At 36.2% G+C, this 144179-nt stretch overlaps 1 protein-coding gene and 1 long non-coding RNA gene across 11 annotated transcripts in view; both read left to right on the forward strand.

Moving 5' to 3' along the window:
• The first annotated feature begins 14922 nt into the window (after positions 1-14922).
• Positions 14923-81307, forward strand: LOC111720447. Its single transcript, XR_002770126.1, has 3 exons — positions 14923-15187; positions 80300-80352; positions 81149-81307. It is a non-coding gene; the product is annotated as an uncharacterized LOC111720447 (long non-coding RNA).
• A 60901-nt stretch (positions 81308-142208) lies between these two features.
• The window catches only part of CDC42BPA (CDC42 binding protein kinase alpha), a 347959-nt gene continuing 345988 nt past the window's right edge, over positions 142209-144179 (forward strand). For all 10 annotated transcript variants that reach the window (XM_031967004.1, XM_031967009.1, XM_031967005.1 and 7 more), the window contains exon 1: positions 142209-143677. In XM_031967004.1, coding sequence (XP_031822864.1) covers positions 143500-143677 — 178 coding nt within the window. In that variant the 5' untranslated portion in view covers positions 142209-143499. The remainder of the gene's footprint in view (positions 143678-144179) is intronic.

Raw genomic sequence — 144179 nt, forward strand, 5'->3', positions numbered from 1 at the left:
AAACCTGGGTTTGAATCCCAGCTCTGTAACTTACTTGTTTGATGTTGGGTAAGTTGGGAACCCCAATTTCCTCATTTATAAGAGGTAAAAACAGCTAACCTATAAGATTATTTCTTCCTCTAATACTATTATCTTATGTTAAGCTATCTTGCCAGTTATAAGGCCTAGGCAGGGTTGTTTGGGGAAGCGTTTCCCACATCACTTCCTTGGTACTCGACTTCTGACTCAGTTTCCTCAAATATAAAATGGAGATATTAATACCATCTATCTCTCAAGGTTGTTTTGAAGGTCAAATTAGATAATAATTGTGAAGTGCTTAGCATAGTGCCTGGTACACAGAAAGTGCATGTAAATGTTAGCTGTTATCTTTTATTTTTATTATTTTTTAAAATTATTTTTATATTTTTAAAATTATTATTATACTGGGGGAAGGGATGAATTCTTCCACTCAAATTTTACTCTTTCAAACTTCAATTTCGGAGTTTGTTTCCTAGTTCACCGTACCCTTTTATGCACTACAGAGAGTCCTACAGTGTCACTGTCAGGGATATATTGGCCCCCAAGAAGAGAACAAATGCTTCATTCACATTCCTAAGTTTAGGACGTGCTAGAGCTTTTTAAGGCCACAAAACATTGCCAAGGGTACTTTTTATGGTTGTTCAGAATTTTCCAGAGAGTGCAAGAACATGTATAAAAGGCCCCCTGTCTAGGGCCTGTTTCTCTTGATTTCATCATTAGTTTGTTTCTGGCACATGGTGCCTATTTCTACTCTGCAGATTGCTTGACTGATGCTGGGGGCTTGTCTTGAGCTCTAAAGCTTATGTTCTTCTGAGGACACAGAATGTTATATTACAGGAACCAGAAGATCTACTTGTCTGCATGGACTTACTGGATAAAATCAGAAGATTTAAGCTTGAATCCTGGTTCTGCTAGTGAAAGCTGAGTGATCTTGAAAAAGCCGCTTTACTAAGATGAACCTCGGTTTCTTCCTCATTAAAGGGAAGGGTTTAGACACATTGGTTTCTATGAATCTATAAGACTGACACTTTTTTTTAGATTTTCTTTTTTTTATTAATAATTATAATTTTTTATTGACAGAGCCCATGCCTGGGTAATTTTTTACAACATTACCCCTTGTATTCACTTCTGTTCCGTCTTTTCCCCTCCCTCCCTCCACCCCCTCCCCCAGATGGCAAGCAGTCCTCTACATGTTAAATATGTAAGACTGGTACTTTAAAGCATCACTGACAACATTAGAAAAGATCAAATTGGTGAAGAATAGAAAGGAAATACATTAGATCTCTTTTCACCAATAGTGTAATGTCATTTCTAAGTTTCTGGGTCTATTAAATTTTGAGTTCTTTGGAGGTAGGGATTATTCTTTACTTCATTTTGTAGGACTTGACAAGGTGCCTGGCACTTTTTGTTGTTGTTATTCAAACATTTTTTACTTGGATCTGACTCTTTGTGACCTCATTTGGAATTTTCTTGGCAAGGATATAGGAGTGGTTTGCCATTTCCTTCTCCAGCTCATTTTACAGATGAGGAAACTGAGGTAAACAGGGTTAAGTGATTTGCCCCAGGGTCACACAGTTAGTTACATTTCTGGGGCTCTTAAGCACTTTATTGCAGCACCTACCTGTCTTTGCCTGATACCTAATAAGTGCTTAACAAAGGCTTGTTGACTTAGTGAAAGGGGGTGGGGAGGGAAATCCACAAACCAAGAGGAATAAGGAACAGAGTAAGTTTGATTTATGAAAATATTCCTGCCTCATGAAGAAGCAGTGTGATATGGATGAGGGTATGTGAGGGGATGAGGGTGGGGAGAGTGGGAGTAGGGAGACAATGGACCTGGTCCTAGTTCTGAGTTTGCCATTAATTACCAATGTGACTTTATCTCTAGGCTTATCAGTTTCTTCTTGTGCATGTAATCTATGACTAAAAACCACAGTTCTGAACTCACACCAGCTGGTGTGAGAAATTAAACCAGCTGGGTTTAATTTCTAGGGAACTTCTTAATAATTACTCAGTGGCTTAGCATCTAACCCAGAGTTTATGCTCTGGGAACATTTGAATTTGACACGGAAAACAAAATAGGTTTGTTAAAATACATATAAGGTATCTCTAAATCCTCTAGCAAAGAAATATTTATATATTACTCGTGGTGTCATTTCCTCTCTCTGTCCCTGTAGAAGGTCAGTCATAGCATCTGCAAAACAACTTCACATCTCTTATAAAGATTCATTAGCATGGATTCAAATGGGAACCCGGGAAAAGTAGTCTTAGCTTTTTCAACTTATCCGTTTCCCTCTGGAGATCAGAAATTTATACCTGGAAGGGACCTAAGATTAATCTGGTCCAGTACTCTAGGTTTGGGGTCAATTCTAAGTCTAGATCCCCGGAAGAAAAGAAACCAAACACTGCTATGTTCTTCCACTAGAGCTGTATCCCATCTCAATTCACAGTTCTGCAAACTCTGCAAGCAACCTGAAAAGCACCACTAGATCATTGTGGTTCCTATGGCAAACTCAGGGAGTCCTCGCTGCTCACTTAGCAGCTGCTGTCTCTGGCTGCTGCTGCCAGCTCATATTCTTTGTCATTGCCATATCCCAGAATCCCTTCTGGCCTCCTTGTGTCAGTTCTTCCACAAAATCTTCATCCGACTATTCTAATTGCATCCTTTTATCCTATGTTAAAGAAAAAAAGAAGTGAAAGAATCACCTCTTAAAGAAGGACAGATTTCCTTCCCCTTTGTAAAATGAGAGATTTTGAGCTCTGTAAATAAATCTGTACATAAGTAACTTTTCCTTAGGAGAACAGAGGGGCTTCCTTAGACTCTGAGAACCTCCCTTCCTTTTACTTTACCCTGCTTGAAACATTTCTGGGAATTTTTCTAAATGAAATGAGGACTGAAAACTAGAATTATTCCACTCAATTTCCCACTTTGGCTCTAATTCAGTCTTACCTTCTATCCAATGACCATAGAAGACATCAGATATATATATATTAAACAATTTGGATATTTAGCATTTGTATGGTGCCTAATATTTTTCCTGGAGCTTTCCATAGGACTTTTTTCAATTCAATTCAATCAAAATAAATATCTAATTAGTGTTTCCCAACTGTAAGGCACTGAACTAGATGTACCAAGACACATTTACAAGGTTGGTAAAGCAGATATTATCAGCTCCATTTTGTGGGAAAGCAATAATGTCAACAAACAGCTCCTTCTCTCATTAGTGATTTCGTTGCTGAACGCCTACTGTGAGGAAGGACCCAGGTCATCTATCCTTTCTTGACTCTGCTTCTTACTTCCTGATTTCAGCACCAGTTCACAGTGGGTAGCTCCCCTCACCTAAGAAAGCTTTTTTTTTTTTTTTTTAATTGTCTTCCTTCTTTAGAATGTAAGCTCCTTGAGAGCAGACACTGTTTTTCTTTTTATTTGCTTTTTTTTTCCCCACAGCACTTAGCACAGGGTCTAGCATACACTAAATATTTAATAAATGTTTGTTGACTTGATTTGACTTGACAAAATGATGCTACAGTTGGTGGGGAATCTCAAGCAAAATTGAGGTTTCATACTGTCTTCCTAGGATTTTTAGCAAAAAATATTTTATCTAATTAGGCTAGTTCATCTGAATTAGTAGTCTAGGAGGACCCAATTGGTCACAATGCTGGATCAATTAATTATTGTAAATAAAAATTTAATTAATTATATAATTGAAGCCATGTGATTCTCATGAGCCTATGAATTTCCCATCATCTAGCCCATTATTAAAAAACTTGGTTAGTTCTTCACTGCCAGGTTCTTTTCTGACATAATAGTGTCTACCCTAGAATTTCCTGTCTTAAGAGTTGTGGGGGCACTGAGAAGTTGACTTGCTCAGATTCACATAGACTGCCTATGTCAGAAGCAGGACTTAACTCAGAAGTTCCTAATTTCCATCAACATCAATGACTTCAGGCATGTAGTTATGTCTGAACTACAGACTGCACAGTTCATGCCGTTGGGGAAGGAGTTACATCTGAAGGACTTTTCATTGTGGTTTAAACTAACTTTTAAAAGACATATTTGAATAAGATGATGGATAGCAGACATAATAGACATTGGGTAAAAATTAAATAAGTAGGACAGATTACTACTCCCTTTCATTGTCTGGAAAAATTCTCTCACGCTTCCTCCCAAGACTTAGAAAAGATGAAATTCTTTTTTCCCGTACCCCAAATCCTTCATATAAACTCAATAAATACTAAAAACAATCAATGTTATATAAATTGCAACATATACTAGTCATGAGATTTAGAACTTGAAGGAACTTTTGATAGTTCAATCCCTTCTCTTTAGGGTAAAGTACCAAATTGGCAGCTAGATGGTGCAGCCCAAGAGGTGAGCCTGGAATCAAGAAGCCCCAAATTCAGATTTAGCCTCCTTACTAGCTGAGTAATCCTGGGCAAGCTCCTTAATTATTGCGTGCCTCAGTTTCTTCAGCTGTAAAATGGTAATAATAATAATAATACCACCTGCCTTCTAGGAGTGTTGGATCAAATGAGAATATTTGTAAAGTGCCTGGTACATTGTAGGTGCTTCTTTATAATCAATTAGCAAGTTAGTAAGTGGCAAAACTCAAATCCCAGTCCCTCTGTTTCTAAATCTAGAACGCATCCTATTCTATCATGCTACTATAATGAGTTTTGGGGAAAGCAGTCAAAAATGACAAGAACACACCTGGGAACATTGTTCCCAGCTGATAGGATAATTCAGCACATAGCCATCCAATTCTCATTTGAAGAAACAGACTCTAGTGAAAAGTGCTAGGACAGCACTCAGGGAGACCCAAGGGAAAAAAGCAGAGATAATACCATATAGTAGAGTGATGGACCTGAAATGACCTCATTTTAGCTTTGAACAAGCAGGAAGCCGCTGCTGATCCACTTTAATGCTAGTGCCTTCTTTCTGTGGATTATCTCCAATTTACCCTATACATAGATTGTTTGTACACAAGTGTTGTTGTCTTCCCTATTAGATTGGGAGCTCCTTGAGGAACTTTTGTATACTTTGTATCCCCAGTGCTTAGCACAATGCCTGGTTCAATAAACGTTTAATTAGTTCAATAAATACTGACTGACTCTGACAGTGAAAACATCCAGTCACAGCTTCCCCAAGCCTATGCTGAGTCAGCTGAGTGGTTGGATGGGTAGACCAGTCAGAATGAAGAAGTTCATCCCAGACATTTATTGTTTGTATGTTCCTAGGCAGGTCATTTAACCTCCATTTAGCTTAATCTGCTGGAGAAGGAAATGGCAAACCACTTTAGTGTCTTTGCCAAGAAAACCTCCTGCACAGTATGATTCATGGGGGTCACTGAAGTCAGACATCTTTGAATAAGAAACCTCCGCTGCTTAATTTATAAAATGAAGGTAATATCTGTAAGACAGGGGTTCCCAACTTGGAGTCCACAGACTTGTGGGTAGATGGTAATATGATATGTTAGTATATTAATATAAAGTTGCAACATTTACATATGTGTGGTTTTATATTATTTATATTATTATATATTGCTAGATAAATGTTACAACCTTATTTCAATATCAATATTGGTTTAGCTTATAATCCTTATAATAATAAAAACATTATTCTGAGGAGTCTATAGGCTTCAGCAACCGTCAAATGGGGTGGGAGAGTGTCCGTAAATTAAAAAAAAATTAGGGAGAGGACTCTCCGTGTATCCCAGTCGTCTCTAAGACTAAGATGTGCAGCGGTGGAGGGAATAGCCTCTTGGGGAGTTCTCTCTGCTCGTGAAATCACAGGTTCGGCAAAAAACCCTATAATCTTAGGTATCTCCTTCAAATACAAATGAAAGCAGGCATGGAAATCAGTCTGCAAATCTATGCAAAAAGCGCCACGGAAATGTCAGCTCTTATTGAGACGTTCAAGAAACCCCCCCAATGCAAAACCGAACCAGGCTCAAATGGCTGAGTTATAAGTGGGTCTGGAAGTTCTCAGAGACGGAGGCTGTTTGCACCAACCGTGTGTGCGCGCGCGCGCCCGGAGCTGCGGGCTGGGAGCGCAGTTGGGTTGCAGCTGGTGTTGATTGTGTGGAAGCCCTGAGTCACTCCCCGATTAGCCGCCCTGACATCATGTTTCATTGTCCTTTCTTCCTTTCCAGGTTTTCTTTTTTGTTCCCGGCCTATCCCAGCCCGCCTGGGAATCCAGGGTGTAAAAATCGAGAGGCGATCCTGTTCTACTGGGCTGGCCCCGGGGCTTCCTGAACAAAAGCATCCAGATGGAGCACAAAAGAGGGCCGGGGCGGGCCGTGGGTGCTGGGCAACCCACTTTCTGGGCTGAGGCCGAGGGGGGCCGGCTCTGCAGCAGAGAGAGGGGGCGGGGCGGAGCTGGGCTATTGCGGTACAGCGAGGAGGGGGCAGGGAACCAGAGGGAACGGGGGGCGGGAGAGAGGGGAACCAGGGTGGGGCCCCGGGACACATTTTCCTGGGCTGGGCTAGCGGGAGTTCTGCTGCGCTAACCAGCATCAGCTGAGAGCCTAGGAAGTAAAAATGTCTTTACGCATTTAGAGCTGAATGCCTTTAATGTTCAATTTTGAGTTCTATTGTATATTAATTTGCTATTATACCAATATGAAGTAATTGGACTAATTAGTACTATTGTATTAGTATTAATATATGTAATAATATTAAGTACTATTGTGTAATTAGTTATATATGCAAAATGCCTCCAAAGTCTTACTGCAGTTTTAAGCTTTAGTATGATACAATATTCTTACATTACAGTGCGTTATATTGATTACTTCATATTTTATGTAACGTTATATGTAATGTAATGTGATCTATGAGACAGTTTCCTCATCTGTAAAATGGGGATACTACTACTACTACTAATAATAATAACCCCTACCTCATGAGACTATACTTATAAAGTGCTTAGTACAGTGCCTGGCACATAGGTGTTAGCTATGAAAAAATTTTCTCATCTGTAAAATGGGAGGTGAGGGGAGAGGGGAGGATTCTTGTAGATGATCCCTTTCCATATCTAAATTGACGATCTACAACCCTAAGCAAAAGTGTCAGCCCTGTAGAATGACTCTTTGTATACATATATTTTGTATCTGTATACAGGCTTGACAGAGAACTAGTTTCTCATACAGAAAGAACTGGGTTCAAATCTGTATCTACAAATGGTATATGTGTGACTCTGGGCAAGTCCTTTCATCTCAGGAAATTCTCTTTGATTATAAAACTAAGATCTGAATAGAGAGTTCCTTCTCTGGAGTTCTTGACACAAATTAAATTAAATTCAATGATTGGACTGGTTTAGAAATACAAATTTCTGAAAAGAAATGGACAAGAACATAAAAAAATGTACATTTTTAGTAGAATATAAGCTCATGGAGGGCACAGATTGTTTTAGTGTTGTTTTGTTTGTTGTATTCCTAAAGCATAGGAACTTATTGGCACAAAATAGGAGCTTAATGAATGTTTGCTCAATATATACACATGGAAGCAGAGTGACATGGTAGAGAACAGCCTCATACCCAGCAACATCTGAGTTAAAGTTCTGATATATCCTGTCTTTGGGTACATAATCTAACCCAGTGATTCTCAAACTTTTGTTCTCAGTATCTTCATGTTGTTAAAAAACTATCGAGGATCTGTTCAAAGAGTTTTTGTTCACATGGGTTATATTTATAGCTATTTACTATATTAGAAATAAAAAATAATTTTGAATTTGTAGACCCTCTGAAAGGGTTTCAGAGACCCCAACAATTCTTTGGACTACACTTTGAGGACCACTGATTTAACCCCTTAGTACTCTAGAACTCCAAATTACAGAAAGGGGCTGGCCTTCCTTGGAGAAAGTTTCCTCACTTGGGAATCTCCTGTACCAATTAGCTCACAACTGTGGTTAATATCCTTATGTGTGTATGTGTGTGTGCACATTTATGCACATCCTCACTTATATACAAATATAGAATCTACAAATATATAGCTATTTCTAGATTCTTTGTCCATAGCCAACCATACATATCGTACTTAATATACTTAAAGATATTCAGGCTCTTATCAAAATGAGCCCTCTCTTCAGTGGTATTTTTCTCCTGTGTGATTCTTGCTTGAATTTTTCCAAAAAATCTCCCATATATCCTAGGGACCTCCCTCCTAAATCAGGGATTCTTAACTTTTTTTGTTGTTATGAACCCTTTAGCAGTCTGGTGAAACCTTCTTACAACAATATATTTTAAACAATTAAAGGGAATACTATCTTTCAGTTGGAGGTGTGTGTGTGTGTGTGGGGGGGGGTGTTGGTGTGTGAGGCAATCAGAGTTGCCCTACTACAGGTCAAGTGCTTCAGGTTGGGATTTGAATTCAGGTCCTCCTGACTTCAGGGCTGCTCCTCTATCCATTGCATCATCTACTTAATCCTTCATTGGAGGTTATTGAAAATCAAGTAATTTTTCCCCATGCAAGTTCATTCAGTTCAATCATTTTACAGTCATGTTTGATTCTTTCTGGCCCCATTTGGGATTTTCTTGGCAAAGATACTAGTTTCCCATTTCCTTCTCTAGACCATTTTCCAGATGGGGAAACTAAGACAAACAGGGTTAAGTGACACACTGCTAGTAAGTGAGTCTTCCTGATTCCAGGTCTGGCATTTTATCCATTATGGCACCACCGACCTGTTCATAGACCCCTTTTATCTGTCCATGTAGCTATTCCACATTCAGAATTGCTGCTCCTATTGTTTTAACTTTCTGTGGCTACTAGTATAGCTCGTTGTGTATCCTGTTGTTTTTCACTTACCCAGTTGGCTCTTTTTTTATCATATAAATCCTACATGATGTCTTTGACCATTTTGGACACATAAATGAACATTGATTATATGCTGCAGCTTCTTTATGCTTACCAACCTCCACTGCCATTTGGTTCACCTGCAAATTCTGTCCTTTGGAGATTGTGGTGCTCTTAGAGTGAAGGCCTCTTATCATTTAAATAATTTTAATATTTGCAAAGTGGGGGCAACCAGATGTCACAGTGGATAGAGCACGGACCCTGGAGTCAGGAGGACCGGAGTTCAAATTTGACTTGGGACACTTAACACCTCCTAGCTGTGTGACCCTGGGCAAGCCACTTAACTCCAATTGCCTTGGGGAAAAAACCTGAAAATAAACAAACAAAAATGATTTGCAAAGTGTTTTACATATACTATTTCATTTGAGCCTCATGGCAACTGTGAGAAGTGGGTCATATTATTATCCCCATTATGTTGGGGTCACCCAACTAGTGTCTGATGTGAGATTTGAACTCAGGACATTCTGATTCTAGGTTCAGTATTTTATCCATTGTTGCCCCAGCTTTTTAAACTGGAGTTTATGGCCCCATATGGGGTCTTTTAACTGAATGTGGAGGTCACAGAATTATGATTATTATCAGTAAATGTTTGACTTGTATATCTATTTTATATATCTATATACCCAGAATCATGTAATAATTTCTTGGGTAAAAAGGGGTCATGAGTGGAAAAAATTTAACGAGTCCCACACTATGCCACCTGGCTGCCTATATTTGGTATGCAAATTGACATCTTGATATTCAACAATCCTGATATAATCTTTAATTGGACTTAACAATTGATTCTAAGCCAAGATATTATAATAGGAAGGCTAGTGTGAGAAGGCCTAGAAAGCACTTTCTGGCATATTTAAGCATGCACTTCCCTTCACAGACATTGTCATATACTGCCCACACATTTGTTTTGTTTTGTTTTGTTAAGAGAGAAGGATTCTAAAGTAGTTATAGTTATACTAAGTAGTGCATAGTCACAGGACTAAAAAGAAACTAAAATCCTAAAATATCAGAGTTGGAAGGTATAGTGGAGGAGGTCTAGTTCAACTTCCAAAATGAAATAGTAATCTTTTCCATACGATCAACAATGATTATCCAGTATGGAATTCTTGAATATTTCCATCAATGAGGAATTCATTCATTCATTGTTACTAAATTCTTCCTTCTATGGAGCCAATACCTGCTCTGCAATTTCTTAGATCTGTTCTCTGAGACCAAGTAGAATAAATCTTAAAATATCTGAAGACAATGGTCATTCTTCTCCCCCACCCCCAAATCAAATTTTCTCTTGTTCTTCTAGGCTTAAAAGAAATCATGATGTAAACAAAGTTGAATTTTACCAATAAACTGAAAATACAACTCAAGGCTTAAATCTGCCATGTCTTAAATGTTTGATCTTGGGTAAATTGTTTCATGCCTTGAACCTCAGTTTCTTTGGCCACAAAATTAGGGCAATGATTCTGGCACTACCTACCTTACAAGGAAGTTGCGAGGAGTTTTGTAAACTTTAGAGTTATAGGAATGTGAGCTGTTATTATTACTTGCCAAATACCTCATAGGGATGTTATGAGATAAAAATTCTAGAGTGCTTTAAGATTCCTAGACATAGGTGCTTTAAATTGGTACCATATGGTAGTAGAGTATTAGTAAAATCTGAGAAATACTTGGGTTTTTCTTGAAAGCTTTTCTTTGTCAGTGTTTTAGTTCTGTTTCCTTCTTTTTGTTATTTGAAGGGTTTTGTGTGTGTGTTGACCATACAGGCTAGGTATGTTCACATAGGTCTGTCTAGATCTGGCTCACAAGAAAAGGCAAGAAATGACCTTACTAGAGTTTCCTTCACCCACTTTTGTTCAGGCTTAGAGGGTAAGCAGGAGTTTGGAGCCAGAGGCAAGTTATTTTGCTTTCTTTAGAAAAAGGGAACTGGGTTAGTAGTTTAGATATCCAAACTTATCCCCACTTCTTACAAATATTGTTGAAGGGGTGGACAGAGAGGGAGGAAGAAGATACGGAAATGCAGGCAGTCTAACATGAAGATAGCCAGGAAGAAGTATGATGGGTTTAAGCATGGGAAAGAATGGAAAAGATAAACTGAAATCTCACCAGCCAGAATCCAGGGTACAGTGTCAAAGTCAAGTTTCTGAGAGAATCCAGAATGCAAGGAGTATGGCATAGGGAAGACAACAAAATGTTTTGTTGCTTTTTAAAAAATGTTTGTGGAAATTGAGTAGATGTCCATCAATTGGGAGTGGCTGAAAAATTTATGGTGTGTGAATGTAATGGAATATTATTTTCTATAAGAAATGATGAGCGGGCTGATTTCAGAAAAGTCTAGAGAGACTTACATGAACTGATGTTGAGTAAAATGATCAGAACCAAGAGAACATTGTGCGTGGTAACAACAAGTTTATGTTATGATCAACTCTGATGGATTTGACTTTTCTCAATAATGTGGTGATTCAAGGCAATTCCAATAGATTTGTAATAGAAAGAGTCATTGTCATCCAGAGAGAGAACTATGGAGACTGAATGTGGTTTTGTTTGTTTGTTTCATTTTAGTTTTTATTTTTCTTGCACAAAATGACAAATATGGAAATATGTTTAAAAGAATTGCACATGTTTAATCTATATCAGATTGCTGTCTTGGGGAGGGAGGAGGTAAGAGAGGAAGGGAGAAAAATTTGGATCACAGAGTTTTTCAAGTATGGATATTGAAAACTATCTTTGTATGTATTTGGGAAAATGAAATATTGAAAAATTAAAAAAAATAATTGTTGGAGAAGGAAAAAAAAAGTTTTCATCACAGTAATTTCTGGGAATATTCCTCCTGATCCCTCTCTGAATCGAACCTTCTCTAACAATAAGGGGAAAAAAAAAAGAACAGCCATTACAACGATGACACGTGATCATATACACAGTGTTCTGCCCTGACGATCTTCTACCTCTCTGAGAGGATGGGGGTATGTTTCATCATTTTATTTCTGGGTCTAGACTTTTTAGCCCCTTAGAATTTAGTTTCTCTTTTGTGCTATGGATATGGACAGGCCACAAAGTGTACCTTGAGGCAAAAAATCTCTGTGCTGATGGACCAAAGTGACTATGGATTCCAGTAATAAGTACTGTCTGTGAGCAATTAGTAAGGTATAATGAAAACAGTAAATTTGGAGTCAACACAAATGGATTTGAATGTCAAATCTGTTCCTGATTTTTTGTTCTGCCAACTTCTACAAGTAATTTCATCTTTTGGAGCCTCAGTTTCTTCCTCTGCAAAATATTGAAAAAAAGGGTTTGGCATAGCTTTATTTAGTACTAAATTCTATGATCTTAGTCTCCTGCTTAGAACATGGTTTGGCTACCAACCATTCCATCATTCTGACCCACCATCCTCAAAATGTGTATTCTTGTTCTGGATGAGATCACATGGACAGTTCAGTGGAAGTCCACTGTTGTTGGACTAATTAGACAGAGCACATGTTCTTGGGAGAGCACCTATGGAACCTTCAGGCAAGACCAAAGCATCACAGACTGAATCAAAAGGGAATCCTAGAGATCATTTAGTATAAGCAATTTGAGGATTTTATAGATGAAGAAATTTTAAAAAATAAAATTTCAGCAATTGTCCTAGGAGCAGAAGTAATACATGCTGGAGACAAAATTTGAATGGCTATTCCTCTGACTCTGAAACCGACTCTCTGTTCTATCACACCACCTATGATGATTTTCATGTAGTTCTTTAACACCCTGAGGAAGAGGAAGCTTGCATATCACCTGAGAACAGAAGTCAGCTGGGGTGACCCATTTCTCATTCTCACTGCAAACACACTTATTCTCCTAAAATAGGAGCTGGGAAAGAGAGGAAATGCACAGATGCCCAGACCATTTGTTTAAGGAAATGACACATTATCCTTTCCCCAACATCTGGTTATCCCTGAAAGACAGTCAAATCCTGATAGCATTGTTGACTCACTAAAATGCGGTATCTTCACCTCAAGGGAGGTGGAGGAGAAGTAGAAAGAACAGATTTTTATTTTCAGTGTCAGCTGGAGGGGATGGCTGCCTTCTACAGAGGGGTCACCTGGATGCTTATTTTAGTCTCTATTGCCAGGACCAGAAGCTTCCTTCCTTAACCAGCATTTAACAGACAACTTTATTTCCTTTTTCTCAAATCTTTAGATAGCTGGAGAGATCAAAATGTCACCAGGGGCTCTAATCTCTGGACCCCAGAGCAGATGGATTGATAAGGAGACTAAGTGGAGGTTAGGGAAAAGATTTGGTATGAGAGCTGGGAGGGGAGAAGACTGTGGTGAGGGAAGGAGGGCCAGGACCAAGTCCTTTAAAATTGATGTGTAATGGTGACTCACAGGGGAATCAGTAGCATCTGAATGCCTGGGAAATGCACTCAAACTCAGCCTTAAAGTTTCTCTGGGAGCACAAAACAATATGGAAAAGGTATAAGAAATGTCTAAGGAGTATAATCAACCCACAAGAAGATGCCAGGTTAAAAATATCTGCTCTAGATCTTAAATTTCTTGGGTATCTTAAAAAGAGATATGGGGAAAGGAAGGGACCACTCTCATGAAGTTAACCAGAAGACCCTCTCTGGCCACAGGAGGAGGGCACCTCCCTGCCTCCCCAAATCTGTGAGATTTCTTATGCCAGACTCTGTTTTGTTCCACAGAGGGCATTCTGCAGAAAATATCCTGGGAATTCGGCCTGTGAACAAAAAAGGGCATTTCCTTGCATGGTCTTCCTGTTTGGGTTACGTAGGAACCCAAAGGATAGGCAGCCTCATAAATCCTTTAGACATCACTGATGTGGGTGTTCCAAGTCCTTTGGCTGGATGCCATGGGAAAATTTCACAGAAATAGAAGTGGGGAGGAAAGCACATTCACCCTCAGGATCTCTGGGTTGGTTCCAGAACTTCATGTCTCTTCATCCGTAGAATAAGAGAATCAGACAAGATAATCTCTAAGACGTTTTTAAGTTCTGATAATTCTCTTATTTCTATGATTTTGAGTGTGTTTGTGTTTGTGTTTATGTCTATGTGGGAGGGCGCATGTGTATGTGTGTGGTTGGTGAGGCTGGGGATGGGCAGTGGTAAATGTTTATCCATTCCTCATATTATTCAGTTCAGTGGCTGATATCATTTCAACTCTGCAGACCTATGGAACCATAATTTGAATCTTGAGTAAAATATTAGAAAATTGCCCTGGATATCTATCATGTCTCTGCTTTGAAGGAAGGTACTTTTTCAAATTTGGTAATTCCCAAACTACCCTGAACATTTTGCTAGATCCAGAAATGACAGAAATCCAAACCACCGAATTTTCATAATTATTTGCCTGGTAGTTTGGGCAGGCTTCTTAATGTTTGATTTCAGAGTGGAAAAAAAACTTATGAAGAACCATATTCCACAAAATTATATATATTATGTATTGTATAATTTATTATATTTTACATATTATGTATACTACATATTAAAGAACTAAGGAAGATATTTGGAGGGAGGATCCATTTTCAATTCCTTTTACTCTATTCTAAACTCCATCTCTGTATGTCTAAGGCAGGTTTCCCAAAGACAGATGGGCACTTCAAACATTTTGTCCTAATCAAAAGAAGTGCCCTCCCCTAGAGCAGTCAGTTGTCATGGCTTTGCCACTATTATGCCCTGTTTATGAGGCAAGATGAGACTGTTGAGGTACTCACTCCAAAGCCCCGCCTGGTGTTAGTTTAACCCTAGCCAGAGCTCCCAGGGTAATTGCATTTATCTTGGGTTTTTCACCCACTTCATTCTTGCAAGCCCCTCACAGACAAGTCAGGGGGCAGGAGGCTGCCCAGGGACACCATTTCCTCCGTGTACATTCAGACTGGACTTATTCCATTGTGGTTTTAACTTTATGGACAGAAGTCATGGAATTACAATTCACATCAAAGGTTAACCATTGGGAGAGGGTCCCCACCCTTCTGTGGGCTGTAGCCACAAAAACTAACTGTTAGAACCAGCAGATACTCATTTACAGATTAGCTTTGAGTAGGCAGAACAGACCTAAAAAACTAACCACTCACAGTGTTCTGAGACCGCTCGAGCTTCCCTCTGCTATGTACATGCTCTTTGGAATCGGTCCCAGGCCTACTGATATCCTGTGCTTCCTGGAATCTGACTTGGCTGATTGGCTCCAAGCCTGTTCCTTGCTTGCGCTTCTTAACCTCATTCCCTTCCAATGGTGAGCTATCAAGGCTTGGATTTAGTGAATGCTCCTATATCTCAGCCATGTCTTTGTCCTGTCAATATCCAGGAGTTCTTAAGCTGGTGTCCATGGACCTCCAAGAGGTGGGTAGATTTTAGAGAGTCTGTGAATGTGGATAGGGAAAAAATTTTTTATTTTCATCAAGTTGTAACTGAAATTTAGTATTTACTTCAATTATGAATGTAAGTAATTAATATGATTATGAAAAGGGTGCCATAGATTTTAAAGAGGTTTTTGTAAAAGGGGTCAATGACACAGAAAAGGTTAAAAACCTTTGCATTATATTGATTCCTTTTCAAACACTGATGGGTTGACATCTGATATTGACCCACAATTAGCAGAATGATCCAATTGAGTGCTAGCATTTTGAACCCTCCCTATCTTCCTCTTCTCTTATCCAGCCAGTAAGTTCCTCCTCCTCATCTTCCTGCTTGAAATATTTTGTTGTACATCCCATAAGCATCTTAAACTCAGTTTGACCAAAACAGAACTTATCTTTCCTCCTAAAATCAACCTGCTTTTTAACTTCTCTATTTTTGTCAAAAAATACCACTAATCTCTCACAAGCCTATAATGTCACAACCCATAAATTTTCCTTGATTCTTCAGTCTCCCTCATTCCCCATAGCTAATCAGTTTTAAAAGCTTGACATTTCTACTTATGGACCACCTTTCACATCCATCTTTATACATGTGATCAGGCCCTCATCATCTCTAGTCTTAATTATTGAGATAGTGCCTCTGGTCAGTCTCTCAACACACACATGATATTTCTAAATTTGATATTCCCCAACCACAGGTCTGACCATGTCATTTCTCAGCTCAGGAACTTTAGTGACTTCTTGGTGCCTCTAATGAGTGTCAGAAAAATGAATTGGCTTCCGAAGGTCACCCATAAACTGTGTGACTGAAGTAGTATTTGGTTCCAGAGCCAATGTGCTTCCTATTGTACAGCATGGGAAGGTGGGGGAGAGAGATGAGGGGAAGAGGGAATGGAGGCAGGTGCAGTGTGAGTGATCTCCCTTGTGTGCTCCCCATCCTTCCTCAGCAGGAGAATCTAAAATCATTGAGTGTCAGGACTATTTTGTTTTCATCACTGTTGCAACTAAATAAAGAACATAATGATGGTAAGGCAGAAAAAGGCAGGTAGAAACCAGATTGTGGAAACACTAAAGGTTTTTGAATGTGGAATTCATACCTTAGAAACACCCACTCCTCCTGGGGCCCCTCTCTCTGATTGGAGTGGGGAGGGCTCTTCCCAGTACTTCCACTTAAGGTGGGCACAGAATAATCATCTTTTTATTTCCCTATAGGCTGAATTCTGGATATCTCCATCATAGCCTGGAAGTCAGTTCCTCCCTTTCCCAGGTTTCTTTTATATGTTGTTTCCCTTGTTAGAATCTTTTTCTTTCTTTCTTTCTTTCTTTCTTTCTTTCTTTCTTTCTTTCTTTCTTTCTTTCTTTCTTTCTTTCTTTCTTTCTTTCTTTCTTTCTCTTTCTTCCTTCCTTCCTTCCTTCCTTCCTTCCTTCCTTCCTTCCTTCCTTCCTTCCTTCCTTCTTTCCTTCCATTTGTATTCCCAAAGCTTAGGAGAGAACTAAGCAAATAGTAAGCTCTTAATAAATATTTGCCTCTTGACTGAAAGACTGAACAGATGAATATGATAACAATAATTCATTAGGAAGGTTGTCCAGTAAAGGAAATCTTATTATAGTTTGGGTCTTCATTTGTACTGCATCTCTCAAAAAAGTGAGCTAGGTAGATTACTAAATGGTGAAAAGTCCCAGGTGACACTAAGACTGTGCCTGTCTGGGAAGGACAAAGATAGCGAATTATACCAGATCGGATGGTAGGTCAGAGGGTGCTCTTTGGGCACAAAAGAGGAGGGCCTAAACAATTTGGTAGAAATTATACATAAGTCATGCAGATTAAAAATGAAGTCCAGAGAGATCAGCCAAAGGAAGCAAGAAACTAAAACTGAGTCAATGTCTTACTGAGGACGGGACCCTGCCCAAGGCTTCATTGGAGACTGGAGTTAAGCAGGGGACAGTCATGGGCTGCACCAGTGTTAGTAAAATGTAAAGAACTAAAGGAGGGTCCCAGCATGTTAGATTCATTAAGGGAGGAGCTATGGGAGAACCTAGATAAGCCTTGACTAGGAAGAGAAGGCATATGATGTGGGCTTATCAGGCTTGGCTTCTTCCATGTTTTGTTGAAGAGGGCAAAAAGGGGAATTTTCACAATGGCAGCCCAGTGTGACTGGTGGATTCACTAAGTAGAGCCAACATGAATGAGACTCTGTCCTGACTCATATGTAATGCTCATATCAATGAAGGAATTACTTTCTTGAAGACTGAAGCTTTTAATAATACAAGAGCCTCCTTTTGTCTACATTATCCTTTTTATCTTTTTTTTTAAGCTTCTTATTTTCAAACATGTATGGATAATTTTTCAACATTAGCCCTTGCAAAACCTTATGTTTCCATTTTCCCTCCCCTTCCCCTGCCCCGTCCCTTATATGGCAAATGATCCAATATATATTAAACTTGGTAGAAATATATGTTAAATGCAATATAGTCATATTTATACAATTATCTTGCAAGCAGCACTAATCCTAACTTCAACTCAGTAGCATGGTTGGATCCATACTGTGAAGGGCTTTAAATGATAAAAAGAAGTCTGTATTTTATCCTGCAAGAAACAAAGAAACAATGAGGCTTCTCAAGCAGAGAAGTGACTATCAGTCCAGGGTTTTAGGAGTATCTGTTTGTTCTGTGAATCAATTAGAGGTAAAACACCAAAGGCAGATGGTAGGAAGCTATTGCAACAGAACTAGGCCAGAGGTGATGAAAACCTGAGCTAGGGTGATGGCTATTTGAATGAAGAAGGGAAGGATGCAAGGTAGAATTAACTAGACTTGGCAAGTCTAGTTATCTCATCATGAGAAAATCCAGCTATGATGTTCCTTTTCTGGCTCACCCTTAGATCTGCTGTACCTCCATACTTGCTGCCTGATCTTCATCCAAGTACTCTCCTCTTCATCTTTTTTCAACCATCCACCCTCCTTCCTTTCTAAATCCCCTTTATGTTTTGTCTTCCCCTGATAGGATTTAAGTTCTTTGAGAAGGATTATCTCCTCTTCTTGTTTTGGTATCCCTAGTCTTTACACTTAATAAATGCTTTATCTATCATCTATGCATCGAGCTACCATTTAGTGTGATGAGGGTTTGGGGCATTCCATGACTGCCTAAGACTGAGTCACTGGAGACTTACTTTTAGGAAAAAGAACTGGTACATGCATGGATATTCCATATTAACCTTTCACATGGTTGGTTGGGAGCAGCCTGTTTCCATTGCTTACATAGCCAGAACTGTCTCAACTTTAAAATTGTCCTATTTTCCTGAATTCACATCTGAGTCACTTGCAGAGAGAAGAATAATTTATTTTCAGATGCAAATTTAGGAGGGAAAAAAAGCAGAATATGCTCAGTCAGCTAGTTTGGAAGATGCAGACAGTTCTATCTATGCAGTCAATGGAAAAAGGCTGCTTCCAACCACATGGTAGGCCAATTTAGAATGTCCACACATGTGCCCGTTCTTCTGGGCACAAAGAACAGGTCACACACAGTCTCTTTTGCCTAGGTGACTATCTTAGAGAATCTGGACTTGCAACAAACCCCAATTACACTAGGATAAATTACAAATTCCTTGGTTTGGCATATAAAGCCCATTACAATCTGGTTCCAACCTATGGTTCCAGATTGATTTCACATTACTTTCCCTCATGCACCCGTGATCCAGCCAAATTTTTGATGTTTTTCCACATGAACTTCTATCCACCCCCCACATCCCACACCCCTAAGCCTTTGTACAGACTGTTCTCCATGACTTTGGAATGCTTTTCCTCCTCACTTCTACCTATTGGAATATTCTTCTGGTCTAATTCAGGCTGGTTCAATGGCTCAGGTTTGGGTTTGGAATGAAATGACACATTCTCAGTCTATCCAGTAGTCAACAAAAGTAGATTTACTTAAAAAATAACATGGAAGGAGGATATTTCATGTTTGATTTAATTGAGCTAAGCATCTTTGCCTCTTTATTTCCTGTGGTGATATGCCAATTATAAGAGTTTGTGTCAAGCTTGAGGAAGCCCCACTTCTTGCACAAATATGTATAGGGAAGCTACATCATTACTTTAGTCTCTTGGATCAATGAAGCCTCAAGGATGGCTTTAGGGCCTTATAAGAAAAAAAACTAGTTTAGCTGACATGGAGAAAATGATGATCCTTTGATAGATCTCAAGCACCGTGCCTGGCATATAATAGGGGCTTAATAAATGCTTGTCTGGTTGAATTTAACAGAGTTTGCAAGCTGAGCTAGGACAAATTCAGCTGGAGAATATTAGCCTCTGTAAACAACTGTTAACTTTCAAGTAAGAGACCAGCTGGTTATAGAGTACGAAGTGGCTTGGATTTCCCAGACAATGAACTAAGTTCATTGAACTTTCCCAGGAAATTTTCATGATGTGCTAACAAGCTGGTGGGCTTTCTAGCTCAAGCACAACCACATTAGACACTCTAGTCCTAAGACATTCTAATCACATAAAGGTCATATTTCTAAATTTCTACCCATTCAGCTCTGTCATCCAGAAGGTGATATAATTTTTGTTAGAGGAGAGCCTCCTTTGTTAGAGGATCTGAGATTTTTAAATATCCCTTGAGATCGAAAATTGATAATAATTTAAGTTATAGTAGATATGCACATAGCACTTTCAGGTTTATAAAGTGTGTTGTTTTATACATCATCTCATTTGATAGCACATTCTAGACAATGTTTGTGTTTAGCACCCAATAACCACAGCATAGCCAGAGTAACCCATTTTTTTTTTTTTTTTACAAAAAGTACCAGAGAGGAAGCAGTCAAAGGCTGAAAGATCTTCCAGTAGAATCTGGCAAGTTCTAGATCATAATAAATAGTCAAGGTATCTGTGTGGAAAGGTGAAGAAGGTTATAGAAAGTACTATAGGAGATAGACATTGAGATGGAGATGTCAAGAAATGAGTTCATTAGCTAGGTGGGAAATAAACAAATAAGCAAACAAACAAATAAATAATCACCAACAGCAGGGAATGGGATAAAATAGATAGCCAGGTGGTTCAGTAGACAGAGATGTCAATTTGGCTTCAGACATGTCTTAGATGAAGTCACATAACTGGGCAAGTCACTTCCTTTTGCCTCAGTTGCTCAACCATGAAATGGTTGATAATAAAAATAATAATAGCACCTACCTCCCAGGATTGTTGTGAGGATCAAATGAAATGAAATTATATTTGTAAGCACTTAGCACTTGGTATTTAGTAGGCACTTAATAAATGCGTGTTCCCTTCCTCTTCCTTATTTAGGGAATTAGAGAATAAAACTGAATTCTCAAAGTATACTTTGTATATAAGGAGTTTCTGACTTTTCAAGTCTGTTCTTCCTGGAAAGAGTTGATTTGTCCATGAGTATGTTACTGAGTATCAAGATCCTGCTTATCTGAAGAAACTAAGAATCTAAGCAAACTAAGAATCGTTTGCTGGAGTTAGAAGGGGAAGTTACTGATGATGAAAATAGACCACAGACTAGACTAGTTTGCCTCCTGTCTGAGAATGTAGGTCCACCTCCCTCCTTGTTATCAGTAGAAGAAAAGCAGTAGTCTCACAGCAGGGCAAGTCGAATCTTATTGTAGCACTAAATGTTCTGTTCTGTTCTGACTCGAGCTGGTCCAGTGGCTTGCTCAGGTTTGGGCTTGGAATGAAATGACATATTCCTCGACTGCCTAGCAATCAACAAAAACAGATTTACTTAACAATTTAGTACAGAAGGAAGATGTTCAAATTAGGAGGAAGATGAAACAGAAATTGTAGGGGAATAGGTTATGGAACAGCAACCTAGGAATAAGTATAAGGAAGGTAGGCAGCCGCCTAGAATTCAATACCAGTAATAGGATAAGGGATAGTTCATAAGATGATAGATTTAGGGCTGTAAGGGGCCCCCAAATTTATCTAGTCCATACTTTTTGTGTGAAGATACTCAGGTGCAGAGGGACTTATACTTTTCAACATTACTTTTTTTTTGTTTGTTTGTTTGTTTTTATTTTACTAACACTCAGAGATTCGATGCTAGAAAATTCTGTTCTCTCTATATGAGTAGGGTAGCTAAGTGGTGCGGTAGATAGAGTCGACCTAGAGTCAGGAAAACTCTTTGTGAGTTCAAATATGGCCTCAGACCTTTCTAGGTATGTGACCCTGGGCAAGTTGCTTAACCTTGTTTGCCTCAGTTTTCTCATCTGTAAAATGAGCTGGAAAAGGAAATGGCAAACCACTAGAGTCAAATACAACTGCACAATAATAATATTGCATGTGGATATTTATGAGTGCAACATGGATAAACTAGCTGATGAAGGCCAATTTTGCCTTCTCAGATTTTTTTTTTTTTTTTTTTTTTGCTTGTTTCTAACCCAATCGTGTGAAAACTTTGGGGATCAGGTTTTTGATCATGAGTGACTTGGGCTAGTCCTATGGGATGATGAAAAGTCTTCAAATTGGGTATAGAGGAGGAAACTCTATTTACTCAAGAGTTGCTGAGGCGGAACTAAGTATATATATAAAAGGAGCAACCCAACAGTCTCTCATTCTTTTCCTTCCTGGTAGTGAGTGAGGAAGTAGATAGCTTTTAGCTGCTAGGTGTAGGGACGATTGACAGCATACTCTCAGCTGGTCACCATGTGTGGCTTTCCTGCTCTCAGACAAATGAATATTCTGAGATGGGAGTGTCCAGGTGATCTGGTACACAGGTCCCTCCAACAATTGGAGGTAATAGCAGTGACTATCAGCAGTAATGGCCAACAGCCTAATAAGCAATTATTGACAAATGAGGAAAGACAGGCCCCCAAGAATAGCAGCAGCTTCAGGGATTATGACTTCTCACGATGGAGAGAAATTCTGGTTATCGATTCCATACTTATCTTCTGAGTCCAGCAGAGAGCCTACACCTAAGGGAAACACCATTAGGATTCCCCAAAAGGAACTGTAGGATCAGAATCAGAAAGTAATTTTAGAGGTGTGCCTTTTTATCTTTCACTTTAAATTTAAGCCATATTCTTCCCAGAAAATGGTATAAGGGAAATATATAGTCTCAGTTTGGGGGGATGTTTTAGGCCCACTTTTCTTGGTAAATATACTCTTAATAAATCCCTTTTGTAAAAGCTAATTAAGTCTGATTAGCACAATTATTAATGGAAGGCATACTATTGAGGGTTTATAACCAATAGTATTAGAAATCTCAGTTCTGAAGGGTTACCCCTAGAATTCTGAGAAGACTAGTAGCTGCTGCCCCATCTGGGGATTTCAACCTATGAGTTTGAATGCCCAGGTGGGAAGTGAGGGAGTGCCAGGGAGTGCCATATTTGTGATATATCACAAGGTATGTGAAGAATCAAAGCTTCCACTGGATAATTATACATAGGGCCCAATCTTGAATCTTAAATAGGACACAAATATTTTGCCCTGCCTCTGGTAGTAGATAAAATGGAAAGGTAGAAATTGGAGAGAGGCGGAAAATAAGATTCCAGGCTTCAATTTTTCAAGGATGCCCTTAAATTAACTTTTGGGGGAAAAAATGGCAGTTTGAGGTCAAGTACAACAAACAAAAGATGTGACCCAGATGTAGACAAGGATAAAACTGCTGTTGATGTTATAGCTGTCAGATCCTTTGGTTTGAGGACATCCAGATTGGAAGATTTTCAATCTGGAGTGTCTAAATATAAACTAAATATCCTTAGAGACTAGGGTCTGGGAATAGAACAGGAATGATGAACAGAGATATCGGCACATTCCTTTTTTTGGGACAGTGTTTGAAATGAGGTGAATTAAGAATAAATAAGGTCCACTTTATGATTCTCATAAGGAAGCTATTATACCAGTGCAAAATAATAACACAATTCTCTCTGGAAAGTTGATGTCTTTCCATCCTAGAATATTACATAAATTCTATCCATCTAAACTTCTCTTTGATAAAGAGGTTGGAAAGGGCAAGACAGCTTATAGTAATTGCCAAGTTTTCTCTGACTCTTCAGATAGGGCCAATGTTAAAGAATTTCTACTCATTCAGTCAACAAAATTTTAGTTCACTCTCTGTAGGGTAGGAAATACCTTTCTGCAGCAAGGTGGTACAATGGATAGAGAGTAGGACATATAATTAGGAAGTCTTGAGTTCAAATCCTGCCTCAGATGATCTTAGACAAGGCTTTTAATCTCTGTTTCCTCATCTGTAAAATGGGAATAATAATAACATCTACTTCCAGAATTATTATGAGGATAGAGTGAAATAATATTTGTAAAGTGCTTTAGAAATTTTAAAGTACTATATACATGCTAGCTATGATTGTAATTATGATTGTGGTAAATCTTCCAAGTATAGTTCATGCTTAAAAAAGAAATGTCTATTCTCAGAATAAGAAATCGACGTACCACTTGAAAAAAATCTCCAGACTGAAGCTGACTGCCAAGATCAGGGTGACAGGGTTTTTAGGGTCACAAAGTCCAATGACTTGATTAAGAACTCAGAATCTCCCTTGCATCAGTGTGCTAGATTTGGAGTTAACAGACATGATTTCTGGATTCCCCATTTATTAGGATGGGTGATCTTGGATAAATCACTTCATTTATTTGTATTTTTTTTTAGGGGCTTACATAATCTTTAAAGTACCTATTAATTCTAAATCTGTGATCCTGAGTTCATAGATGAATGTATGGCTGGACAAATGAGCATATGAACATATGGTTGGACAAATCACATTGGATCATCCTTCAACTTTACCTTCCTTATCATATTGGGAAAAGCCAAGGATGATCTTGAAGGGACAAAGAAGTGACAAAAGTTTATTCTCAGATGAAGCAAGAGCAGTCATAGGCCTTAGTTTTGGTGACCAAGAGAAATTTTATAGGTCAATTGTACATATAACAGCTACAGGTATAAAGCACCTTTTGTGTATCTTTTTCTAAGGGACAGCAATTTGGGCCAATCCAGGCCAAGAGAGACCCTTTTATTCTCATTTTTAAAAGAATATTTATGATCAGATCTTGGGTTAGGAAAGGTTGGAGGAGATGCCTAAGTCTAAGACTATGAAACACCATTTGTTTTAGAGCCTGAGAGCTGGGAGCTGCTGTTAGCTCAGAGCTTGTTTTTAGTTCTCAGAAACAGAGAAAGGTGTATTGTAAACACCACTGAGCTCAACAGAATGTGTAATGGAATTTTTTTTTCTAAAAGGGTTGCTCTCATAGACATAAACACCTGCATCCCAGATTTGTTATTTTAGTTGGTCAGCATGTGTGAAGATAAGTGGCTTCATTGTCAAGCTACACAATAGTGTGGTGTGCCCAGGTGTATTTTCACCTAGAAGATACCAGAAACAAAAACAAAACTAAAAAACACAACCAATTAATTTTAATGCAGAACTGTATGAGTAATGCAGGGCAGGTACCAATCCAACTAAGTTCATAAAAGTTCATTATCAATAAGGTTGGTCACTGGGTAATAGATATTTTAAATTCCATCTCTAATATTTAACAGTCATGTGGCCTTTGGTAAATCACTCAACCTCACATTGAACTTTCCTCATCTATAAAACAGGAATAATGATATTAGTCAACAAGCATTTATTAAGTATTAACCATGTGTCTGCCATTGTGCTAAGAGCTTGGGATCAAAAAGAAGCAAAAGGCAGTCCCTGTACACAAGGACAAGGAGCTCACAATCTTTTTTTTTTTTTTTTTTTTTTTTTTTGATTAAAGCTTTTTATTTCCAAAACATATACATAGATAATTTTCAATATTCATTTTTGCAAAAACTTGTTCTAAGTTTTTTTTTTCTTTTCCTTCCCCCCATCCCCTCCTCTCAGCAAGTAATCCACTACATGTTAAACATGTGCAATTCTTCTATACATATTTCCACAATTTATCCTGGTGCACAAGAAAAATTTAATCAAAAAAGAAAAAAATGAGAAAGAAAACAAAATGCAAGCAAACAACAGCAAAAAAGGTGAAAATACTATGTTGTGATCCGCACCCAGACCCCACAGACCTCTCTCAGTACAGATGGATCTCTCTATCACAAGACCAATGGAACTGACTGGAATCACCTGGAAAAAGCCATATCCTTCAGAGTTGATCATCATATAATTTGGTATAAGTTTAAATTCTAGACTCCCAAACAGAAATTTTGGAAGTAGACTTTTCAACTGAAAAATAAACATATGCTCAGGGGACAAGTTCCTGATATTTTAATGTAAGACTTCATCATGATTCAGGAGTTGCTTGGGTGGCATTTATACCTACATTTGAGTTGGAATCTTTCTTGTTTACAGGGATTTAGGTAGTAGACCTGAGGCATTTTTACACAAATGTAAGATAGGCAGATGAGATGTCTTGCTTCAGTAATATATTCATTCATTTTTCAGTTGTGTCTAACTCTTTATGATCCCATTTGAGGTTTTCTTGACAAAGGTACTGGAGTAACTTGCCATTTCCTTCCCCAGCTCATTTGACAGATGAGGAAACTGAGGCAAACAGTTAAGCAACTTGCCCAGAGTTATTAGAGTCTAGTAAGTATCTGAAGCCAGATTTGAACTCAAGAAAATGAGTTTTCCTGATCCCAGACCAGACCTATCCACCATGCAAAAAACATATAGAACAGAAAGATACAGGGCAACCTTGACAACCTCAACAAGAGATAAAATGATTTGAGTATGATAGTCAAAATTCTTCCATATTCCACATTCCTTAATACTCCCTGTTGGATACATTTTTCCTCTTCTTCCCCAAGAAACTCTAGTGGCAGGATATGGCTCTAACTATGGGGTAGAATGACTAGATTGTGTTATGGCAGTGATGAAGGGAGTCATGAGTGGAAGACAACCTTTCTAGTCTCCTTTTGAGCACAAATAGGAGAATATGGACCATGATACATTTTAATCATATGGAAAGTATTAAGGGAAGGGAAAGAATTCCATTCTGACTCGTTGGAGCCTTACTGTTTCCTCCTAGCACAAAGGCAGTGAGATGACACCCAAAAGTGTTTTCGGCTACAACCATGCATGCGAAATGCAGATGTTGACATCACTCTTGGCTCAATATAATCATGCCTTTATACTTAAAATGTGCCTTTCTTTCCTGGAGCTGAAGGCACATTGTAGACATTATCTTGTTAATCTTCCCAGACTCTGAGCCAAATAAGTAGGGGGTAGGTATGCAAACCTTTTTGCGAATGTATTCATAAAGTTACTAGGTAGACAAGTCACTTAAACAAAAGCCACATAGTAAGACAGGGAAATCAATCAATCAATCCATCAACAAGTATTTATGAAGCTCCTACTGTCAGGTACTGTGCTAGATATTTGAGATATAAAGACCAAAAAGAAAAAAAAGCCCACAGTTCCTTCTCCTAAGGAGTTTATATTCTACCTGAGAAGGGAAGCAGATGCATGTTCACAGGTAAATATAGATGATATATAAATATATAAAATTATTTCAGGGGAAGAAGTACTAATAGTTGAGAGCATCAAGGAAAATCTCTTGAAGGAAGTTATACTTGCAGGGATCTAAGGGACAAAAGGTGAGAAAAGGGAACATTTTAGGTATGGGGATTATCTTTTATAAAGGCATGGAAATGGAAGGTGGAATGTAGTGTTAAGGAAGCCTGTGTGTGAAAGAAAAACGATGTTTGATCATCCCAGAAAGATGCTCTCTGAATAGATTGGTATTTTATCCTAGAGGTAATAGGGAGCCAGAGAAAGTGCGAGAGCAGGGAAGTGACCTATATCTGTACTTTAAAAATACCAATCTTTGACAGCTTTATGAAAACAGATTATATGGGAGGAGAGATTGAAGGCAGGGAGACCCCTTAGAAGGCTCTTAGCACAGCATAGGTGAGAGCTGATAAGGGTATGAACTAGGCTGGTTATGGTTTTCATGATGGAGAGAAAGTTATGGATATACTCTTTAAAATCAGGGAAGTTTTTGAAGTTGAAGATGCTTCTGCTACCACAAAAGAAGTATTAAGGTTAAGTGAAATAAAGTACTAGTGTGAGAAAGAAATAAAATCCTAGATTTGAGTCCAAACCCTATAATACAGTTAGTGATTATGTGACTTTGGGAAAATAATTTCACTTTTTAAGCCTCAATTTCCTCATCTGTAAATGGAGAATAATAATACTTATGTTCCCCATCTTATAATATAAATATTATACATTTCCTCAATGATTAGTGCCCCTTCCCCTGAAATATTTATATATGTTCATATATATACATCTACATACATATGTATGTATATTGCATAAATAATATATACTCCAAGGTAGCTAAGGGATTAAATAATGTCACATTGTGAAAATACTATGTTACCGAAGAGTACTATGGGTTGTTATTACTGTTATTTGGCATGTTAATACTTGTACCTTGAAAAATTAAAAAAAGATGGGGAGTTCAATTATTTTTGCCTTTGAACTTGTTTGAGAGTAGAGAGGAGAGTTCTTATTAAATCAATTTACAACTTTTGTAGATCAAATGCAGCACCAACAGGTACTGATGTCCTTCCCCAGTCTCCATAACAACTTCCTGGAAGCCTGTCAGTGGAACCAAGAAATATAGAGATGAGTCTTTCACCTAATATCTGAATTAAGAGAGAAACTATTTCACACAAAATCCAGTAAGCCCTTATTAAGTGGCAACCATCTGCAAGGAACTGCGTGTGTTATGTAGTAAAAGACAAAAAAAAAATTAATTTCTGCCCTCAAAAAACTTACATCCTACAGAAGTTTGGAGGTGAACAACACATAGTTGGGCAAGTAATAAGTAAATGAAAGCTAATCATTATACATGTGTAACCTATATCAGATAGCTTGCCCTCATGGAGGGTGAAGAGGGAAGAAGAAAATAATTGGAAATCAAGATCTTATAAAGATAAAATGTTGAAAGAAAAAAAAAAAGATAATTGTGGAAAAAAAGAGAGCTACTTGGAGGGATGAATCAGGAAGGGCTTCATGTAGGAGATGGCTCTTGAACTAAGTTATAAGAGGAGTTAGGAGTCCCACTAGCCAGAAGTAAAGAGAAAGAGTATTCTGGGTCTGGGTCACAACCTCTAAAAAAGAATGAGAAATGCATATTTCCTTCTGACTGCTTCTGTTTTAACTGGGCCACCAGTTTGGATTTGAAGGAAAGAGTGACTTTAAATCTGTAAATAATTAGACTTTTCACTGGAAAAGCCTGTGGAAGAGAAGACGAGAGAAAAATGGTAAATCAAATCCTAAATGTGGCAAGCATGAAACCTGGGTCTGTGTAATTGGAATTCAGGAATGTGGTGAATACACACGGCATGGGGCAGGAACTTTGAAAATAAAGGTATCCCGTGTCTTCTGGAATGCAGACCCTTTTTCTAGGACTGTCTAGGTAAGATATTCCATAGGAAATATTTGTTTAATTAATTTTAGCCAGAACTTAGGTGTGGGTAGGCCAGATTCTACCAGTAATGTTATTGCTTCTCTAACTCAAGATATGTGCATTAAAAAAAAAAAAAATCCAAAGCACAAACCCACAGGATTTGAACTCTTAACCTTTAAAGTACAAGGCAGCTTCTTTGGCCATCAAGCTTCCCAATTCTTGTTTACCAGGACTGGGAGTTCCCATCGGACAGAGCTCTACTTGTTCACTCTCTAAGTAGAATAATATTGAAGAACTCCAAGGAAAGTCCATTTTAAAATAACAATCTAAGGCACTACCAGGGTTCTGAGCCTCTGAAATGGTCTCTTACCTCACTGAGATTTATAAATTGAATTGAAAATCAGATTAGAATGCAGGGAACTCTTCTTTTTTTCTGTAATAATATACTGTAGGAGAGAAAGAATGGCATTTTCTGGGGACATTTCTCTGCATCTGATGCACTTGCAACATTTTTTTTTTTGGTTTGTGAAACTGAAAATAAGAATAATACCATCACCCAGCTTTGCCGCTGGCAGGCCTAAGCTGTGGCTGCTTGATCAGGGATCACTGTCAGAACCAAGAGTTATTTTTTTAAGTGGCATATATTATTCCTCAATTGTCCATTCAGCTAGAAAGTGACCAGTGACACAAAAAAGGAAAGAACCCATGAATTAAAGTAATATAATAATAATATAAGTGCATGTAGAAAGGATATAGTATAATTTACAGAAAAAGAAAAGAGCTAACCTTGGAGTTAGGAAGGTCTGCCTCAGACTCATATTAGCATCATCACTGTGGTCAATCAACTTAATCTTTTATGACCCTGGTAAATTTTCTACAAGTTGCTGGTGGAAGGAAGTTCAACACCACAAGTTCTCCATGCTGATAAAATTTCAGGTCTAGACAAAAGTAAAATGCTTTAAAGAAAAAAAGAGGTATTTTAAAATTTATTTTAGACACTCATAATTTAGTTCCAAATTCTCTCCTTCCATTAAATCCCTCCCCCACTCACTGAAAAGGCAAGTAATAAAAATAAATTAAGAAAACACAATCTTTCAAATATAGTTTTTTAAGCCTTAGTTTCTCCTATTACTAATAAGAAGTAAGGAGGAAAGGAAGGAAGGAAAGAAAGAAGGAAAGAAGAAAGGGAGGAAAGAAGGGAGAAAGGAAGGAAGGGTAGAAAGGAAGGAAAGTAGGAAGGAAGGAGGGAAAGAAGGAGAGAAGGGAAGAAGGAAGGAAAATGAAAAGGAGAAAGAAAAAGAGAAACAGAAATAGAAGATAAAGGGGAAAAGAAAAAGAGTGAATAAAATAAAGAAAAAAAAGAAATGAGAGAAAAAATGAGAGAAAAAGAGAAAGAAAGGAGAAATAAAGGAATGTCTGTTTCTCACATTTGACTATGAAAAATCCATATACTGTGATTTCAAAAGGAAAAACTAAACAGAGCCCATGAAATTCTGTGGCAAAAAGAATGAAAAAGTCCTCAGAAAAGAAAGGTTAGGAACTGTGTTGTATTCTCTGCAGGTTTAAAGGCAGAAAATGCCAAAAGCAGCTTTCTGGAAAGTTTCCTCTGGATCTGGCTCACACCACCAGTCTTGGCTGAAGGAGAAAGGTTTGGAAGACTGTGGTTTGGAATGTGTGGATGTTAAAATCAGCCGTTGTTCCCTTTTCTCTGTAACAACAACAAGCCTTTGGCTTTGGCCGCCATGCATATGTGCTGGGTTTTCTGGGTCTGCCCTATTCCTTGTATTACTTGGAAGAGGGAATTCAAATCTTTAGGAAGGCTTTTATATTTTCTCAAAGTTCTCTTTTTTATTTTAGCCATTCCAATAGGATAGAGTCTGAGAAACAAATAGACATATTATCATCCTTAGGTGAGGGAGCTGAGATTAGAACTACTTATAGCAAGACACATAATTAATCAACAAAAGTTTATTAAGTCCCTTCTATGTGCTATGTCAATGTTTAGAACTAGAAAAGACAAAAACCACACAGCTTATATTCTACTGAAGGAATATACTATGTTCACAGATAAGTAAACATATATATATACATGCAAAATAAATATGAATTAATAAGGGATATAGTGAGTCAGTAACAGACTGACAACTAAAGGAAGTGTTTAAATATGAAAAATAAACAAGGTATATGAGGGAGTCATAGGGGCTGAGCAGAAATTGTAAAAGTCCTCTTATCAGAGCTGGTTCTTGAGTTGAACTTTAAGGGAGGTGGGTATTCCAAGAGAAAAGGTGAGGAGGGAAAATATTCCAGGCAGGATAGGAGAAAGACAGCTTATTCTAAGGTGAAGGAGGGAGGAGGAAAAGGAGACACAGAGAGAGAGGAACAGAGAGACAGAGAGAGAGAGAGTGCTGGGGGGGGAGGGGAGAAGGAGGGAGAGAGAGAGACAGAGACAGATAGAGAAAGAGAGACAGAGAGAGATAGAGAGGAACAGAGAGACAGAGACAGAGAGCGATAGAGGCGGAGGAGAGAGAAGGAGGGAGGGAGGGAGAGAGAGAGTGTTGGGAGGGAGAGAGAAGGAGGGAGAGAGAAAGAGACAGAGAGAAAGAGAGACAGAGACAGAGAGGAACAGAGAGACAGAGAGCGATAGAGGTGGGGAGAAGAAGGAAGGAAGGGAGGGAGGGAAGGAGAGAGAGAGAGAGAGAGAGAGAGAGAGAGAGAGAGTGAGTGTGCTGGGGGGGGGGAGAAGGAGGGAGAGAGAGAGACAGAGACAGAGAGAGAAAAAGAGACAGAGAGAGATAGACAGGAACAGAGAGACAGAGACAGAGAGCGATAGAGGCGGAGGAGAGAGAAGGAGGGAGGGAGGGAGAGAGAGAGTGTTGGGAGGGGAGAGAGAAGGAGGGAGAGAGAAAGAGACAGAGACAGAGAGAAAGAGAGACAGAGACAGAGAGGAACAGAGAGACAGAGAGCGATAGAGGTGGGGAGAAGAAGGAAGGAAGGGAGGGAGGGAAGGAGAGAGAGAGAGAGAGAGAGAGAGAGAGAGAGAGAGAGAGAGAGAGAGATTGATTATCTGCTTAGAAATGTAGAGACTGGAGCCAGATTTGAAAAGATTGAAATGCCAAACAAATGAGTTTATATTTTATCTTTAGGAACAACAGTGACTCAATGAAACTTCTTGGGCAGGACATAGACATAATTAAACTTGTAATTTAGGAATATCAATTCAGCAGCTCTGTGGAGGACAGATTGAAAAGGTGAGTCTGAATGTTGTACTTTGGTACAGTTAGGTAGTTAGGAAGATACTGCTATAATAGTCTAGGTCAGTGATGCTGAGAACTTGAAGTAGCATAGCTGTGTTAGAAGCAAATAGGTGGGACAGACAGGATTAAAACCTGGAATTTCTACTTCCTCAGGTCCTGTTCTTTCTAGCTGCTTGAGCCAAGTTGTCCTAAGATATTACGCCATTTACCACAGATGTGAGAAAGGCTTTGTTCATGCAGACTGAATAGTCATGGGATACTTGAATAAATCATTATTTCCTGGAAGATTATGAAGGTGAATGAAACTTCATCAAGACAGACTAATATAGAAATTTTTACAGTTCTAATAGAGGCAAATTTTATTCACCCAAATGAATAATGTAAATAAGAATACAAGAAGTAGATTCTACCTACCCCAAACCAAATAATTCTCATCCACTTATTATGTACTCATTTACATAAAATGATTGATGCAGTAATTATAAACTTTTTATCTAGTTAAGCAAATATCAAAGGAACTTTATTTTATAGTGCTTTATAGGAACACATACATATGCCATACATATTGGGTAACTATATATATATATATATATATATATATAGATATAGATATATATTTATACATACACACACAGAGGCAAATGTACAGCAGAAAGCAGAAAGAATGTTGGAGAGCAGTTAGAAGAGCGAGGTTTTAGGTCTGGCATTGGGAGAAGTAGCTGTGTAACCTATCCTAAACCTCAGGTTCTTTACCTGAAAAATGAGGAAACTTTCTTCTTTGTGATTGATCCTAGCTCTGAAATCCTATGGTTCTATGAGCTACCTACTATATATAACTTAAAGTGAGATAATCTTAATAGTTTAAAAATGCCCTGTGAGTCAAACTTTTTACTAAGTCCTTTGATACAACAAGCGAGGTTTGTATCAATTAAATTTTGGTTATCCTATTTTTTGTTTCACACAAATTCCAGTGGTCCTCATTGTACACGGTTTGCTAGATGATTATTTACAGCTGCTCTTTAGCGATAAGATCCTTCAGAGCAAGAACGGCCTATGTTCTGTAAAATTCATTATGGTATTTGGTATAATCATCATTCATTTCTCAGTATTTACTGGCAACAGGATGGCTTGTGAGGACATTAATTCATTCAGCTGGACACTGGCTAAGTCTAAAGTATTGGTCTTCGTAAAAAAACAAATCTGCTTCAAGAGAGCTTTATTTGATCTTCTGTTTACAAGTCTTAACTGCTCTGAAGCCTCACATTCATTTCCCTTCTTTGTTACTGAGGTTTCCTTCCTAGGACACATTGTCTTCATGTCTTATTTCATGTCCATAACTAATGTTGTCATCAAAGGGAATGTGATATTTTTTTGCAGTTAGGGAATTTTGAAAGTTTTAACATGCCAAGAACCCCGAGTTTAAATCAGCCTAAAATGGACCTGAAGAAGTATGACCCTAAATTAGAGGTTTGACTCCACCCACAATTTGGTAAGGAACAAAAATGGCCCTCTGAGAGATTTCTCTGGTCCCACAGGAATATTTTTCAGATCATTTGTCAGTGGAAATGAGTTCTTTTCAAATGAACTAACATTGTGGTTTTGACTCCCATTAAAAGGTATTTTCTTCTATTGCCAGGAATCTTTCTGATCTTGAAGAAAAAAATTTTTTTTAAATGAAGGAATCAAATTAATGATAAAATCTTTGAGCCACTAACTTGACAGATTTGACTCAGATCAACTGGAAATGAATTTAATGTGGTTGTAGAAAGAAGTTGGCCATGAGAAATTCTGGGAAGGATAAGCTAGAAACCGCATTCCAATGGCTACTGGTTTTATTGACTTGCTGCTTCAGAAGAATCCAAAACCTCAGGGATTTTTGCAGAGGCTAAAGGATGCTTTTATTTCTGCCTTTCCTAAAATTGGTAATATAATATTAACTATGTTCAAGCTGTGTTTAGACAAGAACAACAAAACTGAACTGTGGATACTTGTTATTCTCACTACCATAACAATTGGATTGTTGGATAGTCAATTTTACTATGGTAGAAAATGTTAAATCAGCTTTATTGTGACTGATTTTTACACAGTTCTGATGGGTAATCACATGTCATCTTGGCAGTCCACGAAAAAAAGGTGTATTGTAGATCCAACAATGCCATGAAAAAATTTAATGTAAAAGCTGCTAGCAATGTTTGACATGTAAAGTGAACTCTGGAAGAAATTTGCTACTTTTTTTCCAATGTCAATCATCCTTGACTAAAATTCAAGCTCCATTTTCTAAAGTCATTTCTAGCTAAAAAAAAAAAAAAAAATCAAATAAAGAAAAAAAAAAAGAACCTACCCAAACTTCCTGTACCCTTGTTACAAGAGGAGCATTTCTAACATGAAGAACTAGAGTAGACTTGGAGAGATTTTACATTTCTCTGGCTTAATGTTCCTCCCCAGAAGATCTGGAAACTTCAAAGTTTGACATTGCCCAGGATTTAATCACCAATTCTCCTTACAAGTACACAGATTCACAAGGCTCAAAATTTGAACAATTTTATTTAAATTAAGGAAAAGAATCCCATTTGTTTCCCATTAAAGCTCAAAGAAAATATTGCTAACTACCAGAGATCCATCCTTATCCTCAAGAGATCTATATAATGTCAATCACTTACAGTACTGCCATTGCTAAGCTTCCAGCAAAGGTGTCTGGGAATTGCTCCTCTGTTTCAATAGACTCCTCTGCAGTTTGTATAGTTCCATTTTTTTCTAGAGATCATTCCTCCTGCCACTCAGCAGATGTTATTAGTTGTTGTTCCTCATTGCTGTTCTCCTAATTTGAGCAGTTTCTCTGCATCAGGTTGTTTTAATCCTCTGGCAGATGGTACCAGCTTTATCAGTTTTACCAGTGTTTTGACAGCTTTAAAAACATGTCTCCATATCTATGCCATAAGATCATGGATTTAGTGATCTTAGAAATTATCTGGTCTAACATTCATTTTATAGAATCAAAAACTTAGGGTTAGAAAGGTGAAGAAATTAAGTGATTTGGGAAAGATATACAAGGAGTAAATAGTAGAGGTAAGATAAAGAGGCAGTGTGGTAGAGTGATTGACTCTTTGAGATCTCATTTGGGGTTTTCTTGATAGAAATACTGAAGTGGTTTGCCATTTCCTTCTCTAATTCTGACAGATGATTAAACTGAGACAAATGTGGTTAGGTTTGTTGCCCAGGATCACACAGCTAGTAAATGTGTGAGACTATATCTGAACTCAAGTCTTTCTGCCGCCAAACCTAACACTCTATCCACTGTGCTACCAGTTATTCTCTAGTGAAAAGAGTCTTGAATATGAAATCAAAGGGGAATGAGTCAAATCTTGACTCTTCTATTTTCTATTTGTGTGATTTTAGATCACTTCACCTTTATAGATTTTCTTGTCTGGAGACTTTTAGATTAGATGAACTCTATGGTTTTTTATAAAGTCTAAATTTATGATTCTATGAACTCAAGTCTGCTGGATCCAAAAATCTATGCATTTTCCTTCTCTTATGCAGTTGTAACCAACCTCAGATCTCATACAAATTAGTTTTTCCAGCGGTAAGATAACTCATTTTCCCCTCACACCTTAAAAGAGGACATCTTGACTACTTCTCAAAATAGAAGAGTGAATGGGAGCAGAACAGACCATTCCTCTTACAACTATTTCAATATGGATGAAAAACATGAGTCAAGTGAAACAATAATCAAGAAATCCAAGGAAACATTACAGGAAAAGTACTTTCTACTCTATATTCATATAGAGATAATTAGAAATCTGTGAGCACCAAGAAATGAATCTATCAACAGAATAACCAAATTTGGGAGGGCAGCACACAGAAATCTTCAAGTTTGGGGTCTAGGGTGCAAGCCAGAAAAGCCTTGAGTTCACAGCTATATACAAGAGCAGAGAGATAATAATCAAGGTCTAGGTTTAGCTAAGGAGGCCTGCAGTCTATAGTTGCATTGCTCTGACCCCAAATGGGCTCAGGAGCCTGTGGGGCTTAGAAAAGAAGAACAATATTCAAGATTGCCCTGGATCAAATTAATCTGCATAGACCACCCTGGCATAACATGCTAACATGCTAGAGTCACTCCTGCTGTTTTGTTTTTTAAAGTTTTTTCTCAATAGTATTTTTTTTTAAAAAAAAACATGTAAAGATAGTTTTCAACATTCTTTTTGTAAGACTTTGTGTTCTGAATTTTTTTATCCCTCTTTCCCTTGCCTCTTCCCTTCCCAAGACAGCAAGAAATCTGATATAAGTTAAAAATGTACAATCCTTTTAAACATATTTCCATATTTGTCATGTTATGCAAGAAAAATCAGACCCCAAAGGAAAAAACCATGAGAAAGAAAAAATAAACAAAGAAACAAAAGGTGAAAATACTATTCTTTGATCCACATTCAGTTTTCCTAGTTCTTTTTCTGGATATAGATGGCACTTTTCAGCCCAAATCTATTGGAATTACCTTAAATCACTGTATTGTTGAGAAGAACCAAGTCCATTACAATTGATCATCACATAATCTTCTTGTTACTGTGTACAATGTTCTTTTGATTCTGCTCACTTCACTCAGCATCAGTTCATGTATGTCTTTCCAGGATTTTCTGAAATCAGCCTGCTCATCATTTCTTATTGAGCAATAATATTTCATTGTCTTCATATAACATAACTTATTCAACCATTCCCCAGCTGATGTGATTTCCAATCCTTTGACACTACAAAAAAGAGCTGCTATAAACATTTTTTGCGCACGTAGGTCCTTTTCCCTCTTTTATTATCTCTTTGTCACTTAGTCTTTTTTTTTTTAAATAATAGCTTTTTAGTTTTCAAAATATGTGCAAAAATAGTTTTCAACATTTACTCCTGTAAAACCTTGTATTCCAATTTTTTCTCCCTCTCTCCCCATGTCACTTTGTTTTTGAAGAGCACAGGACTTCCTGCCCAGACCTGAGATAATCCAGATTTAAAGAAGGTCCTATGATTCTTTCTTAAAGTGGCCCAATACAAAGTTTCAATTCAGAAAGTAAGGCATAGAGAAGAAAAAATCTACAATAAGGAGATCTTATAGAACCTGGAACACCGTTCCCCCCCCCCCCAAGACACAAGCCTAGAAAAAGAAAACAAAACTGTATCATCTGTGAGCAAAGCATTATAGAAAATAACAGATTTACTACAAACTCTGATGAAATTCCCAAAATAAATGAAAAGGGTTTTTTATGATATTATAAATGAAATGAGAACTTTAGTTAAAAGAATGAAAAAGGAAATGGGAAGAAAGGGTAGAAAAAGAAATGAGAGCTCCAATGCAAAGAAATGGAAAGACAATAGACAAAGATCTCTCTCTCTAAGTCTATGTTTGCTCATGATGGCCTATTTTATTTTTTGAAATAAACTGGTGAGGGCTATATGCTTCTTTTCCATGACTGTATTTTCCTATTAGAATTTAGTTTTCACAGTCAAGTAGACAGCAACTTGTCCTTTCCCTGGGGAAGACTAGGTGGGGTTTTTCAAATGACTGGTACTATTTCTCAAATGAAGTAGGAGGAAGGGCAGTTAAGTGATAGAGTAAAGAGAACACAAAGCCTAGAGTCAATAGGACATGAATTAAAATCTATCCTCAGACACTTACTAGCTTGTAACCTAGGCAAATCACATTCCTTATTGCTTCCAAAAAACAAATAAATAAAAAAAATTAGTAGGAGGCGAGATTTCCTGATGCTTCCTGAATTCTGGGTAAGAGAAATATGTTTAATCCTGCTACAATAGCTATAAATTAAATTGGAGTATCTGTGAAATAAAAATAAGGTACACTCAAATGTCCATTCCAGGTTCTTAAAATGAACCATATATACACCAATCTATGTATATGGCACATGTACCCTGAAATGATATCACATATTTTAGATGATCCTTTGATCAATTCAGAACAAAAACAGTAGTTGTTTATTCTTTGTTCTTAAAGAGACTTACCTGTGAATTGGGTTTAAGTGAAGTAGAGCTGCGAAAAGTCATCAGCCTTCCTCTTTCTTCCATAGTCAGTCAAGTTCAGCAGCAAAACAAAAGCCAAGATGACTGATGCAAACCCAAAATGCAATGGGATGATTTGACTTTTCTCACTGTAGTTATCAGTAACAAGTAGAAAGCAAGCCTTCATTTTGAACATAAGGGATTCTACCTCCATGTGCCTATATATGAGATATTTCAACTATGCACTTAAAGTACAATTAATATTACTTTTAATCCGAATACTCTACATCTTGTGGGATGGGCAGTGTTTCAAACTATTTTAAGATCTTGAATAAATAGGTGATCACTTAATATGTTTCATGCCTGCAGGATGTGTATGTTCCTATAATATGTATTGGGTGTGATTTCTCAGGGTTTTATTCTATGGAAGGGAACAAAGGCTGAGAAATATGCATTTGGCTGGCATGGACGTGTGGGAAAAGGGGGGGGGTGGAAATTCAGGAGTTTAATTTTAACTATTAAAGCCCTGGACATTTGTGAATTTCCTCCCACACAAGCACATATTTAAACTCACTGCAACCACACTCTGTGTGTGTGTGTGTGTGTGCGCACACACATACATAAAACTATAAAGGAACTGCTGACAGATGCCTTAGTACAGCTGCAAAACTGAAATATAGCTCTCCCTTCTATTCCTATTCAATACAGAGATACAGATCTATAAACCTGCTGGGCTGGTATTTCACTTATGCGTGATTTTCTGTCTGCTTCTTTGCTAGGGTCTTTACATTCCACATGTGATCTACATTTTGTTTGGACAACCACGCTTATGGCTTTTCTCTTTTTGTGTCAGCTTTCCCTTTTACAGCCTGTTCATCAGTGGCTGTCTCAAGCTTCAAACTTTGGTTTATTTTTTCCTCATAAATGTACTTAGAATTTTATTCACTCTTTTTTTTTTTTTTCATTTTTTAATGTAGCACGACTCTGTCAAGTTTATGATGAATTCTTAGAGGTTTAAATGCTTGTTTCAAGGGTAGCTACAAGTTATAGAGCTCCAGGACTATAGTCAAAAGGCCTGGATTCAAATTTGATCTCAGACTCTGGTCAAGTCACTTAATCACGTTTGCCTCAGTTTCCTCATCTATAAAATGCACTGGGGAAAGAAATGGCAAATAGCTCCAGTATCTTTACCAGGAAAACCTCTAATAGGGTTGCAAAGAGTGTGACATGACTGAACAATAGCAACAATAACATTTGTTTCTTTCCAAAAGGTTTGATTGCACTTTAAAACAAGCAAACAAAAAGTCTGAACAATTGTGAAAGAAAATCTGAACAATTGTGAAAGACTTGAGATCACTGCAACAAACCTCCATGATTTCACAGGATTGATAATAAAACATGCTGCCTATCTCTTGGCACAGAGGTAATAGGCTAAATATGCAGAATGAAACACGTTTTTCGACTTAGCTAATATGGGAATTTGTTTTACCTGACTATTCATATTTTTGTTTCTTTTTGGGGAGTGAGACTAGAGGTAGGAGGTAGGACAAACCAGCAGTGAAAAGGGACATAATTTAGAAGTCCAGAGAAAGTCAGGAATGCATCTATGAAGCACAAATCCTGGCAGATCCCACTAAACAGAAAAGACTGCAAGTACAAACCCAACAAAATACTGTGTACCTGTGTACCTGTATTGTTTGAGGACTAATACCTACCTATAGATGAGGAGGCCAGATGGTTGGGCACAAGGCCCCAAATTTTTTCTCACAGAAATTCACAAAAGCCATATACAATAAGGCATTTAGGGCTATGCTATTCAATGGGATCCAAAGAATCAACAAATTCTTGAAATTCTGAAGATATTTCATGGAAAAGCAAACTAAAACTAGACAAGGCTGTAGAGAATGTCATAAGATCATAGATTTAAAGCTAAAAGGAAACTCAGAGGGCTTCTAGATCAGCTTCTCTCACTAATGAGGAAACTGAGAACCATAAAGATTAAACAATTTATCTTAGATCACACACACAGTAGTGGGTGACATAGTTGGGATAGGAACTGGGTTATGTTCACTCCAGATCTAATCTTTTTTCCATTGTAACATTTGGTCTCTTACTGGCTACACCTATGAAAGAAAGTCACTTTCCTTGTGCTTCTACATAAATGTGTTATTGATGGTACTAGTAGTAGTAATAGTAATAGTACTAGTAGTAGTTAGTAATAGCAGTAGTAGTAGTTAGTAGTAGTAGTAGTAGTTAGTAGTAATAGCAGTTGTAGTAGTAGAAGTCAAGTCAATTTTTTTTCAGTGGTGTCCTACTCTTTGTAACCTCACTTAGGGTTTTCTTGGCAAAAATACTGGAGTTTGCCAATTCCTTCTTCAGCTAATTTCACAGATGAGGAAACTGAGGCAAACAGAGTTAAGTGAGTTGCCCAGGGTCACACAGCTAGTAAGTGTCTGAGGCTGGATTTGACTCAAGACTGTATGGTGATGGTGGCGGTGGTGCTGGTGATTATCACCATGATTATTCCTTCTCTATGGAATCATAACAATTAATAAGGCTTCATTCTTGGGATGGAGGGGGGGATACTTATACTAAGATAAAGTCCCCCCTGAGTGACAATATAATGAGAATGAAAAGACTTTGGCAAAATCATATTGTGTATGGATAACCTAAAGGGAATTAGAAGGTCTAAGTTCTTCTCTTAAAGTCCAGAGATACCTCCACTCCTCATAGTTACCCTATTTGCCACTATCAGGGAATTATAGATAACCTGTATTGTGAGGGGAAGAGCTTTATCTGACAAGAGTTAATTAAAAAATTTTTCCTATCAGTTTGAAGTTTGTTCTATAAGGCAATTTATCCCAAGTCAGAACAACAAATACATTACTTTTGACTACAGAAGTGAAATGTAGAGTAATTTTAACTGACATTGATTATTTTATATTGGAAGCCAAATTTTTCTAAACAAGGGTGAGAGGATTTCCTTCCCATCCCCTGCTCAAGACTAAGCATGTTATTTCTCTTACTATTGATTATTTGATTCTAGTTCTGGTAATTTCCATATACGTAAACATTTTCTTTTTTTAAAAAAAGTATTTGGAAAAGGCGTTTTCTTTTTTTTAAATTATAGCTTTTTATTTACAAGATATATGCATGGGTAATTTTTCAGGTTTGACAATTGCAAAACCTTTTGTTCCAATTTTTCCCCTCCTTTCCCCCATCTCTTCCCCCAGATGGCAGGTTGACCATATTAAATGTTATGTTAAATATGTTAAAGTATAAGTTAAATATATATATATATATATATATATATATATATATATATGTATATATGTCCAAACAGTGATTTTGCTGTACAAAAAGAATTAGACTTTGAAATAGTGTGCAATTAGCCTGTGAAGGAAATCAAAAATGCAGGCGGACAAAAATAGAGGGATTGGGAATTCTATGTAGTGGTTCATAGTCATCTCCCAGAGTTCTTTCCCTGGGTGTAGCTGGTTCAATTAATTACTGCTCTATTGTAACTAACTTGGTTCATCTCATTGTTGAAAATGGCCACGTCCATCAGAATTGATCATAATACAGTATTGTTGTTGAAGTATATGATGATCTCCTGGTCCTGCTCATTTCACTCAGCATCAGTAAGTAAGTCTCTCCAGGCCTTTCTGAAATCATCCTGCTGGTCATTTCTTTATGTAAACATTTTCAAGGCAGCTAGGTGGGTAGAGTGCTGGTCTTAAATCAGAAAGACCTGAGTTTATCTGGTCTCAGATATTTACTAGTGGTGAGACTCTGAGCAAGTCACCCTCTTTGCCTCAGTTTCCTTATCTATAAAATGATCTGGAGAAGCAAATGGCAAGCCACTCCAGTAATCTTGCCATGAAAACCCCAAATGGTGTCATGATGACTCAAAATGTTGAACATGACTGAAAAATGATGGTAACAATTATGAATCATATTAGTAGGAATTAATAGTAGTAGGAGAATTAATATGGATAGATAGCAGGTTTCAGAGTCCAGAAGACCTTAATTCACATCCTGTCTTTGATTTATTCTGGCTGTGCAACTCTGGAGAAGTTATAACCTCTCAAGGTCTCAAGCATTTTTCTACTATTAAATAATCCTAATTGCAGAAACACACCACTCTGTACTGATGGAGCAAGTACCTCTGCTGGAACTCCTTGCAATGATAAAATTCTATGTCCTGTCAATAGAAAAATATACATAATCATACATATAATAAATCAGTTTTGTAAGTCACAGAAATCAACTGTGGCTCCCTTGTTTTGTGTGTACAACTTGGAGCTCATTTGAGCTATGGACCGAAGTAGGTATGATTCATAGTCACCTGTCAGAGGCTGTTGGCAAGCATAGCTGGTCTCAGCCTGTGGAATTAATTGTTTTTTTTTTTTTTTTTCCCTTTTAATCTCTGGTTTCTCTGTGGTCTATGGCAATACTAGTATGGTCAAGGAGGATAAACCTCAACTATGAGCTTCATTGTTTGAAGCTTTGTTACCACACATATAAATGATAAATGGGGATTACTGGAGATAGGGGAGGCTGTGGTACAAAGCGGTATTAAATATTAACTAGTCCCATCAAGTGTATTTGCAAACTTGAAGGAGGGAGGGGAATGAAGGAACAGGTAATAAAAGGAGGAGAAGAGGCTGGAAGAAGACTCAGAAGAAGGGAGTTCATTGGACTGATCTCTTCTATTCTAATATAGAATATAAATTCTATATTAGAAGCTGATAAGGATAGGTTGGGGAGGGACAGCAGGAAAGAAAAACTTCTGAAATTACAGATTTCTCCCCTTCTACTTTCTGAGGCCTGAAATTCCTCAATCACAACAAAAATAAGACAACAAGCCTAGAAGAAGAATGAGCAATAGATTTGTAGTCAGAGGTCTGGGCTTTGAATCCTAATTGTCCACTCTATCAGCTGCCTTTTGGATATTTCTAATTGGATGTCTTGATATCTCAACACCACATGCTCAATACAGAAATAATTATTATTTTTCTCCCCAAATCCACCACTCTTCCAAACTTTCTGTTTCTATCAAATTTATCAACATTCTTCTAGTTTTCAGATTTATAACTTTGGCATTAGCCTTGGATCTTCACCCTCCCCAATCCTATATAGCCAATCAATTGCCAAATCTTGTATTTCTATCGCATTTGCTTCAGACTTTCATCTCTCACCTCACTTTCTAATTTCTCTGTGTCTCTATCTCTGTTTTTCTCTACCTGTATCTCTATCTCTGTCTCTGTCTTTCTTTGTGTTGCTGTCTCTGTCTCTGTCTATCTCTCTCTCCCTCAAAATTCTCCTCACTCTCCTCCACATATTTGCCAAAATGATTTTCCTTAAATGCAGATGCAACCAGGTCACTCCTCTACTAAAGAAGTTACAGTGGCTTCCTCTTGCCATTTGGATCAAATAGAAACTCTCTGCCCTGCTTGGATCTCAGAGCTCTTTACCATCTCAACTAACCTATGTTTCTGGTCTCATTATACATTCCTTCCCTTTTGTACTCTATGATCCAGCCAACTAACCTTCCAACTCTGTTCCTCATGTACAACACTTCATCTTCCATCTCTGCTTTTGTGCTGGTCATTACCCAAGCCTGAAATGCATTCCTTCTTCATCTTCCCTTCATAAAATAACTTTTATTCAAGGAGTTCAAGCACTATCTTCCACCAAAGCCCTTATTGATCCCCCAGGTGCCAGTACCTTCTTCCTTAACTACCTTGTGTGGATTTGTATCTATTCCCTATAGTGTGTGTGCAAGCTAGTGGGTTGTCTCAAATGATAGAATATAGCTCCTTTGAGTAGGGATTGTTTCTCTTTATGTATTTGTAACTCTGTGCTTAGTACAGTGCCTGGCACATATTAGGTACTTAATAAATGTTTGCTGATTGTGTGATCCTAGGTTTCCTCTTTATGCTCTTCATTTCCCTTACCTGTAAAATTAAGAGGTAAAACTTGTGATCTCTAAGGTGCCTTCCAAGTCCAAATCCTATTACTTTTCTCTACCCTGGTTTGGGGAAGGGATTGTTTTACACCAAAGGTTTCTGCTATACCTTTTCAATAAATCCCATTTTGAAAAAGCAAGGAGGTTGACTGCTAATGGGGAACACACTAATGGGGGTTAGGAAGCTATAATGTTAGCCAATTCTTCAAAGTTACCCTTAGAATTGTGAAAGGAATAATGGTCCGCTGATCTTTGGGAACCTAAATTGCCAAAATGTATAGGAGTTAAAAGTATGAGCTCAAGGAGAACTTCTATATTTGTATCCTGTAATCAGAGAATAATGCCTTAAAATGAAAACATGATTGAGGGAAGCACTGACACTGACCAAAAAAAAAGATGTGCTTTTATTGTGAGAAGACTTATAACCTGTGTTATTGAACAAGTCCTTTAAGCTCTCTCAGCTTGTTTCCACATCTACAAAATGGGGATAATAATACTTGAATGACCTATTTCACAGGGCTGTTGGGAGAAGAGTGATTTGTAAACAAACCTTAAAGAACCATATAAATTCACTTATACTGATATTCATCTAGTATATACCAGATGCCATGCCTAGCAGGCTGTATTACTGACTGAAACTCATTCATATAAAATATAATCAGCCAATGCAACTAACAGATAGAAACAACTGATAACAGAACTTTTCCTGTTTGGATAATGAGAAGAAAGTTAGTCAGCAGGACCTTGAGTGTTTAAGGGTGAGGAGGATCACTTCTGAGTGGAAAAGGAGAATTAAAGGGAACCGGAAGAAAAACTATTGACTTCAAAACTATGGTCGGAGATGGCCCTATTTATATACAACTGTACATAAAAAATAGAAATGCCTCAGAGGCTCTTTTGTCCTAGCTAAGGAACACATGTGCATAGCACAGTGGGGTCATTAACACTAGGCAAAATGACACATTCCAATTCTATTTTGCATGATTTGTACTGTTTATTGTTGGTTATCAAAATAGTTTGTTTCTAGAGGATTTATTACTTGTGACATTATTGAACTATGGTTAGCAAACTTAATTCTCTTTCAGATACAAGAGAGATCTCTCAATGCATCCTTTTGGTTAAAAAAAAATCAAATATATATATATATTTAAGTAGTATATATATTTATATATTACATGTGTATATATTTACATGTGCATATGTATATATGTAATATGTACTTGTATTTAGGCATATTGCATGTTGTGTGATTTCTATGCAAATATGCATCCATATACATAAAATATAAGTATATATACTTATGATGGTGGTGGTTGACCTTCATTCTCTAACATCACTATGGTAGACTCAAATTAGTGTGTCCAACTGTGGCTGATCAGACTAATAGGAGCTCTGGGGGCTCTGCCAGAGGTTGGACATAAATAATTCTTATGAACATTTGGGGTGGATTGTCTAACTTTGCTCAGCTCATGTTTCTTCTAAACTAATTCAATTCTTCTTTGTTCATGGAGCACAGTATCTTCTCTGATAATGGATTTTTGGATATATACTTATATATACTAGTATATCTATGTATCTTTATATCTCAGAATTATAGACTTTTTCTCCCAATACCTCAGAGACATGTTCTCTCTTATCCCACCTTTATTTCTGGGGAGATGGGCTCAACCCTATTATTTAGAGAGTTGAAAACCCCTTTTTAATAATCATAACTGATATTTATATGTATTATCTCATTTGAGATAATGAGACCATATATTAGCTTTGTGAAATAAGGTACTCTAGTAGATTAGCCCTATAATAGAGATGAAGAATTTGCGGCTCAGAAAGGGTTGTGAATTGCTAACAAAAAGTGAAATTTGAACACAGGCCTTCCTGATTCCAAGTTCAGCATTGTATCCATTACTGCCTCTCCTTATAATGGCAACAATGTGCATTTCTTTAGTATTTTACTCAGAATAACTCTTTTCCTGAGTAAATTGAATACTTGAAAAGTTAGACAATGGGCTGGTGTGTGCAGAGAGCATCAGTATGTTCAGCTGATGCAAATCCTTCATACAGAAGAGACAGGAAAGTCTGCTTTCAGAACAGTAGCGATAACATATAATGGAAGTGCCTTAGGGAGACTCTGGTGCATGAGTAGACATTCTGTAAGTGGTTCCAGTCTGCTAACCACAAAGTAAGGAGAAACCTAATTCAGTCATAAAAGGCAGGAGAGGAAATGTTTGTACTTTTGTTATTGCTATATTTTTGAAGCAAATATCCTTTAATAAAAGCCAATTGCTGTTAAATGGAACTAGAGTGCTGGTCACTGACACCTAACAGTGGGGGGAAAATACAGTTGGTAAAGACTTGAACTGATAGTAATAAAAAAGAAATCCCCTCTCCATCCTTAAAATACCCCTAGAATCCTGAAGGACATGGTGCAGATTCCACTCTACACAAGAGTATACTTGCTACATGCATGTAGTGTTACTAGTATTATTCATAATTCAAAAACTAATATTATTCATAATATTATTCTAATATTATTCAAAATGAAGGTCATAGCATAACCACAAGGAATCTATATAGCATGATTCCAAAGGATTAAACAATCAGATGATGGGAAAATGACCCTGCAGCCTCTCCATGTTAGCCATTTATAGAACTTATCTCTAACCTCCTCACTTAGTCTTGGCTTATTACACCCCAATTTCTCCTGCTCCACCCTTTTTGCCACTGAACAAACTCCCAGCTATTACCCTTTTGATTTGGGCATCAACTCATGGCATTTACAACCTAATCCTGACCTTATCCACAACAGCAGCTGTTCAGGTACCATTAGAAAGATTTTCACTTGCTCTGTACCCCCCAGACCACTTATTCTGAGCTTTCCTCAAAGATTAATTCAGTGCTCTGGAGCAGTGCTTCGTTAGTAATTTTAGGTCCTATAAAGTAAGTTGCATAGGATAAGTAAGAAGGCAGGTTGAGATCTGTATCTTTCTCCCCAAACTCCAATCACCTTCTAATCTTACCTAATTCTGTTGAGGGTAGTATCATCTTGCCAGTAGTTCAGGTTTATAACTTCACTGATGGTTTCCTCTTTTTGCTTTCACTTATCTGTACATATACTGTACATATATAAGCAGTTGCTAAATCTTTAATTTTCACATGCTGGCAAGGGTGATAGAAGAGAGAGTATATTTGGGGAGGGGGTAGTTAGTAAGTAACAAAACACTTGAGAAACATCAGGATGAAAGGAGAAAGAGAATAGAGGTGGGGAGATAAAGTTAGCAACAGTAATTAGGAAAAGAATTTTGAAGCAAATTTCTCTGTCTCATTTCTCAAATATATAGGCAACTGAGTAAAATTTTTTTTAAGAGTCATTCCCCAGTTGATAATGCTCAAAAGATATGAGCTATATGACTACAAAATCATGCATATCCTTTGACCTAATAATACCACTACTAGACATGAATCCCCAAAGAGATTTTTTTTTTTAAAAAAAAGGACCTATGTGTACAAAAATATTTATAGAATTTTTCTTCTCAAGACAAAAAAAAATGGAAATTGAGGGGATGCTTAACAATTGAAGAATGGCTGGATTGTGGTATGTATCATGGAATACTAATGGTCAATGGGAAATGATAAGCAGGATGCTCTCAGAAATGAACTCAAGGTGAAATGTACTGTATGCAAAATAAAAGCAATGTTATGAGATGATTAACTGTGAATGACTTTGTTATTCTTAGTAATATAATGATCCATGACTACTCTGAAGGACATGATAAAAATGCTATCCATATCCAGAGAAAGAACTGATTGTTCCAAATACATATTCTTTCTTTTTAAATTTTATTTTTCTTGAGGAGTTGGGTTTGTTTTTTTTTTTTTTTTTGGGGGGGGGAAATCTATGTGTCTTTTTTTCACAAGATGATTTTTATGTAAGTGTTTTTCATAACTTCATATATGCTTTCTTTATGTGGGGTGGGGAGGGGGAGGAAGAGATAATCTGGAACTCAAAGTTTTAAAAACAAATATAAACATTGTTATATATAACTGGGAAAAATTAAAACATATAAAAAAGTTTTCACATGCTGTCTCACATCCATAACCTTCTTTCTATTTATATAGCCATGAACCAAGGCCAGGCCTGTTGTGTCCTGCTTTCTAGAGTCCCCAAGTTGGGGTGACAAAACATACCATTGCTTTCTAGAGCCCCCACACTGGATGATTAAAATATTGAGTCCTGCTTTCTAGAGCCCCCAAGTTGGGGGGGAGTTAAAATATACCGTCTTAGTGGAGAAGTGATGAGACAGGACTCCTGAGGATGGTGGAAAAATGGAGTCCCTTTATTACAAGGTCTTTCCCCCTTTTATACCCTTATACCTTTAAGTAACAAAAACACTAGGCATGCACCAAATATATACTGCCCACATGGGACACATAAACAACTTGCTATTGTATGTAGTTTGCCACCTGGTATCACTCTTTGCCACCTGTTATCACTCTGCTTCATTCACAACACAAATTGTCACCACCCCCTGACTTCTCAGGAAGGCTAAGAGCCTTTAAGGGAGATAGGGAGCCGAACCAGACATTGTCAGCAGGTTCCCTCTGGGCTGAAGGGTCTTATACCTCACTCAGAGTTCCCCCACTGTCTGTGACCCTCTACACAGGCCCTCATGGATTATTTTATTTTATTCTTTTGGAAGTAATTGGGGTTTAGTGATTTCTCCAGGGTCACACAGCTAGTAAATGTCTGAGTATGTATTTGAACTCAGGTCTTCCTGACTCTAAGGTGGTGCTCTATCCACTGTGTTCCCTTCATTGATTCTTGCTTAGACCATTTCAACAGCCTCTGAATTGGTCTTCCTGCCTGATAACTCCCCATTCCAATTCTTACTCAATACAGCTGTCAAAATGATTTTCCTAAAGTGCAGATTTGACTATATCATCTATTTAATAGACTCCCTGGATCCCTCTTCTAGGATTGAAGATAAACTCCTGTGCCATTTCAACCCTCTACCACCAACCCCCAGCTTCCCTTTTCAGTCTTATTATATATGAATCATTTTCTTTTATTTTAGATTCTAGCCAAACTAATCTTACAATTCCTTATATTCACATAAAATGACAACTGAATTATCTAAATATAGATAGAAAATCAGGGTAACAATGCACCCATTAGAACTAGGTAAAGAAAGAAGAATAGATTTACAGTAAAAGCTTTCGCTTGACTTCTACATTATATATTGTGGATCTTTACATATAGAGAAACAGGAATCTTACTGAAAAAAGCTGTTATGTTCATTGATTGTTATGATCTATTATTTTATTGTTGGATTATCTTATACTATGTCTTTCAAAAAAATCTTTAAAAAAAAGGAATTTCATTTGCTTGATTAGCTACACTGGGCAAATGATCTGAATAATGGATAGCTAGCAAACATAAAATTTTAAATAATTTTGCCCTGTCTCCCAAGACACATCCATGCAGGAATTTTTTTGAAAATAATGAAACAGAGACAGCTAAGTGGAGAAGTGAATAGAGTCCTCTTGAAGTCAGGAAGACCCGAGTTCAAAGCTGGACTCAAGACACTTAACACTTCCTAGCTGTGTGACCCTGGGCAAGTCACTTGACCCCAATTACCTCAGCAAAAAATTAAAAAATAATAATGAAACATATTCAATCATTTGCTCTCAAGATCAAAAAGGATTTTTCTTTACAGTTAATAAATATGTTAATATATTATTATATTATATTTGTATGTAATATACATTTAATCAGAGCATATATAATAAACAACTATACATATTTTGGGACACATGCTCAAAATTTTTTAACTTATAGGAATGTGTGATCAGAAATGTTTGAAGACCACTGATTTAAAGCAGGGCTTTTTAAATTCTTGCTACTTGCAATCCCCTCTCACCCAAGACATTTTTACCCAACCCCAGGTATATAGGTATATAAAATAGATATATGAATCAAACATTCACGATAACAAATCATAATTTCACGACCCCTACATTCAATTATATAATCCCCATGTGGGGTTGTAACCCACAGTGTAAGAAGCTTTGGTTTAAAAGGACCATGAAAAAAATCAGATAGAAAGAATTCTAGCCTTAAGAGGACTAAAGTTCAATACCTTTGATACTAAATGCATGACCTGGAGAAATCACTTAACCTACTTGGCTCTGGTTGCCTCATGTAAAATGAGAATGTTGGGCTGAGGTTCCTTCAAGCTGTAAATGTATTATAATCTTATGAACTCATTTTCTCCAAGCTTTATGTCTATCAGGATGTACATAAGTGCTGAAGAACAGATAAATAGACAGAAAATGGCAACAGAAGGGTCAGTTTTCATTCAATTCAGCAAAACATTTAATGTACCATAGAACAATGGGGGCAGGGGTGACTAAGACACTGTAGAACAGATTGGAAAACATTAGCAGAGATAAATGAAAAACAAACAGGACATTGGGACTATACTGGGAAAAAGAGAAGGATCAAAGAAGGGACAGGAAATTGTTCAGAGAGGACAGGATGATATTAATGAATGAAAGAAAAGGATAGAACTACTTATTTTGCATAAGCTTTCACTAACAAAGTGAATGATGTTTGAATTGGAAAGAATAAAAAAGTTGAGAGGGAGCTTATGTCCAGTTTATATAGGGCAATAGTAAAGGATAACCAACCTACTTTTGATGAGTTTAAATCACTTGATTTAGAGGAACTATATCCCAGGATTCTCAGAAAACTGACATATGGGATGCTGAACCATTGTCAGTGATATCTAAAAAATCATGAAGAATAGAAGAGCTTTTATAGGATAGGAAAAAGAAAAGGTTGTTTTGCTTTTTTTAAAAAAAGAAAAAGAAATGACTACAAATTATGCAGAATGTTTTAATTTCAATCCTGGGAAATGTTCTAGGACATATTAGTTAGGATTAGGATATCTAGATAGTGGATATCTAGAAAAGGAAGCAGTGATGACTGAGATTTTGTGGTTTCTTCAGGAACAGTTCATCCCAGACTAACCTCAGTTTCTTTTTTGACAATGTTACTAGACTTAGATTAGATTGGTAAATATAATCTTCCTAGATTTATAAAGTCTTTGACAAAGTTTCTTTCTACTTTTGTGGCTAAGTTAGAGAGATATGGATTAATGATCATACTGTTAAATTTAGAATTGTCAAAAAACCAGAACCAAAGAATAATCAATGGTCAAAAAACATTTATTAAGGGCCTACATTGTATCAAGCAAATGCTAAACACTAGTGATACAAAGAAAAAAAGAAAATCCCTCTCCTCAAAGAGCTAATGAGGAACAATATACAAAAAGTGTGAGGGGAAAACTGCTGGATAGGATATGATGCTTGTGAATTTGAAACCAGCCAGAGCTGTTGATAGAAAATGGAGAATTAGCCAGAAAGTCCTAAGCCCTCTATAAAGAAAGACTTTAAGAGGAATTTCTTGCTCTGCCCTCGTTTTCTAATTAAAGGGTAGGGACAGCTGAGAAAGAAAATGTTGAGCATCAAAGGTGAATCAAATCTTCATTTAATAGTATTTTGGGGTTTTTTTTCCTAATTACATGTAAAGATAGTTTTCAACATTCATTTTTGTAAGATTTAGGGTTCCAAATTTTTTCTCCCTCCCTTTCTTCCCTCCCTTCTCTCCAAGGCAACAAATAAGTTGATATAGGTTATACATTATTATGATGATGAGATTATAGGTGGTGAGCTTATCCTGGAAGAGGCATGATGGTTCTGGAGTCTAAACCAAGCAGAGCAGCTGATGGAAAATGGAAAGAGTTCTATAGGTTTAAAGGAGGGTGCTAGAGTTTTGAGCCTGGGGCCATTTGATGGATACTAACTACTTAGGCATGACTCCTAATTTTGTGAAGAAAATGAAAATGCAATCTGGTGATCCTGCATGAGAAATAAAGTTGATGGGAAAGCTGGAGAGAAGAGCCAATCTTCATTCTTGCATTGAGAAAAGACACACACATAGTTCCAGACTCTTTGGGACTGACTCCCGGAAAAAAGAAAAAAAAAAAAAAAGATTCTCTTACAGTGACGTAAGGAGAAGCTGACTCTTCAACATGTCCTTGATTTCCAGTTTGCCTTTCTAAAGACTTTAAGGAATTTCTCCTTGGTTGATCTTGGGGACTCTGCTGAATAAGGTCTCAGCCAACTCATATCTAAAGAACTCATTTATTCTAATCTGTAGAACTCCCATTTTTGCTTACTTCACATTTGGAAAATGGGTTTATTTTTTGTTTACTACTTATGATGGTCTTTTTGCATAATAAATATTAGCTATGAAGGAGTCAAGCCTATGGGTATAAGATTGGGTTACTCTCACTCTTTAAGGATAACGATCAGGGAAGGTTAATGACTATTGTTTTTAAACCTGAAAAAAAAAATCAGGCCTCCAGATTAGCAGTGTTTACAGAGAACAGATTGAAATAATTTTAGTCCATTATTGCTTCTCAGAAGTAGTCACTCTTACTACCCCTTCTGCTACTCTCCAGGAAGAAATCAGTCTCCCCTGGAGAAGGTTGGGCCAGATTCCAGAGATATCTATGCACATCTTGCTTTGAGTCACTTTAAGACACATCATGTGGAATATACATCTTACACAGACAATACACACCTTACATATATTAGTTCACTTGGAGATTTTAAGAGGAATGCTTACAAAATTTTAAGAGTATGCTTACAAGATTTTCAGGTGTGAGAAACTTGAGAGAGTCAACTTTTATTGGATTATAGAGTCTGGATTCAAAGAGCTTTTGATAGATTAAGTCAAAACTAATAAGATGAACAGGAATACATGTAAAGATTTATTCTTGTGTTCAAACAGTCAAACTTACAAATATAAGAAAAAGGAACATGGACAATACCAATACATTGGGAACATTAGTATACTACAGTATGAGTCAATAATGTGAGAGGTAAGTCAGCTAAAATATCACCTTCTGCAGGAAGACTTTCCCAACCTCTCTTAATTTCAGTGCCTTCCCTTTGTTGATTACTTCCAAATTATTCTGTACATAGCCTTTTTGTACATAATTATTTACATGTTGTCTCCCTGTTAGACTGTGAACTCCTGGAGGACAGGGAATGTCATGTCTTTCTTTGTATTCCTAACATTTACCACAGTGGCTGGCATGTATTTAGGTGCTTAATAAATGCATCTTGAGTGACTATAGACAAAAAGCTAATGTTAACTTGGGATGTATTAGATTCTAATCTAAGCCCACTGTTAAGTTAAGCTTAACTGTACTCTGTCTTTATTAGCAAACATCTGGAGTACAGCATTCAGTTAGAGATGTCACATTTTAGGAAAGCAACCATTATCTCAAAAGTCCTTGATATCATGTAATGTGACGATTGATGGATGCAAGCAGGCTTAAAGAAAGGAAACCTAAATGGGTCTTGAGAGTTATTTCCATATAGAGGGATATTATGTGGATTAGATTTGTTCTGATTGATCCAAAAGAACAGAACAAGGGGAACAAGTTTTAGATTAGGCAGATTTAGGTTTGACATAAGGACAATTTGCCTAATTAATTCTTAGAGATATTCTAAATTGGATAGGGCAGTGTCCAGAGGTAGTAGTTTTCCTTCACTAGAATTCTTTAAGGAGATACTGAATACCCCCAAATTGGGGATGTTGTAGAGGGAATTTTTGTTCAGACATGGATTAGACCAAGTAGCTTCTAACGTTCCTTCCAAGCCTGAAATTTTGTGTCTGGAAAGTGTAATGTATTATATCTGCCTGGAACTGAACTGGGGGCTGAGTCAGAAGAATCAAGTGTGAGGGAAATGCAGAGAACAAGACAGAGAAATCAATGCCACCAGAAATCAGGATGTGGGCACTCTCAGTACCTGTGAGATTTGCATGCCCACAGTTCCCAGGTCTGCAAGCAATTTTTATGTTCCAGGCGTGGCCATTGATCACTAATGCTGCTGCTGATCCTGTAAACCTGTGCCAACAGTGTGGCTGGGTATCACAAACACTCACTGTGCAGTCCTGAGCTAAATATTGGAAGGATATGCAAAATCGAACAAAAGAATAGTTCATTTCTTCAGTGGATCTGTGATCTTAGGGGTGTGGGCTTCCCTTCCAAGAGTACAGATTACAATCTATCCACACCTCCTCCTGTGCAGTTCTTGTCCTGGACTGTTTGACATTTTTTATTAATAACATAAAGGCCCATGTCTATGCTTTTGCTTATTACATTTGCAGATGACACAAAGTTGGAAGAGAAAACTAATTCACGGGTGGCAAATTATTATTCAAAAATATTTTCACGGCTTAGAACATTAGGTCAAATTTACTATGATTAGATTTAGTAGGGATAAATATAAGCAAAACATGGGGTAAATAACATCATCCTTATAAGTACAAAATGGGGAAAAGTATGACTAGTGAGATATTTGCATTAAAAGTCAATATCTACATATGACAATCAAAAATGTATATAATATATAATGCATATAATATAATCTTAAACTGCGTTGAGAACTCAGTATATAGAATAAGGGAAGTGCTTTCCACTGTAAAGCTGGAATATTGTGGTCAAATCTGGGCCCCATATCTTAAGGACAGTTATATACAGGGAGAAGCTGGACTAGCTGATGACAAGCCTCCAAATTATGCTGAAAAAATTGTCATCTCCTCCATGAAATGGTTCCTGATCCTCCTCGTTAATGCTTTTTACTTCTTCAAGTGAACTTTTATTTGCTTATTTATGCACTTGTTGAATCTCTTAGGAGAATGTAAGGTTCTTTCTAAGTTATCTTCACAAGAGGCATACCCTCTTTTCTCTTCTAAGGGACAGCTAAGTAGCACAGCAGATAAAGGGCTGGGCTTAGAAGAAAGTCTTTTCTTCCCGAGTTTGAATCTGACCTTAGACACTTACTAGTAACGTGACTCTAGGCAAGTCACTTAAACCTGTTTTTCTCAGTTTGCTTATCTGTAAAATGAGCTGGAAAAGGAAATGGCAAATTACTCTAGTACCTTTCTAAGAAAACTCGAAATGGGGTCACAAAGAGTCGCATATGACTGAAAAAGGCTGAGCTACAACCACAAATCTCTCTTCCAGTACTGCTACCACCATGGTTTAGACCCTCCTTATGTCACCCAAAGATTTTGGCAATCATATTCTTATTGATCTTACTTCTGGGATCTCCCCATTCCAGTTCATTCTTCACTTAACTATTAAAATGATCTTAAAGCACAGGTCTGATCTTGTCATCCACTTATTTAGTAAACTCCAAGGACTGCCTATCATTTTCAGAATAAAATAAAAATCCTTTGCATCTGTCTATCTCTCTGTCTATCTATGTTTCTGTTTCTGTTTATTTATTGGTGTTTAATCTTTTCAACTGTGTCTGACTCTTTATGACCCTGCTTGGGATTTTCTAGGCAAAGGTACAGGAGCAGTTTTGCCATTTCCTTCTCTTGCTCATTTTACAGATGTGGAAACTAAAGCAAACAGAGTTAAGTGACTTACCCAGAGTTACATAGCTAGTAAGTGTCTGAGACCAGATTAGAATTTAGGAAGAAGAGTCTTCCTAACTCCCTTGTTTAAAATCTTTATAATCTGGCCCTTTCTAGTCCTTCCCAATCCTTCCCAGTCTTTTTATACTTTATTCCCTTCTATCTACTCTACGGTGCAGTGGTACTGGGTTCTTGGTTGATCATTGAACAAGACACTCCAAGTCTTGACTATATGTTTTCATTGACTATTCATTGCACCTGGAATGTTCTCCTCCTCATTTTCTCTTCCTGACTTCCTTGGTTTTCTTCAAGTTTCTTTTAAAATCCCAACTCCTATAAGAAGCTTTACCTAATCCCCATTTTACTACTATCTTCTTTCTGAGATCATATCCTATTTATCCTGTCTATATGTCCTGTTCCCCTCCACTCCCCAATTACAGTGTGAGTTCCTTGAGGGAAATGACTGATTTTCTTGGTATCTCTAGCATTTAACAGTGAATGGCATATAATAAAATGCTTAATAAGTACTTGTTGACTTAAGAACAGAGAATTTCATTTTTGTCTTTGCATCCCTAGAACCTGTTGTGGAGACCTGAACATAATGGGCTCTTGATAAATATTTGTTGAATTGAATTGTGGAAGGATTACCCCAGAGAAGAAAAGATAGAATGAATCAGATCTAGAAGAAAAGTATGAAAAATATAGAGGAATCAATTATGTCTAAATATAAGGGGAATTTTTGTAATCTTTTGTCAGAGGTTCCCATTTGTAATAAAGGACTTAGGTACATTTTAGGAATCTCTTTTTGATTTCTCCAAGGTGAAGTTTGGGAATTTCATCATTTGCCACTCCTCACAATGGTAATCAACAGTAGACTTGGTACAATACAAAAGATAGATTAGTTTTATTTTCATAGAAAGAGACCCTGAAAAGATTCACATCCAATCCTATAGAATTTTGGCCCTAATCTTCCTAGGGACTTGAACAGACTCTGTGACATATAATACTATTCTGGGGGGATTCCCAGAATGGGGAAAGGCTAGAGTGCACATCTCTCCATTGATCCTGTCATGTTCTTTGATGGACATTATTCTCTAGTTGCTGTTCCCTCATTCAGGCCTCTGTTTCTATCCTTCTCCTGTTAGGGTCCTAAGCTCTACTGCACTGTTCTAGGTTAAGCAGTAGGGAACACTACAGAAGCAAGATCATCCCAACAAAATTGGTGCTGGCTAGCCTCCTGCAGCAGGAAAATTGGTGTTAATTATCTTCTCTCCAGGTGTTAGTCCTCGAGCAGCTCTAAAATAACTGTAATTAGAACCTTACCTGAAAGTGAACCTTACCTCCCACACCCTCTGGCACATCAAGTGCTTCTGGGCTACTTAAACATTCTGTAATGTTATACCTGGTCCCACAGCCCTACCAGCCACATATAGAATCTCTTGAGGATGTTATGGGAATACCTTTTCCTGAATTGTACAAATAATCAGTGTATATTTTCCACTCTGGGTCATTTCTAGTAAATCCATACTTCTTTATCTCCTCAAAAGATGGATGATTTGCCTCCTCATATCAGATCTTCCCGCTGAGTCTTTTGAGCTTATGAGACACACCCTAATTTACTTTCCATTTGTCTTCTGACACATTTATCTGCATAACCTGGGTCAGGTTATGCAAACAAATCTGGGATACTTTTTCAAATGTCTCAAAGAGGAAGAGTTGGAGCCAATGGTTCCCAGTATAGGGTCTTTGCTCACAGGCAAAGGAATAGCTTCTTGTTCCTAATAATTAGAACTATCTCTAAGTGAAATGAAATTATTGTTCAGTCATTTTTTTCAGTCACATCTGACTCTTTGCGACCCCATTTGGGGTTTTCTTGGAAGAGATCCTGGATTGGTTTGTCATTTCCATTTCCTTCTCCAGCTCATTTTACAGATGAGAAAACGGAGGTAAATAGGATTAAGTGACTTGCCAGAGTTGCACAAATAGTAAGTATTTGAGGCCATATTTGAATGCATGAAAAGGAATCTTCTTGACTCCAGGTCTGGCACTTTATCCACTATGCCATCTGGCAGGGATTACTTGGAAGGTAATGGGTTTCCCTCTTACAGTTTAAGAGAAGTCTCTAAATGAAGGTTTATGGTGGAGAAGATTCTTAGGTCATTAGGTTGTAAGCTGCTTGAGATCAGTTACTATCTTTTGTCTCTTTTGGTATCCCCAGCATTTCCCATAATACCTGACACAGAGTAGGCACTTAAAAAAATGTTTATTGTACAGTATTGTGTAAGTGAACTAAATGGGCTTCTCAGATTCCTTACAACTGATCTATTAATTCTTTGATCAAACTACATACCTAGTTGGTACAATAAGACCTGAGTTCAAATCCTGTTTAACATTGGCTAGTTGTATGACCCTAAGTAAGCCATTTAACTCCTCTATAAAGTGGGGATAATTATAGTACCTATCTTACAGGGTTATCATGGGGATCATATATGATATAATTTGTGAGGTATTTGTAAATTTTAAAGTGCTATAATGCTTAGTAGCTATAGGTATCTCATAGAGAATGCACTGGGATTTTAACATTTTGTGGGTACTAGTGTAGCAGTGGGACTGCCCATATGTATTCTCACTACTTTCCCAACAACTCAATTTTATTTTATTTTCAGTTCCAAATTCTCTCCTTTTCCTCTCTTACCCATTAAGAAGGAAAGAAAAATAAAATTACAAATATGTAATGTCATGCAAAAGAAATTCCCATGCTAGCAATGTCCAAAAATAGAAAGGAAAAGAAATAAAAGAAAATATGCTTCAGTCTGCACTCTGACTCCATTAGCTCTCTTTCTGGATGTGAATAGCATATTTAATCATGAGTGCTTTGGAATTGTAGTTGATCATAGTGTTGATCACAGTTACTAAGTCTTTCACAGTTGATTATCTTTACAATATTGCCGTACAATTATATAATAAGTGCTCCTTGTTATGCTTATTTCATTTTGCATCAGTTCATGCAAGTCTTCTCAGGTTTTTTCTAAAAACATCTTTTTATACAATAGTATTCCATCACAATTCATTTACTCTAATTTGAGGACCCATTTCTCAGTGGGTAAGCATCATCTTGGTTTTCAATTTTTTGTTACCACAAAGAGAATTATTATAAATATTTTATACATTTGGATATTTCCCCTTTTTTTATTTCTTTGGTAGATAGACAAAATATTAATATTACTGACTCAAAGGGTATACACAATTTAATAGTTTTTTGTTTCTCACTCTTTTTGATATGTTACTGGCCTATGTCCCTTTCAGATTATATATTTCCTGTATTTTTTTTTTTTACAATTTCTTTTGCATAAGTCATTCTTTGTAATATGCTTTAGTCTCCTTATGCCCACCACACTTCTCTCCATTGTCACCTGTAATTTTAATTCTTTAATTCTTCACAACAACAAAACAGTTTTCAGTTATAAAAGCATCCTTAAATAAATTTATGTCAAAACGTGTTTTTAATGTCACAGAGCAGTTTGGGATCATTGAAAGTACTGTGCAATTGACCAAATTCAACAAATCCAGCAAAATTGTTTCCTATTCAATTTGGCTTGATCTTACTGTTCATCTGAAGTATTTCTCCAAGGTGTATATACTGATGGAATGAGTTGATAGACTGTCTATCCCATTACATGTCATAGTCAAGTCAATAGGTATTCTTCATCCATTTATAGATTTTTAGGCAAATCTTTTTGGAGTAGTCATAAAAAATATTGATATGATCTGTTTCTTGTTGCAGCCAGCATAATATTATGTATCAAAAGGAGCACATGAAGGCCATCACCATATTTAGGGACTCTTCTTCCATTTGGACTCTCTGAAAGTTATTCTCCATGACAGTAGCAAATACTGCTGGAAAATATATGTCCCATTTTATGCCTTGTTTGATATTAATGATCAGAAGACTGCTGAACACAACTATATATTTTTTGGTTGCATCAGTCAGGCTATCCTATATTATCAATTTAAAAAGTTTATCTTTTGTTTTAGCATAACCTTCAAGTCCCAATATATCGCTCCCCAATCCAGTATTATTCTTATAAGGATGTTTTTAAAAGAAAGTGAAAACAAAAGCAGTTGAGCAAAAGTAATCAACTTATCAATTAAGTCTGATCCTCTTTGCAATGTTGCATATAGAGAAACAAGGGAAGTATATTCTCATATCTTTGCAAAAAGGGAAAGAAGTACATTCTCATATCTCTGCTTCTGGGATAAACTTGGTTGTTATCATTGCAGAGCTTTTGGATTCAATTTATTGTTATTCTTCCTCTTTACATTGTTGCAGTTTTGTAGATTGCCCAGTTGCTTGACATTTATTCATTTAAGTCTTTCCATGCTTCCCTGTATTCTTCATATGCCTAATTTTTTAGGCACAATGATAATCACATGCATGTATCACAGAATGATTAGCCATTCCCCAATCAAATAGGCATCTATTTTGTTTCTACTTTTTTTTTTTTTTACCACTTTAGAAAGTGTTGCTGTAAATATTTGGACAATATTGGACTTTTCTTTTATCTTTGATTTCCTTAAAGTGCAAGCCTCACAATATAGTCTCTGGGTTAAAGTGACACTTTAGTTGCTTTCTTAGCAAAGTTTCAAATCGCTTTGAATATTTGGAACAATTCTGAAGTACTGAGCAGAACTTCAGGCTGTATGTGCTCCTCTGAATTAAACACTATTTTGAAATATACATGTGTGTGTGTATAAACTGTGTGTGAATGACAGTTTGCAGATTTTTAAAAGATACTTTCCTCTGCCTTCTTGCCCCCCATCTAGAGCTGCACAAGTATGGGTAGCAGCATCCATCACAATTTTGCCCTGGGAGCTGGAGCCTTACAACACAGCAGGCAGGATCATCACAAGTTGGTTCTGGGCACACTGGCCACTTCCCTGGGTTCTACTGCCTATCCTGTTCAAACCCTATTTTTCAATCACACCAAATCTTTGTTGGAAGGTCATTATCTAAAATTAGGGCTGAAAGACGGAGATTTAAATAATGACTTAAATCTTTAAATTCTGAAGTCCAGGGTAAGAAGGAGCCATGATTTCAATCTTTGTGTATTAATAGAATGAAAATCTCTTTAACTTAGCCCTCTACCAGAATCTTAAAGAGCCCCTTGGGAGAATGGGTCAGAATGGAAAATTTTGGCAAAGTTGCTACCATTCTCTTCATTTTAAACTAAAAATAACCTGGTGAGTTGGCTTGAGCAATTCTTAAAAGATTAACATAATAGTGTCATAAGTGGGGCCATCCCCAAACACTAGCAGTAGGGAATATTTAGTCAAATACTGAGGTGTTACAACTTTAAGGAATATAGAAGTAATAGAATCAAAGACTTTCCAAGTTGAAGTAAACATTACAGTAGAATGTAAGGTCTCTGAGACCAGTGACTGTATCATTTTTGTTTCTATAACAAAACCTAGCACAGTGGTAGACATGTTGTAGGTGCCCAATAAATATTTGTTTAATTGAATTAAAGAAATTTCAAAGGTTATCTAATTCAAACTGTACCCAGGCAGGAGGACACTGTATTAAAAAAAAAATCATTTTTGTTCTCTAAGAGTTTACAAGATAATTTCCAATCCCCTGGGGGAGAAAATAGTAACGTGTATGCAACAAAATAAAACAGTATATATAATATTATAGCCATCTTTCCCTGAGCTATGCTTTCTTGGCCAAGAGGCTGAAAGCCAAGTTCCTGCTTAGGCTATCATTTCTCAACTTTCACAGGATGTGACTGTGTATTCTTTGGGAAAATATCAATGTTAGCAATATTTTCCCTTTCCAAATATTAAACATGAAATTATACAGGTATCAAAAATACTTATTATATGCACTAATTTGGGGGGATGCAAATATTTAATTTGCTCCCTTTTGATACAAAAATTTCCAAACAACTTCTTTACTCCAAGGACTTAGTATGTATCTCCTCTTCCCTTCTTATTCAAGCCCAGGACTTGAGTTTCATTATTATATTTTAAAACCCAAAATATTTTATGACCAGACTAATTTGGGAATCATTGATTTAGAATTCCCATGATTGGCTTGAATCCCCACTCAACATTTCTAGGCCTCCAACTCTATCATATTTCTTGGAGGAAAATTGTTAGTTTTTCTTTAATAGGGAGCATAATAAAGGACCAACAGTCTTTACTCGCTCCCTAATTATAGAATAGTGGGCTCTAAATTATTTTCCTTCAGTGATGACTTAAGCTATGATGGAGAAAAGTGGATGGAGAACTCCAGCTAATGAGGTCTCCTTAGTGTTTTACTCATTTGTTGCTCCTAATGGTAGCTTCTTTTTATGGAGACAATTATTCCCAGTAGCTGCTCTAAGTACCAAGCTTCTTGAGTTCCCAGCTATTTCTGATGGGTCAGTTGCATTATTTGCAGTTACACCTTCTTGGCAGTACCTCCAGAGGAGCAGCTTTAGCTACATTCCTAGTGAGTTCTTCAACGGCAATTTTACTGAGACTACTGGACTTAGAATCATTAAGATGTAGATTCCAATTTTTTGGACACTTTCTGGCAGGGACTTTTAGCTTTCTTATCTATAAAATGGGGCAGTTATTAGTACCTATCTCATAGGGTTGTTAATATCAGCATAGATAATAAATGTATTCACAAACCTCAAGGACATCTAGCTAACATATACAAATGTTGGCTATTATTATTTAAATGATGATGATGATGATAGTTATAAAGAAGGCTTTTTAAAGTAGAAACTACTTTAAGACACTGAATTGAGGCATAAAGATTAGAAAGAGAAGGAACCTTAGAGATCATCTAATCCTTCCCTTTCATTTTTTAGAAGAGGAAACTGAAGCACAGAGATGTAAAAGGGCCTCACATCTCTGGTGGAAAACAGAGCTGAGCTTCTAATTAAGGTATTATAGTTTTGAATCCAATTTTCTTTTCATGATATCATATACCATCACTTTTCTTTACATGTTCTTCCTTCATATTTTTCTCTCCTTTGTTTTTAAAAAAGTCGAGTCTCCCATGGCATTGTATCCCCATGAGAAGGTGCTGATGGCCCCATGCTTCTGGTCCCACTCTTGTACTGTCCCTGAAGTTTCATTACATCAATCTTATTAAATCTTTCTGCATTGAATATAGGGACTCTACTAGCAACCCCAATCACTTTCCAGAGGCAGTTGATAGAATTTCATGCCTGGGCAGAAATTTCTTCAAAGAAATTTTTGTAAAAATAAATATAGTTTTAAAAATATATAAATATATTTGCAAATTCTTTTTGTTTTCACTCCTAGAAAAAGATTTTGTAGATATAACTATTAATTATAGTAATCTAGCAAGGGCTTGGTAGATATCTGACAAAGAACACAAATCTTCCTGGGAAGAATTGCTACTCACATGAGGAAAATACTTGCATACCTCACAGGAGGAAAATGGGAGGTAATAGGTGTGGCAGCTTTTTGGAAAATGCCTTGGAGAAATTTGTTCGTGGAGCTACAGACCTCCCAGAGTATGTAGCAAAGTTTAAACTATTTAAAGGTAGTTTCCCTCAGTTCCCAAATTACTGGGAAGACAATCTGTTGGACCATGGCCAGAAGATAGTTGGCTGCTCAGAAACTTTGAGGGATTCTGTTAAGAACTCCTGTTCTTCAGCCTGGTTAAAAACAAATATGGAAGGAGAATTGGCTCTATAGTTAAAGAAACTGCATTCAAATCCTATGTCTGACATTTACTACTTGTAGCATTTTAGGCAAGACACTTAACCTTCTTCATCTGTAATGCAAAGGAGCTGGACCAAATGGTTTCTAGATAGAGTCCCTTCTGGGGCTACCTTCCAGATAGCAACTTCAATCTACTTTAGTGATCCTGTAATCAGATCTCTTGATGCTGAATTGGCCAACCATAAGGAAACAATACCATAATCCATAGGATCATCTATCTTATGACCAAAAGGAATCTTAGAATATCATCAAGTCTATTTTCTTCATTTTACAGATGAGGAAACTGAGGCCTACAGAGATGAAATTACTGATCTATATTCAAATAAGCAATAAGAAGCAGAGTTAAGATGCATACCTAGGTCCCCCAATGCCTAATCCATGCCTTTTCTGTTGTGCCATGCTTCTACAATGCAACTCTGCAACACAACACAATGTAATGCACATTTATTAGATATATTTATTAAGTGTTTACTGTGAACTGAACACTGTGCTCATAGGTAGGAAGGAGTGGTCTCTTGAAGGAGCGGGTCTTGGTTGACCAGATTATTACTGACAAGATTATCAATCAGCAATGAATTGAGGAGTGTTCTATTTACTATTGTCTCAGGACCACAAAATCATATTACATCATGATGACTCTGAGATTTTCATACTTCTAATACTCCAATACTCTGTGTCTAGTCCAGGAAACTTCATCTAATTTTCTGGCTGTGACAAATTATATGAAGGTGACCCTGATGAGCAGAAATTCCAATTGTAATATACCCAGCAAGGTGTTATTCAGTCTCTACTTGAAGGCCTCAGGTAATAGGGCATTCACAAGATCCTAAAATTTATACACATGTAACTGTCACCCATTGTTTTTTGTAATGCCCTCTCAGGCTAAACATACCAAAAAACACGATAATAATGCATAATAATGATGATAATTTCTACTGATATAACACATTTTCTTCTGATTTACTAGTATTTTTTTTCCCTAATTACATGTCAAGACAATTTTTAGCATTCCTTTTTACAAGTTTTTGAGTTTCACATTTTTCTCCTTCCCTCCCTCTTCTCCCCTCCCCTCTTCCAAAATGGTAGACAATTTGATATTGGTCATACATGAACTATCATATAGAACATATTTCTGTATGTCACAGTTGTGAAAGAAGAAAAAGATCAAAAGGGAAAAAAAAACTATTAAAAGAATAAAGTAAATTAGAAAAATATCCTTTGATCTGCATTCATAGTTCATCAGTTCTTTATCTGGATGTAGATAGCATTTTCCTTCCTGAGTCCTCTGTCTTGTCTTGGATCATGTGGCTAAGAAGAGCTGACTCATTCATAATTAACCATCACGTAATATTGCTGATATTACATATAATGTTTTCCTTGTTATGCTCATTTCACTTTGCATCATTGATACATATCTTCCTAAGTTTTTCTGAAATCTCCCTGTTGATCATTTCTCACTGTGCAATAGTATTCCTTTACAATTGTACACCATAGCTTTTTCAGTCATTCCTCAAATGACAGGCCTCCCTTCAATTCCCATTACTTTGCCACCATGAAAAGAGCTGCAATAAATATTTTTGCATATGTAGATCCTTTTCCCTTTTTGATATTTCTTTTGGGATACAGACCTAGAAGTTTTGCTGATCAAAGGATATGACAGTTTTATTAATCTTTGGATTTAGCTCCAAATTGCTCTCCAGAATAATTGGATTCAGTTCACAATTTTACCAACACTGCATCCAGTTTTCCCACATCTCCAATATCCTTTTTTCCCATATTAGCCATTCTGCAAGGTATGAGTTGTTTTCATTTATAATTTTTTAATCAAAAGTAATTTAGAGTACTTCATATGTTTATAGATAGCTTTAATTTCTTTAATATGAAAATTGCCTATTAATATCCTTTGATCATTTTTCAATTGGGGAATGACTTCTCATAAATTTGACTCAGTTCTCTCTATATTTGAGAAATGAAACCTTTATCAGAGATGCTGGCTGTAAAGATTGTTTCCTAGCTTTCTGCTTTCCTTCTAATCTTGGTTGTGTTGGTTTTGTTTATACAAAAACATTTTATTTTGACATAACCAAAATTATCTATTTCATATTTTGCAATGCTCTTTATCTCTTGTTTGGTCATGAATTTTTCCTTTTTCCATAGATCTGACAGGTAAACTATTCCTTGCTTTTCTAATTTGCTTTATATCTAAATCATGCACTCATTTTGATCTAATATAATTGGGCAAAAATATTTCTTAATGATTGCTTTAATTTCTTCTTCATTGGTAGTGATTTTACCATTTTCATTTTTGATACTGGATATAGGATTTCATTTTTCTTTTTAAAATTAACTTAACCAATGACTTATCTATCTTGCTGCATTTTTAAAAAAACCAACACCTAGATTTAGTTATTAACTTAATAGTTCTTTTGTTTATTTGTTTTGTTTTTACTTTAAATATTATTAACCTTACTTTTGATGTTCAGAATTTCTAATTTGATGCTCATCTGAGAATTTTCAATGTGCTGTTTTTCTAGTTTTTTTAGTTTTATGCCCAGTTCTTTGATCTGTTATTTTTCTATTTTGTTGATGTAAGAATTTAGGGAAATAAAACTTCCCCTAAGTACTGCTTTGGCTGTATCTCATAAATTTTGGCATGTTGTCTCATTGTTGCCATTCTCTTTAATGAAATTATTGATTACTTCCATGATTTGTTCTTTGATCCACTTTTTTTTTTAGGATTAAATTATTTAGTTTCCAATCAAATTTTAATCTATTTCCCACTGCCCTTTTTTGAATATAATTTTATTGCATTATGATCTGAAAATAATATATTTAATATTTCTTCCTTTCTATATTTGATTTTGAAATTTTCATGCCCTAATACAAGGTTAGTTTTTGTGTAGGTATTATGTATTGCTCTTAGCATTGTAAAGGCTTAGTCTTTTCTGTTACCATTCACTTTTCTCCAAAGGTCTGTCATGTATAACTTTTCTAATATTCTATTTGCCTCCTTAGCTTCTTTAGTTTTTGGTTGGATTTAATTGAGTTCTTAGAGTCCCCTCAACTTAGAGGGGACAGTTGAAGTTCCCCACTAACACAGTTTTTCAATCTACTTCTTCCTATAACTCATTTAATTTCTCTTTTAATTATTTGAATGCTCTAAATAGCAAAACTACACTAATGGAAGATCTCAACTTCCCTCTATCAGAACTAGATAAATCTAACTACAAAATAAATAAGAAATAAGTTAAGGAACTGAATAGAATTTTAGAAAAGTTAGGTATGATAGACCTTTGGAGAAAATGGAATGAGAAAAGAAAGGAATATACTTTTTTCTCGGTGGTACTTGGCACCTACAAAATCTCACAATCAAATGCAGAAAAGCAGAAATAGTAAATTAATCCTTTTCAGATCATGATGCAATAAAAATTATATACAGTAGAGAGTCATGGAAAATTGAAATTAATTGAATTAATTGAAAATTAAATAATTTAATCTTAAAGAATGAATGAGTCAAACAACAAATCATAGAAAGAATTTGGATGCTATACCACTTGGTGCATATATTTTAATATTGATATTATTTTGTTGTCTATGATACCTTTTAGCAAAATGTAGTTTCTTTCCTTACTTCTTTTAATTAGATCTATTTTTACTTTTGCTTTGAGATCAGAACTGCTACTCCTGCATTTTTTTTTAACTTCAGCTAAAGCATAACAGATTCTGCTTCATCCCCTAACCTTTACTCAGTTTCTGTCTCTCTGTTTCAGTTGTATTTCTTGTAAACAACATATTGTAGGATTCTGATTTTTGAAACCTTCTACTTTCTACTTCTGTTTTTTGGGCGAGTTCATCCACATCCGAATTTTCTTCCTGTTTGTTCTCTCTTTTTTCACCCTTTCTCTTCTCATCAGTCTTTTGCTTCTGACTACCATTTCTCTCAGTTTGCCCTCCTTTCTGTCAGTAATCTCCTATCCCCTTCCTTTATTAAACCTCTTTTCCTCTGTTATAGAGGGCTGGAACTGGGAGTCTCAGACACAGACACAGAGAAGATTTCAGACTTCAGACTCCAGATTCCAGACTCCATCTTGGACCAGCCTCGTGGTGGCAATGAAGGAAACTTCATCACTTCTCCACCTACAGACCAAAGCTCATCCAGAGATCCTCCAGAAAGCTAGCACGGACATTACACTCTCCTGTTGGATAAGAGAGATGTCTATATTCAATCGATTGTGTAAATTATTCCCTCTTTGAGCCAATATAGATGAAAGTAAGGTTCAAGTGCTTATCACCCATCCTCCCATCTTCCTTTATACTATAATAAGTGTTTCATATTTCTTCATATGAAATAATTTACCCCATACTTTTTCTGCTTTCCTTCTACATTCAGTGAACTCCTCTTTCTCATCCCTTAATTACTTTTTGTGTAATTCCTTCAAATTTATCTTATACCCATACTCTCTGCCTGTGTATATTCCTTCTAGGGATAATGATAGATTTTTAAAAAAAAAACAATTACAAGTATCATATTCCCTTGAAAGGATGTAAACAGTTTAGCTCTATTGAATCTTTTATGTTTTCTTTTTCCTTTTTATCTATTTATGCTTCTCTTTTGGGTCCTGATATTAGAGATCAAATTTTTGGTTTAAGTCTGCTCTTTTCCTTGTGAAAATTTGAAATCCTTCTGTTTCATTGAATGACCACTTTTTTCTTTTTTCTTTTAATGTATTATGTTTAATTTCACTAGGTAAGTGATTGTTGGTTGAAATCCTAGCTCTTTTACTTTCCAAAGTATCATGTTCCATGACCTCTGATCCTTTAATGGTACAGCTAAAAATTCTGTGTTATCTGATTGTGCTTCCCCAATATTGTATACTTTCTGGTCACATGAAGTGTTTTTTCCTTGACCTGATAGTTCTGAAATTTGGCTTAACATTCCTTGGAATTTTCATTTTGGGATCTCTTTCCTGAGGTGATCAGTGGATTCTTTCAATGTCTTTTCTTGCCCTCTGGTTTCAGAATATCAGGGCAATTTTCCCTGATCATTTCTTAAAAGGTGATGTCTAGATCCTTCTGTTGATTATGGCTTTCTGGTAGTCCATTGATTTTGATATTATCTCTCCTGAATCTATTTTCTAGGACAGTTGTTTTTCCCATGAGATATTTTATATTTTCTTCTATTTTTAAAATTCTTTTTAATTTGCTTGATCAATTCTTGATGTTTCATAGAGTCATTAGTTTCTACTCACTCAATTCTAATTTCTAAAGTGTTGTTTTCCTCAGTTAGCACTTGTACTTCCCCCCCCCCCCCCTCTATTTGGTCAATTGTACTTTTTAAGAAGTTCTTTTCTTCTTTCAAGTTGTTAAGAGTGTGTGTGCGTGTGTGTGTGTGTGTGTGTGTGTGTGTGTGTGTAACTTGCTCAAGGTCACTTGACTCTTTTTTCATAATTCTCTTACATCACTCTCATTTCTTTTCCCAATTTTTCTTCTTCTTTTTTATATGACTTTTAAGTTCCTTTCTGAAGTTTTTCATGACTTCTTTCTGGGCTTGAAACTACTTCACATTTTTCTTTGGGAATTGCCTCTGGTTTCTTGTGCCAGAGGCTGGTAGGACATGGCTGTTTACCTGGTATTGCACTGATGTTACCTTGAGGCTCACAGAGGGGACTCTTGTATCTGGTATTGCACTGAAGTGGTAGAGTGGGGAGTGGTTGATGCTGCGGGAGCAGTAGGGTTCTGGAAGCTTACCAGATTCTGTATTGGGGATCTAGTGCTGATGTATGGCATGTACTGAATACATGAGTACATGAGTACAAATACAGTGGGGTATTTCTGCATTTCCTAAGGTTACACTGAAATTTGTTTCAGTCTGGCGAGGTTATTTGTTTGCCCAGGCCTAAGCTGAAACATGTCATGGTTCTCAGAGTTTAAATCTTTTCCATTTCTTTGCTTATATTGAGGCATGTAGGGAGTGATGATGTTGGCATTTGCTTGCTCCACCATACTGGAGCTCAGGATCTCCCACTAGCTTGCTGAGGTGGGGCTTGCTGCTGTTTATTGGGATACTTCCTGTCCTAGATTTGTTTCTCTGTTTTCTGAGACAATTCTTTCTTGACAATCTTCCAGGTTTCTTGGACGAAAAGATTGTTTTACCCAGCCTTTTTTGCTGGTTTTGTTGTTTGAGGATCTATTTTGGGCCACTATTTTATTGTTGTTTGGAGTTGAATATAAGAGAATTATAGCAATTTACTACTTACTCCTCCATTTTGGTTCTCACAAGTCCTCAATTTAATACTTTAAAGGTTTTGCAATGTCTTTATATTATTTTATTTAATCCTCTCAACAACTGAGGTTTAGAGAATTTAAGTGACTTGCCTATAGTCACAGAGCTAATAAATGTCAAAGATAGGATTCAAATCCAAATATCTCCTGACTTCAAGGTCTGGTGCTTTTTACATTAGGCACTATGTTGCCCCCAAATAACAGCTTTTCTGTGAAATAAATGTTCAAAGAAAGCTGTTGGGTTTCCCCTACATCTTCTCTTCTCCAGACAAAAAATCCTCAGTTCTTTCAATCAAGAAACATTTTTAAAGTATCTACCATGTCTCAAGTACTAGGCAAAATATTGTTGCTTAAATTTCCTCATTATCTTGTTCACCCTCCTTAAAACACACACTAGATTGTTGATATTTTTCCTACAATTTAGTGACCAGAATATTATGTCACTATTATAAGGTGTTTTTTCTTCAAAGTTAATGTTTGATGAGTAGGGAAAAAGGTCCCACTATATCATTGCTTGTAGGATGAGAATCTTCTTTATCCTGAATACTTAACATTTCTATTAATACAAGCTAAGAGTGCATTAGCTTTTTTGTTTGCCAAGATACACTGCTGACTCATATTGAAAATAAAGTTTAAACGAAAAACTGGATACCTGATTAGTCAAGGGCAAATCTTTAAAACACAGGAATTCAGTGGGTTTTCAGTGGCTTCTGTGGAGACATTGGTTAGAGTAATGCTTTTAATATTTTCTAAGTACTGTCAGAAGCAGCTTTCCAAGACTGACCTTCCATGTAGAACCTAACTGTCTGCAAATATCAGCTGGAATTAATATCATAATTTTCCTAAGCAGGCTCCTCAGTATTTAGGAATCAAGTTTTCATGGGTATCTTTGCAGATGGCATAGTCTTGTCTTGGGGCATAAAAGTTTTAAATAGGTTTTCAATTATATTCTTCTGGGCCACATTTTTCCCAGTTTACTAGATATAATCAGTAAACATTTTTTTCACTACCTAGGATAGGAGTTAGTCAAGGAGCAAAACTGGGAGAACAGAGAGTGAGTCTTCATGAAAGTGTAAAGTTCTAATCAGAAGATTATGAAGCTGATAGCTTGGGTGAAGTAGAAAAGCTTTGTATTAGATTTTTAAAAATTTGGCAGGACTGAAGACCCCATATAAAGAGACATACCTAATCGTGGAAAATGTAGGCGTTTACTTGGTGTTTGGTATGAAACTGCAGCCTGCTTGCGTACAGTCTTGGTGATACGTAGACTTTATTATAGGTTTGTTTGCTTGGTCTCTCACTCTTCTAGGTAGTGGTTAGCTGTAGGCAATAGATTGTAGGGTATAAAAGTAGGGAAGAAGCAGAAATGAAAAACCACAGTCATTGGAGAGGGGTGTGTTCTGAATGGAGGCATGCAGAGAGCTGTTGAAGCATGAAGGGGAAGAATGATGGTCTACTAGTTTGGGTGGAGAGAAATGTCACAGTAAGAGGGTCTGACTAGTCTTTTCATGTTATCTGTCAGATTGGAGTTGAAATGACATAGATGGGTACATTTCAGCTCAAAGGACGGTGAAGAGTATTGTCCAAACATTTCAAATGAGCATGTAGTTGGCCCAGATAGAGTGTGGGGCCTGACATTAAAAAGACTTAGTCTTCCTAAGTTCAAATCTAGCCTCAGACACTTACTAATTGTCTGACCCCAGGCAAGTTAGTTAACCCTATTTTCCTCATCTGTAAAATGGGCTGAAGAAGGAAATACCAAAATGACTCATTTTCTTTACCAAGAAAACCCCAAATGAGGTCATGAAAATTCAAACACAATTGAAAAAACTGAACAACAAAGAACCTATGGGGTGAAATAATATACTCGGGAAAGTGTTGGCGGTAGAACTTTTTCCAGAGAAACAGAAGAATGGTTTCCACAGTGAATTGTCTTAACAAGGGAGAAAGTAGATCATCACAGAAAGGGGTCAGCTACCTATTATGATCATATCTTGGCCCTGGCAGAATCATAATGAAATAACAGTGACACTGAAAGATGGCATGACATGGAGCTGCAAGTGCCCCATGAGTTTCCCAAGTAAATTCTTGGATAAAACATAGGTATTATAGATCCAGTTGGATTGATTGACATCATACTGAGCCAGGAGACGCTGCCAAAAATATTAGGCATTTAGCTGGAAAGTTTCTAACTAGAAGGTAGTGTTATGAGGCCATACTCTTAGATTTCTATAGTTGGGCTGTTAGGGTGTATAATTAAAATTTTTAATCAAGATTTCATGCTGAAGGCATACACACAGGCAGAAAAGAATGTAAGGATATGAATTCCCTTTTTGAGAAGTCAGCAGGATATCAATATATATTTTCTGTAACACTTATGGTTTTATTGATGTAGGGTGTTCCCAGTGAGAAAATTTCTTCTACTAAGAGATTAGAACCTACTCTACATGATTTTATGGTCTTAGAGAACTAATGGGGACAGAAATTCAGTGATATATTTGGTTCATAGAGCCAGTATGTGTCAGAGATGGTACTTGAATTCAGCTTTTCTTGACTTCAAGACCAGTTCTCTATCCACTTTATCCCACTTTCTACAAAGAAGTTAATTGTCTGTGAGGGCAAGAATTCTATTGCAACTGCTGTCAAATGTACTGGACTATCCTTGGGCTACATTATCAACTACAACACCCCCTCCTTCAGCTACCCATAATAAAATACAATTGGGAAATATTTAACAAAATTAAAATACAATGGTATATAAAAAATATCAAAATGTGGTTTTCTAAATTAATATGTTTCATGGATAAGATTTAATAAACCATTAGATTGTAAGCTCCTTGAGTTTATGAACTTTTTGCCTCTTTTTGTGCTTGGCACATAGCTGGTACTTAATGTTTATTGATTGATTGTGGCCCCTGTCTGTTTGAATTTGAATCTACAAATAATTCTAACAGTCTCAGTTTGTAGAATTGCCTAAGGGAGTTGTATAGTCTCCTCTAGGAATGGCCTTCTCTAAGAACCCTAAACTCCAGGTCCTCAAATAGAGCCTTCCCACTAATCATTTTGACTTCAAGGATGTCAATAAGCACTTATTGATTTTAAGTGGTTACTATGAAACTGGTGAAGAAAACTGTCAATTCAGGTTTGGCGCTAAACAGAGTTGTTCTGAATTAGGGGGATTAGACTGCACCAATATAAGGTGCTGCAGACATTCCTTTCAGTGGATGGTGGCAGATCTTCCTGGACCATAGTGACCTTTCAGGGGGTGTAGTTTTGCAATTGTCAATCTGGCAGAGGATTTTTCCCTTCCCTCCCAACACAACATTAGAACCATTATCTTTTTTTGTGGAATAGACTAGTAATTTTATTGGTTGGTTGATCTTCATTTAGAAGAGTACCAATGATATCATGAAGTGATCTCTTAACTCAACAGTGAATTGGATTTAAGTGAGACAGAGTTGCACAAAGCTATCAGTCTCACTCTTTCTTCCAGAGTCACTGAAGTCCAATAGCAATTCAAAAGGCAGGATCATGGGCAATGGTCCAGGATGCAGTGGATGACCTTGGTATCTTTGATGTCTGATCAAGCTTTAAGTGTTTCACAAAAACTGCTTCACCTCCCTTCATGACTGTTGGAACAAATTGTTCTCATCTGCCCATTCCACCAAGGAAGTTCTTCACATGCTTGGGGTAGGTTTGAAGTCTGTCAGTTAAACCTGGTTTCGCCTGTCTGCTGGGCTATGGCCACTGTACATGCTTGTAGGAACCACAAATGAGAGTTGGATGAAGATAGACGTCAAGGATGAATGAGCAGCACTGAAAAGGGCTTGGTAAGCCCTCATATCAGAGATGCTAGTCTTCCCTGAACACATCAGACGCTTCAAATTTATTGGTAGAGGCAACAATTTTATGGTTCAAGTAGACACATTGTACTTTGAGTCCAACATAGTGTTCTCATTTTGGTTCTCTTTGAGAACAAAGGACAACAACTAATAACCAACACCATCGGTATAGGGAGCTCCAAGTGACGGACTTCTACTGATACAAGTCCTTCCTCCTCTGCAACTGGTAGATTTAGAAAGTTCTCTGGAGATCAAGTGATTTGTCAAGTCACACAGCTAATATATGTCACAGGCAGAATTTGAAACTAGGTTTTACTGATACTAAAAAAAAGCTTACTGTACAAAGGTTGAACTCACTGACTTCAAAACACTCAAAATTTCCTGAATTAGATAAAATTATAATTGGAAAATGTTTAACAAAATAAAAATATAAAACAACATGGATAATGTTAATTTGTGGTTTTCTAAGTCAATACGAGGGTGCAGAAATCTATTTTTATTTTGAGTGTAATACCCCCATACTAGAACATAATACTTTTCCACTTTTATAAAGGGGTAAGTCAAGAAGGATAGAAGAAATCAGAGGGGAATCAGGCTCTTCACTTCTCAAGTTGCTTCCTCTGTGGCAGTGGACCACCAGAAGGGTTTTTCAAATAGTGTAGGGAAGTGAGTTATCAAGGTGGGAAATCTAATGAATGGATGGTAATAAGTTTAATCTCCAAAGCACAATATGTCCTTCATATAGATGGGGCACTACCATAGCAGTGTGACTTCTACTTTATTTGGCTACATCTTCATCCTTAGATCCTTAATAAGACTGCAGGACAGGAGAGGGGAGGGGAAGAGAAGGGAAGCAGAAGAGAGGGGAAGGAAGGGAGGAAGGGAAGCAGAGGAGAGAATAAGGGAAAGGGAGGGGGAGGTGAAAGAAAGAAGGAAAGAGAGAGAAGGGGAAGGGAAAGGAACAGAGGGGAGGGGAGGCAAGAGGAGTAGATGTAAAGGGAAAGGAAGAGAAGGGAGGGGAGGAGACAGGAGAGAGAAGGAGAGGAAAGGAAAGGGAAGAAGAGGGGAGAGGAGGAAAGAGAAGTAGAGGAAAGGGGAGAAGAGAGGGCAGAGGAGGAGAGGGGGAGAGGAGGAGAGGGGGAGAGGAGGAGGAGAGGGAGAAGAAGGGAAGAGAGAAAAGGGAGGGAGGGGAGGAGAGAAGATGATAGTGGGAGTGTGTAATTCAGGTTACAAGATTAGATTTTGTTTCATCAAACATTTCTGAATGATGTGTTCCGAACTCCTCCTGGTTTTGTATCAGGAAGAAATTCCCAGTAGTATAGCAAGTCCAGATCAAGTTGTAAGTCTGATGTTATGAAAAGGCTAATCTTCGCAAAAGGATTCAACAGCCATAAAGAACAAAGGTTACCCATCTTCAAATATGATTTCATTCAGAACCTGGCAACCACAGCACCACCCAAGTTCCTTGCCTTTTTGTTTGTTTGTTTGTTTGTTTTACAAAGTACTATAGCCCCATGTGGGAGAGGTTTGGTGGTCAAATAAGTACCCACTGGGTATTGGCAGCATGACAGTTTCATGTTATGAGTCACCATTTTATATGCAGGTTTGAATGGTTTTAATGATACTCTGTATTACAGGGAAGAGGAGGGCATTAATGAGTTCTAGGGACAAAATTTGTATGTGTTTGAGTAACTGAACAATAATAAGACGATTTCCTGGGTCGTCATTCTGGAATGTAACATCCTATCATCAAGTGTTTTATGATTATGAGACTGACTCAGGGTTAGCTTGGGAGCCCCTCTTGCTGGACCAGTTTTGGGTCCACAGATTGCCTGGTACTTCAGGAATAAACTAGTGCTTCTACTCCAAAGCCCTGATTTATCAGGAGCTCATGTATGATGAGCAGAAATGAGTTGCTTACCAGATTTTAACTGAGAATAATAGATAGCATTACCTGTTAGAGAGAGAGCTGGCTTTAGAGTTAAAAAATCCTGGATTCAAGTTCTGCTTCTGAAATGTACTAGCTATATGACCTTTATTCTCTCAGTTCTCAAGGCTACTCTCTTAAGACATTTAAGTCTCAGAACAGTTGTGTATCTGTGTTAAAAGAGGGAGTTTTCTTACTGGAAATTTATTACACCAATAAAATCACAGACCTGATTTGAAAAACTCACAAGATCCTAGACAAAAACTTTCAAGACCATTTAATTCAGCTGCCTCTTTATACAGATGAGAAAATAAACTCCAAATTAAAGTGACCTGTCCATGATCATATATGTCAGAGGCAGTATTTGAAACCAGGTCTTTCTGACTCTCAGTTAAGGGAGAGTTTGGTTCCATTGAGGGAACTGTATACAGATGAGCAATTTAACTTTCCTAAACTTCAGTTTTCTGACCAATAAAGTTGGATAATGACAACTGGACACTATCTTCACAAAGTTGTTATAAGGTTCAAAAGAGAGATAGTATATATAAAGGATTTTGCAAACCTTAAAGCGCCATATGAACATCAGCTATTATTATTATATTATGTGCCATAATCAGTTAGCATTTATATAATGCCTTAACATTTTTCAATTCAATATAATAATATATAGCATTTATATAGTGCTTTATATTTTTTCAAAGAGTCATGCTTATTATCTCATTTGATTCTCACAACAACAGTAGGAGGTTGGTGCTACCATTATCTCCATTTTGCGGATGAGGAAACTGAACTAGAGAATAATGACCTGCCAGGGTCACAAAGCAGAATTTGAACTAGACTGAGGTCTTCTCTTTAGAGTCAGGAAAATCTGAGTTCAAATCTGATCTCAGACCCTTACTAGCTATATGATCCTGAACAGTCATTTAACATCTGCTTTCAATTTCTCATTTATAGAAAACTCTCTTTCTCTGTATGAGTGTATATATGTATATATACTTATTTTTATTTATTATAAATATTTATTTTTATCATTATACTGATTTAGTTATTATACTGATATATATGTATCAATATAATAATAAATCTTTTTCCAGCATTGTTGTGAGAATCAAATAAAATAATAATTACAAAGCATTTAATACAATGCCTGACACAAAGTAAGTACTATATAAATATTAGCTATTGTTATTGTTATTGTTGTTGTTGTTGTTATATAAGTTATCATCTTCAAAGTGGTAACATAATATCTGGCATAGAGGAAGCACTTAATAAATGCTTATTCATCACTACTCTATTATAATGTGAGATCCTTAAAGGTAAGGACCATATTTTTGTCTTTCTTGGTATCATTAGTACTTAGTATAGTTATTGACACATATTAAGCACTTATTTGTTGACTGACTATTACTGCTGCTGCTGCTGCTGCTGTTGCTGCTGCTGCTGCTGCTGCTACTACTACTACTACTACTACTACTAAAATTACACTATGACTAGAACTATACTACTATTGCTGCTGCTACTACTAGTACTATTACCACCAGTAATAGCAGCAGCAGTACACTATAATTAGTAGCAGCAGCAACAGTAGTAACACTACAAGGAGTAGCAATAGTAGTGGTAGTAGTATGCTGGTAGTAGCAGCAGCAGCAATAGCAGTAGTGGTAATATATTAGTAGTAGCAGCAGCAATAATAGTAGTAATGACACTACTACAAGTAGTAGCAGTAATAGTAGTAATACTAGTAATACTTTTACTACTAGTAGTATTATATTAGTAGTAGCAACAGCAGGAGTAGTAGTAGTACTATAAATAATAGCAATAATAGTAGTATACTAGTAGCAGAACAGTAGTAGCATACTGGTAGAAGCAGTAGTAGTAGTAGTATATGAGTAGTAGCAACAGCAATAGTAGTAGTAATGACACTACTACAAGTAGTAGCAGTAATAGTAGTAGTACTAGTAATACTATTACTATTAGTAGTACTATATTAGTAGTAGCAACAGCAGGAGGAAGAGGAGTACCATAAATAGTAGTAATAATAGTAGTATACTAATAGCAGAACAGTAGTAGTATACTAGTAGTAGCAGAAGCCTCAAAACAGTTTTAAGCAATAATTTGGCACATTCTGAATTTTCATAGTTTCTTAAGAGTCAGGGTAGGGACTTTTTCCGGACTAGGTATGGAGAATGAATAGTTCTGCCCTCTAGGCTTGCAACTGGAGCTGCTTACTCTAAAGACTCAGTTGTATGAGAACTGGCAAGAGTGGGACCACCTCCACCCTGATGAGATCATTCTAGAGAATGTCAGATTGTCCCCACCCTGAACTACTTCATTGCAGACTAGGTCCCTAAGGAATATGCTAACAAAGTCCACTCCTGAGCTCTTTCCTTGAAGTTGCTTAACACACCTGTTTATGATCTCAGGTTGAAGTGGGTTTTTAGATATCTCCTAAAGTTTGGGAATGAAACCTTCTCAAGTTTTCACCAGGGAACTCTCTTTTGATGTGAACAAAATCTTAAAGCCTTAGCCTGGAGACCAATTGCTCGTGGGTGATGGGGAAGGGAAACTGGATTAAAAAGTCCATTGGGAAGAAGACCAGACTGGGGGTGCTCACCAAATCTATGCCACAGGCCTTTTAGCAAGAGATCCATTGGTGACAATGCAGAGAACAATGCTTAGCAAGGAGCCAGGGATGAGGTCATCCATATGCAGGTCCAGGAAGGGCAGGAACTAATGGGGTCTCAGATGGGAACAACACAGCAAGTAGACAGAATGGTGATTTAATGCTGATGAGGACTATGGGTGACCAGCTTTTAAGGCTAATACTATTATTCAGAACTGATCTGTCAACAAACAGAAGCAAACTGACATAATTAAGTATTAAATAAGGTTTTACAGATTATTTTACAGCTAAAGGCTTTCAGAGAAGGGAGAAAATCCAATTGATGGGCTAGCACTAACTCACAGATATGCAGCTACACCCAAGGCTCTGCCTACTGCCCAAATGACTTATAAAATGAAAAGCTCCTCACTGATGAAATGAATAACACAAAATATGCATTTTTTTTAACACACCAGAATTCTACTCTGGTCTGGGTTATTGAATGCCTCTTCTTAATACTCTGAATGTTTCTTTCCCAGTGTTTAATTTCCTTACCATTTCAACTTAATTAATCAGCATAATTGCTGCTCATTATTTGCTAGATTCTAAGTTAGAGTATATAAAGATTCTAGAATCTCTCCCCAATATATACTTATATTAGCAGTTTGGGTTTCCAGAACTTTGGGAACTGCTGAGGGGTAGTAGGGTGGCTTTTTTCAGTGCTATTGTCTTGAGCTTCCATTATTGGTATGTTTTATCTACTGTTAATCACTTGTGATTACTATCCCGGTTCCATTTAACCAAAGAATATAAATATGCTTTTATAAAAGGAAATTTACTTTGAAGGTATAGTGAGGACAGAATAGCAACCATTCCTCTTTCTCAGTACTTGGGGACCATGCTCTCCCTCTTACCACTTAATCAGGCTCAAACTTAAGGAAGTCCCTACCAGCATTTGCTCTACCAGATTCACTTCTAAATATTGCATAACTGTCAGATAGAAACATATCTGCTACTGCTGTTCTGGCAACTCACTTGGAACTTTGATCATCATCTTCTGGCTTCTTACAAATTGAATCTAACTCAAATACTTTGGTGGGTCACCATTCTGACTTTTTGAAGCTCTTAGGGTTATTAGCTGCTTCCAACATTTCTTCACCTAAAACAAGAAAGAATAACATAAGGACACAAAGAATAGGAGTCCTTTTCCCAAGGACCACATGCCAACCTTAGAAGGGGGAAGATGCAAAATTCACCCTCTAAAATATTGTTTTTTTCAACTGAATAGTAGCCAGACAAGAAAGAGCCATAACATGAGATTTACTTTGGTTTGCTAGTGTCTATTGAATGTACCCCATTTCTAGTTTTACACACAATCACAAAGTCTCTTCACCTTGGCTATTCTCAGAGTGCAAGACAACTCTGAAGGATTTATGATGAAAAATATATTCCTACCCAGAAAAAGTACTGTTTGTGCCTAAGTACAGATTGAAGTATACTATTTAAACTTTATTTTTCTTAAATTTTTCTTTTTTTGGGGGGGGGTGTCTATGCTTTCTTTCACAACATGCCTTTTATAGAAATGTTTTGTATGACTTCACATGTATGTTTTCAATGTGGGAGGTAGGATGGGAGAGAATTTGGAACTCAAAGTTTTAAAAATAAATGTTAAAAATTGTTTTATATATTAAGGGTGGGGGGAAACAAAATACTAAATAGCGAAAGAGTCTCTTCATCTTTAACCCAGCAATATCACAACTAGGTCTGTATCCTAAAGAGATGAAAAAATTGAGGGGTTGCCCATCAATTGAGGAATGTGTGAAAAACTCGTGGTATATCATTGTGATAGAACGTTATTGTAATGAAGAAATAATGAAGAAAAATCGGGGAAGACCTGAACTGCTTCAAAGTGAAGTGAGAAGGGAGATTATTATACACAGCAACAATAATACTGTAATGATCATCAACTGGAAAAGACTTAGCCATTCTAATCAATACTAAGGTTCAAGACAATTCAGAAGCACTCATGAGAATTGTTATGACCCCCGAGAGAGAACAGCCAAATTATTGTTATTTTTTTCTTTATTTGGCAAGGCAATTGGGATTAAGTAACTCACCCAGGGTCACCAGAAGAGAGAAAGGCTTCTATATTTCATGAGTTAAAGATGGCTCTATGCAGATCCTCCAACCAACAAGAAATACTCTGAAATAAAGCTGTCTGTGGTCAGACTCTTGAGTAGTGGATTCAGGACATGTCCTAGAACATATTCTATTAATTTCATAAATATTTATTGAGAACCTATTATGTATGAAGTACTATACTAGGTCCTGAAAGAGACACAAGAATGAATAAACCATATTCCTGCCCTTTGAAAGTTTACAATCCAGTGGAAGCTAAGAATCAATCAACCAATCAAAAAGAATTTATCAAAAACCTACTTACTATATGTAAAGAACTTTGCCAGCTGCTGGGAAAACAAAGGCAAAAGAGAAATACTTTCTGCTCTTATAGAGTATACGTTGCATAGAGAAAAAAAATAAATAATATAAATATATGCAAGATATATATAGTAAATTCAAAGTAATTTTTCTTTTTTTTTGCAGAAGGAAGCATTAGTAGCTGGGGAGATGAGGAAGAGACAAATACACAAATAAAGGTAATACAAAATAGAGCTACACATGAAATCCTTTGATCATTCAAAGGTCAGATGCTGCTTTCTATGGGGATAAGGCTAAAATCTGATGATTGGGAAAATATACGGCGCCTGAGGGAAACAAGAGGGTGTGACTCAAGTCATAACTGAAAGAAAATGTAAACAGAATGCTGTGCCCAGTAGAGCCAGTTTGCCAGGAACTAAATTCAAAAGACTGGGTGTGAAGGTGGTCCAAAGGTTTAGGCAATGATCCAGACTGAAGAGGAAATAAGCACAGAGTAGGGCAGGAAAAATATTATGAAGGGAGGAGCACCAGGAAATTGTGTGGGTGGCAGGTGCTGACCACATACAAACTTCTTGTTAGTAAAATCAGACAAAAGGGACCTCAAATTCCTGAGATAATCAAAGGCTATTTGGTATCTTGGAGGATGATTTAAATTTAACTTATAGATATGTCAGAAGTCCTAAGAAAGCCAGAGTTTTCCCTATTAAATGACTCCTGAATTGTTATTTAAAAGAGATCCCTGAATGGTTTCATGCTCTATAGTTATACTAGAACTTTTGGGTCTGCTTCTAATGGTAGAAGATTCTCCAGGCCTCCTTTGAGACCTGACCATTGAAAATGGTCAGAACTTTAGACATTTTAGTGAATTAACTAATTTACATATAGTTTGTTACTATTTGACACTTCCATTTTTAGGCATTGGACAAGTTTCAGATCTAATAAACAATTTAATACATTTGTTTCTTTGAAAAAATGTTATTGTAATTTTAAAATAGTTTTCTTTTGGATTTCTAGGCCACCCTTGAGGACAATGGTAATATAATGGAAGATGTGCTGGTTCAAATCGTCCCTGCTGCTTACTATCTGTGTGACCTTAAGCAACTCACTTAATCTGAGTTTCTCAGTTTCTTATCTGCAAAGCAAGAGAAGTGTTGGAATAGACAAGTCTTTTAATATTTCTGGGTCTAAGCTTCTTTAACTATAAAATGGAATGGTTGGATTAGAAGGTTTGGGAAGCCCCTTTCAACTCAGAATCTGTGGTCCTACAATCCCATGTCCTTTAAGGTCTCTTCCAACTCTTAAATCTGTGATTCTTTAACCTAATTTCTCCGATTCACCGTTATTCCAGTGTTTTTATTGCTCTCACTTTTAGGGTTGGTAAGCAAAATAATTAAACTGTGAAAGTAGCAGAATCTCAGTAAAACACTGAACCAAGGACACAGGAAATCTCATAGTCACACAAGGGGACAGCCAAATGAAGAATATGTCATTGGGGCAAATCTGTAATTCAATATTCTGAATCCTATGATTGTTGTTTAATCGATTAGTTGTAGCCAATCCTTCATGACCTCATTTGGTGTTTTCTTGGCAAAGTTACTGGAATGGATTTCCTTCTGTTTCCTTCTCTTGCTCATTTTACAGATGAGGAAACTAAGGCAAACAAAATTAAGTGACCTGCCCAGGCTCACCCAGCTAGTAAGTGTCTGAGGGCAGATTTGAACTCTGGAAGATGAGCTTTCCTAACTCCGAGAAGCAACATGATGTATTATATAAAATTATATATTATAAGACCTGGCTCCATATCCTACCTTTACAATTACTATCCCTGTGATCTCTGAACATCTTTGAGCCTAGATTTCTTCAGTTATTAAATGAAAGGGAGAGTGAGTAGACAGTCTCTAGTATGCCTTTAAACTCTAATATTTTGTGATCCTATAATCTATGATCCTATGTAACTATGCTGAACTCCTAAACAACACCCAGTAAACTGTGATTTCAAAGTAGATCTTAAAAGCAGTCTTCACCACCACACCCCCCTCCTTAGGTTTCCAGTAGAGAGAGGAGTGTAGCCAGGAATGGCTCCACCCTTTGAAGGGACCACTGGTAAAGGAATACCTTTGGCCACCCTCTGCTTAAAACTTGCACTTTCACAAAACTTTCTGGTATTCCCTACTGCTCACCCCTACTCCCTACACCCCAATGAAGATCATAAGACTTTGAGAAAATAAAAAATAACTTATTGGGAAAGGATTTGGGATCCTTGACCTAAGAATTTATTTTTGTTTTATTTCATTTTCAAACAAAGATCAGACTTCTCTCTTTTCTTACTTCCCTCACCCTGCCCCCCACTGAGAAATCAAGAAAAACAAAACTCCTTTTGCAAACATGTATAGTCTAGCAAAACAAAATTTCTCATTGGCCATTTGACCCAAGAATTTGAGCAAATTCAGATGAACTTCAAATAAGCCTTCATATGTTTAAAGGATGAACTAAAATCAACACAGCTTCCAGGTTTCACCCAATGTTCATTAAAGCCTTCAGCTAGCTTATTCCATGGGAATTGCCTTAATTGTCTTAAACAGGATATTATAAATTAATTGGTTTTTTTTTTTTTCTTTGTGGGTCAGATGAACTGATCTCATTTTGAGGAGAGGTATATTTTTTTCCCCTCTAGCTTCTATTTGTAGAATGAGCAGGGCTTAAGTAGACCAGCACTGGCACAGAGAGGATTTATATATATATATAGTGGCAGCTAATATTTTCTTTCAAAGAGCTTATTATCCACTCAGCAGTGGGACTTGCCCTGGGGTAGAATTGCCTGGATTGGAGGGTGAGTCAATCCTCACCTCAATCCTCTATTTCTAGTCGGCTCCAAACCTTTAGGCAATGTTTCATCCCATCCAGCTATGAGCCAGGACAGCAGGGTCTAGCCAGCTTAGGCATCTTGCCATTTGCCCTGATGCCAAACAAACCTCATCTCCTGTTTTCTACCCATCCCTCTCCATTATTTTTCTCTCTTATTTCTCAGGGAATGATAATCAAATTAATATTACTGTTTCTCCTAGGAAAGGTGTAATCATCATAAGATCAGAGGTCTGCAAGTTTTAGATGGGACCCTGGAGGTAAACCCTTTCATTTTACAAATGAGGAAACTGAGGCAGAGATTAAATGATTTGTTCAGGATCAGAGATCTACTAACTGATTTGAACTCATCTTTCATGTCCAGAGCCCCATCTAGTATACTATTATGGCTCTCAATCTAGTGTTTCTATCTCTATTCACAAGCCCTGACAGCCTAAACCACCCCCACCTCCCCACTGGCTCTAACTCAGTGGTTCTCAAAGTATGGTCTAGAGAATCCTGGGGATCTCTGAAACTCTTTTAGAGGGTCTACAAATTCAAAAATAGTTTTTATTTCCAATATGGTAAATGCTATAAATATAATCTAGATAAACAAAAAAGCTTTGGAGAGATCCTCAATCATTTTTAATAGGATAAAGATACTGAAAACAAAAGTTTGAGAACTTTTCTCTATGTGCTATATCCTGAGAAGAATGTAAACTCTGATTTGATATCAGAGATATTTTTCTGTTTGTATCCCCAGCACCTTGCAAATGGCTGGCACATAATATTACTAATGTTTGTTGATTGATTAATACATGAAAAATGTTGGATTTAAAGCATTCACTCAATGAGGAACTATGAAAAGTGCACCCTCAGTCTTTAGCAGAGGTCATCTCCTGGAGATAGTGGAATTTCATTCTGATCTGGTCCCTCCATAGATGCCACCAAATAACAAAAATATCATAAAGCTGGAGACCCGGAAGGTCTTCTCACATTTCACAGAGGCAAAGCACAACTACCACAACAAGCCTCGGAGATTCCAAATGAATTTAAACCAACATCTGCATAACATCCCACTATGTTAATAGACAAGACTTTAGTATTTCTGGGCAAATCTGTCTGCTGAAAAGCAGGATGCATGTGGCAAAGAATATGGGGTAAATGTTTTCCATATGTTTGCTAAACCTTTCAGGGCCTAAAACTTGCTTTTTAAAAGTGCGATTTACTTGAGAATGAATCAGGCTTTCATTTGGCTTCACTTGCTGCCTGTTATTGTCGGGGTGCTGCATTTAAAGAGGCATAAATCTTCTAGGAATGAGAAGGGATAGTCTCTTTTTACTCTGTCCTGGTCAGACCACCATCTGAAATATTATGTTTATTTCTGAAAGTCACGATTTAAAGACATTAATAAGCCACGGGAAGACAATCAAGGTGGTGAATGACCTTGAGTCCATGTCATATGATGATATAGGAGAGGAGAGGGAAGGAGAAGAGAATCAAGGGAAGTCACTTACCTCTGTCTGCCTCAGTTTTCTTATTTGTAAAATGAGCTGGGGAAGAAAATGGCAAAGTATTCCAGTATATTTGCCAAGAACCCCATATTGAGGGTCACAAAGAGTCGGACATGAGTGAAAACCAAATAAACAACAATATTATTCTTGAGCTAAGTTTGGTATAAGACAAAAGTTTGTCAGGAACTATAAAGTAGTAGACGCTTTAGAAAGGAAGCTCCTTTGTCTTCCTGTTGGATATCTCAACCTAGATATTCTATAGACATCTTAATGTTAACATTTCTAAAGTATAGCTCAAAATTCTTCTCTCCTTCCTTCCAAAAAACTCTACTCCTCCTTCAGACTTCTTTATGTCAAAGCCACTATGATCTTTTCACTTAACCAGATTTACAACCTAGAAATCATTCTTGATCGTTCACTCTCTTAGTCTTTATACACATCCAATTGCCATATATTTGATTTTGCCTCCACGATACCTCTCGTATTTATCCCTTTCCACTCAAATGATCACTACCCTCATTCAGGACCTCACAATCTTTTCCTTGTACTATTGTAATAGACCCTAACTGGTCTTGCCTCAAGTTTCTCCATTTTCAATTCACCCTCTGCCCAGGTGCCAAATTAATGTACTTAAAGCATATGGCTGATCATGTTTCTCACCTGCTCAAGAAGCTTCAGAAGCTCCATGTTCTTGCAAGGGGAGCTGGTAACAGCACACTGGGTGGTTTCACGTGGTTAATATTTATATAGTATAGAGCAAAGTTTCTAGATTTTCTAGATGGAAAGGATGAGCCCCCAAACTGAGGTATGCTCTAATACGGTTACATGAAGGTAAGTTATATTTATTCAATCTTATTTTCTCACCAAAATGTTTAGCTTAATGTTTTATATATAATTGGTTCAATATTCGTTGAGTTTGTTGAATTGCAGGAGAAATTAGAAAAACAGAGTGAGTTAATGGATATCATAAAGAGCATGGTTGGGATTAGAGGAATAGGATTTGGGGAAAGAAAGATCAAGGGAATGGCCAGATTCTGAGAAAAAAGTCCATACTCTCCTGACAAGTCATCTCTGAGATTACTTTCTTTACTTCATTCAGTTCCTGAATGAGCTTGTGACTCTCCAGACTTCACCTCAATCATCTTCCCTCAATGTCTGGTCTTTCCGACACTGGAACCTCCCTCCATTGACCAATTCCTTCATACTGTTCCTGCCTAGGCTTCTGATCTCTGAATTTTATCATCATTCTTCAGCTACTTTCTCACTCTGGAAATTTCCCTCAATACCTGGAAATTTTTCACTCTAGAATATCCCTCAACTACTAATACTGAGGAAAATGATGGGAGGCATATCTGGTAGCACTAATGCTAGACCTTCTTACTAACTATTTTAAGACCAAGAATGTCACTTGAAAGTGATGGTGAGATTGTCTGCTGTTGTAGTTATCCCTACAAGCTGGTCTTTGTAACACGTTAGCTTTTGACATAGAAAATGAGATGACTTTTTTCTATATTTGGGTTACTTTTCACAAATTATTCCATATTTTATTGATTCCACAGTTGGGAGGAAAAAGAGAGAGAGAGAGAGAGAGACAGAGAGAAAAGGAGGGAAGGAAGGAGGGAGGAAAAGAAGGAAGGAAGGAAAGAGAGAGAAAGGGAAAGCCAAGAAAGAATAAACTGAGAAAGGAGGTGGGTTTAGAATGTAAGAACAATGCCTCAAGCTTTCCTAGGACTCCAGGGGATCTTACCTCCAAAATACACTATCAGGACAAGTTGAAGCTGAGTAGCAGTATAATCTTGACTCTGAATTTCTTGCTTTTATATCCATGATAAATAATTCAGTGTAATAAATGTAGGGTTTTTTTTCTCCCATAGGCATCTTTGTTTGATGGTTTTCTATCTTTCTGTTTCAAATATTAAGGAAACTGGGAATTTTCCTTTGCTACCCTCATATATTATTAGCCAGGAGAATGCAAAATGGGTTAGTGGAAGGTCAGATTTTATCCAGGGTGGCTATTTGCCCTCTCAATCTATTGTGCTGAGAACTCTGTAACCTCAAGTATGGAATCATTTCTGTCACTTTTGCTAATAAATGTCTGACCCTTTGTGGTGTTCTGGTATTCCAATAACTCAGCCTGCACTTTGCTCCACATATTCAGTGCTGCTCAAAACCCCTGTGCCATTTGGTGCAAAGAGGGCTCTGCCTGTGACGCACAAAAAAATAGATTTTTTTCTCATATTTTCAAAGTCAAGACATGACTTCATAAAGGGCAAAATGAGCCAGTACTCCTTGTTTTCTTTTTATACTAGAAGGTCAGGCTTTGTAGGCAAGGCAAAATGTAGACAGCTTATCTAGTTAGGGGTAAGGATTTCAATTTTATCTCACAGGCATTCTCATTACCCCCCCCATATGATTATAGAGCCTAAGATCATATAGGAACTATTAGAGTGATAGGAGAAGTTCTTAGGGATAGCTGTCAGTATTTTAAGCTCAGTCTGGGAAGTACCCCTTCTCAGGGGATGGTCAGAGAAAAAGTTATTTATTGTCATTGTCATTGACTTGGGAGGAACTATAGAAATAACAATTATTAACATTGTAGAAAACAAATTGGACAGCACAACTAACATGTTAGATGTAAGGAAAAGAATTCCCATCTTTGAATTATTTTGAATATAGCTGCTACTTGTCTTGTTTATGTTTTTCCCTTACTAGACTATAAGTTCTTTGAGGGCAGGGCATATTTTTTGACTTTGTATTCCATTGCTTCATACAGTTCATGGTACATAATAACTGCTTAATAAAATGCTTATTGTATTATTGGATTGAAATTGGCCTTGAGAGAAACTAGGTATAAGTACCATATATTAAGACAAATCTTCTTAAAGTAGGTCATGATCCCACATGGGGTTGCATAACTATAAGTGGGAGTCACAAAATTAAGATTTATTATCAGTAAAAGTTTGATTTGTATGCCTGTTTAATATACCTATATAACCAGGTTCACATAAAAATTTCTCAGGCAAAAAGTGTCATGAGTGAAAAAAGTTTAAGAAGCCCTGTACTAAGATAAAGTTCAAAAGGGGTACATCATTTATACATAGAGGGTAATATCATAAGCAAATTAAGAGAACATGGAATAGTTTATCTGTCAGACTTATGGATAAGGGAAGCATTTAGGATCAAAGAAGATACGGAGAACATTACAAATAGTAATAGTACAAATAGTAAAAATAGATAATTTTACAAAACAATGCAATTGAAATTATAAGGAAAGCAAAAAACTGGGAAAAGTTTTTTGCAACAAGTATCTCTGATAAAGGTCTCATTTCTCAAATATATACAGAACTGAGTTAAATTTATAAAAACACAAATTATTCCCCAATTTTTAAATGGTCACAGGATACAAACAGGTAGTTTTCAGACAAGAAATCAAGCTATCTATATTCATATGGAACAATATTTCAAAGCACTACTTATCAGAGAAATATAAATTAAAACAATTCTACCTCACCCCCCTCAGAATAGCGAATATGATAAAAAAATAAATAAAAAGGAAAATGTTGGATTTTGAAGAGGATATGGAAAAACTAGGACACTAATGCACTTTTGGTAAAGTTATCAATTGATCCAACCATTATGGAGAGCAATTTGGAAATATGCCCAAAGGGTTATTAAACTGTACATTCATCCCTTTGATCCAGCAATACCACTGCTAAGTCTATATCCCAAAGACATCCAAAAAAAGGAGGAGGAGGGGGAAGGGACCTATTTGTACAAAAATATTTATAGCAGCTCTTTTTGTGATGACTAAGAATGGAAATCAAATGAATGCCCATCAATTGTGGAGTGACTAAACAAGCTGTGATATATAATTGTAATGGAATATTCTTATGCTATAAGAAGTGCCAGGCAGGATAATTTCAGAAAAAACCTGGAAAGGCTTACATGAACTGATGCAAAGTGAAGTGAACAGAACTAAAAGAACATTGTACACAGTAACAGCAAAATTGTTTGATGAAGAACTATATAATGAAGAAAATTCCAAAGGACTCATAATGAAACATGCCATCACTTCCAGAGAAAAAACTGATATTGATTGAAAACAGATTGAAGCATGCTGTTTTTCACTTTTTCTTTTTTTTTCCCTGCTGAAATGCTTTACATAATTGTACATGTATAACCTATATCTGATTACTTGCCATCTCGGGAAGGGGTTTGGGAAGACAGGGATAGAATTTGGAACTCAAAACTTTAAATTAAAATGTTAAAAATTGAAGGGGAAAAAAGAAAATGGCCTTGAAAAATTAGAGATGATACATAAAGCATAAGATGGTATTCTGTTATTCAGCACATTAACATTCAGAGGGACAAAAACCCAAGTACAGATACAAGATGTCAGCAGAATGACTCCTAATAATAACAATTGACATTTGGATGGTACTTCATGATTTACAAAAGGCTTTATCCATGTTATTTTCTTACATTAAACTGCCTTATAACTAAACTCAAGTAAAAAAGAAAATTATTTAGATGCATAATGGTTGGTCCACAAACAAGAATTAGTGAACTATGAGCAAGAATTAGTGAAGTGTTTTAGGGACTCCAGACCTGTGATTTCACTGCTGTTGCAAACTCTTGGTGTAGAAATTTTCTCCACTGACAAAGGTCAGTAATAAATCCATAGAGTTTTGATCATGATGCTAATATACATCAGGAGGACTTAGTCTTCCTGCCTTTCAGGCTAGTCCTTAGATAGGTTGGGTTATTTAAATATGTGTATGTGTGTGTGTATATACATATACATATATGTGTGTGTGTGTGTGTGTGTGTGTATACATACACATAAGGAATATGACAAAAATAAAGTCAAAAATAATCTCTTTGCTATGTTTGGCATTGTTTGGGTGCTTTTCAGCAGTTTTTGTCCAGTTTTGATAGCCACACTTGAAAAAAATAAACAGTGCAGAGAAAATCAAAAGCAATGATTAAAGGAATGGAAAATGAAGCCTATTTGGAAAAATAATCACATTTCCTATTTGGAAAACTGTCACTACAAAGGGGATACTAACTTTCCAGAGAAAATGAATGAAAATTGCACTCAGAATTTGGCTAAATAGAAAGAATTCTTTTTGGTAAGAATGATCAAATACAAAGACAGGCAAAAGAAAGCAACTATGGAATCCCATCTCTAGAAATCTTTAAAAAAATATATATATAAAAACATTTGCTTTGGATAGTAAAGATATGAAGAGAACAAGACCAATCTACCTTCTGAGTTCTATTTAAGCTCAATGATTCTATGGGTATCTAATTGCTTCATTCTACTGACAGGAAAAATATTGGCCAAGAACCACACAGTTCCCTCCTTTATTTACAAGAACTGTCTACGAGGGTGGGTCTTGGTTTTAACATTTCATTCAAAGGGCAGGGTTTGGCTAGGACTGATACAGAAGCCTTAATTCGAGGCCAGAGGTCCTGCTGTGCTTTTGCAATTGTTTAGGAAGGCTGAATGGCCTCTACAACTTGGGACAAGGAAATAAAAGTAGGGCAGGCACTAGCAGAACTTGAGAGAAAAGCATTTCACAAATAATTAGTAGCTAATTTTAGCTGATCAGCTTACCTTTTTTCCCCCATTGTTCAGTCAGATTAAGTCTTAGAGTAGTGAAATTTCACTTTGGGGGAAAAAGGCTTATTTTAAAATAATATTTAAGATCCAAGAAGAATTTGTTTATTGGAGTAATCAAAACCCAATCTTGAGAGTGTTGACTTCATCTACATCCTTCTTTCCATTCACATAAATTTAACATTTATTAAATATCTATTACTGTAGGGCACTGTCTTCAATGCTATTTGCTATATGAATGTTATTTATTTAGAATTGATTTCCTCACCCTTGTCCAAAAAAGGAAAAGGTAGCTTGCAAATGATATTAAGAACTGACAATTCAAGATGAAAACAATTAAAGGCCATTAAAGCTGTAAATAAGTCCCTGACATGAACTGATCATTACATTTAGACACTTTGAAGCTCTTGGGAGATACCTAAGTAAAGCAAAAAAGAGAAATACTTTGGGTTACATAGTGTTCACTGTCAGAAAAAAATCATTCCTGCTACTCCACTCAAGGGTGGGGATGTATCGGGTGGGTTCTTGTATAAGGGGTATAGGATACTAGAGTGGACAATGCCTTCCACAATGGCTTGGTGAAAGATACTGAAACACTGTTCAAATGAATGCTCCTTTATCAACTCTCTAAAAGCTGAGGACATCACATTAAATCATATCATAGCATCTCAGAGTCTCAGAGTTGAATGGAGCCTCTGATACCACTTAGTCCTATGCTGAAGCTCTGCTTCTTTGTATCCATGTGTTTCAGCTGTGCCTTGAAGAATCTTAACTGCTGAATGTATCTCCTGAGTATTTTCTCTGCTAGAACCTATGGCTTCTCCTAAGAGGTAGAGCTGGATTCTTCCCCCTGCTGCTGGCTCCCATCTCAAGTTCTTGCATCTTTGAAAGGTCACTGGGCTATGCCTGATCATTCTCTGTCCATTGAAGATGTTCTTTTATCTCTCCCTCTTAATTTCCTGGCTTCCAAGGTCCCAGCTAAAACCTGATTTTCTACAGCAGTGGTAAAACAAGGACTAATAAACTGTATATTGATGATATTATCATGTTTTATTGTATTTTTATTTTACTATTTCCCAATTAGATTTCTGATTCCCAAAATGTACAGGAGTACTGTGGACCTCATACAGGCAGGTTTTTACTTGATACCTTTGTCCTATAAAACCTTCCCTGAATCTACCTTAATTCTAGTGCTTTGGCTATGTTGATTATCTTTCATTTAATCCATAATATCATGTTTGTACATTATTTTCAGGTTGTCTCTCCCTTAGATTATAAACTCCTTGAGAGCAGGAATTAGTCTTGCGTCCTTCCTTGCTTGCTTCCTTCCTTTCTCCCTTTTTCCTTCCTTCCTTCTTTCCTTCCTTCCTCCCTCCCTTCCTTCCTTCCTCCTTCCCTTCCTTTCTTCCTTCCTCCCTTCCTTCATCATTCCTTCCCTCCCTTCCTTATTTCTTCATTCCCTTTCTCCCTCCCTATCTCCCTCCTTTCCTTCCTTCCTTCCTTCCTTCCTTCTTTCCTTCCTTCCTTCCTTCCTTCCTTCCTTCCTTCCTTCCTTCCTTCCTTCCTTCCTTCCTTCCTTCCTTTCCTTTCCTTTCCTTTCCTTTCCTTTCCTTTCCTTTCCTTTCTCTCTTTCCTTCTTCTTTCTCTCTTTCCTTCTTCTTCTTTCTCTCTTTCCTTCTTCTTCTTTCTCTCTTTCCTTTTTCCTTTCCTTTCCTTTCCTTTCCTTTCCTTTCCTTTCCTTTCTCTCTTTCCTTCTTCTTTCTCTCTTTCCTTCTTCTTCTTTCTCTCTTTCCTTCTTCTTCTTTCTCTCTTTCCTTCTTCCTCTTCTTCCTTCCTTCCCTTTCTCTCTTTCCTTCTTCTTTCTCTCTTTCCTTCTTCCTCTTCTTCCTTCCTTCCTTCCCTTTCTCTCTTTCTCTCTTTCCTTCTTCTTCTTTCTCTCTTTCCTTCTTCCTCTTCTTCCTTCCTTCCTTCCTTCCTTCTCCTGCCTTCTCCTTCCTTCCTCCTCCTCTTCTTTTTTCTTTCTCCCTCTCTCTCCTTCTTTCCCTCACTCTATTTCTCCCTCCCACCCACCTTCTCTTCCTGCCTTTCTTCCTCTTCCTCCACTCCTCTCTCTTTTTCTCTCTTTCGGTCTGTCTCTTAGGTAAGAAGTAGGATGGAAAACTTTTTTTATATTAAAGCTTTTTATTTACAAAACATATGCATAGGTAATTTTTCAACATTGAATCTTGCAAAGCCTTCTGTTCCAAATTATCCCCTACTTCCCCCACCCCCTCCTCAGATGACAGGTAGTCCAATATATGTTAAATATGTTAAAATAGATGTTAAATACAATATATGTATACATATTTTTACAGTTATCTTGATGCACAAGAAAAATCATATTGAGGAGAAGAAAAACTGGGAAAGAAAACAAAATGCAAGCAAACAACAACAAAAAAAGTGAGAATGCTATGTTGTGGTCCATGCCCAGCTCCCACAGTCCTCTCTTTGGCTGTAGATGGCTCTCTTCATCACTGAACAATTGGAATTGGTTTGAATCATCTCATTGTTGAAGAGAGCCACATTGGATGGAAAACTTTTAAGGCTAATCCTCAGATATAGTTTGGAAAGCCAAAGGAAGATTTTTTTAAAAAGGTGGATTGAGGATTAGATAGAGAACCCCTATTGGACATAGAAGAGATGTCGAAATAACTAGTGGTCCTTAAATCTGCCCAGCACACTAGGAGAGAAGCAAGAGAAAAATTAGGAAAAAAAAACAGAAAAAGGCAGATTCCCTATCTCCTAACATTCTCTGTAGTGGAAAAATATAGCACCCACAAGCATAAGAAATAAGGCCTTCATAACAGACCAAAGTAATGTACCACATAGGCCACAAGTTGCATAGATTAGCAAAAGGAGGAAATGTTGACTTACCCGCAGTGACCTGCTATGTGCCCGTTGGGATAGAATCTCATAGGTTGAGACCTGGATAATGGTACCAGCTATGTTGCATTCATGGGTACAAAATATCTTTGAATGGATTATATATGTATCTGATGGCTAGATCTTGTTTCTTTACTAAACATAAGAGAGGAAAGATGATCTTAGAATAAGAATACTGCCAGTACCATGAAAAAGAAAGTACAATAGATCCTGGCTGGGGATGAAGGTGGGAAGCAGTATATTGTTTTTAATAATCTTGAGGTATGCACAACCTCTCTCCTTTGGTGAAGATGCCTTCACCAAACTTAAACTCTTAAGAACTTAAACTTAGAACTTAAAAGCAAAAAGAAATAAAATACCTAATGTTGAAACTTATAAATTATATATTCATCATTCTCCAAGATTAAAGAAATTTTATAGTGTGTAAAACATGGAGACTGACAGGTCTTAGTAGAATTAGTCCTTAGGGCAAGATATATCTCTGTCTTGTATCCCTAGAGTCTAGCACAGTCCTTGGTACATAGTAGATACTTAATTGATGAATTGATTTGATCAAGTTACAGTAAGGGAAACTTTAGAGTTCAAAGATGTCTGCCTTTGTGTGTGTGTGTGTGTGTGTGTGTGTGTGTATGTGTATGTTCTTATAATACTCTTAGTGGTCAAAAGTGGGGAAGTATGTGTGCTTCCCCAAAGGATATTTTGAGTTGGACTGGGACACTACTTTAGAGTATAGGTCCAGCTAACACCATGAGAATTAGTTTGAGATGATGTTTTTAGGTTCAGTAGACACCAAATAATTTGTCTAAAACTACTCATTGCTCAGTAGGAACCAAGAACATAATAATAGCAATGAAGGAGTAATAATAAAATATCTAATGAAACTAACTCTGTGGTTAGAGATGTCCATGAATTTTCCTAAAAGTACGTTAGAGGCTATTTAACACCAATCAACCAACTAACAAGTTATGTGTTGAGCAATTTTCTAGGCCTTGGAAATAACAGATACAAAAATGAGATAGTCTGTCCTTGTATTTGAATAAAAGGACAAAATATATTGGGGAATGGTGACCAAGGAAGAGAGTTTATATAATTGGGACAATAAATGACTGATACTTTCCTCTGGTTCAAGAAATTATCCCTGAAGGAAAGGAATGGGGTCAGGAAGTTCTTTAGATTCATATTTCCTATAGATCAAACATTGGCTGAACCGCCGCTAATCTGACCTGGAAATCTCTTCAAATTATTATGTCAGCTAATGGCTTCTTAGATAATATAAAATAAATTGTAAAGTGTCCTTACAATTTACATAAGTGTCCTTAACCAATTTACATAAAAATTACTGGTCTTGATTGGTGAAGCAAGTTTTCACACAAGCCCAGACCAAAAAAAAAATCTCACACACACACACACACACACACATACATACATATATATTTATATTTAATTACTAGGGATAATGAAATTAAGTAAGGTATAGCATAAAGAGTAGAACCGGTAGGGGGGAAAAAAACTACAAACAGTGAAGGATAATTACTGTTATCAGATGCCTTCAGTTAGAACTTAAAAGCAAAAAGAAATAAAATATTTAATGTTGAAACTTATAAGTTATATATTTTTAAAAGACTGTTATTGGATGAGACTCCACAAATGGATCTGAAAAAAAATTACAACGAGGCAAATTTAAGTATGATGTCAGGGGAAAAAAAAACTAACAGAGCTGTTCTTTCTTTCTTTTCTTGCTGAGGCAATTGGGGTTAAGTGACTTGCCCAGGATCACACAGCTAGGACATATTAAGTGTCTGAATCACATTTGAACTCAGGTCTTCCCAACTTCAGGGTTGGTGCTCTATCTACTGTGCTATCTAGCTGCCACCTAATAAGGCCATTCTAACAGCTTCTCTTGAGGGATAGTGAAGTCTCCCAGTTGGAGGTTTTTAACTAGAAACTGAATGACTGCTTGTTAGTGTGTGTGTGTGTGTGTGTGTGTGTGTGTGTGTACTAAAGTAGAAATTTCTTTAAGGTATGGGTTAGAGAGATTATAATTAGATAATATAGATTAGGCAATGATAATAATAATAGTATTTAGGTGGTGCTTTTAGGTTTGCAAAACACATTACATTTACAGATTTTTTCATATGAGGTTCTTTCCAATCTTAAAATTCTATGATTTTAATTCTGGGGACATGAGAATAGAGCAAATGGAACTTTGATCAGAGAGAAAAATAGCATGGGATTCTACATTGGAAGAGTACAGATTCAAACCTATAATCTGTATGTTGGACATTTTGTTTTTAATTATCTTAAACCTATATGGAGAGCCTCCTATTTACTTGAAGAGAGATGAATAAAAGATATCAAGAGCTCCTCTTTGAATGACTTCCATACAGGATTTTGGTTCATAGACTCACGGGATAAGAACCCCTTCATTTTTACAGATGTAGAAAGTGATATTCTTAGTCATCAAACAATAAGTGTTAGGGCCAGGATTTCAAAATTCCTTCATTGAACAGCTGGAGTTTTGAATGATAGAGATATGTTAGAGATTTCAGGACCTTATGAGACACTTAGAGGGAATCTAGAATTCTAACTAGGTCTTGGTCTTCACATTTGGTTTTGAATTTAGTCAGAGAGAGAAATAACCAAACAGGGACAGAGGAATCAGATCAATCAGCAAACATTTATTAAGTCCTTCTTGGGCTAATTAAAGCAGCTAAGTAGCTCAGTAGATAAAATGCTGAGTCTGGAGTCAGGAAGACCTGAATTCAAATCCAGCTTTAGAGAGGGCTGAGGCACTCAGTGATTAGCTTGATTAACCTTGCTAGATAAATATGAGTAGGTGGAAGATAGTTTTAATAAAGAGGTGGGGAGGGAATCAAAAAGAAAATGGCACTTGAGCCATGCTCCTTCTTAAATTTCCTTTTAAAAAGAAACCAGGAATTCTGAGAGGTGGAGGGTTAGGAGCATTCCAGAAGAAAATTACAGGCAAAGTGCAAACACATGGGGACAGTGAGTAGTGAGAAGAAAACACATATAAGAGATGTAGAAGAAAAAATAACAAAATTTGGTACCTAATATGAGAAGAGATCCAGAGAGTACTTAAGGATGACACTGAGATTGTAAACCTGGGTAAGTGAAAAGATTATGATGTCCTCAAAAGTAATAGGGAAGTTCAGGAAAAAAGACAATTATGGGGGAAAATACTGATTTCTGTTTTGAACATGTTAATAACTTGTTAGGAATGATTCCTGTCAATAATTTGTTAGGAATGAGTCTGACGTCAACCATTTTTTCCTTTATTTTCAAAAGAGAAGATAGTTGGGGAGTACTAAACGGTAACAGAAAAATAAACAATTTCTGTTTTAATAGGACATCAATTTATTCAGGTTCACCTGATTCCTTCTCCCTGCCCACAAATTAGTCTTGTATGATAATAGTGTAGTATCCTTTGGAGGTGAGGGAAAAGGCTTCCCACTAACTTACTATTCAGATTCCAAACAAGATTGGTTGGAAGACTTAATTGACAAGGAAAAAGGCTGATAGTTTGGAACAGTGATTTTTAAATTCTTAGCTAGCTTTATCTTGAGACATATGAGTTCTAGGTATGAGGAAACAGCTAGGTGTTCTGTGCTATCTTTGGGTCTGGTCTTATTGTTCTCTTTAAAGGGAACTTTAACCTGAAACTCAGACGGATTTCCAAGAACCCTGTTTCTATTTGGGAGTCTTCAACCTTCCTGCAGAAGATGGTCCTTTAAGAGGGCTGTCTGGGGCTGGGACAGCAAATACATTTAGAGGGGCTAAGAGGATTTCCTTAGGGATGTATACTCTTTTCCCTTCCTTCCTTGCAGTAAGGTGACCTGTTTTCTCTACAAAAATAAAGCCTAAAATATATAAAAAGATAAGAACAACATAGAATTTTAAGAGTTTTCTAAATTCGTAGGGCTGAGGAACGTCATACATTAGCTACTAAACGTTGAAAGCTACAGACGTTAATGAAAGGAACTAGTACCTTGATGCAACTTGAGGAGTGAATATTCAATTTCTTAGAAGGGCACAGAAGGTGAATTGAAACTTCAGGCCAAAATGAGCACCCTGGACTGAGGATCTCAAGTAGAGAGCCATAAACAGAGAGTCCTTCATGCTTAGGTGACAGATAGACCTTTAGTTTATATCTGAGAGGGAAGGGGACAACTATACTCAGCATGAGGAAATAGTTCAATAGCTAAGTAGTCTCTGACAAATAAATGACTAAAATGTTCCTCTGACTTTCTCTAGAGGTTCCTGCCTTTTAAACTTGGAAATGTAAAACTTCAGAATTGAAAGAAACACGTATTTAATTAGTAGAAATTCTTGGACTATATTCCTAGTCATTTCAGTCTGTCTAATTCTTGGTTTTCAATGCTGTGGTACTTCTCTGAGAGGGAAAGTAACAAGCCACATTTGATCAGGCTAAAACATCTAGACCAGGGATCCTCAAACTTTTTAAATAGGGGGCCAATTCACTGTCCCTCAGAGTGTTGGAGGGCCAGACTATAATAAAAACAAAAACTTTGTTTTGTGGGGCTTTAAATAAAGAAACTTCATAGCCCTGGGTGAGGGGGATAATTGTCCTCAGCTGCTGCATCTAGCCCTCAGCCGTAGTTTGAGGACCCCTGAAAGAGAGACAGCTAGATATGCCAGTGGATAGAGCTCTGGGCTATAAATCAGGAATACCTGAGTTCAAATTAAGCCTTAGATTCTTATTAATCATATGACCCTAGACAAAACACTTAAGCTCTGTTTGTCTTAATCTATTGGACAAGGAAATGTCAAGTCATTCCAGTACCTTTGCCAAGATAGTGTTGGTGTATTATGGCCCAGAAGACATGAAGAGCTAGATATAACTGTACAACTGAGCAACAATAACAAAAAGATCTACCTTTATGCAAAATATGCCAAGTGAGTATATAATATATGAATTTTTGCAAAGGCCTGAAAGCAATCGATCTTCTTAAAAATGAATTACTTATAGGAATATATTGTAATGGTACTAGGTCAGTGGTAAGAAGTTGTCAAAATATTAGTGGAAAGAATAACTGATCTAGAGTAAGGAAGCCTAATAGATTCAAGTCTTGGTTCCATCCCTTATTATATGACCTTGGACACTACATTAACAATCCCTGAGCCTTACTTTGCTCCTTTGTAAAATCATAATAATAATACTTGTACTACTTTCTCCATAAGATTGTTATGGGGAAAGCTTTGATTTTTTATATATATAATAAAATATGAATTTAATCTATTGGTAACATAATGGTCAATAATTATTATTGGGTATATATCATACATAGATTATTAAAGCCAATAACCCAATAAGGGAGAGGGGGAAGAAGTAAAAAACAGAAAGAGAAAACATGTCTCCTGTTCTTAAGGAATTTACAAATAGCAGGTCATTGGGTGCCAGTACAGAATACAAGTTAAAATAATATCAGGGAGAAGATGGAAGGCTAGAGTCTAACCACACTGGGTATGAAGCTCAAGATTCCTTATTTAGAAGTGGTCAAGTGACTCATAACAACCTTCTTTTTCCTATGGAGATCTGACATTCTATCAGGGAGACAGCATGGTCATACCTAAGTATAGGCAAAATCAGCTCATGCTGATTTGGGGGGGGGAGTACAAGCAGATAGAGTGCTAACATAAAGGCCCCAAGTAGGGAATGGAACTTGGGCCACCTTAAAGGAGAAAAAGGATTTTCAGAGGGAATATATTCTAAGCATGTGGAACAACTAATAAAAGGGCATATAAACAAAATAGTTTTTGAGAATAGAAAAATAGAGTAGTTTGGAGCACAGGGAGTTTAAAAGAGGAGTAAAATGGAATGTCTGCAAAGGTAGAGTTGGGTGGGGTTAGATTGTGAAGGAAACCAAATGTCAAACAGAAGAGTTTATACTTGATTAATGACAGGCTTACCACTATATTTTGGAGTCTTAACATCTAATATACTGTGTGGCACAGGAGGATAGGAAAATGACATTCAAGAAAATTAAATCCAGAAGAACAGCTGGAACAGACCAAAAATACGGAGAAAAAACCCAAACTGGAGATGAAAATGTTGAGAAAAAAAGTGAGACATCTATTTTCATGAGATCTGATGGAACTACTCTTTTAAGATCCACTCCTCCAATTCTTACTGGCTCAGCAGGTGGGGTCCCCAAAGGGGAAGCTCCTACAACTCTCAGTATACTTGCAGTTACTCTGTAAGGATCCTACTAATAGTACCTTATAAGTCTCCACTATTGTGACTCTCCTTAACCATTATCCAATATTAGCAGAAGCATTTATTCAAATGACAGCAAGAACAGTAGTTTTTGAAGTATTTTCTCCCAACCAAAGTTTATTGGGGTTATCTTGTATCACTGAATTGTTGAGAAGAGCAAGTCTATCATAGTTGATCATCAGACAATTTTGCTGTTGTTCTGTACAATGCATTTCTGGCCTGGCAAGCAATTTTCAACAACAAAGTATCTTTATGCGGTATTTAGAGTGCTGGGCATAAAATCACAAAGACCTGAATTAAAACTGATTTCATTTATTTACTAAATGTGTGACCTTAGGGAAGTCAAGTAAGCTTTGCTTGCCTCAGCTTACTTAACTGTAAAATTAGGACAATAATACACCTATCTCTCAGAGTTTTTGTGAGGAGTAAATGAGATAATATTTATAAAGACTTCAGCATAGGGTGTGGCAAAAGAGTAGATGTTACATAAATGCTATTGTTATTATCATTTTATATTCATCTACTGGTGATTTTCTTACTGGGACCTCCATTTTGGAAATGGGAATGCCATGTTTCATTTCCTTTTTGTCTGTGCCTTGGACTCTCCAGACTTCCCTGTCATCCCCCATTCTGAAAAACTTCCCCTCTCAGCTCACTTTCAGTTATCTTCCCCCATTAGAATGTAATCTCCTTGAAGGCAGGGGCTTTCATTTTGCATGTATATGTATCCAATACTTAGCTCACTACTTAATACATACTAAATGCTTAATAATGTTTCTTGCCTTGCCACAGTCACACAATTTATTAGAAGGTCCAGAGAACACAAAATCCTGCTATGTTTATTGTCGATTATAAAAAGATACTGATTCAGTAAAGCAATATTCAGCTTCAAAGGCTCCTCCCATGCATACATTAAGATAACAAAAGATTCCCTGATAGATGCAGCAACAGAGATGACTTTGTTTGAATATCCTCAAATTATTAATATCAAGTGAATCATAAGACAGAGATGTGTGTGCTAACCAAAGATTTTTCTTCATGGAGCATGACTGCCAGAATCTGAATGAAGAAGGATTCATGATGTTTTTATTTGTGGGTGATTCCAGTGATTGCATTAAGTCTTGATTATGGGCAGAGCCTCTTAAGTAAGTTCACAACCAATGAAAAGACTCTAGTCTAGCAGTCCACTCGGGAAGAATCAAGTGGATAAAGGAGGCCCATTGTTCAGACTATGACTTGTAGTTTGATCAGCTATTGAAGCTTCTGTTAGTGTCTTCTACGGGCACAGTAAGTTGATCTCATAGTCGAATATAAGGAAGAGGAGGTAGACTGCATTTTGGAAATTGTTCAGTATTTTCAATTATTTCAAGTTGTTCCTTGACAATATCCCTAACTTTTTAGTATGAATGTTACTGAGAATTCACAGTGACAACATTTTAAGATTTTGAAAAGCACTCTCCTCCCAGTCTCCTTTATTATATACTCCAGTGGATCTCTGACCTTACAAATGTGGGTATTCCCCCCAATATTGTGGCTTACAAAATACTGAAGTCTTTTCTCTTTCTGTGCAATTCTTGCCCATGTCTTCCTGTAAATTCTCCCCAGGTATACTTATTCTTGATTTCTTGACATTATGCGGGTACCAGTACAGTCCTTAGCCTGTATATTTGTTATCTCTTATTCTTGCTTCATTATTTTTCTCTTCCAGTTCTACATCTTTTCAATCATACATTTCATGCTGCTTCATGAGTGGAATTCATCATTTATAATGTGCTGCAGTCTCACATTGTAACTCTATTGCACTTTGAGCAGCCTATAATTTTGATTCATCATAGATTCTGGCATTCCATGATTTGCAGCCATTGTTATCACTGTAAGAATAATGGTGTTAAAAACATGGATATTTTTTTCAAGTCCAGGAAAAACCTAGACACTGGTTTCACTTACCTTCTTTACTTTATTCTCATAGGATCATAGAGCTAGAACAATATGGGATGTCAAGTGCCATCTAATCTAGCCTCTTAATTTTTATGGAAGAGGAAAATAAATGTCTATGGAGACTAAGTAATCAGCCCAAAGTCACATAGGAAGCCATATCACTTGTAGGATTTGAATCCCTCACATGTTCTTTCCCTTGTACCATAGGTCCAGGGCAAATTCAATAGTTAGATACATTCATCTTATTTATTTTATTCTCTTTTAAGTTGAAATGTCTTTTTCAAAAGACAGTAATGTATTCATAAAATAGAGTAGCTCTGGAAAGCTCAGCTCTTTTTACTCAACATGCCATAAGGTTTAAATACTATCAAGAAACCCAAGAACTCCAAACATCCCTAAATAGCCCTCACTGTGGTTGTGTAGTATTGGACTGTGTTTCTAATCTTAGGGTGTATGATAGACAGTCTAAACTAACATCAGATTAATTCTTTAAAGAGCTCCACACACCCCAAACCAGTCATCACTCTGTCACCCACACACTCCTCCTTACTAGACCACAAATTCCAACTTTTGGAGTAAAGATTTTACAAAATCCTATTGAAGCATTATTTCTAAACACCCAGCATTTTTATGATTAGAGCAATAACCCTGCTCTGCTCCCCAAGATCACGTCGCATTGCTAAAAAACAGCAGAGTTAACTGTAGAGAACATCTTTTCTCATAATTTTTTGTTGTTGTTGTTCATGCTCTGCTCTTCTCCTCTATGTCTGAGTAAGCATGGAGCCATAGTGAGAGACCAGGTCTAGGTTCAGTCTGGAAAATTCCCTATCCCATATCCATGACAGAACTTCACATTGTCTTCCTTCTTTAGCTTTATGTCTGTACCAACTAATTTACATGTCTATTTTTTAAGGAGTACAAAGACAATTAACCACAGTTTTCTGGAATAGGAAATGTTGTGCAATTTGTTCCACAAGAGAAATTAAAAAAAAAAAAAAAAAGGCCATGAGACTCAGAGAATGGCAAGGAAGTCTCTAACTTTTGCTTCATAGTAGATCAATTAAAAAGATGGAGTTCCTTTTTTTTTTCCTATCCTATTTCTCTCTCCCTCATCCCCCAACTCTCTCCAGCTTCACTATTTGCTTTTGTTGTACTGGGATCCTAAGCAACAGCAGAACAGGGTTGGCTAAGTAGATATAGCTGCCAGTCATTCAGGGTTAGGCTAGGTCAAGAATGTAGACCGCAAGAAAAGTAAAAACACAGGTATCAATGGTCAGAGAAGGGAACAGGTCATGAATTCATGACACACTTTCAGAAGAGTTAATACAAAGTCCCAGCCAATACCACAAGGAGCAACCTGACACTAAGACAAGGTTTTAGCCTAGCCAGAAGTTTCTTAACAGATTTCGTGTTAAGGCAGGGCTAATTACAGGGGATGACTACTCTTGAGTTTACAGAAAAGAACAAGTAAAAATAAGTATATGGGGCTGCAAAGAGGAATGAAAGCAGTCAATCATAGGATTTAAAGCCATGAGGGACTTTAGAGATTCCGTAGGCAAACTCCTTCATTTTATAGATGAGGAAACCAAGGCTTGCAGAGATGAAATGACTTGTTTTTGACTTCATTGCTAGGAGGTACTAATGTCAGGATTCAAAATTTAAAATTTTATGTTCAAATCCTGACTCCTTAGGTTTCCTGTATCATGGTCTGATTTTAACTTTTTGAAGACAATCCAACTGAGATCAAAGAGTATAGGTAGTTTTGTCTAATTACCAAAGGAGAATGAGATATCTTCCTTCCTATTCCATTTCTGCTTTCATTAATTCAAGGGTTCTTATCCTACCAACCCATGGACTTGTTTAAAAACATTTGTTATAACTATTTTAATATAGTTTCCTTTGTAAAAATATGTATTTCATTTTATGCATCTTAAAGCATTATTCTGAGAAAGAATTCATAGGTTTTAACATTGTGCTAAAAGGGACTATGACATAAAAAAGATCAAGAACCCCTCCCTGACATAGATGGATTTGAAAGTGGGGAACCACAATGTCTAACTTTTCCTCTTTCCTCAGTTGCAGATTTGCCAGAGAGAAACAGAGGATTTATTCTTAGTAATATGCTGACTTTTAGGTAGTCTCCTAATTTTCCTTTACAAATGTTTTCTTAATATCAACACTGCATTCTTTGTGAGTAATAGTAATGAGGATGAAAAAAATTAAAACACAATTATGCTGGATAGATTAGATTATAATTTCCTTGAAGGCAGGAACTATCTTGCTTCTGCACATGTCTGACACATAGTAGGTGCTTAACAAATGTTATCATTTGACTAATTGGATGTAATGTTCTCAAAATAGTAACAAGAAGTTCAAGTTCAGAATTTATTTTCTGCCCCTTTTTTCTTGATGCTGCTTTGGTCAATACGTTTTTTTTGAGACTATACTAAGAAGTCCAACATGTCCATGGTGTGGAAGGAAGTGCTAAAGGCAGATGCTGAAAGGCAAAACCTGGGATGTGGTACCTTTTTTTTTTTTTTTTTTTTTTTTTAATAAAACTATATGTAATTGTGTTAAGTAAACAATACTGTTAATTTAGGAATTCAAGAGTCAGGAAATTCTGTAGTTTAGGTTTTTATTTTCTCTGTTGATTCAGCTATCTTGCATAGTAAGTTTATAATGTGACCTAAAATATATATAAACCACGATATAGTATGGTATTGTATACCTTTCATGAAAAACTGGAAGACCTATGGGCAGAGAAGTTAAATTAACATTGCTATGAGAAACTTTAGAATTCCATATCCTTTGATTCTGCACATTCCTAATTTTAATGTTTCATTAATAAATTTTTATACTAAATTTCTGGGTTATAGTAGAGAAACTCAAGGAAAAAGAGATGGTTTAACTGAAACAAAATTCTTAAAAGACAACTTTTTGAACCAGGAAATCTTAAGTCAAATGTCCTTTCAAAAACCCATAAAATGTTCTATTTGTGCATGTTCTTAAAACACATTATTTAAATCTTCATGACTTTAGATTGGCTTGATTTTTTTCCTTCCTCCACTGGGAGTACATTCCTGCCAAGTTTGAAGTTTATAACAATCATTTTTGAATGACATAAATGCAAAAAAATTTCAACAGTCTGCGAAAGGAAATTTTAAAAAATTCTTTCACCTTTGTTTAACACCAAATTCTTATATCCACTTTACTGAAATATAGCTATATCTATATATTCATATTCATGAGATATGTGAATATATATATTTATACACTATATATATATATATATATATATATAGTGAGACTTGTATATGAGAATTATATCTCTCCATCTTACATATAAAAAGTTGGAGGATGGTATAAGGAGGAAATCTTTTCTAAAAATGATTTTTTCCAAGATGGTCTTAAGTAAATGAATAGATATGGCAACAATTTGAGATATTTTAGGTACCTCAAATTTGAACATTATGGTTATTATTATTACTTATTGTTGGTTTTTTTGATCAAGCTGATTCTTGATTTTTGGTGAGTAGCTGTAAAGCACAAATTAGAAGTCCCTGCTGCTACTTTTAAAAGGAGTCCCTCAGACAAGCCTAGAATTCTGATTTTTGTTCCCAGTTCTTACTAACTTGGTTGACTTTTGGAAAGACAATAGAGCTTTCAGGCCTTCTTTTTCCACATAAAATTTAGAATTGATTAAGATTAATAAATTAATGCAGACATTTCTATGTACTAGAACTATTCAACAATGGAATGGGTTTCTCTAATAACTAATGAATTTCTAATTACTAGGAATATTTAGTCAGAAATTGAATGAACAAGGAAAAGATTTCATAAAAGAAATTCCTAAATCTGATGGGGAGATGGACTAAAACCTTTACAACTCTAAGATTTTTAAAAATCTATCAGACTAATTTTGTTTAGCAAGTTTACTGATAGGTAGTGAGTCAGTGATATACATAGCCAGACTCAGAGTGTGCCTAAGATGGTAATGTTTTAAGAGTGGGTTATTTAAAAAAAAGAACAATGTAGAGGCTGGGAAGAAGAAAAATAGTGGAAAATTCTGATAATAGAGCAGAATAGTGATAGTAGAATGTGAACCAGACAGTTCACCACCCGTATTCCCTTTTTCCTTTGGAGATGTTATGATAGATAGGCAAGCTCCTCCATTTGGAGAAACCCAACATATCTTATTCTAGTTTTAAAGAGACATTAGTATAGATTAATGCATGTATCTGATCTTATTTGGTTGATAACCAAGGCAGAGGCAATGGAATGTGAAACTACTGATAGGGTTAGGTAAAGTGAAATCGATTCTAGTTGTTTCCCCAATTGCCCTAGAATACATAGCATTGGAGAGAGATACAAAGTACTTTACAGTTTTTACATTTATCAGCACAGTTGAGCAATAATAAAGATTAGGAATAAGGCATGCCATGAGTTAAACAGATCAATAAGTATTTATTAAGTATCTACTATAGACCAGGCAATGGGAAGTGGGTGGGGAGGTGTTTCTCCTGGGAGATAACTTATACCTATACAAATATAAACAAAATAAGTACCAAGTAATTTTTGGGGAGATGCATGGCACTGTCATCTGGGGAAACCATGGATATGCTTCATGTAAGAATTGATATTTGGGCACAGTTTTAAGGCACGTAAGAGAGTCTACAAGGCAGGGGAAGTAAATTGTAGGAATGAGGGATAACCCAGGCAAAGGCATAGAGATGGAAGATAGAGTGTATTATGCTAGTAACATTTAAAAGACAAATTTAACAGGTCACAGCATTCATTGGGACTGAACTGAGTTTTCACCTCTACTGCTGACAGGATTCAGGAGAGATGCAGGATACATATTGGATGCTTTGGTATTCATTTTTCTTACCACTTTGATTAAATACTTTCTAAAACAATGATTTTAAAGTTGGTTCAATAAGACATAATAAATGTGAAAGTATGGAAGAAGAGAAGCAAATGGGGAGGTGGGTAGGGCTGAGAGATTCGATTTGTGGAAAGACAACCTCAGACATAGACATCAGAATAAGACAAACTTTTGTGAGATGGAACTTAGAGATATCTAGTTGTTTAGAGAGGAACAGGCAGCTTAGGCTATATATATATATATATATATATATATATATATATATATATACACATATATAAGGTCTTCTAGTTATTGGTAGTCATTAGATTTATAAACATATAAAAGGTAGTACATTCATTCCCTGTTAAAATTTTTTTTGTCTTGTAACTTCTATGTTGCTTAGTCTTGTTGATTTCTGTTCCTCCAAATCAGGGAGGGTTCTCAGACTGCGATAAGGAAAGGAATCAGTGGAATAAATATAAAAGCTTTGATTGAGGTATGTCTCAGCTCTCTTCCTTTGTATTTCTTCTCTCTGATCAGGTAGTATCATAGCAGATTATCCTGTCTTAAGATCTATTTTTCTAAGGTTCACAAAATGATTTTTCAAAAATTAAAAAGATTTTTTTTTTTTAAAGTTGAAAGGACTTCAACCTTTTGGCATTTATCCCAAGTCAATTATTTTTCAAAAATAAGTTTTATTGTTGAATTTTATTTTTACATAATAGTCATTTGGAGAAATATTTACATCTCTTCTCTTTCCACCTCAACCCCATACTCTTGAATCAAACTTTCTCTTTTAACAAAGAAAACAAAATTAAAACAACTTAGACAATGATCTGTGTCTAGCAACACATAAAACACTCTATCTCAGTAGTATCCTACATCTCTACTCTAAGAAGACATTTATTTTAATGTTTGCTCTCTGCCATTATTTTTACTTTTAAAAAATTATTCAACGTTTGACTTCCTTTAAATGATCTTTTTATTTACATTGTTGTAGTTTGTTTATATATTGTTCTTTTTGTCCTGCTTATGTAATTGTGGTTACTGGGATTGCCAATGAGAGTCTAGCTCTTAGGGATCTGTGTAAAATTATCATGTGGATGTGAGCATTTCTGAAGTCTTATTTCCTTATTTCTTTTTTTTTTTATTTGAATAGCTTTTTATTTTCAAAATACATGCAAATATATTTTTCAACATTCACCCTTGCAAAAACTTGTATTCCATATTTTTCTCTCTTCCTCCTTTCCCCCTTCTGGAGACCTCAAGTAATCCAATATAGATTAAACACGTGCACTTTGAAGGTATTACTTCAAGTCAGTTTACCATGTTGAGAAGAAGAACCTTTTGATTGGTTGCTGTGGTGGAACTGGGTGTGTATTCAAAATCCTCAATTATAAGAGTATTTCCTCTTTCTTGCCTGGCTTCTTGTGAGTAAAGAATAAATCTCTAGGTCATTGCACTATGTCCTGTGAGCATATATATTCTGTTGTTGTTTCTACCATGTCTATTTTTTCCTGCCTGTAGGGTTTAGAGTACTAGAGATAGCTATGACATTGGAAACTCTGAAAGGAGAGACTATTGAGTACCCAGAATCCAAAGTCTTGATGGCAAGAAAAAGTGAAGAATATGAAGAATCTAGGAAAATATGGGAATGTTTATATGAACGGATGCCATTGTGATGAGTACTAGTGAAGTATCCACAAAATCCATGAAGAGTGACCTGCCTGACCCAATACACAAGTACAGTACACATATATACATGCACACACATGCATACACATGACACACAGATACATGCACTAGTTCTACTGCATTTGGAAGTGAATTTGGTAGTGAAGATACTTTGTAGAAACAAAAACAAGGAGAGTGTACCTAGATGGTGCAAAGAATAGAATGCTGGCGTTGGAGTCAAGAGAACCTGAGCTCAAATCTAGGCACTTACTTTATATTCTTGGAAAATTCTGTGTTTTTCAATTTCTGTTTTTCTGTTTTTCTCAATTTCCTCAGCTGTGAAATGAGGATGAAAGTAATATCACCATTTCCCAGGCTTGTTGTGAAGATCAAATAAAATAATATTTGTAAAGGGCTTAAGATAGTGACTAGCACATAGTAGATACTAAATAAATATTAGCTATTACTGTTACCTCTAAGTGTTGGAGGGAAATATCTCTTTGTAAAAGCTAATTTTTATTCATTGATTACATGATAGTGAGATACCAATTACTCACAATATTAGGAAGAACAAACCAGAATGGGGGGGATCAAAACAACAGTATTAGAGAAAGATACCTCTACTTCCCTCCAGGATAACCATAGAAAGAAATAGGAGAAATGTAACTAGCCTTTCTCTGGGAAACCAACCTGCTAGTAAATGTGTGAGTTAGGAGAATAAATGCAGAATATCATATCATTTAAATCATTTTGTCTTGGTTCATATAAATATTTTCATGTATCTCTGAATTCTTCCATTTCACTTCTTAGTACCTCAAAATATTCCATTATATTCCTATATCACAGATTTTAGGATATCCAGTTGATCAATATTCACTTTGTTTCTTATTCTTTGCTACCAATATGGACCTTTAGTTTTCATTTCTGGCTTTTTTGGGTTATATGCTCACTAGTAAGATTACTAGATCAGAGAATATGAACATGTTAGTCACTTATGTTGCATAATTCCAAAATGATAGCTAGAATTCAAATTTTAAAATTTTAAAGCATTTTCTATAAAGCTTCAATTCTATTAAATTCACAGCCTCAACAGCAGGATTTCAGTCTTTCATAGTCCCTCCAACACTGGCGAGTGTCATTTTTCATTTTCTTTGACAGTTTATAAAGTAAAAGGTGAAATGGTAAAATTGATAGATTTCTCTTTCTATTAGAGATTTTTGAGCATATTTCGATATGCTCATTTAGAGTTTAAAATTTTTCTTTTGAAAACTATTCATACTATGCCCATACTTATGATCATACTAGCAATCAAACTGTTCATATTCTTTGATATAGCAATACAACTGTTAGGTCTGAATCCCAAATAGATTTTTTTTCAAAAAGGAAAAAAAAGACTTATTTGTACAAATATATTTATATTTTTGGGTGGTAGCAAAGAATAGGAAGTTGAGGTAATACCCAGCAATTGGGGGATGGCTAAACAAGTTGTGGATATAATAGTAGTGTGGAATACTATTGTGCTGTGAGAAATGATGAACAGGATACTCTCAGAAAAATCTGGGAAGAATTACATGAAATGATGCAAAGTGAAGTGAACAGAACCAAGAGAATGTTATAAACAGTAACAATATTGTATGATGAAGAATTGTGAATAATGTAGCAATTCTCAGCAATACAATGATCCAAGAAAATTTCAAAGGATTCATAAGGAAAAATGCTATCTATAGCTAGAGAAAGAACTGATGGAGTCTGAATGCAGATTGAAACATACTATTTTTTCATGTTTTGTGGTTTTTTTTTCTTGTGGTCTGTTTCTTCTCTCACAACATGACCAATATAGAAATAAGTTTTATATGATTGTACATATGTAACATATATCAAATTGCTTATCATCTTAGGGAGGAAGATGTGAGGGAGGGAGATAAGAAAATTTGGAACTCAAAAAATTTTTTAAATTGAATGTTAAAAATTATTTTATATGTAATTGATAGAAATAAAATATTATTTAAAAATTAAAGTTGTTCATATCCTTTGATCCCTTAACTGTGGGGGTTCCCCAGGGTTCTGTCAGTACTCTTTTCTCCTCTTATATTTTTTCATTTGGTAACTTTATCAGCTCCAATGGGTTAAACCACTTGTCCATATATAGGAACTCCCAGATTTATCTAACCCTAGTCTCTCTCCCTAATTTTAGTCTTAGATCATCAATTTTTTATTGAACATTTCAAACTAAATGTTCCAGAAACATTTTAAACAATATATTTAAAACTAAAATAATTTTGTTTGCCCCTAAATCTTCCTCTTTTCAAAACTTCCTTTTTTTCTAACAAGGCACCACTATCCTTCCAACGGCTCAGGTTTATAACCTCAGTATTATCTTCACTTTCTTTGAACTTACATTTTGACATTTCTATCTTCACAACCTCTCACTCTAGGCTCTTATCACCCTTACCTAGATTGTTGCAACAGCCTCCTAATTGGTCTCCTTCCTCAAGACTCTTACCACACCAATCTATCCTATAATCTGCTGCCAAAGTAATTTTCCTTAAGTGCACATCTGATCACATGGCTCCCCTACTCAATCAACTTCTGAGGCTTCCTATAACCTCTAAAATCAAATATAAATATAACAACATTAGGAAACTGGAATGAATTCATGACCCCAAAGGGCTAGATAGCAGGGGACTCTGATGCTGAGAATTTCCCTTTTTCCCAAGCAAAAGTTGAATCCACAAATCTGTTCTAGCAGGAAGTTTTCCTGCTGTCCATAGCCTGAGTATGCCCCTTGCCTTAGGGCATGAATTATTTTTTAATTCAATTCTTTTTTTTTTTTTTCCCATGGTATCCTTTATTGACTATTATCAGAGGAAATTATCAAAGAATTTTTATGAGGTATGCCTTGGGTGGGAGTTGGATTAGATGGCCTCTGGGGTCCCTTATAAATCTGCAATTCTATAATTCTCTTTATTTTATTTACTTAGTGGGGAGGAGAAATGGAGAGATTATAGGAAGATACTACTCCAACAAATGAACTCTAACAGATATTGTAATTGGGAGAATAATTTCTCTCATGGAAGACTGTGTGACTATAAGCACAAGTAGCAGCCAGCTAATCAGAATTTCAAGACACTTATAGCCACTTAAGCTTAATAATATTATTCCTGAAATTGCTATAGATGAAATATTTGAATTGTAACTAGTAAATAAGCCAAATTTATATTGAAGACAGTTGAAGTTTTAGATTTAATTTTAATTACTAGAAAAAACAGGAAAAAACCCCCCAAACAACTAATGCCTCATCATGATGTAGAGATAAAGGCAAGCATTAAAATTCAAACTCTGGAAGATTCTATCAGACTAGAAAGTCTTTGAGCATAACCTATAGACATAGAAAGTATGCTATGTTTACTCTCAGAAGACTAGCCTAGGCAGATGTGCAGAGGCTTACCCTCCAAGAACACTGAATGGCAGGTACTTAGTTTTTTGGCCTTGGCCTTGGTCCTGTGCATCTCATCCCCTTGCAGGCTGGCCAAAAAAAAATATTTTATGGAGAACTCACACAGGGCAAGTGCTCACAAGACGGTCAATAAAAGTGATATAAAGACACTGTCAAGGTCTCTCTTACTGGATGACATGGGAGACCATGGCACAGGACTTCCCAGTATGGCATACCTTTATCAGAGAAGTTGCTGTGCTCTATGAGCAAAGCAGAATTGAATTAGTTCAGAAGAAACTCGAGATGTTTTCTAAAATTAGAGAAGCCAACCCAAATGTTCATAGGAACTATTTGTATCTGACCTGTGGCAGAACATTCTGAGTCTTATTGGTCTGATCAGCCACAGTTGACACTGAAGCTCTATTCTAATATAGTGATGTCCTTCCAGTACGAAGGGCAGCAAACAATCAATTAACCAATCAGGTGGCAGACGAGGGAACAAAGGTCTTAAGACCCTTAAGGTCTACTTGAAGATAAATGAAATGTGGCTCACAGGTTCTCTTTAAGAAGACAAGGTAAAGGATCGGTGGAATTCATTTTTTCATCTTCAAAACAATAAGAAACTTCATTTCCTGAAACATTTTTTTCTCTTCCTTTAGAATGCTTACAATGAATATAAGTCAACAACTACCAGGAAGATTTTTGTAATTTATGTATCAATAACTGTATGTATCAACATCTTTATGTGTTAACATCTCATGTATCAACAAAGAAGCAAAGAAATTTTATGGAGAATTAATATGGTATGCCTGCATCAAAGAAAGCACTGTGCTCTCTGAGCAAAGCAGAATAAAAATAGTTAAAAAGAAATGTAAGATATGCAAATTTAGAGACGTCTTCGTCCCAAAATGTTCATATAGACTATATGTGCCTTATTTGTTGTAGAGCTTTTCAAGTTCATTTTGATCTGATTAACAGTCAGTGTACAATGACCTTACTGTACAATGACCCCACCATGATGATGTCATTTTGATCTTCTTTGAGCACAAAGGATAAACAACAAGAAGTTTTATATATAAATATATATATATATATATATATATATATATACATATATCTGTATGTATCTATATGTTTATGCACTCTATTTCTTAATTCAATTACATGTATATATACATATATATATATATATAAATTTAAGTACTCTTTTATTTCTTAATTCAGTTATATGTGGATATGTACACAAGTTTGTATCCTCTTTAATTTTTTAATTCAATTATTTATATAAGTTGTATATATATGAATAAATGAATAGAGAAATGAAAGAGTATACAATTCAATTATACATATAATTGAATTAAGAAATGAAAGCCTACACAAGCTTATGTATCATTACTCTTCAAGAATATAGTCAGGAGGAATGGGATATAATAGACACTGAATATCACAAAAATGAAATTGATTACATCAATAGAAAACAAATTAGTTAATTACATGGGAATTATTGCAGAATCAGCTTTTGGTATATAGTCACAGAGAGAGAACAAAGGTCAAAATCAATACCAAATTAAAAGAGACTAAAACTAAAAGGCAGTATATACAGCAACTCCAATTTGATCTAATTAAATAGTCTGTACAATTTTTTAAAACTGAGAAATGGAGAAAATAATGACATTAATACTATCATCATTTCCTAGAAAAGTTTAATTCAGAGATACCATAACAAGGATGTTAAAAGAATGCCAACATACTTCTGACAGCAAATATTTGATGGTATTGACTTACATCATAATGCTCCCGGATGCTACTGACCTCTTCCCTTCAACTATTTGGTATTATCCAGTATGTATGCATTTGCATGTATGTATATATATATATATATATATATATATGTACATATATACATACACATATATATGTGTATGTGTATACATACATATGTACACACACGTTGACTTTGCTAATAGAGTGAATTCTTCTTGAGAGCTGGGCTCTTTTATTTTTGTCTCTGTATTCCCAGTGTTTCACATAGTGTTAGACACGAGATAGAATTCTTAATAAATGTTTGATGATGGATTATTAAGTAGAAACTCATGGCAGCCAGCACTATTTTAGAGTGAAAGTTAATTTTGTCATCATCAAGGAGAATGATGTAATATGAAGGATTACAAGAAGCATTGTCTCACAGGCTAGGGAAATGATGTTGAAGGGGAAAGAAGCCTGAAGAAAGTTTTCTGTAACACCCAACTTAGGCAACTTGTTCCAATAGCATTCTAGATGAAACCAAAAGGAAAACAAGAAATAGAGATTAAATGGAAAAGATTTGCCAGCGTATTTCCATGGCAATCTCCTCATCAGTGACAATAATGGACTCACTCCATTTGGATTCTGGTACATTGGTACCTAATGTACTATGTGAGAGAGCAGCAAGAGTACTTAAGAAAATGAAATGGAGGAGAACAGATGGATTTCAAGTGGTAGAGGAGAATTCCATGCTAATGGTGTCACAATTTGGGAGACTAAGGGACCAATTTTTAAGACATTTCAAGAAAAGGAGACAAAGAGACAAGATAAGGAGAAATCAGCAACTACCAAAACATATATCTACTTTCTTATCTGAATAATATCATCTTTATGAAAATGGTCTATCCATGTAGAAAGAAATATCCTTAAGAAAAACATGAGAAGGGAACAAAAAGATTTTTACAAATGACTTTCAATAGTAGGCTTCATCTTTTATAGTTTCAGAATTGACTATGCTGTATGGAACAAATAAAAATCTACTCTATTGCTTATTGATAAAAAAAAAAGACTCAGCAGGACAAAATATAGTCTTAAAGGTCTCTCCCAAAATAAGGTATCTCCCATGCATGTTAAAATAACACAATATGTAAGGTACAGAATGACACAGTGGAAAAAAACATTGGATTCCAAATTGGAGACATTGGATTCAAGTTTTGTCCTTAACTGTGTGATCTTAGGTACTTTTGCCTCTCTGGGTTTCAGTTTCTTTGCTAGTAAAATGAAGGGTATTGTAGTGTCAAAGATCCATGCCAGCTCCAATTTTATGATCCTAAAATTATATACAACTGTAGAGATAACTGTGATGAAGTACCAACATCACACAAAACATAAAAGAGGAAGATATGTACTCACCATAGTCTGAATGGAGAGAGATTTCTTTTGATGATAAAGATATTCCTGTTCATACAAGATATTCTCCTGATTTCAACAAGTCCTATAATACTATAGAGTATTCACAATCACAGAAAGAGATAAATATAACTCTTCACACTGGAAAAACAAAGTGAAAAAATAATGCACACTGCCTTGATTCTGACATGATTAGACAGATAGTGGGAGCAATATCTTAATCTCATGCAAGTTAGGATAGTTTTTCCTTTGACTGGAAAATATTCTACTGTCTTTTGATGTATTTTGATGCTTTAATATTTTTTTTACTGTTAATATTTAAAGGAAGTTGGACCAGTTTGGACAAGTTCTTACCTTTACCATCGTGGCTCCATGTCTTAGTTTTTCCTTAAATTATTGAAACTATCCTTAAGATCTGATTGACTCAAGGTACTAAAGGTATAGGTATTTGGCAATGTCAGGAAGGCTAATGTCCTGATAGTTCCAGATATTTTCTGGTGCTCAGCAGGCAAAAAAAAAAAAAAAAAAAGATTTTTAAAAAATGATAAGCAACTCATAGAAGAAAGTTTTTTTTTCAGCTGAATCAACTTGAGATACACTTACTGCATATCCTTATTGAATTTCCTTCATTACAGCTGGATAAATCTCCTTTTGTTATTATTGAATGACTTATATTTCTGCCTTTCTCTCTCTCTTTTTTCCCAATAAAGAATACAAATAACCAGGGGTTTAGTCTAAGTAAGGCCCAGTCCTTAACAAATAATCCATTGAATTAGTACCTCAGTACATTAGCTTGGAACTACATTTTCCCCTGCCCAACTTTGAGCCATTCAAAGCAGAGAGATTTGTACAATAAAAATGATAACTGATATTTGCATGATGCTTTGGGATTTATAAAGTTTTACAAACAACTCCCTTTAGCTTCATAATAATTCTATAATGTATAGTAATTCTATAATTCTGTAATGGCCATTATACTAATTTTAGGCACCAGGGAACTAGAGATCAGAGACATTAAATGTCTTTTTCAGGTCACACAGCTGGCAAGTAGCAGAGCCAGAGCTTGAACTTAGATCTTTTGACTTTAAATTTTTGATTAATCCAAATAGAAAAATATACAATGTTTTACTTTTAAAAATTCTAACCTCAAGATAGCAAATATATTTATAAATTTCCAAGGTTTAGGGCTGCTACTATTGATTAAAAGAGCTTTTAAATGTAGGGTAAAGGTTCTGTATCTCTCAAAATTTTGTAAAGAAGAATAAATTTCTGAATAACTATGGTAACTAAAACAATATTATATTTGAATTAGTTATGGTTAAATCTTCATCATACTTGACCAATTTTTAGGCTTCTTTTATCTTCTGACATAGGCCCCAAATCATTGCTTTTTAAGTGATATGCCATGTCTTAGAAAATATTCTTAAAGGCACAAATCTCTGGTTGTATTTCTGTTCCTAAGTTTAGTGAATCGAAAAATTGACTTTGGTTATATTTCTGAGCTCAAGAATCTTGGATAGAGTTAAGCATACAAACCAGGCTTCACAAAAGCAGATTTCAAAACATTCTAAGAAAATTTAAGTATGATTCATTGACCATAAATTTTTAAAAAGATGATAACTCAAGGATGGGAAACTTGAATTCTGGAAGAAAACATATATTAATAATATAATTCCCAAATTATCTAAATATAAAAGAAAGGGAGGAAGGGTAAATAAATAAATTAATGCAGAAATATAGATCAGTGTAAACACCTCATGAAATGAGATTTAATTTAATTTTTTTATAATCTTTTATTTTTTTCCAATTACCTTTTAACATTTTTTAAAATTTGAGTTTCAAATTCTGAGATAACAAGTAATTTTTTATAGATTATACATGTGCAGTCACTCAAAACACAGACTCCCTTCCCCCATAAAAACACCAATAAAAATAAAGTTGTTTTTTTTTTTTAAGTATGCTTTCATCTGCATCCAGATTCTATCACTTCTTTCTCTGGAGGTAGAATGCACTTCATTATAATTCCTTTGGAACTATCTTAGGTCATTTATTGCTGAGAATAGCTAAGTCATTCACAGTTCATCATACAAGATATTGCTGTTATTGTGTATAACATTCTCATGGTTCTGTTCACTTCATTCAGCATTAGTTTATGTTAAGTCTTCCCAAGTTTTTCTGAAATCAGACTATTTATCATTTCTTAAAAAACCAGGAGAACATTGTACACAGTAACAGCAAGATTATGTGATGAGCAACTATGATAGACTTAGCTCTTTTCAGCAATATAGTGATCCAAGACAATTCCCAATAGACTTGGGATAGACAATGTTATCTGCATCTAGAGAGAGAGCTATGGAGACTAAATATGAATTGAAGCATATTATCTTCACCTTTTTTTGCTTGATTTTTTTCTCATGGTTTTTCTCTTTTGTTCTGATTTTTTTTCACAACATGACTGATAATAGAAATATGCTTAAAATGCTTGTACTTGTATAATCTATATCAGATTTCTTGCTGTCTTGGGGAGAGGGACATAAGAAAGAGAGGGAGAAAAATTTGAAACTCAGAATATTACAAAAATAAAATGTTGAAAACTATCTTTATATGTAATTGGAAAACCAAAATACTATTAAGGGGAAAAAAGGAATTTAGGATTGTAGATCCTGCACTATTGGGGACTATCTAGTCCAATCCTGTCATTTTACAGATGAGGAAAATGAGGCTTAGGGAAGTTTAGTGACTTGATTAAGTCATGTAGAAAGTATACTTGTATTTGGCCTCAAAGAGCAGGACCAGAAGCAATTATTGATAGTTGCAAAAAGATTAATTTAGGCTTGATGTCAGGAAAATTTTCCTAGCAACTACAGCTGTGCCAATTGGAATGGATTGCTTCAGGAGATGGTTGGTTACCCCTTACTGGAGGACTTCAAGCAGAGGCTAGAGAACTACTTGTCTGGTATAATACAGGAAGGAATGATCTAGATAGCTGCTGGGATATCTCTAACTCTAAAATTCCATAAACTTATAAAAGAAGGAAGCATAATGAAGAATTAAATACCAAAGAATGGCATGAAAGTATAAGAACAATGTCAGGAAGGCTAATGTACAAAATTAACTGACACTTAGAAATAAGAACTCAAGAATAAGGACTAAGGACTATTAGATACAAAGGGCTATTTTTGCTCTTCAGAGACAAAATAGGAATAAGGAAGGTCTAGATCTCCATTGCTTGAAGCAGATTGAACAGATGACATAGGGAGAACTATTCCACTTGTATTTTTTTGACTTTCACAAAAAAGAATGATTTTAAACTGTACAGACTGCATAGAACAAGCATGTTGGGTTTTTTATATAATTAAAGCCTAAGATGGAGAGAAAATTTAGAGAAGACTTAACCACATTGAATAAGTTTGAATCTCCAGATTGAAATTGTTTATATTTCAGGATCTGAAAGGATTTGTCTGAAACCATTGTTGATAATCATTCAGAATTCATAAAACAAGAGAGGAATGAGTAATGGAGATAGAAAAATATTGTCACAATTTTAAAGAATGAGGCAGAAGATGAGATTTAGAAAAAATGCAGCCTATTAATTTGATGTTGATCCCTTGATATTTGATAATAATTTGCTTTAATCATAAAATTGATAATAGATGATTTGTAAATGTTTTAGGGGGACAATGATCACTAGGAGATAGAATTAGGTCTACTTTCTTTAAAAATATTATGTGTATCATTACCAGAGAAAATCTATAAATATCATACATCTCAATTCAGCACAGTACTTAATATATCCCATAATAAGATCTTAAATTTGGAGAAAAGATTAAGAAATGGAGACTTTAAATTTAGGTGACTTAGTTACCAAGTTGAACAATCATATCTAAAGATCACTGATAAGTGGCTATCTATCTAGAATGAGATGTCTCACAAACTTTGTTCTTGGCCCTGTCCTCTTAAAATTTTTTTAAAAATCACTAATTTGGATAAAGTCCATAAAATATGTTTATCATTTGCAAATGTTACAAAATCTGGGTACAATAGGTAAAATGACAGAAATAACATTCAATATTATCTCAGTTTGATAGAATAATGGGCCCAAACTAATAAGGTAAAATTTAGTAGAGATAAATTTTAACTTCTACATATGAATTCAAAAAATTAATTAAGTAACTTTGCAGGATAAAAGAAGTATAGCTAGAAAAGCAGACTGGCATATTTTTGATTCAATATGAATTAACAGTTTGATGTAGTTTCTTTTCTGAAAAGCTAATTTAAATTTAGGCTGAACTAATATATGTATAGTATCCAAAATAAGAGAACTGATAGTTCTATTATACTTTAGGCGGTCAGTCAGCCAAAATGTTTTTATTAAGCATTTATTATGTGTTAGGTAGACTATATCTGGAGGATTGTTTCCAATTCTTAGAATCATATTTCAAAAGTGACTTTTATGAAAGATTATATACCAAGAAAAGACTTAACAGGATGATTAGGTAATGCATACCAAGCCATAGTTTATGGAGAAGCTGTGAAAGAAATATTTTCCTTGAAGAAGAGAAAACTTGAGGATATGATAGCTGACTTCAAACATCTGAAAAGTTGTCAAATAGAAGAGGGCATAAAATTAACATTTTTTTTGTTTTTATGGAGGGCACTTTTGGAGATTAGTGTTTGAAAGTTAAATAAGTCAAACTTGAATTCACTACAAAGAAGAACTTTCTAAAAAACTCTAATCCCCAAGTCCATTGGTAACAGATTCTCTCCCTATAGGTTCAGATCAATGTTCCATACTTGTGTGAAGGGTGGGATGGAGAGAACTCCATTTCTCTTAAAGCTTCTATTTTCTTCAGGTCTATTTGAACTTCAGATACTTCTGACTTCCAACTTTAAAACAGAAGATGGACAAAGTCAACTCTACTTCAGATTGCTAAAGGAAAAGACTGTGGAAAGAAGTCAACATAAGAGGAGCTGACAGTCTCCATCATGTCCCTATACCCTGCTTACTATACTAGAAGCTCCAGAGAACTTTCCCTTTAGTAAAATCTTGGACTCTCTCTTGGTTGAACTGGCTTGCCTTGCTCACAATGAAAGAATTCCTTTATTCTGTAATGTCTGGCATATGTTCTCCTATGTATGCTTTCTCTGTGTTCTGTTCTGCTATCAAATTAGGTAAATAGGTTTCTTTGTTATTTTTTTGCTTTTGCTATATATCTTCTTTGTGAAACTGGTGTTTGTTGGGAATGTGCTCAAATCTTGGATATAAAGTCTGGGGTCATCCTTCCCCCCAATAATGAATAAGCTGGAACTTGTAAATCATGCTCCTAAAACAAATAATATTTAAGGGAGCAGATAGATATAGTTCTAATCTGGTACTTCTCTCAAAGAAGAGGAGATTGGCCAAGTCTTCGAGTCTCAACTTCCAGCTTCCCCTCCTGGCAAGAATTAGAGTCTCACTAAGAGAAGGGAAAGAAGAAAATAAAAATAATTATTCTGTCTCCCCTTGAACCACACAACATTTCCATTCTACATTTTGGAGAATGACCCTTGCCACACATGGGAACTTATCCAGGTGGCAGAATAGAGCTTCTTTTATCCTCATCTTTCTCTAAGGGAGATTAATTTCTACTAAGAACACATTGCCTAGCAAGGTAGTCAAAATTTTATTATTGAAGGCATTGCATGATCATCTATTAGATAAGATGAAAAGAGAATTGCTTCATTGTAGGGAAGAGATGACTGGATAAGAAGACCACTAAAAATTCCTTTTATCGCTATTGTCCCAATAAGTTTATTTCATATTCTAAATATATAATGATCCATTTGAAACAAGTCCTTTTCTCCCTCTCACCCCAAAGTGTTTTATAAAGAGAAGTAAAATCAGTCTCGGCTTCAGGATCCAATTATTCCGCCCCCCCCCAAAAAAAAAATCAGCTTGGCTTCTAGGTCTTTGAAAGCCAGAAATATTTGGTTGTGAAGCACAGAACACTGGTCTCTGAATTGATTAAGTCTTAATTCTGAATTTAGCTCCTCATTTTTCTTGCTTCAGAGTCTGAGACCAATTGCTTCAGCTCTCTGTGCCTCGTTTTTTTTGTCTGAAAATGAGGATAATAATACTTTAGCATTTCTCTTAAGGACCCCATTGTATTGTAGGCTCATCAAACCACATCTGGAGCACTGTTTCCAATTCTGAGCATCATACTTCAAAAGAGATCAGGAAAAGATCAACCAGGTTCTCAGAATATAGGTTCCATATAAATACAAAGCACCATTCATTATAAAAGGCTAATAAATCTCTTAAGGCCCATACCAGAATATAGTGGTTCTCTTAGTGTGGTCAAGGGACCATTCTGGGTCCCCTAGACTCTTTTATCTGTCAATGAGATTTTTAAAAATTCATAATACTACTGACATTTTAATTTCTTTTTTAAAAATAGTATTTTTTCCAATCACATGCAAAAAATTTTAATATTCTTTTTTTAAAATTTAATTTCTAACGTAACAAATGTCAATAGATATAACCCACACAAAGAAAAATTATTTTTTGGGGGGTAATTTTTAAGGATTTAAATTGGTCTCAATATTAAAAATCTGAAAAATGCTGCTATTAGTAAATGCATCATTTAGGTCACCAAAGATAAAAGTCACCCAGATAAAAACATTTTGAAAAGGTGATAACATACTGATTTTTATACTGAATTTTTCAATAGTAAGTTTACCACAACTGATATTTCATTTTTCATAAAGGAGTCGTTAGAGAAAGCTTAGTTTACTAAAATTCCCTGAGGAATTGATATATAAGCATACTTTTTGATTCAATTATCTCTCTATACCAAGGAAGTAAGAGAAATCTGATATGTACCAAAAAGATTCACAGAGACACTTTTTTTTTGTGTGTGGTAGAAAAGAATCAGAAACAAACTATTATCAGTCAGTTAATGTCTGAATAAATTGTGGTATGTGAAGGTAGTATAATATTACTATACAGGGAAAACACAGGAAGACTTGTGTGAACTGATGCAGAGAGAAATAAATAATAGTAACAGAAATATATATATATATATATATATATATATATATATACAAATAATGATAACATTGTCAAAATGATCACTTAGAGGAAGCAGAATTCAGTGATTATATAGCCACCATGGTTCCAGAATACAAACAATAAATCATAGAGAGCCAGAGGACAACAGGGCCAGAACATTGCACTCATGATCTTATGAGGCAGCTATATAGATTGTTTTTTTGTTAAACTGTTTTTATTTATTATAAGAGAGTTCAATTCTGGGAGGTGAGACGTAAAAGCCTTATATCCAGAAATGACTGTGATGGGGGGAAATTATGTGAATAAAGATTCTTTAAAATTAACATATATGAATGGCACTAAAAATAGCAAACATTTAATATAGGAATACTAATACCCACACTTTCAGATTTGTAAAAAAAAAAAAAAAATACAACCATTCAGCTATCTATAAATTTCGATTTTCTTAAACAAGATACTGCCCATGTATTTATCTCTTCCACACAATTTTCAAGTAGACATAGTTATGTAAATTAGACACTATTGGATTTTCCTTGGAATTATCTATGCACCTGATTTTTCTAAAATAAAAATAATAACAATAGAGTTTCTTAGAATCTCTGTGAGTATTAATGCTTTAGCTTTTGGACTGTCATATTGAAATGAGATCAAATTGAATTTTTTGCATTTGAGCAGCTACAACATTCACATTTGGAGAATTTCCTGTTACATATTTTCAAGAGCCAGGAAACCCTGCTTTGCTGTTGCTCATAAGACTTGCAAGTGACTTACATGATCTCATTATGATATAACTACTGTTCGCTTCTCTTAGTAATAATATAAGAGGAGGGATAGCCAATGAGGGTCCCGTCTTTAGAGCACGCACAATAAATTCTGGTTGGCATTGGTAAAAATTGTGGTTTGGTAATACTTGGTGAGTTTGTTTCTCAGCACGTGTAACAGAGGGGCCCTTTCAGGGGTGTAATGAAATCAATTCAAACTGGTTCATGAGAGCCGATTATAAAATTTTCAGTGTGAGCATTTACACCTTGAAAATCAACACTACACATAAGGGCTTAACTTATTATTTTCTTGATTTTCTAGACTTAAGAAAGTGGTTGGAGAAAATTTTTGTAATGCAGAGATTAAACTTAAAAATGTCTTTTTTTTCTCCTACCAAGAGTAGGTCCTTTCCTCAATTGATAGTATGTAGTATATATATTCTCCAACTCTTTCTTGACAATTTAATGTGTGATCATGAAATTCCTTTTAATTGGCTGATGAGCAAAAACTGAGTATGCACTTAAATGGATGAAATCCCTCTCTCTTTTCCTTGATGGCAAGTGAAGTAAAAATAGCTGTGGGCCTCCAAGTGGGGAGGAACTCCACACCTTTTCTCACTTGACCACTGGGTAGCTATGAATGTATGATCTGCTATGCATTTGTCTTTGTTGTTTTTCTTTCTTGGTTTTACATGAATGAACATGGGGACTGAGCAGAACAGACTATAACTTCATGAGTCTGGAAGGGCTGTGAGAAGTTCAGTTATTTGAGTACATAGGAAAGTTTGCTGTAGCCAAGAGTCTAGTGAAAAGCCAGTTCTGAAGAGTAACCTGCTTGACTCTGCAGCAGAGAATAAACCTGGCAGTGGAGAGATCTCTTTCTGTAAGCAAGAAAGAAATTCCAATTCTGTCACTTACCCATGTGACCATCAGCAAATTACCTGCTCTGTCTAGGTCTCAATTTATTCATCTATAAAATGACTGCTGATCTAGATGGTCTTTGAGGAATCTTCCAAATCTAAATGAAAAAATTTAATGCTGTCATGATATTATCAATTGAATTATTGGAGGTGGTAGATAGACACTGGTCAAATGGAAATCTTCCTCTAATGTTCTCCTTCTTTAGTCTTTAGAGGGTTTGCCTGATCCTATGGCTGGTAGACCCTGACTTTCACTGACAAGTGAAATCTCAAAGATTTGAGAGAGAAGTTGTGATACCATCCAGAGCTAAAGTAAAGTAAATTTTTTAAAAAGTACGGGTATATTGGTGAATATTTAACAACCAGATCACAAGCAAAAAAAGTACCCACCACACCATTTTAAGTTTAATTTGCCTTTACTGACATTTTTTTTACATCATCTTAAGTCTAGACAATCAACAAAATAATATATCAAACCCCAATTTGTAGCCTTTTTTTTTGAGGTATAAATATTCACACTCAAAATTTAACAATGGAGTGAACTAATTTGAACTGGGCCCTGTTCATACTGTTACATGGTATGTAAAAGTTTCTAGAATGTAGCCATCATGAGAAACAGTGTCCAGGACTTTGGAAGCAAGGCAGAGGATCATATAGAATCATACAGGAGGAGCATTAAGGAGGTATTGCTGCTTCCCCTACTGTAAACTTCAGGTTAATGATTCTTCTTTTCTTTTCTCAGCTTCTTGGTCCTCTCTGTGTAGTGAACTGGAGCTAATGCTTATTTATCTTCATACGGCAAAAATGTGTTTCACATCAGTTTTTAAAAATCTTTGTTTAAATGTTTACTTTGCCTCTTAATCTGACAATAATAATAAACTGTTTATCACAAGCTTTGCTAATATAAGTGAATCTGGGCATATTTTTTGGGAGGAGATAATTGAGGGACAGTTTGGGGGAAAATGAGAAAAAAAGAGACAGAGACAGAGAGACAGAAATTGAAACAGAGATAGAGACAAAGGTTTTCTTGGGGTTTTTTTGTTTTGTTAGTAATCTAGTGATTTGGTGCCTGGAGTTTTAAAAGAAAATTATTGATCATTTTTTTTGCAACTTTTCCAAGATAGAGAGAAATATACTTATACTGAGATCCCTCTAGACAACTAATGAGTAAGCAGTTGCTAGGGAACTGTGACTAGCTGTGCTGGGACTGAGGTAAGGTCTCCATCATTCTTTCCTCCTTCATTCACCCCTCCAACATTTGATTTAAAAGAAAAGGCTCTCTCTCTAGAAGAGAGGGGGGCCAAGCAAAAGGGGAGCAATATTGTGGCTTACAAAAAGGTTGGGCTGAATCAGAGTGATTGATAATTCTGCTCACCGGCGTAGTCCCACTTTTCTCCTAAAGTAAGACTAAAATGTTATGCAATAAATATAGTAAACACTTAAAAACATAATTCAATTTCATATTATATCTATAAGAGGAGAACTGAACATAAGTGGATGGATGAAAGAGAAAGAGAGTAAGGCAGTTAGAGAAAGGAAGAGAGACAAGAGTGAGACTGCAAGTGAAAAAGAGGAATGATGAATGGAGATGAAAGAGAGAGAGAGGAAAGGGGAAAAGAGGAGCTCAATATTTCTGAGGTGTTTTGCAGATAAATTATCCTTGCTATCTTATAATTATGGATTGAAATTGTGAGTTTCAATGTTATCATTTCCCTTCTGAATTTTAACTAGTTGTCTAACTAGTATTTATAATTCTGCAACTGCTTTTTATCCTTAAAAACTTCCATTCTAAACAGTGTTATCACAGAATCCCATGGGGATGCAGAGGGGATAATCTTTTTTAGATTTCTGGCAACTCAGTCCATAGAACTTTGGGAGCAAGATGAAATTAAATGAAAGATTGAATTCAGCCTGTAGATCCAAATCCCACTAGCTTGATCCAAAAGAATTACTTATGAGAATTTCAGGTTCCAGGGTAAACTAACAAAGGAGGTACTTTGAAGATAGATTGGGTTTTTGAGTAACTACCCACTCTGTCCTTATCATAAACTCAATTTTGGTGACAAGATGTGAAAGTTCACAGAGATATTCTCTCAACACTCCCTATTTTCAGGACAGTGCCTTCTTGTTCCATCACTGATGGAACAAGCCTTCAAACCAAAGTGTCCCCCGGATAAGTGAGACCACCTCGTCTTATAAAAAGTAAGCACAACCTTACAAAATGTATAATAAATTTGCTCCCACATTGAGGACTGATCATTGCTTACTTAAAACATTTTGTAAAGCAGCCACTGGCCAAGAAAAGATAGTATTTTCTAAGTAATAATAATAGCTAGTATTAATATGATAATTTAAGGTTTGCAAAGTATTTACATATATTATCACATTTGGTCCTATGTTAACTCATTTGGTTGGATGGTTCTAATGAACCCAAAGTTGTATATTTGATATCCATAAGGGCAAGTTAATTTTCACATGAAATAAAATTATTTCCCAGCCAACTCTTATTTTTCTGAAGCCTAACCACTCTTCCAAAAAAAATGCCTTCCTTAGAAAAGAGAAAAGGTACAGAGTGTGGAAAACCTATCTTCATGCTACAAAAGCCAGCTTCAAAATCTATGCCCCCATTAATAGTGCATTAGCCCCCTTTCTATAGAACAACACATTATCATAGTATACAAGTTTCAAGTGATGAGGAAGCTAATGTTCCAGGTGACAGGAATCAATGAAGAAAAATGGTTAGTTGATCCTTTCTTAGCCCAAGCTACTAACTGCAGCCATCTGATCAAACCTTCTGCTACCCTGGAGTCTTCTACTGAGCTTTCTTAAAATTTCACTTCCCTATTCTCATAAATATCTGGAGTATTCTTGGTATCATCCTATTTATGGGTTTTTACCCTGATGCTTTTTTAATGATAGTTTTTATTATAAGGAATATTGCTGACAGTGCCTTATTTCACTTTAGAATGTAAGTGCTGATGCTGCGGTCCTCTGGGTCAGAGAAAGGTCACAGTCTGTTACCAAAACATAATCACTCGTTCTACCATATGACTTCCTAGTTTAATTAGTCCCCATTCCAATGTAGCAGCATCGAATCCTAGAGCTGAGAGGGGCCTGGTGAGAGCATCTGTTCTACACCCTTGCCTTCTGGCAGGTGAATTTTTAAAGCCATCTGGTCCTATGCTTTTCCTCTTAGATGTTTGGGAATGGAGACTGCAAACCATAATTTAGAAGGAATGTTGATAAGCTAGAGAATAATAAGAGTAGGGCAACTAGCAGTAGTGAAGGGCCTTATGTTTATTCCATAGAAAATTTAGTTGAAGAACTTGAAAAATGTTTAACCAGGAGAAAAGAAGACCAAGGTAGGATGGAGGTGGGAAGAAAATAGTTTTTAAGATTCTGAAGGGTATTATGTAGAATGTGGACAGTACTTATTCTTCCTGACCCCAGTAGGCAGTACTAAGAGTAATGAGTAAAGGAAGGAGCAGAAGTCAGGAAAACTTACAAATAATTAGTGTTCTCCCAAACTGGAATAGGTTAATCTTAGAGGTAGTTGGTTCCCCCATCACTAGAGGTGTTTTTGTTTGTTTGTTTTTGCTGAGGCAATTGGGGTTAAGTGACTTGACCAGGGTACAGAGCCAGGAAATGTTAAGTGTCTGAGGTCAAATTTGAACTCAGGTCCTCCTGACTTCAGGACTGGTGCTCTGTCCACTGTGCCACCCAGCTGGCCCCGTTACAGGTTTTTAAACAAAGGCTGGATGAACACTAGTTGGGGCTTATGAAGAAGAGCATTCTTAGTCAGACATGGCTTAGATTAGTTAACCTTTGAGATACTTTCCAATTAGCTAGGTGAAGGAGTGCATAAAGCATGGGGATTGAAGATAAAAAGACCTGAGTTCAAATGTAACTTCAGACACTTACATCATCTATCTGCCTCCATTTTCTCATCTATAAAATGGTGATAATAATAGCATTTATTTTCCTGGGTTGTTGTGAGAATCAAAAGAGATAATAATTATAAAGCACTACAGTTCCTAGCACATAGTAAATACTTTATAAATGTTAGAGTTTTGATGATGATGATATTTTGATTCTTTAATCTCCTTTAGAAGCTAATTATGATATTTTTTTTTATCATTCTGTTAATGAAATTTACCCTCATGTCCAAAAGAATCTCTCTTATATTAGTATGACTCTGTTCACCTTTAATTGCTTTTCATGATATAATAGCCTTTTTTCAGGGCCTTACTTGTACAAAAATATTTGTAGCAGCACTTTTTGTGGTGGAAAAGAATTGACAATTGAAAATTTCAAAAATTGAAAATTGCCCATCAATTGGGAAATAACTGAGTAAGTTACACTATATGATTATGATGAAATATTATTGTGTTATAAGAAATGCCAAGCAGAATGATTTCAGAAAAATTTGGGAAGACTTATATGACATGATGAAAAGTGAAGTGAGCAGAACCAGAAGAACATTGTATATACACAATAATGGCAAAATTGCATGATGATGAATTATGAATCACTAGCTATTTTCAGCCATACAATGATCCAAGACAATCCCAAAGAACTCTTGATGAAAAATTCTATTCATCTCCAGAGAATAAACTGAAATTGCATGAAGACAGACTGAAGTATACTATTTTTTTTCTTTGTCCTTTCTTTTTTTCTTTTTCTTTCTTGTTTGAGTCTTTAAAAAAAACAAAATGACTAATATGGAAATATTTTATATACTTGTACATAGATATGTATATTATATATATATATATTTAACTTATTCAGGTGGTTTATTGTCTCAGGGAGTAGGGAGGGAAAGGAGAGAGGAAAGAACAGAACGTGGAACTCAAAACTAAAAAAAAAAAGCCCAAATGTTAAAAAATTAATTTAAATGTGTAATTGGGGGAAAAATAAAATATTTTTTAGGGGAAAAGTTCTTTTTCATCAACCACAATACAAGAACACTATAAAAATGAAATCTACAGAGTAGTAATCTTAACTTTCTCTTATATTGATTAGACTGTTGTCTAATTTGGTTTAGACCAAGCTAATTTCCAAAATTATACATATTAGGATATTATTATTTCCTTCTCCAGCCCCCATTCTCACACTAAGTTCATCTTATCTTTATCTTAATTATTTAGTATATTCAATAATATCTATGACCTCCTTCTTCCCTTAGTGGAAATAATGTGGAATTATTTTTGACATATTTAAGATATTTTTACATTAGAAAACAATAATGAAATAAATTCTTCTGCAGGAACACAATATGAATGGTGATACCAGATAATGACTGGAAAAGGAAGGTCATTTTATTTAGCAAGAAAGAGGGATAATAAATTCTCACCCTGACTGTTGAATTTATACCCACAAAATATTAAAGAACTAGAACAAAATATTAAAAAAAAAAACTAAAGGAAAGTCTTAGTATGTTGAGTTGGTCCTTGATGGAAGATATGAAATGACATTCATAAGAATCAGAAAAAAATAAGGCATAATTGACCTATAAGATTAATAGTAGAGGAAGTGTTTATATAGACTGATTATCAAAGCACTAATTAATGATAACATTCCTAAAGACTACTGCTCTGGGGCACTTGGATGATAAATCATCACAAAAAACTTAGAAAATTGGTTAGTCAATCAATAGAGCATTTATTTTATCTGGCAATGGGTATGCAAAGATAAAAGCATAAGATCCCTGAACTCAAGGAGCTTACTTTCTATTAGAGGATATGATATACAGATGTTAGGAGGGAGGGAAGGGTAAGAGAGAATATTCATTTATTAAGTACCTATTATGTGTGGGACATTGTACAAGCACTTTACATATATCTCATTTGGTTCTCTCAACAATCCTATGATGGCAGGTACTATTATTATCTCTGTTTGATGAAGAAACTGAGGCAATCAATTTTTAATTGACTTGCCCAGAGTCTTACAACTAGTAAGTATATAAGGCTGAATTTGACCTTGGCTTTTCCTGTATCCACTGGGACACCTGGCTTTCTCTAAAATAATATCCAAAGTAAAATATGATAATTTTAGGGTAGAGGCATTAGCAACTGGAGAGAAGGGTCCAGGAAAGACCTCCTATAGGAGATGTTTAAGCTGAGCTTTGAAGGAAACTAAAAAATTTTAAAGAGGGAATGAATGCCTCCAGAGATGAGGGACACGTCTGTACAAAGGCATGGAGAAAGAAAGTAGAATTTCCTGTGCTGGAAACAAAAAGAAGGTATGTTTGGTTGGACCATATGTGCATGAAAAGGAGTTTTGTATATGTATGCACACACATCGATACATAGATATGAAAATTACATACAAACACACAAACATGCACATACATGTATGTGTTTGAATATACAGATTTACATGCTTATACATATACAAAACAAGCAAGTACAGACACACAGGCACACATATAAATGAAAACATGCATACACACAATACGCATACACACACATGGAAAGGTAAACTCAGGGAAGGAATCCTTAAGGCCAAATAGAAAGGTGATTCCTTTTTCCAAGAGCCAGGAAATATATAAATATATAAGTCCTTGATAAAGTCATGGTGTCTAGGAAGAAGTGAAGAACGATTCAGGGTCATATAGGAAGATGGCAGGGAGTTCATGACCAGAAATAAGAATAGCTATTTACATAGTTTTTAAATGTTTTATATGCATTTACTCATTTGAGCTTTCTAATTCTGAGAGAGGTGCAATGTTCTATTTTGCAAATGAGGAAATTGAGACAGAGATTGAATGTTCTTTCTAACTTTGTCTTGGATGAATGAACAGAAAATGGTGTTTCCTACAGAGGAGGGATCCTGGACCACTGGCAGTTATGCCAAGTGTCAGAAATAATACTGTAATATAAGAACAGGTAGAATCAAGACAAGTAGAAATAATAAACTGTGGAAAGAATCAGTTATCTTATGGATACCCATTCATTTCCCTCTTTGGCCATCTCCTTATAACCTCCTTCACTGGTTCATTTTGACATTTTTTTCATCCTTTCAATTGATATGATCTCCTTGTGCCCCAAATAAATCCATGTTCTCTTAATAGAGATCTATTTCTTCCTGCTTGTTGCTCTCCAGATGTGGTAAATTGATCATAGAAAACATCTCTACTTAAGTGCTTTATATACTTGAAAGATGTAACCAAATCAAATTAGCCTTCTCTTCTCTTGGTTAGACAGCATTGTTTAGTACGGCTAACACTTATGATCAATAATAGAATAAGAGTTTTATCTAGGAAAGAGTATTGACATCATGTGTCCCCCAACAATGTCTCACAAGAAATTGTTTTATGTTAGACTTTTTAATTATAAAGTATTATAGAGATGCCAAGTAAGTTCCAATGGGTACAGTATATTATTATTGATGACATGTTCAAGAACTTGAATAACAGACATGTTATGATTAGAATATATATGACTGGAAAGGAAGGTAGACTGGTGGTCATCTAGCAAGAGGGAAGGATAACAAATGGAGAGCCAAATACTATGCTATTATTATAAGTGAAATATGGCAAGAACCAGAGGATGGAGGTAGATTCCCTATGAATTACTTATGAGAATACCTGGGTAATTAGAAAGTCAAGAAGGAATGAGTTGTGAATTATACTTAAAAAGGCACCTCACCCCTAAAATGTCAAAATAGGTTTGCATATTTGAAATAAGGGTGTTGTGATTATATTGTCTTCCGGTATAAAATGTAACTTCCGGAATTGTATCTTTTTTTAATTTGTATCCCTGAAGCCTCAAACAGTGCCTGGCATAACAATAATAATACCAATAATCTGCATTTGTATACTTAAGGTTTTCAAAGAATTTTACATATGTTATCTGATTTTTTTTTTCTCACAGCAATCCTTGGAAATAGGTGCTATTTAAATGCCCTCATTTTATAGAAGGGAAAACTGAGGCAGGTAACAGTTAAGTTACTTGGCTAAGGTCACACAGTTAGTGTATCTGAGATTGGATTTGAACTTGGGTCTTTCTGACTTCAGATATAGCATTCTACTTTAAAAAAAAATAATAACAGCTTTTTATTTTTGCAAATACATGTAAAAATAGTTTTCAACATTCACTTTTGCAAAACTTTGTGTTCCAAATATTTCTCTCTTCCTCCCTCTTCTTAAACAGTGAGCAATCCAATATAGATTAAACATATGTAATACTTCTAAACATATTTCCAAATTCAATACAACATTCTATCTACTGTATTACCAACACACCTTTATACATGGATTCCCATCATTCTAAGTGTCTTACTTAGAAGGTAGAAAAGGTGGATCCAAGAAGGTCCCTCAGAATTCGCCACTACTTCTGCTATTGAATACATTCTGTGATCCACTTGAGAGATATGTGTATAGTGTTGTGTTCATTCATTTTTAAATTTATTCAAGAGATTTTTTTTCTTTATGAAATATTTTTATTTTTCAGAATATATGCATGGATAATTTTTCAATATTAACCTTTGCAAAACCTTGTGTTCCAATTTCCTTCCTTTTACCCCACCTTCTCCCCTAGATGGCAAATAGTCCAATATATATTAAACATGGTAGAAATATGTTAAATCCTATATATGCATACATATTTATACAATTATCTTTCTGCACACAAAAAATCAAGTCAAAGCAGAAAAAATGAGAAAGAAAATAAAATGCAAGCAAACAACAATAAAAAGAGTAAAAATGCTATGTTGTGAATCACACTGAGTTCCCCTCCTCTCTCTGGGTGCAGATGGCTCTCTTTATCACAAGAGTATTGGAACTAGTCTGAATTATCTCAACGTTGAAGAGAGCCAAGTCCATCAGAAATGATCATCATATAATCTTGTTGTTGCCGGGTACAATGATCTCTTGGTTCTGCTCATTTCACTTGGAATCAGTTCATGTAAGTCTCTGCAGGCCTCTCTGAAATCATCCTGCTGATTGTTCCTTACAGAACAATAATATTCTGTAACATTCATATATCATAACTTATTTGGTCATTCTCCAACTGATGGGCATCCACTCAATTTCCAATTTCTTGCCACTACAAAAAGGGCTGCCACAAACATTTTTGCACATGTATATCCCTTTTCCTCCTTTAAGATCTTCAAGAGATATTTATTAAGCTTCTACGACAAGCAAGTTAACTATGAGAAGTTAATAATAACATATTATATATATTTATCACTTTAAGGTTTGCAAAACATTTTCCTCACAATAACCTTATACGCTAGGTAATTATTCCCATTTATAGATGGAAACCTGAGGTCCAAAGAATTGAAAAGATTTGTCTAACATGCCACGACTGGTAAATGCTTAAAATGGGACTTGAACCCACATTTTCTGAATGCAAGTCAAGCGTACTTTCTTCTACAGCATATTGTTTCTCGCTATAAATACACTATCAGTAAGAGATAGATACACACTATCATTCTAATGATAAACTTATAGGGACACAATGGTTTGAATTTTCCAAAAGACACACAAAAGACCTATTCCTTCCCCCAAAAAACCCCTACATTATTTGTGTGTCTAGGGCAATACCATCCTTTCAGTCTCCCTGGTTCATAACCTTGGAGTTATCTTAAGTCTCTTTTTCTCTCTCATCCTATGGCTAATCAGCTTCTACTTTTACATCTCTCACACCTGACCCTTCTCTCTATTCAAAAGGCTCTCATTATCTCTTGCCTGTACTAAAACAATAGTCTCCTAAAAAGTTTCCATTTTAAGCTCCTTTTTCCTCTAATCCTATAAACAATCAATACAATGAACGTTTTTAGTAAAAGTCTGACTATATCACTATTACAAAACAAAACAGAATCTTTTAGTGACTTCCTATTCCTTCTAGGATGAAATATAAATTTTTCTTTTTGACATATAAAATCCTTCACAACCTGTCTCTAATCTACCTTTGTAGATGTGGACCTTATTCCTCTTTCAACACTCTATATTCCACTTACACTTCTTCATACATGAAATTTTGTATCCTATATCCATGCTTTTGCATTGGTAGTTTCCCATACTTAGACTAAATTTCTTCTTTACCTCCACGTAGAATTTTTAGTATCTCTCAAGACTCCATTCAAGTACCACTTTCTGCATGAAACTTTTCCTAATATATCTGGGTCCCTCCCTCTCCAAAGGATCTTGTTTTCATTTTGTGTCTCTGGCACTTGGGCTAGTCAGGTACTGCTGGATTAAAGCCAGAGCTGGCTATCTTCACCAATTTCTGTCCTTTTCCTGCCCTTGAAGTTTGCCCTGGTTCATTGTTTTAAGTTGTCTGTCTCCTAAATAAAAGAATTAGACTTTTAGAACTTCTATTCTACCTCCACTCCCATTCCTGAGGAAAAATTCTATTTTTGGCTATAATATAAAGAACCTTCTTGAAAGGTGAGGGGAAAGGAGGAAGAGAAGGATATCCAAAAGAGACTAGAGTACTGGATCAGATATTGAAGAGGTATTTTTAATCCCACTAAATGGAAATGGAACATTAAACAATACAGAAGCCTAGAATGATTATGTAAAGGAAGGTGACTGTCCAATAAGCCCAGTTCTTATGAGCCTGCTCAGTTAGTCCTGCTGATGCAAATACCACTTGGACTTCAGAGCATGCACATCTATGATTACTCACAGGTGTAAAGGATGGGGAATTGCCCCTTTGCTGTATCCTCAGAGTTGCCATTCAGCAGAAAATTAAGTCTTCATGGCCGACAAGAAAGGCTTCTCCATCGGGGGTTCTGTATGTATATATATATATATATATATATATATATAAATATAAATATATATATATATATAAAATATTATATATATATATTTTATATATATATATATATAAAATATTCTGTATACACTTATTTATGCATGTATTATTTCCCTCCCATAAAATTAGGCACTGAGGAATTGAGGAATCTTCTTCTCCCCAGTTCCAGTCCCCAGTCCCCAGTTCACACCAGTTGCTGGGTGTGTCCTCTTGACTGGATGCTAATTCTCTAATTCCCACCTCTGCCTAAGGAAACTTAGTCACATTTTTCTCCAACCCTAGAGTTCACAACTCCCTTCCAAATAGTTATTCCTCATAGACCATCTGTCTAACCATTATTCCAGAAGATCCGCTCTCTATCTGATATGCTTCTTTGCTCACTAGATCCTTAGATATTGTCATTCCTGCAGATATATCCTAAAGACAACCTGACCTTTCCTTCTTCTTTATAGCAAACCGCTCCTATGGAGATAAGAGACTGTCTCAATATTTGTACCTCTAGAGCTTAGCCCACTTTTAAGCTCTAGCAAATAATTAATATCATTCCTTCCCATTCCACATATTTTAAGCAAAGACTGTTTCATTACTGTCTTTGTAACCCAAGAACCCAGCATATTGCCTGGGAGCTTAGTGCATAGGGTACTGCACATAAAGTCAGAATTTGAGTTTAAATACTGACTCAGATTCTTATTAGCTGAGTGACCTTGTATAAGTCAATTAACATCTTTCACTCAACTTGTTTCTTCTTTCCCAAAATGGGAAACTAATAATAAGTATCTCAAAAGGTTACTATGAGGATCAAATAAAAGAATATGTGAAAAGTTTTATATAGCACTCTAATATTTGTCATTTTTAAATGCTTTTTGATTGACATAGATTAATTTGTTAAATGCTCCATAGATACTATATTTTGTTATATTTTCACATTTTTATTTACAATATCAACTTCAAGATTAACAGAGATATGGATGTGGGCTGAGACTTGGGAAAAGGACTACTACCTCAGGAAAAGATATTTAATTTTTACTTTGCATAGATATAATGATATGTGAGAAGGGAAATAAAATCTCTACTAGGATGTTTAGCTCCAAGTAGTTTTAAAGGTTCCATTTATAGTGTAGGACTTTTTTTGTTTTCTTTAAAAATATAAAGCTAGGATAAAACTTTAAGTTGCATAATATTCATAAGAGTATGATTAGGACAGAGAAATTGGGGCTAATTTAGAGGGGATTGAATTTAGAGGATACTCAGAATTTACAGGGCTTTAACAGAATATAAACAAGCAAGCTTAGCATTCAGTTAGCAAGACTAATTAATCAAATGAGTAAACTACAGATGACATGCTATGTTGAGCGATTCTCAACTAGTAAAAAAATTCCTAATTTGGTATATTTTAACAAGCAACCAATCAATAAAGGGGCTTTCTTCTGTGAATCAAATTTGAAGTGACTTATTTATATTCAATCATTCTTCTGAAAAAATTTCCCTTCCTAAGAAGAAACAAAAATAGAAACCAAAATTAAAAAAAAAACAAAACAGGACTGGTTTCAGTTTTAAGACAATGCTATATTAAATACAATTTATTGGTTTACTTGGTGTTAACTGTGTTTACCATTGATTTTTGTGTTTCTGGTTAAGCACAAATTATACTATTGTTATTACTATGTATATTGTCATTCACATATTTTGCCCCGATGGAATTTTTCTAATTTCTCAGAAGTGATTTGAACTTAATCTGGCATGTAGTAGGGATTCGATAAATGTTTATTGATTGATTGATGCCATTAGTACTTTCCAGGTCTTCCTGTGTACTTCTGGTTAGATGGATTTCTTCATACTGTTGTGTGCAAGCCTTTGCAACAAGTATATCTCTGAGAGGCAATATGGTCTAGTGAATAGAAATCCAGCTTCAAAGCCAGGAAGACCTGCATTCAAATCTTGATCCTGACGTATATTGGCTATTGTGGCCCTGTGCCAGCTACTTAATCTCTCAGTGATCTAGGCAGAGGTACCATACCTGCAACCCTAGGGTTGTCTGCAAAACTCCCAAAAGCTTAGTCTGCTAAAGCAAATTAAAATGTAATTGGGAAATAATTAACAAAATAAATAAAAATACAGTAAAATTTAGGTAATATTACATTTAATATGTGGCCCAAAGGGACCCTTATATATGAAGTAGTGATTCCCATTTCTTTTTTGAGTATGACTGGTCTGGGCAATTAAGAATATAAATTGTAGAGATGGTGCTGATCTGTTAGTAGGAGGGAATTCCATATTCCAAAAAGAAATCAGTATCTCTCTCCTTGTCCTATATATTGGCTATTAGCTAGAAGTATAGTATATATGCATGGAGGGTTGTTGAAGCATTTCTCTCAGGTGGGGTAGTAGTATATGTCATAGTCAGTTAGTCAAGAGAAATTTATTAAATGCCTACTATGTGCCAAGAAGTGTGTCAAGTACTGATAATACAAAAAGAGACAAAGTAGTCCCTGTCCTCACAACAACAAAGGGAGACAACAAGCAAACAAATTTGTAAAAACAAATTATACGCAGGCTAAATAGGATATAATTAAGAGAGGGAAATTAGAATTAAGAGGAGTTGGGAACGACTTCAGTGTAGGAGAGGGGATTTTAATTGAGACTTAAAGCAAATGATAGAAAGGAAACAGACAGAGATGAGGAGGGAAAAATGTAAATTGTCCAAAGGTCAATCAGGTAACCGTTGAGCTAAAAGTATTGTAGTGGTTGTGGTTTCCCTAGGAATCCACCCTATTATTAGGTTTGATTTGGCTCTCAACTAGATCTTGGTCTTATGATTTCCTGAGACAGATTCAGCTATTCTGGAGTCATAAGTATAACAAAAGGTTGGGGGAGTGGCTCTAATACGTATTATTGATTGATTGCTGTTTTCCTGCTGTTTTTTTTATGCCTGAATTGAAGATAAATTCTTTCCAGGTCTTCCTGTGTACTTCTGGCTAAATGGATTTCTTCATACAGTTGTGTGCAAGCTTTTGCAACAGGTGTATCTCTGAGAGGCAGTATGATTTAATGAAGAGAAATCCAGCTTCAGAGCCAGGCAGACCTGCATTCAAATCTTGATCCTGACATATATTGGTATGAATAAAGAATGCATGATGTTGGCTCCCAAGCTATTATTCCACTCCTTCGCTGGCGCATTCCAGTATTCCCTGGCACAATCTTCCTTCCTTCTCATCTTCATTTCCCATCTTATGTTCCTCTCATCTGGAAAGATCAACTCAATTCCATTTCTTCATGCATTTTAACATGAGCATGTAAATCACAACTTTTCGGTGCCGTGGGTTTAAATTCTAGCCCCCAAGCAAGGCTGCACAAAGGGCACCTTTTCCAGTTCATTGCTCCCTGAAACACTCTTGTATAGTTTTCCAGGCGGTCTCCTTTAACGGGCCCTCAAGCATCACAGGGGTTGCTTGGTTGTTAGTTATGCCTATACCCCTTCCCCTTTCTTTGGCCTAGGATCATTCTCATTAATAAGTCTGTTCACAGAACCTGGCTCTTGAATCAGAGCCTTTAAAATAACACCCACACAATATGCATTTAGTGGCTAGTTAATTATTAAGTTCCTTTGAACTTGAATTATCCAAAATTTCTTGGGGCCTAATGTTTCCTTCTCCTTGTGCTTTCTTCTAAATCCTTTACTTCTCTGTGTGGTTTCTTCTAAATCCTTTCCATTTTCCTTAAAGAACACAGGAAAGGTATTTAACAACCAATATCATACTGGTCTGTGGGTGGTACCCAATTGTTAATAAACTTGGGTGGGTGAGAATAGGCAATATGCCAGTTTTATTACCACTTTTTCTTCTTCAATCTCTATACTTTCATCTACAATTAATGTTCTTGATATTGTTGTTATTTTTAAATTTAGAGGATTGACCACTGCGGGCCCATTAGGTCTTTATTCTAAACTGGATTGGGTAGGGATCTTGCAGTTCTACTCTTTAATGTACTATGCTGTACACAATAAATCTTTTCTTTGTTATTGTTCTATTTCATGATTCGATGAAATTATTAAAATGTCATGATTCTAAGTAATAGAGTATTGAAAATCCTCAAAGATAACAGTCAAGGGATTCTTCAAGTATAAAGAGTATATTGACAAAGGGAGATTATTTAAAGGAAAGGACTATCCTTTTTTTCTCATTCATTCATTAGGTGCTGTGCTTGTGCTAGACATAAAGGAGTATATAAAAAAAGATGCTATTCCTTCCCACCTCAAGAAATTTAGAATGGATAAAGGGCAATAACACACAATCAGATTTATAATGTACATCAGTGGTGTCAAGCTCAAATAGGAATGGATTACTGATGGCCCATATTGACTTCAAAAAAATCACAGAGTAATATTATCTATATTGTATTGTAATTTTATTTATTTTGTCAAATGTTTCCCAATTTACAGTTTAATCTGGTTTAATTGAACATACATAAATAACTATGATTCAAATTAGAATGTAAGTGCACCAAAAAAGAACAGATTGCCGTAAGTTCAGGTGAGGTATGGTCTACTATCTGTTGATAATGAATATCATAGAATAATAGATTAAAAGTTGGACGGACTCTTAGAGATAATTGAGCCCAATACATCTCCCCTCTTCCCTATCCCCCATTTATTTTATAGATGAGGAAACTGAGAATCAGAAGGATTGCTCAGGTTTATATAAGCTAGTGGTGTTTGTTACACAGGACTAAACACAATTCTTCCTAATTCCAAAACTAGCATACTATCTATTATGCACAGCTACCTTTCATATCAGGTGATCAAGAAAGACTTTAGGGAAGAGTTGGGCTTTGAAGGTTCAGTAGGATTTTAAAAGATAGAAAGCCATTCTTGTTGTGGGAAACAGTATGAACAAAGGTATAGGGGTCTCAAACTCAAATACAAATAGATTTCCTAAGGCAGCATATTGACTTGAAAAAAACACAAATTAACATCATCTGTGTTACATTATTATTTTTTTAATTAAACATTTTCCAGTTACATTTTAATCTGGTTCAGAATGCAGAGCAAGAAAGTATGGGATATTATCATAGTTTGTGACTCTGGATATCTTCTTATAAAATAAAAGCTTAAAGGCAGGTACTTTTTATTTTTGTCTTTATATGAGCTAGCATCAGATATACTATAAGTGCTTGATAAATGTTTGTTGGTTGATTGATAGGATGCCTTTGAGAAACAACTTAGTAGTGAGGCAGGGTTCCTAAGGAAAAAGAGTGTGAAATATGTCTTGTGGAATAGATTGGGGCCAGATTGTCAAGCTACCAAGCCTAACAAGTATGAATTTTATTTGGTAGGCAATGGAAAGCCATAAAATTTTGGATTAGTGGAGTACTGTGATTAGAGTTGTGCATTAAGAAGATTAATCTGGGCTCAGCATGAAGGGATGAATCAGAGCAGGAAGAGAATGTATACACTGAGTCTGATTAGAAAGCTTTTGCAATAGTGTAGTTTAGAAGTAATGAGAGCTTAAACTAGGGTGTTGGCCCTGGAAATTATAAAGGAATGAGTTGATGTAAAAGATATTTTAGAGATAAAACTGATAGAACTTGACAACTAATTGGATGTGGGGGATGAAGGAAGGAGGGTTAAAATTTAATTCCAAGAATGTAACCATGTATGACTACAATAGGGGTGCCATATACAGAAACAGGGAAATCTTTTATTGCATGTGTATGAAAAATAAAAAGATTAAAGATTTAACTTTAGATATCTAGTTCAGATCCATTTTACTATAGAAGAAACTGGGGCGTGGAGAGAAAATTACTTTCTTAAGGTCACACACACACAGCTTAACAGCTGAGATTCAAACCCAGGACCTTTGGTTTTAATTCTAGGTCTCTTTTCATTATTTTATCCTTTGGTTTTAATTCTAGGTCTCTTTTCATTATTTCATCCTCGAATAACTTTAGGTAGCACTTGCTTCTTGACAGTATTCCTCACCTGCTATTTGGAAAAAAGTTTATTCAGCAGACATTTACTAGGTACCTGCTAGATATTAAAAAAAAGTTTAATCACTCACACTTGAAAAATGAAGTATGAAAAATTCATTTTGCCCAGACTCTGCAAGCAGCTGGATGGGCAGTCAATATTGTACTGTTCTATCAGAATGTGTCTTGAGCAGATAATGCACATGGATAAGGAAGTGGGCTCAGCATTGTTAGGTCAGATTTCATTTGACAATTTCTACAGCAATTTCTGTAACCCTAAACTGTCAATTCCACAAAAGCCCAATTAATTTCAATATTCTTCAGATGATATTTATTATGTGGCTTCCCAAATCACTAAATGCCACAATTTTTGCAGAATTAAAACAAATAACCAGAAGGACAATGGAAAGATACATGGTAAGTGTATGTAGCCTCCAACTTATTATAATGATGAATTTCTCCTGAGAAATAGTGTAAAAGATATAATAGATGACATGTACAATGAAAAATGGTAGTCCAGCAATAATGAGAGCTAACAGATGACCTCAGAACAAGAGGAAAGTAAATACAGAATATAAAGTAAAGATAAATAACACAAGTTCCATGTCCTGAAGGATCTTAAATCTAACAGGAGCAGATAAAGCATGTATGCAGGTAAATATAACAAAAAATTAGAATAAGTACATAATAGAAGTAAGGTGTGTTTATTATAAGACCAGATGTTACAGGGGAATATAGAAGAATGTCTTTTTACAAATGAAAAGAAATGCTTAACCTGCTTGAATAGTGTAAATGTTAATGAATAACATTTCAAATTTTGCAAAGAGGCAGAACCAAAATTCTCAACCTTTAAAAAAAAAAAAAAACCCTCATAGAGCAGCCATGCCAGTGACCAGCCAGTGACCTAAGGGTTCATTTAAACAATTGCTGTCTATTGAATACTTTGCTAATAATGGGTCCTCAGTATTAGATGAATGAACCCTCGATTTTTGAAGCCTTTATATTGTCATTAAGTTATTAAAGAATAGAAAGGAAGGATGCAAGTTCTCACACCTTTATTTAGTAAGAACCCTGACTAGGGCTAACAAGATATAGATAAAGTGTACATGTATTCTATTTATCCAAAGACAAATAAATGGGGTTTTATGTTTGTTGCTTACACTTGTACTTCCATCACTATTTTTGTTCTAAAAATGAGACAAAAGAGTATTCACAAAGCATTCAGCTTCTAACATTCACTAATCATGTGACTCTGGGCAAGTTTTTAAACTTGTTTACCTCAGTTTCCTCAACTGTAAAATGGAGCTAATAACGGCATCTACTTTTCTAGATTATAGTGAAGATGAACTGAGATATGTACTTGTAAAGCCTCGAATATAGTAGGCACTATACAAATGCATATTCTGCCCTTTTTTGTAACAGTCATTAAGCGCTCAAGAAATTATGAATATTTTGGGGTGAATTACGGGGTTCGGATGTTAAGGGATGAGAGTAGGAGAGGGGGGCACGGGCAAGGACCCGGTGCTGTTGCTGCAGTTGGGGCGGTCCTTGCAGATCTGCAAGGCAGGTGGTATCACCGCGGGAAGAGGGTGCTTAGTGTGTCGACCCCCAAAAAAGCAGCTGATGGCAAATTGGGGGCGACGGGAAAAGATGCCGACTAGCGCCGACTCAGAACGCCCGGCATTAGCCGACTGCGGCGCCCAGGTCTTGCAGCAACTTCTGAGCTCGGGGGCCCTTTGCAAGCCCGAGGGGCCGGCCTTGGCTCACCCATCCTCCGAGGTCTCCCCCCACCGAGTCCTCCCGTATCCCTGCATTCCGCGCTGTAACTGCCGCAGCATCACCGAGCTGCCTTCTTCCCCCCCTCCCTCCGTCCCCAGCCCAATCCGATTCCTCAGCCCCCTCCTTCCTCGCCGCCTCGCGCACCCGTCGCTCTCCGTGCCCTCTGCTCCGCAGCGGCGCGTGCCCAGAGCTCCGTCGGCCCGCGCTCGGGGGCTTCGAACGGACCGAGGCGAGCGGGGAGGTGGGGGGGGAGTGGGAAAGGGCGGAGGGCGGGGGGCGTGCGGCGGCTGCCGCCATGTTGGCTCTGGGCTCCTCCGCGCCCACCGCTGTCGGTGTGTGGTGCTGACTGGGAAGGAGGAGGAGGAGGGAAAGGAGAAGCCCGAGCTGAGCGAGCCTAGGAGAAGGGGCGCGAGCGCGAGAGGAGGAGGAAGGGCGGGGGAGGAGGAGGAAAGGAAGGGAGTGGTCGGGAGCGAGCTCGCGCGGTGGCGGCGGCAGCCTCAGCTCCCCGCCCCCCTCCTCACAGCAGTAGCGGCGGCGGCGGCAGTCGGGGCAGCAGCAGCAGCGACGACGGCCTCAATTTCTCCTCCCTTCCTCCTCCTCCTCCTCCTCCTCCTCCCCCTCCTCTTCTTCCTCCTCCTCCTTTTCCTTCTCCGCTCGAGCCACCTCCCTCCCCAGAGAAAGATGCCCTTAACTCTGGGGCGTGAAGAAGGGAGAAAAGCTGCCTCCGGAGCCGCCGCCTCGGTCCTCTGAATTCAAAAAAGCCCCCAGCCTTCCCCGCCTCGCTCCCTTCCTTCCGTCCATCTGTCCCTCCGTCTGTCCGCGCGTCAGTCGGGGGCCTTGGGAGCCTCGGAAACGGCACCGAGAGGACGCCGAGGAGGACGAAGAAGGGGAGGCGGTGGCCGTGGCCGGCGGTATCGGGGAGGGGGGGGGGGGATCCCGAAGAGCCAGGACCACGACCTCGGCGGCCTTGCGGACACTCAGACAGACAGCCGGCCTGACTGACAACCATGGAGGGGGTTTGTCAGTGGGGTTAGTCAGCCCCGAGCCGTGGGAGCCGGGGGTGGATCGATCGCCACCCCCCTCCCTCTTCGCTCTCCTTCTTGCTCCCACCGCCCCCCGAGGAGAAGTCGGGGCAGAAAAATGAAGAGTTTTATTGGGAACCTCACAGAAATAGGAATGACTGCAAAGCCTTAGGGGGGGCGGAGAGACGACTTTGGGAGGAAAAAGACTGGCTGTGCTCTGTGCAGGGGCTGCTCCGGAGACCTCTACCCCAGCCTCCCACCTTCGCCCCTGAAGAAATTGGCCACCGATGCATTATTCAAGTATTGGTGGGGGGAATTTACAGCAGGATTTGGGGTTTCCCCTCCTGGTTACACATTTTGTTTTCTTGTTACTTTTTTCAGTCCACCCTCCAAGAAGTGAATTGCTGATGCAAATCGGGCTTTATTCTTTAATGATGCAACGGGATTAATTTCAGGATTATGTTGCATGAGTTGAATTTTGAATGAAGGAGATTTTTTAAAAAATGTGTTGGCTGTTTGGTTGTTTACTTTGAATTATAATAATTATTTTGTTATTTAAATATAAAATTATATATATATATTCCCCCTCCCCCAAATGCAGTAAAATATATATATATTTTTTGGGGGGAAGGAGGCAACTTCCCCATTAAAAAATGTGTATGACAAATTGAACAGGCTTCAACAAAGTGAGGTTGTCACGGGGTTGGATTTTTAATTCAGCACTAGGACTGCACTGATAGTCATTTAAATCACTACTGGTTTCTTTAAAAGAAAAACACGCGAACAAAAACCCAACAACCATATGATTAAAAGTTAGGTTCCAGTCATAAAAATAGTACTAGTAATTGAAAGGACGACCAACACAAATTGAAGCAACCATGTCTGGAGAGGTGCGTTTGAGGCAACTGGAGCAGTTTATTTTGGATGGTCCAGCTCAGACCAATGGGCAGTGCTTCAGTGTGGAGACATTGCTGGATATACTCATCTGCCTTTATGATGAATGTAATAATTCCCCTCTGAGAAGAGAGAAAAATATTATTGAGTATCTTGAATGGGGTAAGTCTGCATGAATTTTTTTTATTTTTGTGAGTGTGTGTGTGTTGAGGGGGGGGATAGTTATAAGGTTTTCTTGAATATGTTGTCTTCTCTGTAATTTGCAGGCAAATGTATTTTATTTTCGGATTAAACGAGTAACTTAGTTTTCAAGGTTGAAAATTTCTGATTTGTTAAATTGTTTTTCAGGTGTGATTCAATGCAACTAAATTGTCTTAATTTTAAGGCCTAGTCCATGTAGAGTTTACATTTCCAGGTCAGCAGGAAGAGATGATGGATGAATTCTCTGAAGGCAAAAAATAACTCTTGTCCCTGAAGCCTTTGGTACATATTTCAATTAAGTTTATCATAGGTATGAAATTGAAAAGGACTGATAGCAGTTGAAAAAAAATTCTAGTTACCTGCTATGTTTCAAGTCATTGTAAAATTGAATTTAAAATAACTTTTAACATTAGCTCAGCACTGCGCTGTAGATTTGGCAGGGGATTTTAATCTTTGTATAAGA

Source organism: Sarcophilus harrisii, chromosome 4, assembly GCF_902635505.1.
Source record: "Sarcophilus harrisii chromosome 4, mSarHar1.11, whole genome shotgun sequence".
In the NCBI taxonomy this organism is placed as follows: Eukaryota; Metazoa; Chordata; class Mammalia; order Dasyuromorphia; family Dasyuridae; genus Sarcophilus; species Sarcophilus harrisii.